At 53.7% G+C, this 140,136-nt stretch overlaps 4 protein-coding genes and 1 long non-coding RNA gene across 7 annotated transcripts; 2 read left to right on the top strand and 3 right to left on the bottom strand.

The window, feature by feature from the left end:
* Positions 1-48,451: 48,451 nt before the first annotated feature.
* On the bottom strand, positions 48,452-51,453 carry LOC129622623 (uncharacterized). Its single transcript, XR_008700084.1, has 3 exons — positions 51,290-51,453; positions 49,982-50,191; positions 48,452-48,743 (listed from the first exon to the last, which is right to left on the bottom strand). It is a non-coding gene; the product is annotated as an uncharacterized LOC129622623 (long non-coding RNA).
* Positions 51,454-57,918: 6,465 nt separating this feature from the next.
* On the top strand, positions 57,919-59,515 carry IER5L (immediate early response 5 like). Its single transcript, XM_055539209.1, has one exon. It carries the CDS (start codon positions 58,126-58,128, stop codon positions 59,341-59,343), a length of 1,218 nt encoding a protein of 405 aa, XP_055395184.1. The 5' UTR covers positions 57,919-58,125; the 3' UTR covers positions 59,344-59,515.
* Positions 59,516-82,354: 22,839 nt separating this feature from the next.
* On the bottom strand, positions 82,355-113,580 carry PTPA (protein phosphatase 2 phosphatase activator). 2 transcript variants are annotated; one of them, XM_055541365.1, is made up of 10 exons: positions 113,432-113,580; positions 105,285-105,382; positions 102,449-102,535; positions 97,290-97,415; positions 95,428-95,545; positions 94,073-94,172; positions 93,102-93,226; positions 92,046-92,146; positions 87,620-87,727; positions 82,355-83,712 (listed from the first exon to the last, which is right to left on the bottom strand). In XM_055541365.1, the coding sequence occupies exons 1-10, from the start codon at positions 113,496-113,498 to the stop codon at positions 83,632-83,634; spliced, it is 1,011 nt and encodes a 336-aa protein (XP_055397340.1). In that variant the 5' UTR covers positions 113,499-113,580; the 3' UTR covers positions 82,355-83,631. The 2 variants fall into 2 exon arrangements, with proteins under 2 accessions (XP_055397340.1, XP_055397341.1); XM_055541366.1 differs by lacking the exon at positions 113,432-113,580 and adding an exon at positions 112,967-113,310.
* Positions 113,581-113,731: 151 nt separating this feature from the next.
* Positions 113,732-128,451, top strand: CRAT (carnitine O-acetyltransferase). The gene is made up of 14 exons (XM_055541364.1): positions 113,732-113,979; positions 116,489-116,752; positions 119,170-119,288; positions 120,375-120,428; positions 120,997-121,162; positions 121,499-121,673; positions 122,088-122,266; positions 122,816-122,916; positions 123,256-123,375; positions 123,524-123,646; positions 123,735-123,870; positions 124,446-124,508; positions 125,261-125,398; positions 125,898-128,451. Exons 1-14 carry the CDS (start codon positions 113,953-113,955, stop codon positions 126,111-126,113), a joined length of 1,881 nt encoding a protein of 626 aa, XP_055397339.1. The 5' UTR covers positions 113,732-113,952; the 3' UTR covers positions 126,114-128,451.
* Positions 128,452-130,309: 1,858 nt separating this feature from the next.
* On the bottom strand, positions 130,310-139,710 carry DOLPP1 (dolichyldiphosphatase 1). 2 transcript variants are annotated; one of them, XM_055541361.1, is made up of 9 exons: positions 139,611-139,710; positions 135,639-135,739; positions 135,342-135,426; positions 135,152-135,251; positions 134,826-134,924; positions 134,140-134,268; positions 133,560-133,649; positions 132,240-132,322; positions 130,310-131,781 (listed from the first exon to the last, which is right to left on the bottom strand). In XM_055541361.1, exons 1-8 carry the CDS (start codon positions 139,684-139,686, stop codon positions 132,274-132,276), a joined length of 729 nt encoding a protein of 242 aa, XP_055397336.1. In that variant the 5' UTR covers positions 139,687-139,710; the 3' UTR covers positions 130,310-131,781; positions 132,240-132,273. The 2 variants fall into 2 exon arrangements, with proteins under 2 accessions (XP_055397336.1, XP_055397337.1); XM_055541362.1 differs by lacking the exon at positions 132,240-132,322.
* Positions 139,711-140,136: the final 426 nt, after the last annotated feature.

Raw genomic sequence — 140,136 nt, 5'->3', positions numbered from 1 at the left:
CAGCCTCTTTGCTGGCTCCTTGGGGGGTGACCAGGGACAGGATAAAGGAGCAGGAAGGGCTTGGGTGAGGTGGGGGCCACATGAGTAGCATGAAAGCTTGGGGGAGACTCAGGGTCCAGCAGCTGCTTTGGGTGGGGCTTATGGCACGCAGACCACCCCCAGTTGCAGGGGCCTCTGCTTCTTCTCTGTCTCCCTCTCCCGCCCTTCACGCATTCCTGGGGGAGCCCTGCCCAGCAGACCATCTGCACCCAGGCCTTCGCTGGGCTCAGACAGGGACAGGAAGTAGCACAGTTCTTCCAAGCACATGTGATCACCTGAGCTGATAGTGGCCCATGCGGGTCCCCAGCACCACACTGTGACGGGCCCAGCACGTGACAGGTGCTTAATAACCAGGTGTAGCTCCCCAGGGAGTGGCAGCACCCATTCATCCACACCACGCAGGGTTGAGAGGACGCCCAGGAATGGCACGTTCCCTGTCCTCAAGGGCCACAGTCTCTAGAGCAGATGGAGAAGTCGACCGTGGGCTGCAAAGCCAGGTGACCAGCGTCATGTCACCTGGGCGAGTGGGGTGCGATGGGAGAAAAAAGGATGGATGAGTAGGGGCAGGAAGGAAGTGTTTACAGGCAGACAAGGCAGGAAAGGCATTCCAGGCAAAGGGGACGGCTTGAGCCAGGGTCCCGAGACAGAAGACGGCACCAGGCGATGGGCACAGTCAAGGCAGGTTGGGGGAGAAGGGGGCGGGCAGGGGTGAGGCTGGCTGGGCCCAGAGCCACAGGCTCCCTGCAGACCGTCTCCTGCCAGCTGGCCCTTCGCTGGCAGAGCGGGTGAAGTCTGGCTCCCAGCGATGGAAGAAGCACCTGGGTGAGCGTGGCACGGACATCTCTTCACCCTGCCAGCTGCAGCTGGGGCTTTCGTGGAAGCGCCTAGCTCCAGAGGGGCGCACACGGGAAGGACCCCAGCTGTGCTTTGTGCAGCTCTGCCAGGTTCAGAAAGGCCTGGCAGAGAAGGCAGGCTGCCCTGTGCCGGCCCAGAGCTGAGGCCCCCACTGTCCTGGCGTGGAGGCGAGGCCACATCTGGGAGGGCCTGGGTCTTCTGTGCAGCTGTGCGGCCCGGCCTCACTCAGACTGTCCCGGAAAGCAACACTCGAGCCCTCCCAGGGGCTGCCCATGGCGCAGGGCTGGGGCACAGTGTCTGGCCACCCTCTCACACATGGCAGGCGGGGCCTCGGAGGTGGGCGAGTCGGGCTCCGCTGGAACAAACAACCCCCAAATTTCCATCTTCGTGGCACCGCACAACAGAAGTTGTTTTTTTCACTAACACCTCCTGGCCAGAGCTCTGCTCCACAGAGTCACTCAGGGCTCTAGGCCTGCAGGGGCTCCCCAGTTGGTAGCCCCCCAGGGGGATTTCTCAGTCACCAAGACATGGGAAGACGCAACAAGGAAGTTGGTGTTCAGCCCAGAGGGTATCCCATCTCTTCAAATCTCAGCCCATCGGACAGAGACAGAGCAAAGGGGCTGGGGCAGGAGACGTAGATGGATCGTTTGGCATGACCATCTTTGAGGCAAGCAGGGATGAGAATCCTTCACGTGGGGCCCCAGACCTAGTGGCCTCGGACACTCCAGCTTAACCTCTCAGGGTCTCAATCTCTTGGCTGGTGGAACAGGGACCGGGTGGTCTCGGCCTCGCTGGGTTGCTGTGGGGAGCTAAGAAGTAGAGTCAGCAAAGTGCTTCCTGCTGCAGGAGGCCGACAGACAGCTGTTCTGTGTGTGTGTGTGTGTGTGTGGTTCCTCCACCCATCTCTGACTGCAATGGTTATTAGTGAGAACTGTCAAAACATTTTGTTGCATTTGCTCTTATTTTATAAAAATGAGTTGGAAAATGCACAAGCAGATCAATGAGCACAAAGGGAGGAAGGGTGGGCATGGTCGGTGTAACGGGACCAAGGGCAAACATCCAGAGACACACCAGGACCCGTGGACGCTAATGGTCCTTTGGCCGTGCCCCGGATGTACACACCAACTCCTGACCCTGTAGCACCTTGACAACTGTGCCTAAAAAGACACAGTTGTCTTTTGCTGCTTTGAAACTGAAACCGCTGTCATGTCTGACTCTTTGGGAACCCATGGACTGTAGCCTACCGCGCCCCTCTGCCCATGGGATTTTCCAAGCAAGAGTACTGGAGTGGGTTGCCATTTCCTTCTCCAGAGGATCGTCCCAACCCAGGGTTGGAACCCGGGTCTACCTGCATTGTAGGCAGAGTGTTTTCATTATATCATCTATAATCAGAACAAAGGGTGTTCCTACACAGCAGCAAGTCTGAATGTTACTCAGGGCCCCCGGCCTCCCAGCTAAAGCCCACTCTCCTGCGCCTCCTCCACGTTCCCAACTGCCCTTCAGCTCACCATGACCTACGGTTCCTTAAACACACAGAGCTGTGTGCTGTCTCCAAGCCCTTATCGACCAGGGCCCTGCCGACTGTGCCTGACCACTGCCCTCCTGTCTCAGCTTGGGCTGCTGGACGAAACTCTGTAGACTGGGGCACTTTGACAGCAGGCATGGATGTTTCACAGTTCTAGAGGCTGGGAGTGAAGGTCAGGTGCCAGCATGGCAGGGTTCTGGTGAGAGCCCTCTATCTGACTGTTGGAGTCATTGGGACTGAGGGGCTGTGGAGCGGTGGGATCAAGGGAGATCTCCCATCTGACATTTGGGAACAAAAGGCACTGCTCTCAAGGAGACCCCACCTGGAGGGCAGGATGCAGGAGATAGAGCCCCAGGTCCAGGGCAGGCAAGCTGTAAAAAGCAAGCAGAGGCCTAGGCCAGGCCAGCAAGGGGTCAGGGGTCAGGGAGGAGACCCCCAAGGCTGGGAGGGGCAATGAGTCTTGGGATTGAGAGGCCAGTCCTGGAGTCAGACAGACCCCAGTGGGCTCCAGCCCCATGCTGCCACTCGGAGCTGGGTGATGGGGCCCGTCAGGGCCCCTGGAGCCTCTGCACCCTTAACAGAGACTCGGGGCCCCGGAGGGCGGATGAGGACAAGGACTCACTGCGTGTTCCCATCCTGTCACCTGTGACGAGCAGCGCTGGCATCTCTGTGGGAACCACCTGAGATGCCTGACCAACGTGCCTGACTGGGGATCGAACCCACGCCCTCTGCGTTGGAAGCACGGAGTCTTAACCACTGGACCACCAAGGCAGTCTGGGAACCACAGTTTAACAAGCTGTGAAGACTGCCTTATGCCTCCACCCTACCCCCCAACCTTGCACCCAGCGATGCGCACCGCTCTGTGGCCCTTCCCTTCTGCCCTCAGTTTCAGGAAAAAGTTCCTGATGTCAAGGACAGGGGTGAGGCAACCCCCAGGAGATTCCGGAATCCTGTGGTGGGCTGTGGCCTCCTCCCCCTCCCCTTCTTGGTCGGCTATAGCTCACACCCTGGGCCTGGAGAAATGTTCATTCCATTTGGGGTTGCCAGATTTAGCAAATAAAAATATAGGATGCTTTGTTACATCTGAGATTTCAGATAAACAGCAAATAAAATCTTAATTCAAGTCTGTCCCATGCAATATTGAGGACTTACCTACCCTGAAAAATGACTATTTACCAGAAATTTAAATTTAACTGGATGTCCTGTATTTTATGTGGCAACTTTAATCCCCTTATGTCCTTTTGCCATACCCCTCCTAAAGATCCATCCATGGCTCCCCAGTGCCTTAGGCCAATGTCCAGCCTGTGGCTCGCAGGATGACAGAGACCTAGCAGAGACTCCTGCTGTGTACCAGCCCCAGCAGGAAGGACCAGTAGGGCCCAGAGCGTGAACAGCCGTGAAGATCGTGTCGGGGGAAGGGTGGAGGGGTGTCAATTTTTCTTTTCTGAAGACAATAAGGAGACAAGAAAAGAAAACTCCATGCCACCCACCCCCATCCTGGCACCCTGCCCTCATCAGAGAGTAAAATGGGTCAGAAAAAGTCCTTTTATCTTGCGGTGGCCCCCTCGATGGGAAGGGCAACGGAGCAATCCCTCCATCCATGTCCCAGTGACTGAGCCCAGCAGAGGCTTGGCGACCCTCCCACTGTGGCCGCCCTGGATTCCCACCACGAACTTCATCCCCATCACAGACTTTTGCCTAAAAAGGCATTTCTTTTTGTTTTAAGCCCCTACTTCCTCCTCTGCCTGGGTGGGAAACCCCTGGTTTCAGATCAAAGGGACCCAAAAATTCACACGGCATTTCAAGTTGAGTCGCAGTTGAACTGCTGACTTCAGAGAGTTCCCAAGGGCATCACTGGGCAGAGTCGTCCTGCCCTTCGTCCCCCTGGCCACGGGAGGGAGAGATGCCCACTTCCCAGAATCCTGGACCAGCTACAAAGGCCACAGGCCTCCCTGCCTTCAGACTGAGCAAGAGGCCAACCAGGGGCATGACTTGGGGTACAACACAAGGATGAGACCCTAAAAGAAGAGATTAAAGCAGCAACAGTCAGGGCGTTTACAAGGCACGGTGCAGGAGCTTCCCAGGTGGCTCAGAGGTAAAGAATCTGCCTGCCAGTGCAGGAGACGCGGGTTCAATCCCTGGGTTGGGAAGATCCCCTGGAGAAGGAAATATCAACCCACTCCAGTGTTCTTGCCTGGAGAATCTCATGGATAGAAGAGCCTGGCAGGCTACAGTCCATGGAGTGGCAAATGTGACTGAGCACACACTCATGCACACACACGTGCTTCACAAGCAAATCTAATCCTTTAAGACTTGCTCCAAGTAGACCTTCTCACCATCGCCTGAGAGCAAGCTGGGTCCACAAGTGACTGATATCTGAGCCCCTGACCTGGGGCCCATCAGTCTCATTTACTTACTTGGGGAATGATGTGGTCAAGGTCTGTCTCCCCCATTGCTGGGGGTGGGGGGCGCTGGTGCCCATCTGTCTGCCTCCCTGCAGACCCCCAGCACCCCAGCACCATGCCGGACATAGAGCAGGAACTCAGGGCAGATTCGTGGGACAGAGGAGGGAGGAGGGCCATGTGAGAGCAGGCGTCTGGCCTGACCCGCTCCCTGCTCTGCCCCCTGTGCCCCAGGCGGACCCCCCAGGAAGCTGTGTCGAAGCAACCGGGGCTCCCTCCGTCAGCACCATAAAATCAGTTCCTGGAATTCAACCAGTGAACCATCATCAGGAAATGCAATGCCTCGCTTCTGCATCATGTCCCCTCCGTATCCCTTGGCGGGGGGGTGGGGGGGTGGGGAGGCTGGCACGGGCTGGGCTCATCGCACAGATGAGGAAGCACACAGAGCCTACTTCCTCGTCACAGGCAGGCCAGCCTAAATCCCGGGGCAGAGATACGAGAAACTCTAGAGGCAGTCAGGGGAGGGATTCCTCCAAAAGTTAGGATAGGGGTTGCCTCTAGGGGGGACAAAGGGGGTGCAAACAGTAAGGGGCACACAGTGGTGGGGGGCAGTGCGGAGGGGAAGGGGCCCCTGGGTGCCAGTGGCGACACTCTATGCCCTGACTTTCTATGAGCATGTGAGAGAGGGATCTCACGACCTGTAAAGGCTTTGCCGGGACTTCCCTGGCAGCCCAGTGGTTAGGATTCCGTGCTTTCACTGCAGGAGGTGTGGGTTTGATCTCTGTGTGGTGCAGCCAAAGGAAAAAAAAAAAGCTTTGGCTTCCACGTTCTGCTGCTCCTTTATAACCCGCTCCTCCTCTGAGGGTCCCCTAACTGTCTGCTCCTTAAGGCTCTGGCCCAGGTCCTCTCCTCACTCCTCCATTCCACCGCCCCCCCCCCCACCTCCAGGTCGCCTCCAGGTCTGGTTCCAGCCCCATCTACACACTCCCAGGCTTCTGTCTTCAGCCCAGCTTACCCAGCTGCTGGTCAAATGACAGAAGCTCCTCAGGGCCCCCACGACATCAGGCTGAGACCCAGAAAACAGGTCAAGAAAGAGCATTCGAGGAGCGGAGACAGGGTGTGCAAAGGCCCTGAGGCCACCATGAGCTCTCTCCATTGCAGGAACTGGAAGTCGCTCCTTGTGGCCGAGAGGAGGAAAAAGGAAGGGACTGAAGGGGGTGAAATTGTGCAGTGGCAAGGACTCTGGGGTCCCTGGGACACAAATGCTCACGTTTTCATAGAGGCCTCCACCTTACACCCCAGCATCCCCCAAAGGCACCAACTCAGGCCTCGTGTGTTCTCTCAAGCGGGGTTTATCCTTCCAGCCCAATTCACGCCCTCGCCTTCCAAAACCACTCTCCCTCTGTCCGTCCTCAGCTCCCGCCTCATCCTCACCCTTCTTGCGTCCCCCTCTTCCTCCTCCCCTCTCCCTCCTATTTCACACACACTCCTGATTGTATGTGTTCAGCACACTGTGCACAGCCCTTTTTGTTTTTGTTGTTGTTTTCTAGTTGCTAAGTTATGTCCGAATCTTTTGCAACCCCATGGACAGTAGCCCGCCAGGCTCCTCTGTCCATGGGATTTCCCAGGCAAGAACACTGGAGCGGGTTGCCATTTCCTCCTCCAGGGGATCTTCCCAAACCAGGGACTGAACCCACGTCTCCTGCATTGGCAGGTGGATTCTTTACCACTGAACCACAGGGAAGCCCTCTCCTATTTCACACACGCTTCTCATCTGAACAAGGAAGCAGGAACTAGCACAGCCCACCCCATGTCCCCACTAGCTGGCAGACACGACAGCCCAGGACCCTGGGAGCCAGGAGGTATGTTAAGCATCCACAACCAGCCTGGAAGCTTCTTTCCAAGAATGGCCTCAGTCTCCTTCCTGCTTTCTCAACCCACCCCTCCTCTGGTGGGTGCACCCAGCACGCCGTCCACTTCCTGCACCGCTCTGTCTGCCGAGGGTGGTGGAGCTCAGGCCTGGCTTTCATCAAACACCACCCATCCCGAAGGGCATGAGCTGATGCGGAGGAGGAAGGGGTCAGAGGAGGGGGTGGAATTCTCCAGATTTTCTCCCAGCCTCCAAAGGGCCTCCAGAGAGGTGGTTATATAAGCTTTCTCTTTAAAAAACGTGGAAAAGAATGTTCTCCAAACATTAAGAAGTGCCACACAGGACAAATAACGGGTGGATACCCCTGCCTGTGGGTAGGGCCAGTCCTGAGCCAAGAAGACCCAACTGCTCCCTGGGGTTGGGGGCTGGACCAGCCTGTCACCTTGGGTCCTCAGGCCAAGCTCAGAGCCAGGCAGGAGGCGGCGCTCAGAGAATATTTGCAGACTTAGCAAATGAAATCAAGGGGGAGAAAAGATCTGAAAAGGAGGAGAAACAGGCCAGGATTGGGGGTGCAAGGAGGGAGCCCGGGAGAGAAGGCAGGAGGGTAGCTCCTGATGGGAACGGGGCTCTGGAATCAGGAAAACTGCTGAGTAAAAACTGTCTTTGAAAAGGCCCCAGATTATTCATCTAAGTAAGTCTTCATCTCGCTAAATTTCAGTTCAAGTGGCTGCAAATATTTGAAATGAGTAATTTCTCCTGATGAAGAGAGTCTGATTTTGATTCTGCCTAATTTATTTCAAGATTTCGGGGAGCACCCAGAGAAGAGGGGGGCTGCGGCTGTCACCAAACGGCTCCTGGCCACCCTCTCCTCCAGGTGGCCTCCCTGCCCTGTCCCACCCCACCCCAGAGCGGAGATCCTTGGAAGAGGATGGTGGGATGGTGCCCTGGACCAATGGAGGGACCTGCCTGGACCACATGTGAGCCCTTAGGCCCAGGCAGCAGAGGGGGCCCCCATCAGGGGACAGAATCAGAGCTGGGTGGCCCCAGGACTCCATGAGCTCCTGGCCACTGCAGACTCCCCTGGGCCTCCAGGCCTCTGGTCCACTCTGTCACAGCTGCCAGCCCTGGGCCCCTGAGCCCCTAGAGGAATCCCTGAACCAAGTTAGTCTGCCTCAGTTAACCTCCCAGCCCCACGCCTTCCAGGGCCCCTCTCTCCTCTACTCAGTCAGACAGTTTAGTCGCTCAGTAGCGTCCAACTCTTTGCACCCTGTGGACTGCAGCACACCAGGCTTCCCTGTCCATCACCAACTCCCGGAGCTTGCTCAAACTCATGTCCATTAACTCGGTGATGCCATCGAACCATCTCATCCTCCGTCGTCTCCTCCTCCTCCCGCCTTCAATCTTTCCCAGCATCAGGGTCTTTTCCAATGAGTCAGCTCTTCTCATCAGGTGGCCAAAGCATTGGAACTTCAGCTTCAGCATCAGTCCTTCCAATGAATATTCAGGACTGATTTCTTTTAGTACTGATTTGGTCTGACTGATTTGGTCTCCTTGCAGTCCAAGGGACTCTCAAGAGTCTTCTCCAACACCACAGTTCAAAAACATCAATTCTTCAGCGCTCAACTTTCTTTATAGTCCAACTCTCACATCCATACATGACGACTGGAAAAATCATAGCTTTGACTAGATGGACCTTTGTTGGCAAAGTAATGTCTCTGTTTTTTAATATTCTATCTAGGTTGGTCATAACTTTTCTTCCAAGGAGTAAGCGTCTTTTAATTTCATGGCTACAATCACCATCTGCAGTGATTTTGCAGCCCAAGAAAAGAAAGTCCGTCACTGTTTCCATTGTTACCCCATCTATTCGCCATGAAGTGATGGGACCGGATGCCATGATCTTAGTTTTCTAAATGTTGAGTATTAGGCCAACTTTTTCACTCTCCTCTTTCACTTTCATCAAGAGGCTCTTTAGTTCTTCGTCACTTGCTGTCATAAGGGTGGTGTCATCTTTATATCTGAGGTTATTGATATTTCTCCTGGTAATCTTGATTCCAGCTTGTGCTTCATCCAGCCCGGCATTTCAAATGATGTATTCTGCATATGAGTTAAATAAGCAGGGTGACAATATACAGCCTTGATGTACTCCTTTCCCAATTTGCAACCAGTCTGTTGTTCCATGTCCAGTTCTAACCATTGCTTCTGGACCTGCACACAGATTTCTCAGGAGGCAAGTAAGGTGGTCTGGTATTTCCATCTCTTGAAGAATTTTCCACAGTTTGTTGTGATCCACACAGTCAAAGGCTTTGGCATAGTCAATAAAGCAGAATTAGATGTTTTTCTGGAACTCTCTGCTTTTTCTATGATCCAACGGATGTTGGTAATCTGATCTCTGGTTCCTCTGCCTTTTCTAAATCCACCTTGAACATCTGGAAGTTCATGTTTCACATACTGTTGAGCCTGGCTTGGAGAACTTTGAGCATCACTTTGCTATCGTGTGACATGAGTGCAAGTGTGCAGTAGTTGAACATTCTTTGGCATTGCCTTTCTTTGCGATTGGAATGAAAACTGACCTTTTCAGTTCTGTGGCCACTGCTGAGTTTTCCAAATTTGCTGGCATATTGAGTGCAGCACTTTCACAGCATCATCTTTTAGGATTTGGAATAGCTCAACTGGAATTCTATCACCTCCACTAGCTTTGTTCATAGTGATACTTCCTAAGGCCCACTTGACTTCACATTCCAGGATGTCTGGCTCTAGGTGAGTGATCACACCATCGTGGTTATCTGGGTGGTGAAGATCTTTTTTGTATAGTTCTTCTGTGTATTCTTGCCACCTCTTCTTCATATCTTCTGCTTCTGTTAGGTCCATACCATTTCTGTCCTTTATTGTGCCCATCTTTCCATGAAATGTTCCCTTGGTATCTCTAATTTTCTTGAAGAGATCTCTAGTCTTTCCCATTCTATTGTTTCCTCTATTTCTTTGCACTGATAACTGAGGAAGGCTTTCTTATCTCTCCTTGCTATTCTTTGGAACTCTACATTCAAATGGGTATATCTTTTCTTTGCTCCTTTGCCTTTAGCATCTCTTCTTTTCTCAGCTATTTGTAAGGCCTCCTCAAACAACCATTTTGCCTTTTTGCATTTCTTTTTCTTGGGGATGGTCTTGATCACTGCCTCCTATACAATGTCACAAACCTCTGTTCATAGTTCTTCAGACCCTGTCTATCAGATCTAATTCCTTGAATCTATTTGTCACTTCCACTGTATAATTGTAAGTGATTTGATTTAGGACATACCTGAAAGGTCTAGTGGTTTTCCCTACTTTCCTCAATTTAAGTCTGAATTTTGCAATAAGAAGTTCATGGTCTGAGCCACAGTCAACTCCTGGTCTTGTTTTTGTTGACTGTATAGAGCTTCTCCATCTTTGGCTGCAAAGAATATAATCAATCTGATTTCGGTGTTGGCCATCTGGTGATGTCCCTGTGCAGAGTCTTCTCTTGTGTTGTTGGAAGAGGGTGTTTGTTATGACCAGTGTGTTCTCTTGGCAAAACTCTGTTACCCTTTGCCCTGCTTCATTTTGTACTCCAAGACCAAATTTGCTTTTACTCCAGGGATCTCTTGACTTCCTACTTTTTCCAATCCCCTATGATGAAAAAGACATCTTTTTTTGGTGTTAGTTCTAGAGGTCTTGTAGGTCTTCATAGAACCGTTCAACTTCAGCTTCTTCAGCATTACTGGTCAGGGCATAGAGTTGGATTACTGTAATATTGAATAGTTTGCCTTGGAAACGAACAGAGATCATCTCATTTTTGAGATTGCGTCCAGTACTGCATTTTGGACTCTTTTGTTGACTATGATGGCTACCCCATTTTCTTCTAAGGGATTCTTGCCCGCAGTAGTAGATATAATGGTCATCTGAGTTAGATCTTACAAGACAGCAAAGTAGAAGGACATGCGCTCATCTTCTCCTGCGAGAACTCCAAAATTACAACTCGCTGCTGAACAACCATCGACAGGAGAATGTTCAGTTCAGTTCAGTCTCTCAATCGTGTCCGACTCTTTGCGACCCCATGAATTGCAGCACGCCAGGCCTCCCTGTCCATCACCAACTCCCGGAGTTCACTCAGACTCACGTCCATCAAGTCAGTGATGCCATCCAGCCATTCATCCTCTGTCATCCCCTTTTCCTCCTGCCCCCAATCCCTCCCAGCATCAGAGTCTTTTCCAATGAGTCAACTCTTCGTGTGAGGTAGCCAAAGTACTGGAGTTTCAGCTTTAGCATCATTCCTTCCAAAGAACACCCAGGGCTGATCTCCTTTAGAATGGACTGCTTGGATCTCCTTGCAGTCCAAGGGACTCTCAAGAGTCTTCTCCAACACCACAGTTCAAAAGCATCAATTCTTCGGCGCTCAGCTTTCTTCACAGTCCAACTCTCACATCCATACATGACCACAGGAAAAACCATAGCCTTGACTAGACGGAGAATGTTGGATCCCACCAAAAAAAGATATCCCACGACCAAGGGCAAAGGAGAAGCCCCAGCAAGATGGTAGGAGGGGTGAAATGGCATTAAGAATACCTGCCAGAGATGCTCAGAGGCCTCAAACAAAACCTTGTATGCACAAGGAGACCCCACAGAGACTGAGCCAGACCTGCCTTTGAGTGTTTGAGTGTCTCTGAGGAGGTACAGGTCAGCAGTGGCCTGCCACAGGGACAGGGGCTCTGGGTGCCACAGACCTGGGTACAGCATAAGCCCTCTTGGAGGAGGTTGCCATTAACCCCACATTAGAGCTGCCAGAACTTACACAGAACTGGGGAAACAGACTCTAGGGGGGGCACAAACAAACCTTGTGCACACCAGGACCCAGGAGAAAGAAGCAGTGACCCCACCAGAGACTGACCCAAACTTGCCCGTGAGTGTCCAGGAGTCTCTGGGGGAGGTGTGGGGTGGCAGCAGCCTGCTGGGTCAGGGGCACTGAGTGTGGCAGTGTGTGCACGGGACCTTCTGAAGGGGGTCGCCATTATCTTCATTAGCTCCACCATTGTTCGGTCTCAGGTCAACAACAGGGGGGGAACACAGCACCTTCCATCAACAGAAAACTGGATTAAAGATTTACTGAGGATGGCCCCGCCTATCAGAACAAGACCCAGTCTCTCCCACAGTCAGTCTCTCCCATCAGGAAGCTTCCATAAGCCTCTTATCCTTCTCCCTCAGAGGTCAGACAGACTGAAAACCACAATCACAGAAAACTAATCAAACTTATCACATGGACCACAGCCTTGTCTAACTCAATGTAATGATGAGCCATGCCATGTAGGGCCACCCAAGACGGATGGGTCGTGGTGGAGACGTCTAACAAAATGTGGTCCACTGGAGAAGGGAATAGCAAAACCACTTCAGTATTCTTGCCTTGAGAACCCCATGAACAGGATGAAAAGGCAAAAAGATATGACACTGAAAGATGAACTCCCCAGGTCAGTAGGTGCCCAATATGTTACTGGAGAAGAGTAGAGAAATAACTCCAGAAAGAATGAAGAGACAGAGCCAAAGTGAAAACAATGCCCAGTTGTGGGTGTGACTGTGATGGAAGTCAAGTCCGATGCTCCTCTACTCACCATGGCCAAAGTGTCCCTGGGCCCTGGTGGCTTCTCATCACTCAGGCGGGCACCAAGCAGTCCCTTGTTTCTTCTACAAGGATTTTGAGCCCAATATCACCTCCTCTTGTGAAGCCTGCCCTGCCCCATGGGAGGCAGAGGGCACCTGGGGTTCCCCCATCCTGCAGAACCCTTGACCTGAGCAGTTGCCATCTAGAGGCTTCCCTGCTTTCCTCCCAGGAGTGAGGCCCAGGGATGTTCTGTGACTTGTGGCTTACCAGCCTGGTACATACAGTATGCCGGGGAAACACTGTGGCTAGAATTAATTATAAGTGCATAGATGAAGTGATGAGTGTCTGGATCAACACACAAGGGAACCAGCGGATAAACTCAAAGTCCATCCTGAATGAACAGAGGTCCCCACGCCCTCTCTGGCTCCAGGGGAGGTCAGTCTTTGGAACCTCTCCAGAGTCCACCCACCTAGACAGGGAATAAAAGGTCGGCCTTGGCCCTGGGACCCAGACAACAGAGTATCTCATCAGCCCCTCACCACGGGCAGAGTGTGGCTGACTCAGGGCCATATGTTGCCACTGAAATGGCATACATCAGGCACTCAATAAACATTTGCCAAATGAATGAATGGATGGATGCAGACAGAGATGAGGGGATGGAAGGAGGGATGCAGGGATGGATGGATAGGGATGGATGGAGAGGTGGAAGGGGGTGTGGTGGTGGTTTAGTCGCTAAGTCGTGTCCGACACTTGCGATCCCATGGACTGTAGCCCATCAGGCTCCTCTATCCATGGGATTCTCCAGGCAAGAATACTGGAGTGGGTTTGCCATTTCCTTCTCCAGGGGATCTTCCTGACCCAGGAATCGAACCCAGGTCTCCTGCATTGCAGGCAGATGATTTACCAACTGAGCTATGAGGGAAGCCCAGAAGGAGGGATGGATGGATGTAAAGAGGGATGGATGGATGGAGGAACGGATGGGTGGATAGATATGGATGGGTGGATGAAGAGGTAGAGGGATGGATGGATGGAAAGAGGGATGGATAGATGGATGGAGAGATGAAAGGATGGCTGGAAGGATGGATGGAGGGATGGAGGGATGGATGGAGGGAGGGAGGGATAAGGAGTTTCCTTCTGATTCTAAACCCGTAGTAAGGAACACAGGCTCTGAGTAAGAGAGCCTGGGCTTCGATGAGGTTTTGCCACTTCCTGGCCTCAAGACCACATCAATCCACTTAACCTGGGGCTTCCAGAGCATCTGATGTGCCTTCTCTCCAGGGGCCCCAGGAACCTGAGGCCCTGACAACCCGGATAACAGCTGCAACAACCCGGAGCACTGACCGGGTGCCTGACTTACGCCAAAACTTCTCTATACCGTGTCACTCACAGATGATAACCACCCTGACCTTGTTTCAACAGATGAGACTGAAGTACAAAGAGATACAATACAGCAACAGGTCCTGGTTTAGAGAGGGGAAACATGCGCCACCCCCCCAGATTAACTCAGTAAGAAGGGGAAAGGGCAGAGGGACAGGAGCCCAAAACTTGGGTCCAGGCCAGCTCTGCCCCTGCCAGGACATCCACAGCCCATGGTCCTCCTGTCTCCGACTGTGAGCCTGCCATCCACCACTCTAGATCGAGTGACCCCCAACACAGGCAGGGGAAACGGGGAGCTCCAGAGGACGGAGCTCAGCCCAAAGGCCTCAGTTGAATCCTGAGCCCTAGAGACGAGGCAGGGGTGTGCCCAGTGGGCAGGGGCATCAGAGGGCAGCAGCACAGAACAGGAAAAGGTGGGTGTGCTGACACCTAGGCACAGCACCCTGTGCTTTCTCTTGCCTTTTCCCTGTAGAGGAAACTCAGCCTCAGGTCGGGAATGTTAAAGTCAACAGGCAGGTGGCCACGGGCTGTACACACAGGCCCAGGAGCCCTGGTCCATTTCAAGGATGCCTGACCTGACCCTACAGGGCTCCAGGATCTATGCTGGGGTGGAGTTCAAAGCTGAGTGAGGGTGGGGGGTCCCTGCCCTTGAGGGTTCGAGGTAGGGGAGGCGAGGTAAGAAGAAGGATCATTCATGGGGGCAGGGATTGCACTCCAAGGTGGATAGGGCTGGCAGCTCCCACCACCGAGGATCAGCTTCGGGACAGAGGTGATACCAGGCCCAGAACTCCACCTTGACCCGCAGGGACAGGCCCAGACATTGCCATCCATCCTCCCAGTGAGGTTGGGCTGGGCTTAGACCCCAAAGGGGAAATACATGAGCCGAGTGAGCAACTGAGTTCCCAGATTTCAGGATGCCCACAAGAGCTGGGGTAGGAAAAAAGACGGGAATTTCTGGTTTAAAATGCAAGTTCCCAGGCCCCATTCCAAGGATTCTGATTCTGTCCATCTGGGCCCAGTCCAAGGAATCTGCATTTAACCAACTACCCAGGTGACTCAGGCAACGGGTCCGGCAGGGCATCACTGCCTGAGGCTGTATGGAAGGAAAGCCTGGCAGACGTGAGGGCAGTTACCACCTTTGCCCCTTCCCTGCTGCGTGGCCTTTGACCTTCTACTGGTGCCCCACACAGCCAGTAGGTGCAGGGTTTAAAAGCTCAGGCTCCCCACTCAGACGACCTGAGTTTCTGTTCCCCTCGGCACCTCACCACCTGTGTGACCTTCCACAGGCTAAGTAACCTCTCTGGGCCACAGTTCTTTCATGTGCGCAGGGAAGGTAATAATAGCACCTGCTCCCTGGGGTATTGATGGAAAATCCATGTGTACACTCAGCATTCAATGAACCGTGACTCTTGGGCACCAATTCTCCACTTCCCAACAGACTCCCTGTACCTGCCTTCACCCCCAGAGCAGCAAGAGGGATCCTATTAAAATCCTTGTCCCATCAGGTCACACCCCGACTGACAACCTGCAGAGGCCTCCTGGCCGGTCGCCTTCCTTCTCACCCTGGACCACTGGGATGCTGTCCGTGTCTGTGCTCTCAGCCCCATGCACCACCCAGCCCCTGGCTCACCGGCCTGCCCTGCCCAGGAACCCTCCCTGGCTTGGCTCCTTCCATCCAGGCCCCAGTCCAATCGTTAGTACCCATTGTGCGCTGACTTTTTTCGTTTGAAGAAACTATTTACATTTGTTCCAACAGGCACACCTCGTTTTACCAGGCTTCATTTATTGTACTTCGCAGATACGGTGTTTTTTACACATTGAAGGTTTGTGGCACCCCTGCGTCGAGCAAATCTCTCGGTGCCAAGCGAGCACTGGCTCGCTTCACATCTCTGTGTCACATTTTGGTCTTTGAAATATTTCAAAAACAGCAAAAAGAAAAAAAAAAAAATATATATATATATATATATATATGATTCACTGAAGGATCAGGTGATGGTTAACATTTTTTTGGGCAACAAAGTTTTTTTAATTAAGGTGTGTACTTTGAGGATTTTTTTAGACACAGTGCTATTGCACACTTAATAGACTATGTTATAGTGTAAATATAACTTTTATATGCACTGGGAAACAAAAAAATACCTATGATTCGGGCTTCCTTGGTGGCTCAGAATCTGCCTGCCAATGCAGGAGACATGGGTTCGCTCCCTGGGAAGATCCCACAGCTAAGGAGCAACTAAGCCTGTACACACCAACTACTGAGGCTGTGTTCCAGAGCCCAAGATCTGCAACCACTGAAGCCCACGTAGCCTAGAGCCCGTGGTCCACAAGAGAAACCATGGCAATGAGAAGCCCGCGCACTGCAAGTAGAGAAAAGCCAGCACAGCATCAAAGACCCAGTGCAGTCAAAAATCAAATAAATGAATAATTTTTTTAAAATACGCATGACTCGCTTTATTGCAATATTCACTTTATTGCAGTGGTCTAGAACCAAATTTGCAATATCTCCAAGGTATGATTGTACCTACCGAAAGAAACTCTGAAAACTTCTTTAAAAACTAACAACAGTGATTACTGGGACAGGGAACCAGGCAGATAGGAAATCTATTCTGGACTTTGAACCATATAAATGTTTTATATATTCACCCAAAAAAGTCTAAATAAATGGATGGATACTTCTTTTAAAAAAGTCTCCAGTTTTTTCATCGAAAAAAATGAAAAGACAGCTTACTGAGTGAGAGAAGATTTTGCAAATGATATGACAAATAAGGGGCTAATCAGTCAGTCAATTCAGTTGCTCAGTCATGTCCAACTCTTTGCCACCCCAGGGACTGCAGTATGCCAGGCTGCCCTGTTCACCAACTCCTGGAGCTTGCTCAAACTCATGTCCATAGAGTTGGTGATGCCATCCAACCATCTCATTCTCTGTCGTCCCCTTCTCCTCCTGCCTTCAATCTTTCCCAACATCAGGGTCTTCCAATGATATTCAATATATATATATAAGCAGCTCATACAACCCAACATCAAAAGAAAAAAACATAAAAAATGGGCAGAAGAACTGAATAGACATTTCTCCAGGAGGAAATACAGATGGCCAACAGACACATGAAAAGATGCTCAACATTGCTAGTCATCAGGGAAATGCAAACCGAAACTACACTGAGATATCACCCCACACCTATCAGAATGGCTATCATCAAAGAGAACACAAAGAGCAAATACTGGTGAGGATGTGAAAAAGGGGGACCCTCTTACACTCTTGGTGGGAATGTAAATGGGCACAGCCACTGCGGAAAGCAATATGGAGGTTTCCGAAAAAACTAAAAAGAACTACCATATGACCTAGCAATTCCACTCCTGGGTGTACATTGTCCAAAAATGAACATGCTAACTTGAAAAGATACATGTATCCCAATGCTCATAGCACGTTATTTACAATTGCCAAGATACAGAAGCAACCCACGTGTCCATCGACAGATGGATGAAATTGTGGTGTATATACACACACACACATACATAGGTTTCCCAGGTGATGCTAGTGGTAAAGAACCCACCTGCCAATGCAAGAGGCTTAAGAGATATGGGTTCAGTCCCACAGTTGGGAAGATCCCCCGGAGGAGGGCATGGCAACCCACTCCATTATTATTGCATGGAGAATCCCATGGACAGAAGATCCTAGCAGGATACAGTCCATTGGGTCGCACAAAGTTGGACACAATGGAAGCAACTTAGCATGCACACATGAATATATATATACACACACACACACACACACAACACACACACTCAGACATATACCATGCAATACTATGCCGCCATTAAAAAGAATGAAAATTTGCCATTTGCAGCAACATGGATAGACTTGGAAGACATTATGCCAGGTGAAATGTCAGACAGAGAAAGACAAATACTGTAAGATATACAGAGTCTAAAAAATATAACAAACTAGTGAATAAAACAAAAAAGAAGCAAACTCACAGATATAGAGAATGAAATAGTGGTTATCAGTGCAGAGGGGGAAGGAGAGGGGCAATATAAGAATAAGGGAGAAAGGGGTTATTACAGGATTGTATGAAATCATGTATATGAAACTTGAAAACTGTAAAGCACTATAGAATTTAAAGGCACTTGCAGTCAATTTTTTAAAAAGTGTGAACTATTACCTAGAATAAAAGTGGCCTCAAAACTTGAAAAAAAAATTTTTAATAAATAAATTTTAGGAAATTCCCTGGCAGTCCAGAGGTTAGGACTCCAGGTTTCACTGCTAAGGGCCTGGGTTCAATCCCTGGTCAGGGAACTAAGATCCCACAAGCCATGCAGTGCAGCCAAAAATAAATAAAATATATAACTAATTTAAAATTTTTAATTTTCTCTTTGGAGAGGTTCTCCATGACCAACCTTAATAAGCTATCTCCTTTTCATCACTCTCATCCCCTCGTCTGCTTTATTTTTATTCATAATCCTGCCATTGACTACCATCATTTTAAATGTGTATTGGCTGATGATTGTATATCCCTCCCATTGCAATGTCACCCTGTGAACAGGGACCATATCTTGCCCCAGTGTCAGAAATGTGTCATAGATCCCAGAGGGAAAGAGTGAAAATCATCCCAGAGTTGCTCACCTGCCCAGCTGTGTGCATCTCCACACACTATCCAGGGCTGGTTGATGTCACACCCAGGATTGAACCTGGCACACCATCAGTGCTCAATAAATGTTTGCTGAGTGAATAAAGAAATGAATGTCTAAGCGACTTTTAATAAATGAACACATACCTTCCAGAGGGACAAGCAAAACCTTTTAAGAGGAAAACACCTAGATGAGCCACTGGCGTAGAGTTGTTATGCCACACGTGATGGTGATAATAATTATACTAAAGTGTGAATGACTTACCTGAGCCTCTTTCTTTCAGCAGAAAGAAGAGGGCCCTGAGAAGATTGGGAGGAAGCAGTTCCAGAGACACAAAAATCTTCTTTGGAGTTTTTCTCCAATAACTGTATCATTTCCTTTTTCTTTTCAAAAATCGTCTGTTGGTGTGGGCCTCTGCTTGCCTGTTCCCCTCCCTGCTATAGGACATCTAGACAGGAGCCCCCATCAGAGGAGCTACAGCTTCAGATTCGTGATCAGGAAGCCCACAGCCCCCTCAAGGGACCAAAGGGGCCACACCTAGGTGTTGGGACTAGGAGAGCAGGGAGTGACCGTCTCTTACTGGCCATCCACCCCTGGGCTCCTCCAGGCCCTATTCCTGGCTGCCTTGAGAGGCTATAAATGTGCAGTGGAAGGACCCTGACTTCTAGAATCTGGATCCTGTCCTGGCTCTCGACCTTCCAGTACATTCTATGCCTCAGTCACCTTACCCACTATTGGATATGCCTGGTTTTATTTCACCCCCACATCTTTGGGAAACAGTTGTGCTATTGCCCCATTTCACAGCTGGGGAGGTTGAGGCCAGAGACTCGCTTGCTCACACATTATGAGAGTGTCCTAAACCAGGCCATCCACCCAGCTGACCTGTGCTCCCATCCCCTAACACGTTGCCTTAGGCAGGTGCTCTGCCCAGGGATCTTCAGTTTCCCTATCAGGAAAATGAGGGGGACAGAGGCTCCTCTTCAAGTTTATTGTGAACACCGAGTCACTTGAAAAATGACTCACGGAAGCGTTTGACCCAGGAGGGGCTCGTCAAACGTCTCCTTCCCTCCCATGGGAAGCCCTGCATCCGCTCCCATGGACCGCAGCCTTGGAAGAGTGGCTTCTTCCGTTTCCCGTGGGAGTGGGATGAGGGTGTGGGGAGGCACAGATGGAGGATGGGTGGGAGGACCCGCAGGGGCTCGGTGCCCACCAAGCCCGGCTTGGGGAGGGGCTGGGGCTGACAGCCCACGTGCCAGGACCCTGGACCCCCTCTCCACCTGTCCCCACGGGGACGTGGTGCCTGCTGCCATCCGCACTCCAGCAGGGCTGCGAGGATCTGGCAAAGGAAACTAGACAGAGAGGAAAGAGCAGCCCCCTCCCAGCTTTTGTCTCTTCTTTGCAGCACTGATTTTTGGTGGGTTTTTTTTTTTAATCCAGCCACGCTGTGGTCCCATCCGGGGCCCCCTGCCTCCTCCCATCTCCTCACTGGTGGCTGTCACACGATAGACATTTTTAGTGGTGACAGCTGGCCTTGTGGAACTCGGCTCGAGTACGGGAATGGTTTTTTAAAAAACTAGCGAGCCAAACCACCGTCACTTTAAATAGCACTGCCTGGGGAGGAGAGGCGGGGAAACACGTGCAGGCAGGAGCTCCGTGTCCCCACGTCCCCACGTCCCCACGTAGGGCTGGGCTTCCACACGCAGCAGCTTTGATGGAGGGAGGTCCTAGCCGCTAGGACCTCAGAACCCCTGGCTCCCCTCTCTGCATTTGACTAAGGGAGAAACTGAGGTCCAGAGCGGGAGGACGTGACACCCAGGATCACACGCGCTTGTGAGTGGCATGGTGTGTGTGCGCATGCGGGTCCAGTGCCACGCCCTTCACTGTGACAAGGCCCCGCCCCTCGATGCCCCCTGTCCTTTCCAGACCTTGGAGACAGCCCACTACGATGGACTGAGGACCGCTGCTGAGACCAATGTTCCCAGACTGAGCCACCGTGAAAGTCGAGCCCCCCCACCCCCACTCCGCCCCGGAGTCTAGAACAGGCTGGACCTCAGTTAACATCTGTAAAGGAAAGACAGGTCCAGGCTTGGATTCCCAGGGGTCCCGGGGACCCTTCCTCTTTGTAACTGCAGGGATCTGAAGCCTGTGGACTCCCCTTGGCCCCATCCAACACCAAGACCTGTCATGTCTGTCCCCGCCACATTCCCTTCAGTAGCGTGAAACTGACCACCACGGGCCACTGACATCACAAAATGGATGGATGCCACCACTGCTTCACACGCAGATCGAGAGCTCCACAAGCCCAGGAGACCTGGGCTCCGATCCTGGCTCTTCTCCTCCTTGCTGTGGACCCAGCAGTTCATGCCACACTGAGCCTCTATCAGCATCTTTGTGGGTGAGGAGAAGACTATCTGTGGACCTGATGTGAGAATCAATTAGAAAAATACATGTAGCACCCAGAGCCCAGCACCCGCCTCAGTAGGCGGCGGCCGTTCCTAAGCTTACTAAGGCGACACAGTTCCTTGTCCCTTCACCACCCAGGTCACCCCTCTCTGGACATCTGCCCCTTGGCTCTGACACCCGTAAGGGGCAGCTGATGCTCAGCACGGAACAGCACTGAGCCAGGAGAGTAGACGAGGACACTCCCCTTCCTTGTTCCAGAGACCACGTGGCTCCTGGTGTCACCTAAGGCTGATTTCCCCAAGGCTTTCCCAGCCCTGCCCTTTCCTGCCTAGTTCTCTCCATGACACTTCAATGCCCTGTTGGTTGGTTTCAGGAGCATCTCCCCGCCACCTACACAATGGGTCTCCGTGAGGGCAAAGGGTTTGCTGCAACATTCAGAGTCCTACCTGGCACATCCCGGGAATTTAACACGCAACCATGAGGCTCAACTCTGGTAGCTCAGCTGGTAAAGAATCTGCCTGCAATGCAGGAGACCCCGGTTTGATTCCTTGGTTGGGAAGATCCCCTGGAGAAGGGATAGGCTACCCACTCCAGTATTCTTGGGCTTCCCTGGTGGCAAAGAGGGAGACCCGGTGGCTCAGTCAGTAAAGAATCCATATGAAACACGGGAGACCTGGGTTCACTCCCTGGGTTGGGAAGATCCCCCGGAGAAGGGAACAGCTACCCACTCTAGTATTCTTGCCTGGAAAATTCCATAGACAGACAAGCCTGGCAGGCCACAGTCCATGGGGTCACAAAGAGTCAAACACAACTGAGCGATTTTCACTCACTCATGAGGCTCTAACGTGGCCCTGGGGGCACCTCAGCAAACTGACAGCTTCTCCCTGTCTCATCCAGAACAACCTGGGCAGTTGTGGGAGATGTTAAAAATTAGAGAAAGGAAACACGAAGTGGAAGGGAGAGATGAGGGAACAACTCCATAGCAAGAGCGAACCTTTGCATTCTAAGAACCTCAGTTTAAATATAAACCTCTGCTCTCCTCTGCTGACCTGCTGGGTGTCTTTCATTTGATGTGAAAACACCCTGGGAGGTGAATTTTTTTTTACCATCTCTTTACCCGATTTAACAGAGAGGGCCACTGAGGCTCAGAGAGGTGAGTACACTTGCCCAAGGACACACAGTACAAAGTGTGGGACTTAGAATTCTAACCCAGCTCTGACCCTAGTGCCTGAACTCTTGCTATTAGTAACCTATTGATAATCTTCAGCCCTGCCCAAGAGTCATCCTGCAGCAGGGCAAAGAGAAAATCCTCTTCACCATAAGGAAGATTCGGAAATGAAACAGGTTAGGGACTTCCCTGGCGGTCCAGTGGTGAAGACTCCATGCTTTCACTGCAAGGGGCACAGGTTTGATCCCTGGTCAGGGAACTAAGATCCCACATGCCATCGAGTGTGGCCAAAATTCTTTTTTAATTAAAAAAGTAAACAGGCTGTTATGTAAAGCAGGGAGCTCTCCATCACCAGAAGTATTCGAGCAGAGGCTTAGCAACCCCCAGAGATGGACAGGATGCCGGGGTCCCGGCACTGACTGAGAGTGGGTGTCAACTAGAGGGACTTTAGGATCTCAATGCTGACTTTTTGATTCTGTGATCTATACCACAAGCTGTGAACCGTGGGTCTATGCTTCCATAACCAACACAGTTACTCTGTGTTTCAAGGCTCAGAAAAGAAAAAATAACCCAAAGGGTTAAAAAAACGTGCTAGCATATCATGTCACACACTGAGAAACACACTTATTTTTACACAAGAAAAATTTTCGTTAATAATAGTATCTAATATTTCATGGAGTTACTACATGCCAGACTATAATAAGTATTTTACTATATCAAGTTATTTAAATATATTATCCCATTTAATCCACACTGCAATCCTGTGTAGTGTATCCTATGATCATACGTGTGGATTAGTCAGCTTTCTGCTTCAATCCTGCTGTGTAAAAAACTGCCCCACCAATCCAGAGGCTTGCCACAATTTCTCTTCCTCTCTCATAGGCCTGCAGGTCAACCCGGGTGATACCGCTTCATTCGGTGGGTCAGCTTGATTTAGCTCCAGTCCACGGTCGGATTCAGGTCAGCTCCATGAGTGTCTCCTTCTAGAGCCATCAGCTATGCGAGACATTTTGCCTATAGCGCATGGCGGAAGATCAGGCAGCCAAGCCCCAAACTCAACCATTTATCAAGCTTGTGCTTTGGTCACATCCACTAATGTCAAACTGGCCAAGGCAAGTCACATGGCCTAGCCCACACTTCAGTGGGCTGGGGATTATCCTCTCGCAACTTCAGTGGGAGGTGTACCACAAACTCACATGGCAAAGAGCATGGATATATCATCCTGTTACAGGAGGGAATGAAAATTTGAGAATAATATCCAATCTACCCCCAGGAGGTGTCACTGGTGAGAACCCAGCCTCACCTAACGACACAAGTGGCCCGAGGTCACGTGGCTGGTAACTGGAATTCCAGCCCAGATTCTGACCTAGGTTGTCTGACGTCGAAGCTCTCTGTTCCCGCAGGCTGTAGGGCAAGTACCTGATACATTCTAGGCGCTCCATAAAGCATCAGTTCATTGTTAAGGTGTGCGCTTCAAACGGATGCAGTTTATTGCCTGTCAATGAAACTGTTAGACGATCTTTAAAAAGAAAATTTAAAGCACAAAAGAGAAATGATCAGTCCATGCCTTCATTAGCTGCTAGTACCTGGTGCAAGACTTGGTTTTGAAGCATGTCAGCAGAGGATTAGAGCTCAGCTTCCACAGTGAGAACCAAGAAGTCTCTGTGATGTCCATAAGGGGCTGTTCACAGGGGAGGTCAGGCCTCCACGGTGAGGCTGCTCTGGAGAAGAGGCCAAAGGAGGTCTCATTCTTCAGAACCAAAGCTTGAGAGTGAGCGACTACAGTCAGCCTGGACATCGAGGAGGAGGAGAGGTGGGTGCACTGCTTGCTTGGGTCTGCCCCAAACATCCCTCGCACTGAACCGAAGAGAGTGATGCCCTGCACTCAGCCAGTGAGCTGGGGCGGTCTGCGAGATGCAGGGGACAGGGCCAAGGCTGTGGCCCAAGGTCAATCCAACACTACATCTGCCCTTGCACCTCCTGGGCTGCAGAAGGGTGACCACAGTGAGGGTGTAGCCCTTGCCCAGAAAGGGCCCTTTGCCTTGCAACCCAGAATTTGGGTCACACGTTGCCTCTGAGCCCCAGATTCCTCCTTAGTTAAAAATAAGAGGGCAGGAGAGGAGGTGGTAAAAGATGATAAATAAAGGGAAAGGTTGGACCATCTGTTCTACCTGTCCTAGCAAACTGTATCACCTGGTGCCCAAACACAGAGGAGGAACATCCCAGCTAATTGGTGAAGCCAGGAGAGTGCCGGGCTAGCTGCACTGGGCGGCCCCCATGACTTAATAGGTCTGGGCCATGATGGGCTGCAAACCTCCCCAAACCAGAAACCAGAGGGTACCATGATGGGCTGCAAACCTCCCCAAACCAGAAACCAGAGGGTACCGTGCCTGGTGGGGAAACACGCCACCACTGTGAAGTCATCTTGCTAAAAACAGCGAACTCAAATCTGGAAGAGCCTCAGACCCAAATACCAATTTACAGAAAATACAGAGAGCAGAGAAACAGGTTAGAAACTGCCACGGAGACGTAATCGGCAAGATCCAGATCAAGGGGAACTCTTCATGACAAATATATCGCAAGGAAAACAAGACTCAGAGAGCCTATTTAAGAACAGATTAAAAACACTTGTCAATTTCAGTGTGTGGTGCTTATTTAGATGCTGATTCAAATGAAAATAACCACATATGAGTGCATGTTGTATATATTTTCACATATTAAATACATAAATATAAGTATATGTTAAATACCTAATATAAGAATACCCTAAATATTATATTAAATAGATAAGTGTTTATATATTTAATATAAATTGAGACCATTGGAAATGTAATGACACCGTGTGTTTTATGTGTATAATTAGATATGAAATATATTTACACTTAGAAATGTGATTATTCGATTTGAGGTTTTTAGGTGTTAGAGTGATAGGTTACAATTTTTTCTTTTTTAATTAATTTTTATTGGAGTATAGTTGCTTTACATGTTGTATTATTTTCTACTGTACAGCAAATTGAACCAGCTATACATATCTATATATATATATCAGTTCAGTTCAGTTCAGTCGCTCAGTCGTGTCCGACTCTTTGTGACCCCATGAGTCACAGCACACCAGGCCTCCCTGTCCATCACCAACTCCCAGAGTTCACACAGACTCATGTCCATCGAGTCAGTGGTGCCATCCAGCCATCTCATCCTCTGTCGTCCCCTTCTCCTCCTGCCCCCAATCCCTCCCAGCATCAGAGTCTTTTCCAATGAGTCAACTCTTCACATGAGGTGGCCAAAGTACTGGAGCTTCAGCTTTAGCATCATTCCTTCCAAAGAAATCCCAGGGCTGATCTCCTTCAGAATGGACTGCTTGGATCTCCTTGCAGTCCAAGGGACTCTCAGGAGTCTTCTCCAACACCACAGTTCAAAAGCATCAATTCTTTGGTGCTCAGCCTTCTTCACAGTCCAACTTTCACATCCATACATGACCACAGCATTTTTGGATTTCCTTCCCATTGGTCACCACAGAGCACTGAGTAGAGTTCCCTGAGCTATACAGTAGGTTCTCATTAGTATCATTTGTAATCTATTTCCACTCCAGTATTCTTGCCTGAAGAATCCCAGGGACAGAGGAGCCTGGCAGGCTGCAGTTCATGGGATATAAGAGTTGGACATGACTTGGTGCTTTTTATTTTCTTTCTGTCTCTATTTCTGTTTTGCAAATAAGATTACCTATACCATCTTTCTAGATTTTATGTGTGTGTGCTCAGTTGCTCAGTTGTGTCCGATTCTCTGCAACCCCATGGACTGTAACCCACCAGACTCCTGCATCCATGGGATTCTCCAGGCAAGAATACTGGAGTGGGTTACCATTTCCTACCCCAGGGGATCTTCCTGACCCAGGGATTGAGCCTGAGTCTCCTGCATTGGCAAGCAAATTCTTTACCACTGAGCCACCTGGGAAGCCCTCAGATTCTACATATATGCATTAATATAGAATACTTATTCTTCTCTTTCTGACTTACTACACTCTGTATGGCAGTCTCTAGGTCCATCCACTTGGAAAGGGCTTTATTTTCCAGAGCTGCATTCTGAAGTATTTCCAGATGAAACAATATGATGTATGGGGTTTGCTTCAAGGTAAATAGAGAGGAAAAGCAAGTGGGGACAAGAGGTGAAATGACACTGATCATGAGCCGGGTGATGGACACACGAGCTCACTGCACCATCCTCTCCATTTTTGGTAAATACTTTATATTTTCCATCCTGATAAATTAAAGCTAAATAATCCCCATAAGAAAAAAAAATTTAGAAAGCTTCTTTTTCCATTTTTTATTGGAAACACAAAGAAACATAAAATTTACTGCCTTAGCCATTTTTAAGTGTGCCATTCTGTAACATTAAGCACATTCACACTGTTATGCAACCATCACCACCATCCATCACCAGAATCCTTCTCATCTTGCAAAACTGGAACTCTGTCCCCGTCAAACAATTCCCCATTTCTCCCTCCCTACAGCCCCTGGACAGTTCAGTTCAGTCGCGCAATCGTGTCTGACTCTTCGCCATCCCATGGACTGCAGCACGCCAGGCCTCCCTGTCCATCACCTACTCCCAGAGCTTGCTCAAACTCATGTCCATCGAGTTGGTGATGCCATCCAACCATCTCATCCTCTGCCGTCCCCTTCTCCTCCTGCCTTCAATCTTTTCCTAGCATCAGGGTCTTTTCAAATGAGTCAGTTCCTCACATCAGGTGGCCAAAGTATTGGAGTTTCAGCTCTCACAGTTCCAACTCTCACATTCAAACATGACTACTGGAAAAACCATAGCCTTGACTAGACAGACTTTGTTGGCAAAGTAATGTTTCTGCTTTTTAATATGCTGTCTAGGTTGGTCATAACTTTCCTTCCAAAGAGTAAGCGTCTTTTAATTTCATGGCTGCAATCACCATCTGCAGTGATTTTGGAGCCCCCCAAAATAAAGTCAACCACTGTTTCCACTGCTTCCCCATCTATTTGCATGAAGTGATGGGACCAGATGCCATGATCTTAGTTTTCTGAATGTTGAGCTTTAAGCCAACTTTTTCACTCTCCTCTTTCACTTTCATCAAGAGGCTCTTTAGTCCTTCTTCACTTTCTGCCATAAGGGTGGTGTCATCTGCATATCTGAGGTTATTGATATTTCTCCCAACAATCTTGATTCCAGCTTGTGCTTCATCCAGCCCAGAATTTCTCATGATGTACTCTGCATATAAGTTAAATAAGCAGGGTGACAATATACAGCCTTGACATACTCCCTTTCCTGTTTGGAACCAGTCTGTTGTTCACTAGCTTTCTAAGGGCCACTTGACTTCACATTCCAGGATGTCTGGCTCTAGGTGAGTGATCACACCATCATGGTTTTATCTGGGTCATGAAAATCTTTTTTTGTAAAGCTCTTCTGTGTATTCTGGCCACCTCTTCTTCATATCTTCTGCTTCTGTTAGGTCCATACCATTTATGTCCTTATATTGTGCCCATCTTTGCATGATGTCGGAGAAGGCAATGGCACCCCACTCCAGTACTCTTGCTTGGAAAATCCCATGGACGGAGGAGCCTGGTAGGCTGCAGTCCATGGGGTCGCTAAGAGTCGGACACAACTGAGCGACTTCACTTTCACTTTTCACTTTCATGCATTGGAGAAGGAAATGGCAACCCACTCCAGTGTTCTTGCCTGGAGAATCCCAGGGACGGGGGAGCCTGGTGGGCTGCTGTCTATGGGGTCGCACAGAGTAGGACACGACTGAAGTGACTTAGCATAGCATTGCATGATGTCCCCTTGGTATCTCTAATTTTCTTGAAGAGATCACTAGTCTGTCCCATTCTATTGTTTTCCTCTATTTCTTTGCATTGATCGCTGAGGAAAACTTTCTCATCTCTCCTTGCTATTCTTTAGAACTCTGCATTCAGATGGATTTATCTTTCCTTTTCTCCTTTGCTTTATCTTCTCTTCTTTTCTCATCTATATGTAAGACCTCCTCAGACAACCATTTTGCCTTTTTGCATTTCTTTTTTGGGGGGACTGTCTTGATCACTGCCTCCTGTACAATGTCACAAATCTTTGTCCATAGTGCTTCAGACACTGTCTATCAGATCTAATCCCTTGAATCTATTTGTCACTTCCACTGTATAATCGTAAGGGCTTTTATTTAGGTCATACCTGAATGGTCTAAGATCACGGCATCCAGTCCCATCACTTCATGGGAAATAGATGGGGAAACAGTGGAAACAGTGTCAGACTTTATTTTTGGGGCTCCAAAATCACTGCAGATGGTGACTGCAGCCATGAAATTAAAAGACGCTTACTCTTTGGAAGGAAAGTTATGACCAACCTAGATAGCATATTCAAAAGCAGAGACATTACTTTGCCAACAAAGGTCCGTCTAGTCAAGGCTATGGTATTTCCAGTGGTCATGTATGGATGTGAGAGTTGGACTGTGAAGAAAGCTGAGCACCGAAGAATTGATGCTTTTGAACTGTGGTGTTGGAGAAGACTCCTGAGTCCCTTGGACTGCAAGGAGATCCAACCATTCCATCCTAAAGGAGATCAGTCCTGGGTGTTCATTTGAAGGACTGATGTTGAAGCTGAAACTCCAATACCTTTGCTACCTCATGTGAAGAGTTGACTCATTGGAAAAAACCCGATGCTGGGAGGGATTTAGGGCAGGAGGAGAAGGGGACGACAGAGGATGAGACGGCTGGATGGCATCACCGACTTGATGGACATGAGTTTGGGTAAATTCCGGGAGTTGGTGATGGACAGGGAGGCCTGGGATGCTGCGATTCATGGGGTCGCAAAGAGTCGGACATGACTGAGCGACTAAACTGAACTGAACTGAATGGTCTAGTGGTTTCCCCTACTTTCTTCAATTTAAGTCTGAACTTGGCAATAAGGAGATCATGATTTGAGCCACAGTCAGTTCCCAGTCTTCTTTAGCTGACTATATAGAGCTTCTCCATCTTCAGTTACTAAGAATATAATCAATCTGGTTTCAGTATTGACCATCTGTTGATGCCCATGTGTAGAGTCATCTCTTGTATTGTTGGAAGAGGGTGTTTGCTGTGACCAGTGCGTTCTCTTGGCAAAACTCTGTTAGCCTTTGCCCTGCTTCATTTTGTACTCCAAGGCCAAACTTGCCTGTTACTCCTCATATCTCTTGACTTCCTACTTTTGCATTCCAGTCCCCTATGATGAAAAGGGCATCTTTTGTCTTTGCTGTTAGTTCTAGAAGGCCCTGGACACCACACATAGCCCCTGGACACCACCATTCTATTTTCTGTCTCTATGAATTTGACACCTTTGGTATCTCATAGGAGTGGAATCATACAGCATTTGTCCATTTGTAACTGACTTATTTCACATAGCAGAGGAGCCTAGCGGGCTACCGTCCATGGGATCGCAAAGAGTCAGACACAACTTAGTGAGGCAATAACATGAAGCAAGCTTGCTTCATGTTGCAGCATGAGTCAGGATTTCCTTCCTCCTTAAACTAATATTCCATTGCACGTATAGACCACATTGTGTTTATCCATTCATCCGTCAGTGGTCACCTGGGTGGCTTCCACAATCTGACTATTGTGAATAATGCTGTGATGAACATGGCTGTATAAATATCCTTTTAAGTTTCTCTAAGAAGATAATTCGGAGAAGGCAATGGCACCCCACTCCAGTACTCTTGCTTGGAAAATCCCATGGGCGGAGGAGCCTGGTGGGCTGCAGTCCATGGGGTCGCTAAGAGTCAGACATGATTGAGCGACTTCCCTTTCACTTTTCACTTTCATGCATTGGAGAAGGAAATGGCAACCCACTCCAGTGTTCTTGCCTGGAGAATCCCAGGGACGGGGGAGCCTGGTGGGCTGCCGTCTATGGGGTCTCACAGAGTCGGACAAGACTGAAGCGACTTAGCAGCAGCAGCAGCAGCAAGAAGATAATTAAGGCAGCCATTCTTTCCACATCAGAAGTGGGAACTCATGGCCTGACATTCCTGCAACATTCAAAATAAGACACATTAGGGGATTTCTGTGGAGGTCCAGTGGTTAAAACTCCATGCTTCCAGTGCAAGGGACACCAGTTCAATCCCTAATCAGAGAACTAAGAATCTGTCTGCCATGTGGTATGATCAAAAATTTTTAAATAAATAAATGAAAATTGCTGGGCACCTGCTAAATGTTAGGCACCATGTTAGAGCCTATGGATCCCCCAGTGAGCAAGACAGATACACATTTGGCTGAGTGGAGCTGCCTGTCCCATAGGGCCTGTCAGGGCAAGGGGCCTCAAGGGCATGGGGACAGGGCATTGCAGGTCAGGCCTGTGCTTTAGGGAGCTCTGGCAGGGTGTCAGGCTGAAAGGAAACAAGTTTACCAGCCAAGCAAAGGGCAACAGCAGAGCCATTCCGCAGACCCCCATCAATGTCATTGTCCTGCCCCATCCAGGATGTGACCCCTCACCCCTTCCCTCTGTCCCTCCCTCCTAACACTGGACTCAGGCAGCCCTGCCTGTCAGGCCGGCCAGCCCAGCAAGACTCAAGGGGTCACCTCTGCTTTTAAAGTGAAAGTGTTAGTCGCTCAGTTGTGCCCAACTCTGCGACCCCATGGACTGTAGCCCTCCAGGCTCCTCTGTCCATGGGATTCTCCAGGTAAGAATAGTGGAGTGGGTAGCCATTCGCTTCTCCAGGGGATCTTCCGGACTCAGGGATGGAATCCGGGTCACCCACATTAGGTGGCTTCTTTGCCACCTGAGCCCCCAGGGAAGCCCTTACAGGAGAGGGCTTGCCCTACCGACAAGCTTTTGGAGAGAAGTGGAATGCCTTTCTCTCCTCTTTCCTAATCAGTGTCCAGGAAAGGAGGGTGGTTCTTCAAGTCATGATGGCTTCTTTTCAGAACCTAAGGAAGCTGGGCGCATGCATTCTCTCTGCTCACTGTGAGCCCACATGTGCCAAGGCTTGAGGGACCATCAGGGAGATGGAGGTGGGCACACCCCAATTTCTGTTCTCAAGGGGTTCTCAGTCTAATTGGAGAGCCAGACACACACCCAATGGCAAGGCATCCCGGAAAGTGCTGTGATGGGAGAAGTACAGGCACAAAGAGGCCCCCAGCCCACTGCAAGGGGACACCTGGGCCAGAAGGCACGCCGGGGCTGACTCTGGAGCGTGGGGAAGCAGTGTGCCTCTTGGGGCTCAGGGGAGGGTGGCCGTGGCTCAGGGTGAAGCGGGGCTCCAGGAAAGAGGCTGAGCAGTGGGCAGGGCCAGGGAACGGAGGGCCTGCAGGCGAAAGGTCTGGATTTTACCCAAAGGCATTAGGGAGCCATCGAAGACTGTTCAGTAAGAGAGGAGAGCTGAGCACGTATGCCCTCAAAAGTTCCATCACTCCGGCTGCTGTGGCCAAGATGGGAAGTAGGAGGGGGCAGGGTGGAAGATGGCAGATGGGTTGGAGGGTTCCACAGCATCACAGAGGGTCTCCAGTGCCTTCTTGGGAACCTGCCTACAGGGCAAACCCCCTCCCCGCCACCCTCAGCACTGGAAAACTCCAGAAATGACTAGGGCCACTTCTTTGGCCTCCACCCCAGTCCCCTGCCAAGGCATGCAGGAAGACATGGCTAAAAACACAGAGCTGCAAAGAGTCCACATGGGCCTGAATGGGTAGGAACTTGGGATGAGATCAGAGAGGCTCACTGGCACACCTGGCATTTGCAAAGCCTTGAGGTCATCGCTTATCTGGGCTTCGGTTTCCTCGCCTATAAAATGGAGATAATGCATATGCTTCCCCTTCAGGGAGGCAGAGACAATCATGAGAAAATAAAATCCAGTGCTACCACAGTGCTTGCTCAACAAGGGTTAGTTACTGATCATCAGTAACAGTATCACTATGACACATGTCCCAGCAGTTCAAACTCTCAACCCCTCCACCGCAAGCAGCTTGGTTCAAGTGTTCCTGGTCTTTGCTACCTGCTTTTTTGTGACTTTTTCTGCTCTGAACAGTCCCCTCCCTGATTCTCAAGCCAGTGAAATCCTGCCTATGCCTCAAAGCCTAGCCCAAAGGTCACCTCCTCTGCAAAGCCTGCCCAGATTCCCCCTCCCCTCAACACAGAGACTCTCACACCCACAGCCTTCAGGGCTCACCCCTGGTGCCAGTTCCCAGTTTCCCATGAGGTAAGAAGCTTGTATCGCCTTGTCACCTTCCCCTTTGGTCTGTGAGGGCTGAGATTCCAGCATAAGGGCTGGCATGGAGCCGAAGTTCAGTAAATGTGGGATGGCTGTGTGGACAGATGGACAGAAGAATGGGTGAAATGAGCTTTCTGCATCAGTCAGAACCAGTTGCAAGTACAAAAACCCAACTCAAACTACTGTAAACCGGAAGGCAGAGACTGCTCCAGGCAAAGCTGGATCCAGCTGTTCAAACAATGGCCTCTCTTTCTTTTTCTCTGTCTCTCTTCGTCTCTCAGCACTGTTCTCTATTATGTTGGCTTCATTTTTTCCCAGGCTGTCCACTGATGGTTGACCATATATCTTATACCCCACCAACCTTGACCACCAGCAGAAAAGAGTTTCACATTCCCCTTTATCTGAGCCCACGTCTCAGGATTATGTCTCGTTGGCCTGCCTTGGGTCACATGATGACACCCACCAAGCACTCCTGGCCAGGCCAGGACCACAGGCTCATCCCCAACAGGGGATGAGGAAACCACTTGAACCAGGAAACTGAGAGTGAGGCTGGGGTGCTGGGCAGGCAAAAACAGTAGCCACATCACATGTTCGCAGCCCCATCCCCAGTAGTGGATCTGCAGGCCAGGTCTAGCTCTGACCAAAGTGGAAAGAGTAGACAAGAGGGCCCTCCTAGAGAACTAGCCCCAAAGAGGAAACGGATGGGTAAACATATCACTAGGAGCCTCGTTGTCCGGCCATAGGAGCCAAGCAGATGGCCTGAAGGAGGTGACCAGGGAGGAAGCCTCCTGGGTGGTCAGGAGGGCCATCCCCAGGAGAAGCTGAGAAGGGTCATCACACCCACCTTGGCCAGGCATCCCAGATCCTCCTCCCACGGACTCATCTGCCACCACCACCCCCACCAGGCCACACCCAGATGGGGTATGACGGGGCCCACGGGTCTCCAGCTCCCCCTGGCTCTGATCCGGAGGGTGGTTTCCCCCAACGCACGAGAGAAGGGCACCGCACCCCACAGTGTGCGCTCAAGGCAATAAGAACTGGAGTCATTTAGATGGCAATCAATTCAAAAGCTGTCACCTCCTCTTCCGTTCTCCTAGGAACCATGACAATAATAATAACAATATGCACACCACACCCCGTGCAACCCCAGCAAGTGGCTGCACGCCACGTTATCACCATTTTCAGACAAGGACTCGAGGGCCACAGAAGGACATCCCCTGCCCAGTGTCCCACAGTAAGCGCCAAGCTGGGACTGGAGCCTGGGTCTGGGTGACCCCGGAGCTGTGTTTTCAATGCTTCGCTGCTGCCTTTCACTCCAGCCCACTGTCTCCATACTCAGATGCCCATCACCACTGCCTGGAGAGCTGTGTATAAAGCCTTATCCCTGGACCCTTCTTCGGATCCTCTGCACCAGGGTCTCAGGACAGAAGGAGCCCAGGAATCTGCATTTCGCCAGTCTCCGGGTAGACTCTGATACAGCCAGACTAGCAGGACCCTGGGAAAACCATTCGGTTTCCAGTATATCCCCGTCAAAAGGGTGAGGAGCCAGGTAGAGACAGTCCCCAAGGGCCCCACTGGGGAAGGGACCTCAGTGACAAACACCCACCTTGGTCTTCCTTCCCCCTTCTTGTGGCCCCACATATTCTAATTTTTTAGCTTAAATGTTCAGAGTCCCCGCCCCTGTTCAAGCACAAATGTGTAGTTTCCACCAGAATTTCAGGAGTTATGGGGGAAGGTCTCAGGCCAACACTTTCTGTGTGTTCCAATCTTCTCATGAAAAAAAGGCCCTCGACCCTGAAGATAGATTTTTTTCCCTTCCATCTGAATTGCATTTGTGAAGGGGTCATTGATTCGCTTCCCCATTTTTTATTAATCAAAGACAAACCATAGCCAGCCAGGCCTCTGATCTGGGGGATGTGGCCACTCTGAGATGACCCCATCCTCACCCGGACCACAGACACCCAACGTTTCTGAGGGGATCCCGGGAGCTTCGTTCCTACTGGACTTTCTCGAGAATCCAGAACACTCCTCAGAAGTCCAGAAGCCCGAGGTGCCAGTTAAGGGGCCTGGGTTCCAGGCAGAGGGCACAGAAAGTAGGCTGAGAACAATCTGCCAAGATTACCTTGGAAGCAAAACACCCAGGTGCTGTGAGCAGTAAGGCAGGGCTTCCTGCCAGTCCCAGTAGATGTGACCAGAGCCCAGGAGCGCATCCCCAGGGTCTCTTGGCCACAGGGCCAGAGCAGAGCAAACCAGAGCAGTGACCCACTCAAGGCTCATTTTCAACAGCGGAGCTCCAAACACACACACCCCCACCCCACCCCCATGCAACTCGCTGGGCCTGCAGACCCCCAACATCTGGCCTGAATCCTTCCTGCTTCTGCCACATCTGGGATGGAAGCGAGAGTGTGAAAATGACCTCCCCTATTTCCCAGGGCTGGTCCCTGACAGTTGGGAAAGTCAGAGGAGGAGAAGGCTCCTCTTGGATCTCACACAGAAGAAGCTCATTCAGCAGACACTTGCCAAAGTCTCAGTTTCCCCTCCCAGAAACAGGGATGCTGAGCCTCCTCCACCCCCAGCCCGCAATTCTGCCCTCTCCCTGCCTGACTCCTGGAACAGCTCCAGGAAGGCAGCAGACCGGCTCCTGCTGCAACCCTGCCCTGGAACAAGCCAGGACCTGGAAACAGGGGCCCCTGGGCTGGGTCCAGGCTCTGCCACTGACCCCTTAGGCTGGACATCCTGCCTGAAAAACAGTCACCCATCCATTTGAGATCAAATGAATACTCCTCCCCGTGATTCCAGGTCCTTCAGAGGCCCCCCACTCGACTCACCACCTCTCACACTGGCCTCAGCCCCGAGACCCCTCTAATAAGCCTGAGAGCCCTCCCTCATGCTGTTCCCTCCGACTGGAACACCTTCACCTGCTCCTGATCTGGCCAGCCCGGGGCCCAGCTTAATAACACCGTCCAGTTTCTTGGGCCTTTTTCAGGCCCCTGGGCCACCCTCCCTACGATTCAGGTGGGGTTATCATTATGTGTTATTGATGGTTGAATGTGATCCCCCCTCTCATGCGCACTCTAACCCCAAAGCACCAGACACACAGTTGACAACGTTTGGCCAACGGAGACTGGAAAGGTTTCTGTGAGATCACGGGTTTTAAAGCGCGGGCTCGGACGCCGCTGGGGGCTGATGTCAGTGAGAGAAGGGTGGGTGACTCAGGGATGGGGGCAGGCGCCCAGCTCCGCCCCTTAAAGGGCTCCTGGGGGAATGCGAGAGAGTTATCCAGAGGTCTTCAGCGTCCTGAGGGTTAATTCAAAGGGTCTTCCACGAGTGTGACCTCCACCCAGGAGAGGAGTCTGCGCTCCCGCGCCGACAACGAGCTCCGCGAGTGCCCGGGTGCCCAGCGGTTCGGCGCACCTCTGCACCGGCGGCTGCGCGCCCGGGGCGATGGGGCTGGACTACAACTCCCATGATGCCGCACTGCGTGGTGTACCCGGGCGGGGCGAGCGCCGGCAGCACCACCCCTCACGGCCTTCTGGGGACTGTAGTTCTCCCCAGAGGGGCGCGGCCTGGGCACTGAGGCGTCTGGGCTGTCTCTTAAGAGAAATCCGGAGCCTCCGCTGCCCGCTGGTAGGGAGGGGCTGAGGACGCTGACGGCCGGGCTGGAGCTCCCTCCACTCCAGTAGCTGTGTCTCCCAGCATCATTTCTTCTTCATCTTTATCGTCGTCGTCACCACCATCAGCTGCAGCAGCATCACAGACTTCTCTATTTCGTGAGCAGCTACTTTGTGCCAGGCCCTGGGCTAATCTCTTGGAAGACAGGGATGAAGCCAGACATGGGCCCCCGCCGTTGCCGGCACACAGTCCAGGCAGGGAGACAGACTTGGGAGATTTAACCGCACAAATACTTAATTACTTGTGCTGGGTCTGCAGGAGTACAGCATGAGGCTCTAAGACAGGGAAGGAGACTGTGGCTATTTCTGAGCTAAGGACAGACATAGAGTGTAGACAAATGGACTGGAATCTCTGAAATTCAAAGAGTGACTTTGAGGGGTGCGATGGGAAAATCCAGAACCCTTCCTGTGCAAATCTCTTCATTCTCCCCCAAAAAAAATTTGTCCAGAGAGGTTTGGGGACTTGCCAGAAGTCACACAGCAAGTCAGAGGAAGCTGGTACGAGGAGGCAGCCCGGGAGGTTAAACGCCCCGGGGACTGGGCCTGAGTCTTCTGCCTTCTAGCTGCACCACCATTCTCTCTCTCTCTCTCTCTCTCTCTCTCTCTCTCTCACACACACACACACACACACACGCCTCTCATCCTGCCCTGCACACAGTGGTGTGGGAAAGAGTTCCAGGGGCAAAGACGTCTTATGCCCAGTGTCTCCCTCAATGTGGCAGAGCCCAGCCCTTCACCTCCTTGCAAAAGTCTTCTCCCTGAGCTGTTTCCGCATCACTGTAAAGGCAGCACATAACACCTGCCTCGTGGGGTAGTTCTGGCAGAAAAACCAAAGATGATAGGCCTGAAAGCAGTGTTTTAGCAGCAGGAGAGGTGTGTGTGTGAGTCACTTTCTGTTCTGTGTCCCAGTGCACTACTGTGGGGCGACCAGGAGCCATCTGTGGACAGCCACTGGGTGCCAACCGGGCCACAGATGCCAGTGCGGGAGCTGAGCAAAGGAGCGAGCTGGGACTTGGAGGCCCTTCTCTCAGGAATTCAAGTTTAATCTGAGCCCTGAGGACTCCCCTCTTCAAGTCTCCAAAGTGAGGGTGGCATGTGTCTCCGTCAACAACACATTGCAAGTACTCAGCTTACATAGCAAAGCTTCGGTGCAAATATGGCCATGTCACCCCTCCTGAAAAGTCATCCGTGGCTCCCTGTGGCCCTCAGGTGAAGTCCACAGTCCGTTGTCTGGTCCCTGCCCGCTCCTTGCCCCAGAATTCACCAAACCCTTCTCTTCTAGGGAGGGAGGGCCTTTGGCCAAAGCTATGGATTGGCAACCCAGAGGGTATTCCAGTCCTTCTCTCTTTCTTTTTTCTACTATAGAGATGAGCAAAATTGTAAAACTCCATTTTTCCCAGCCTCTCTTGCAATCTGAAGCAGCCAGGTAACCCAGTTCTAGCTAATGAGAGGGAACAGAAGTCCCTGGGGAGCAATTCCTTTCTGAATAAGGAGATGGAGTCTGGCAAGGAAAAGGCCTTTTCACCCTTTGCTCTTTGGCTTTTGGCTCTTTCTTCTTCTTCCTGCCTGGAACGCAGACATGAGGCCCAGAGGTTCGGCAGCCATGTTGTCTCCATGAGGCAGCAATGTGCATTTTCAAGGCCTCCCTGCTGAGGATAGTGAGAAGGAAGATAGAAAGAGCCAGAGTACCTGGTGGCATCTATAAACCTCTATACCAACCCCTGATTTCTCACCACCTCCACCCCCACCCCCCAGTTTGTTGTTGTCCAAGTCAGAATCCCCATATGTTTAAGCTGCTATAGTATAGTTTATTTATTTGATATGAAAACAATGCTGATGATACATGACCCTGCCTAAATGCCCCCTTGTTGCTCTCCTTGGGGTTCACTGTGCTGCAGCCTCTGTCCTGGCCTCTTTTGGTGCTTTGACTACACTGAGTTCATTTCTGCCTCAGGGCCTTTGCACTGCCCATGTCCACTCTTCACTGGCTCCTTCCATCATCCAGGCCTCAGCTGAAATGTTACCTCCTCCAAAAGGCCCTCCCTGGTCACTACACCATCTGGGGGAGTCTCTCTAGAGCCTCCCCTCTACCATTATGACCTTGCTTAATTTTACCACCATTCCTTATTGCTAGCTGATAGTTTCTCTCTACATGTATTTCTTCATTTGCTTATTATACAGAACGTGAGCTTTGTGGGAGGGAAGTTGTCAGCATTTATGCCTGAATTATTCACCTCTGTATCCCCAGTGCAAGGCACATAGTAGGCACTCACTAAGGGTTTGTTGGATTAATTAATTAACATGTTAATTAATGCTGCTGCCCTGCCTGACATGTGCTCTCTCTCTCTGCCTCTTTGCTTGGGAACTGGAAATGCCCATCTTTCTTCGAGCCACCCCTCCTAGGAAAGCCATCTTGGTGCTCCTGTATTTGGGCTGGGCCAGGTCTGGTTCCCACACTCAGGACTTTGCGTGTCTCTCCTCTGCCCTTTCACAGTCATGATCTCAGGGCAGTCGATGGCTTCATCTGTTAGATGTCATCTCCCCCTCCAGGACGTAAACTCTAAGAGGACTGTCTTCTTTGTTCCTCATTCTGTGGCCAGTGCCTGGCACAGGTGGAAGTGTTTGGGGTTGTTTTTTCTTTGTTTTTTAACTTTACTTGTTTATTTTTGGCTGCACTGCGTCTTCGTTGCTGCATGCAGTCTTTGTCTAGTTGTGAGCAGGGGCTACTCCCTAAATGGCAATGCACGGGCTTCTCATTGCAGCGGCTTCTCTCGTTACAGATCACAGGCTCTAGGGTGCGTGGGCTTCAGTAGTTGTGGCTTACGGGCTTAGTTGCTCCACGGCATGTGGGGTCGTCCCGGATCCGGGATCAAACCCGTGTCCCCTGCATTGGCGGGCGGATTCTTCACCACTGGACCACCAGGGAAGTCCCAGAAGTGTTTGTTGAATGAATGAATGACAGGAGCTACTTGCTGACTGTGTGCCAAGCCCTGGGGAAGGGGCTGTTTCGATGACTTGATCACTGCCCCAGCCTGGAAGATCTCAGTCTTGAGGGCAGGGACCACTCAAGTACCATCTCCCCTGCCCCACCTGCTACAGGAAAAATGAAATCAGAGCCGCACAGCCGGTTCAGATCTGCCCTGCTCTGAACAAAGGGGCAGCCGGGGCTTCTGCCCAGACAGGCGCCAGCACCAGCAACACGAGCAAAACCAGGCTGCCTGCGCAACCCCAGGGGCTCCAGGCTACTGCTCTGCAAGAGTTTGCCCCTTCCCTTCACCACATCCTTCTTCCTCAACCTTTCCCCCAAATAACAGCACAAACCCTCAGCCCTCGCGTGAAATTTTTCGTCTTCTAAGCACTTTATAAACATTAGCTCATTAGTCGAGCGGCCCCTTGACACCAGGAGGGTGCTCCCTGGGTGTCTTCTGAGTCATAGTGCTGGAGTTTACCGACAAAAACAAGTTTTTCCCATAGAGCGAGTGCTGCGCCACGGCCAAGAGCACTATGTCTCAGAAAAAAGGAAGAAGGAGGAGAGAAACACTGCCTCTGGTGAGCACAGCCAAGCGCTGGGCCTGGTGTCAGCATCGAGAGAGCCGAGGGGTGCCAGGCTCGGGGCGGTACCACCCGGCTTCGGTCCCCTGCCCAGGGCCCAGGACCCCCATGCAAGAGGAGCTGCTGGAGCATTGCCCCTGGAGCCCTGGCACCTCTTCCTGCCTCTCCCTCCTGATCCACATCTGCCTCCCCAGCACTGGGGAGCTCCCCACCCCCCCAGCCACATGCAACCCATCCACGGTGAGTGGAGGACCGCCACCCCCGAATCTCAAAGAGGTGGCATCGGTCATTGTTGCAGAGGGCAGCTGCTTTGGGACTGGATGACCCGGGTTCAATCCCAAATTGGCACCCACAAGCGCGGGGGCCGCGGGCAAGGGGCTGAGAGTCTGTCTTCCCCTCTGCAGGGCAGGGCCAGGCTGGCACCACCTGTCTCAGGGCTGATCCTGAGCCCTCGGTGGAAGACGAGTGAGAAGCACCTGGCACTTGGGGGTCCGCACTGTTCTCAGCGAAGGGGGCAGCTCCCTCCCTCCCTGGTTGCAGGGCGTGGCAGAGGTAGGGCACAGGTCTCTGTGGAGGGACCTCAGCCCTGAGCGTCACTGAAGCCCATCGCAGAAGTAGGCTCTCTCTCCCAGGGAGGGCCTGGTCTCAGCGACCCCCGCCTGCAGCGCCTGCCCACCTCATCCATGGAGGAGGCATTTAGTGAAGGCCCAACTGAGAGCCCAGAGAACACCACCTAAACCGCTGCAGAAGCTAGACTGGCTCAGGGTAAAAGCCCGACAACACTGCTTTCTAGAACCCACTCCCCTTCTTCCCAATAGCTGTTGACTGAGCCCATCCTGTGTGCCAGGCACCGCATTGGGCAGAGGATCCTACTTTCAAGGATAGTAAGAGAGAGCTAAGGGTCTCTCCTGTGCACACACCAGCTGCTTGCTACTTCCTCCTGCATTGAAAAGCTCCAAATATATGTGGCCCCCCAAAACCTGTGCTCTTTGAGGACAGAGAATCTATTGGGCGGGTAAGAACACTGCTGACCACCTGGGTGTCCATTTCACCCCCATCTCCCCTCCTAGCAGAACCTTGGTTTTAAGTGAGCAAGTATGCTCATATGAAATATTCACCTCCAAGACCCCATTGCAGCTAGCTGGGCTGGTTGACCCAATTCTGACCAGTGAGGTGGAATTAGGAGTCTCCTGCTGGGAACACCCAGGAAATCAGTTGTTTTTCTGATAAAAAAAAAAAAAAGGAATTCTTTTGACAGAGGACTTTTGTCCTTTTCCCTTCACTTTTCCCCAATCTTCAGCCTAATTTTCCGCCTGGAATGCTGTCATGATACCTGGAGTTAAAGCAGCCATTTTGTGCCATAAGGATAAACAGCACATCCTAGGGATAGTGGAGCAGGAAGCCAGAACATCTTGAGGTTGCCCAGCTATGACCACCTCCCCTAGGACCGTCTGGGTTCTATGTGTAAGCTATCTTGCTTGGGTTTCTATAACTTGCAGCTAACTGTAACTCCTGCCTCATCACCAGGCCACCTCAGAGACCCTCACAATGCCCAGTAGAAGGGGCAACACAGAGCGGCTGCTTAATACATATGAGTGAACAACAGAGTGGATGAATGGGTGGGGGCAGACCAGCCCTGAAACTGCAGGACCTGAACTGCAAACTCAACCCAAAGGGAAGCACAGCAGACAATCCCGTCAGTTGGGAGACCTGCATTCCCAGCCAGCCTTCCTCGGGCCATGCTGTGTGACCTGGAGCAAGTTTCTTCCCTTCTCTGAGCCCGTTTTCCTATCTGAAAAATTCATATGATCCTTTGATGGGTTTGCCAGGGGAGCAACGAGATTCACAGGCAGTGGCCGCTGTGCTTCTTCTTTCTTTTCTTTCTGGTAAGGGCGGAAGGGCGCTCCTATCACCGTCAAGCCAAATTCCACAGTAGGGACAATAAAGGAAGAAACTGCTGGGTTTGGCTGTTATCTGGGAAGCACTGGCCTTGAAAGAGCTTGCCCCCTGTGCCAGACACCACCAGCTGTGCGTCACCTCCCTGAATCTTCACCCCACCCAACTAACTGGGTGCTCTTACTATCCCAACTTAACAAATGAGGAAACAGGCTCATGAGTTTAAAAGTTGGGCCTACTTTACAAGGTGAGCATTTGGCAGAGCAAGGACTTGTGAGCCAAAGGCAGAGGCCAGACACAACTGTGATCCCCACTGATGGGGATGGACAGCCAGAACCCACAAGAGGTGACATCAGTTTCCCCAAGGTCCCAGGGAAAAATTCAACAGGAAGTCCCCAGGACCCAACCCCAGGTCTTTCTGCCTCCAAAGTAGTTGTCTCCCTCCAGAAGGAGCTGGCCATTGAGGGTGAGAGAAGGATAGAAGAAGAGACTGACATCAGTGTGAACCCAGCCCACGGAATGGGCTTGCTCAGCAGAGATGCTCAGAGCCACGGAGACAAACAAAAATGAATGATTCTGATGGGGACATCAAGAAAGGCTTCCTGGAGGAAGTGGCATTAAAAGGGGACATTTTAAAGGGGTGGGAACAGGGAAGGGACTGTAGTCCCAGCCTGAAGAGCCACGGGAGGGCAGGACACTTGCTCCACCTGGTCTCTGAGTGTGGAGGAGGCCAATAGTGGGGCAACCCCCTCATGCCTGTATCCCCCATCAGACGATGTGCCCCTCAGAGTCTTCCTCAGGACTTAGCACAGGCTGGGGATCAGGGGAGGGAGAGTGGCTGGATGGGGTCTAGCTGGGTCCCAGAACATCTTGGGGTGAGCAGGGAATGAGGGCAGGAATTTTTGCCCCATCCCAGCATAGCACACAAGGCGGCATCCTGCCTGATGGGCTCTTACCTTTTCCTGCCTCTCTCACCTCTGACATCCCCCACCCCGACCCAAAAATCTCCAGCTGCCCCTGGGCTGCAGGAAGTGCTGGCTGGCAGCGGAGGCCAGAGGGGAGTCTGGGGTGATTAGACTCACCCCTCCAGAGAGCCTGTATGATTCTACTCTCCCTCCATACATTTCTGCATATTTAACAAGCCCTCATGTGGTCCTGAGGCACAGCCAGGTTTGAGAACCACTGACTTAACCTGCTCGAGTCTCAGTTTCCTTATCTGGAAAATGGGCCAATACATGTCCCACTCCCATAGCCTAGCTATAGAGACGGTGAGATGGTGGACAGGAGTGTTTAGCAAAGGGGAAGAGCCCTGCAGGTAGGTGCTGGTAACTGGCCTTCCACACATTCGACTAGTAACCGACCACAGCAATGGTCCTGACCTCCACCATAGCCTAGAGAGTGGCCCAGAATCTGTGCAAGAAGTGGAAGCGTTATTTTATTTGTGAAAAATTCATTGTGACCAAGTAGTTATTCAATACCTCCCAGATCATTTTTTAAAATGCAAATTTTATCAACAAAGAGAAGAGCCTAGTGCAGTAATTAGCGGAAGGGAAAGCAGAAAAGTGAATAAAATTGAAAACCAAATCAGCCTCTTCTACCCACTCCCACACATCCCCAGCAGGAGTCAAATATTAATTAATTGCTTCTTCCACTTGGACCCCCTGTTTGCAGGATTCATTCATATTTGTTATAACAAACACTGCAGGAGCCAACCAACAAAGCCCATCCATCCCTTCAGAGGAAGAGATGGAACCCAGTCACCAACAGGACGGACACCAGGGTGGGCTGGACCTTGCAGAGTTCTCTCTTAAAACAAATGTACCCTAATTTCAGTCATTTGTATATGATATCAAGGAGTGGGGGTAGGGCGAGGTGTTTGATGACTTTTATCTGGAATACAAGTATTCACAGGTGTTTGGAGCTATCAAAAATTTTCATTCTTGGAAATAATAATTGCACAGAACATTTAAATAATAATCATGGTATGCAGGCACAGAGATAATTTCAACAAATTCCAAAGTCAAACACATTCTCCACACAGTGAAATAAAATTAAATTAGTAGCTATAGAGGGTTCTTTTAATCGAACTTGGTGGAAATTTGAATACTTTTTTCCAAGTTAACTCTTGAGATAAACAGGGAATTTGAAAGGAGATTACATCCTACTTCGATGTTTCATACTATTTGAACATTGAATACAATGAGAGCATTGCACACTAAAACTTACAGGATGCAGCCAAAGCAATAGTCAAAGGAAAATTCATATCCATAAATATACCTGCTGCTGCTGCTGATAAGTCACTTCAGTCCTGTCCGACTCTGTGCGACCCCATAGATGGCAGCCCACCAGGCTCTCCCGTCCCCTGGGATTCTCCAGGCAAGAACACTGGAGTGGGTTGCCATTTCCTTCTCCAATGCATGAAAGGGAAAAGTCAAAGTGAAGTCGCTCGGTCGTGTCTGACTCTTCGCGACCCCATGGACTGAAGCTCACCAGGCTCCTCCATCTATGGGATTTTCCAGGCAAGAGTACTGGAGTGGGGTGCCATTGCCTTCTCCATAAATATACCTAAAAGATATTAAGTCCCTAAGAAAGAGATTCTTTTAGGAGAAAGTTGGCTTACCCATCAAACAGCCCCCAATAAGAGGAAAAACTTTTATCTAATTGCCTTGCCAAGGTTCCTTAAAGCTCCTACAAAAGACAGATTGCAAATACACAGTTTTCTTTCCATTTCCAAACTTGAGATGTATGGTGATAAAATTCCAAGAACAGCACAGATGCATCAGTATATACTATTTTCTATTTCTATACTATTTTCTATTTCTATATTTACTATTTTCAATAGACAGATAAAGAAAACAAGCTAGAGAAAGTCTGTAATGCCTACACAGAACCCTCAACCCTGGTTCTATTCTCTTTACTGGCTTTTTTTACCAGAAGCCTCCAGATAAGCAGTGGACAGGGAGTATCAGTTCAGTTCAGTTCAGTTGCTCAGTCGTGTCCGACTCTTTGTGACCCCATGGACTGCAGCACGCCAGGCTTCCCTGTCTATCACCAACTCCCGGAGCTTACTCAAACTCATGTCCATTGCCATCCAACCATCTCATCCTCTGTCATCCCCTTCTCCTCCCACCTTCAATCTTTCCCAGCATCAGGATATAAAAAGACCAAAATTCTAGACCCTGGCTCTTCCATTCATTAGCTGCGTGACCTTAATGAAATCACTGAACACTTATATAGTAGTAAGCTTTTGCCATAATGATGCTGTTTAACAAACAGCCTCAAACTGTCGGAAACTTCCTCAGTTCACTAGCTCAGTTGTGTCCAACTGAGAGTTGTGTCCAACTCTTTGTGACCCAATGGACTGCAGCATGCCAGGCCTTCCTGTCCATCACGAACTCCTGGAGCTTTCTCAAACTCATGTCCATCGAGTCAGTGATACCATCCAACCATCTCATCCTCTGTCGTCCCCTTCTACTGCTGACTTCAATCTTTCCCAGCATCAGGGTCTTTACCAGTGAGTCAGTTCTTCACATCAGGTGCCCAAAGTATTGGAGCTTCAGCTTCAGCATCAGTCCTTTCAATGAATATTCAGGACTCATTTCCTTTAGGATTGACTGGTCTGATCTCCTTGCAGTCCAAAGGACTCTCAAGAGTCTTTTCCAACACCACAGTTCAGAAGCATCAATTCTTTGGCGCTCAGCTTTCTTTATAGTCCAACTCTCACATCCATACATGACTGCTGGAAAAACTATAGCTTTGACTAGATGGATCTTTGTCGGCAAAGTAATGTCTCTGCTTTTTAATATGCTGTCTAGGTTTGTCATAGCTTTTCTCCTAAGAAGCAAGTGTCTTTTAATTTCATGGCTGCAGTCACCATCTGCAGTGATTTTGGAGCCCAAAAAAAGAAAGTCTGTCACTGTTTCCATTGTTTCTCCATGTATTTGCCATGAAGTGATGGGACCAGATGCTATGATCTTAGTTTTTTGAATGCTGAGTTTTAAGCCAACTTTTCAGTCTCCTCTTTCACTTTCATCAAGAGGCTCCTCAGTTCCTCTTCACTTTCTGCCATGAGAGTGGTGTTATCTGCATACATGAGGTTATTGATATTTCTCCTGGAAATCTTGATTCCATCTGGGCTTCATCCAGCCTGGCATTTCGCATTATATACTCTGCATATAAGTTAAATTTCATGGCTGCAGTCACCATCTGTAGTGATTTTGGAGCCCAGAAAAATAAAGTCTGACACTGTTTCCACTGTTTCCCCATCTATTTCCCATGAAGTGATGGGACCGGATGCCATGATCTTTGTTTTCTGAATGTTGAGCTTTAAGCCAACTTTTTCACTCTCCACTTTCACCTTCATCAAGAGGCTTTTTAGTTCCTCTTCACTTTCTTCCATAAGGGTGGTGTCATCTGCATATCTGAGGTTATTGATATTTCTCCCGGCAATCTTGATTCCAGCTTGTGCTTCTTCCAGTCCAGCGTTTCTCATGATGTACTCTGTATATAAGTTAAATAAACAGGGTGACAATATACACCCTTGATGTACTCCTTTTCCTATTTGGAACCAGTCTGTTGTTCCATGTCCAGTTCTAACTGTTGCTTCCTGACCTGCATACAAATTTCTCAAGAGGCAGATCAGGTGGTCTGGTATTCCCATCTCTTTCAGAATTTTCCGCAGTTGATTGTGATCCACACAGTCAAAGGCTTTGGCATAGTCAATAAAGCAGAAATAGATGCTTTTCTGGAACTCTCTTGCTTTTTCCATGATCCAGCGGATGTTGGCAATTTGATCTCTGGTTCCCCTTCCTTTTCTAAAACCAGCTTGCACATCAGGAAGTTAACGGTTCACGTATTGCTGAAGCCTGGCTTGGAGAATTTTGAGCATTACTTTACTAGAGTGTGAGAGGAGTGCAATTGTGCGGTAGTTTGAGCATTCTTTGGCATTGCCTTTCTTTGGGATTGGAATGAAAACTGACCTTTTCCAGTCCTGTGGCCACTGCTGAGTTTTCCAAATTTGCTGGCATATTGAGTACAGCACTTTCACAGCATCATCTTTCAGGATTTGGAATAGCTCAACTGGCATTCCATCACCTCCACTAGCTTTGTTTGTACACTGCAGATGGTGACTGCAGCCATGAAATTAAAAGACGCTTACTCCTTGGAAGGAAAGTTATGACCAGCCTAGATAGCATATTCAAAAGCAGAGACATTACTTTGCCAACAAAGGTCCATCTAGTCAAGGCTATGGTTTTTCCTGTGGTCATGTATGGATGTGAGAGTTGGACTTTGAAGGCTGAGTGCCGAAGAATTGATGCTTCTGAACTGTGGTGTTGGAGAAGACTCTTGAGAGTCCCTTGGACTGCAAGGAGATCCAACCAGTCCATTCTGAAGGAGATCAGCCCTGGGATTTCTTTGGAAGGAATGATGCTAAAGCTGAAACTCCAGTACTTTGGTCACCTCATGCGAAGAGTTGACTCATTGGAAAAGACTCTGATGCTGGGAGGGATTGGGGGCAGGAGGAGAAGGGGACGACAGAGGATGAGCTGGCTGGATGGCATCACTGACTCGATGGACGTGAGTCTGAGTGAACTCCGGGAGTTGGTGATGGACAGGGAGGCCTGGCGTGCTGCGATTCATGGGGTCGCAAAGAGTCGGACACAACTGAGCGACTGATCTGATCTGATCTGATCTGATAAGTTAAATAAGCAGGGTGACAATATACAGCCTCCTTTCCCAATTTGGAACCACCTCATTGTTCCATGTCCAGTTCTAACTGTTGCTTCTTGACCTGATACAGGTTTTTCAGGAGGCAGGTAAGGTGGGCTGGTATTCTCATCTTTTTAAGAATTTTCCAGTTTGTTGTGATTGACACAGCCAAAGGCTTTGGTGTAGTCAATAAAGCAGAAGTAGATGTTTTTCTGGAACTTTCTTGCTTTTTCTATGATCCAACGGATGCCTACACAAACATTTATTCTCACTGGTCTGTAGGGTGACTGCAGTTGGCTGGACTCAACTAGGTAGTTCTGTTTCAGGCTGTGGATCCCTTGAACTTGGCTCCAGACTATGAGCTGGGCTAATGCATCCCATGAGTCTCCATATTCTTTTTGTGATCAGAATCTAAATGGGATATATTTTGTTGTGACAGATCACAAGCATGCAAGATGTAGGGCAGTAGCATGCACTATCTCCCAAGGCCTCCTCTTCAGAGGCATGCCATCTCTTCTTCCCACAGTCCCTTGGCCAAAGTAAGTCACGTGGCCAAGGCCAAAGTCAGTGGGTCAGGAAAAATGATTCTACCTCAAGGAGAAGGGGAGTGAAGAATTGCTGAACAATAATCCAATCTCTTCTACTTTCTTAGCTTCAACTTCCTTGTCTGTGAAAGGCAGTTGATGGAAATTCCTGGGTTTGATCCCTGAGTTGGGAAGAACCCCTGGAGGAGAGCATGGCAGCCTACTCCAGTATTCTTGCCTAGAGAATCCCCATGGACAGAGAGGAACCTGGTGAGCTACTTACTGTCCATAGGGTTGGGAAGAGTAGAACACGACTGAGCAACTAAGCACAGCACAGAAAAGCTTGGGTCTCAGCACAGAAAAGCTTGGGTCTCTTCATCTGTAGATCGGGGATGATACAAGCTGCCTGACACGGCGTATGAAAGTCCTATGGTGTGAACCAGCCAGTGCGGGCCTCATACGTACTCAGTTCTCAGTAAATGATGGTTCCCATCCCTTCTCCATGACTGTGAAATACCAAACAGGCTGCCTTTATCAACACGGGGTCAGAACTAGTAACTAAATGTGGGGTGACAGGGCAAGTTGTATGAAGTGCCTTATAAATGTTAATTAGTCCAATGAGTCAAACATCCAGACTTTGGCAAATCTAAGATGTTATCAATGGTAAGACAGATAGAAATTTCAAGGGTGTTAGATTGAAGTTAGGAGATGGGCAGGGTTGGGAGTGGGTGCCTTGGAATAGATTAAACTTGGTGTTTGGTAGTACAGGTGAGAAATCAAGCCATGGTTCCAAGGAATTCAATGGTGTCTGCTTCTATTACCTTGAAATCGCCTCATCTCCCTGAGTATATTGCATCCCCTGGAGAATAACTTCCTTTCCCTTTCCCTAGTGCCCTGAAATGGCAGATACCCCACACATATCTGTTAAAGAGTGAATGAGTCTCTCCTTCCATGCGTCAGAGAATCAGTGAACAAATCAGCAATGAATGACACTTGTTTTTTTTTAATAATTTTATTTATGTATTTATTTAGGCTGTGCTGGGTCTTTTCTCTAGTTGCAGAGAGTGAGGGGCTGCTCTCTAGTTGTGGTGCGCGGGCTTCTCATGGCGGTGGCTTCTCTTGCTGCGGAGTGCAGGCTCTCGGGCACGGGGGCTGCAGAGTTGCAGCACATGGGCTCAGTAGTTGCAGCTCCCAGGCTCTAGGGCACAGGCTCAATAACTGTGGAGCACGGGCTCAGCTGTTCCCAAGGCATGCGGGATCTTCCTGGATGAGGGATCAAACTCATGTCTCCTGCAGGCAGATTCTTTACCATTGAGCCTCCAGGGAAGCCCGACACTTGTTAATTAAAAAAAAAAAAAAAGAAGAAGAAACTATGTTCACCACTAGGAAAGGACAAGATTGATTAAAACTCTTTCTTTTCTTTTCAAGAGGGATTTCCATGCTTGTTCAGTCACTCAGTCGTGTCCAACTCTTTGCGACCCCATGGACTGCAGCACGCCAGGCCTCCCTGTCCATCACCAACTGCCAGAGCTTGCTCAAACTCATATCTATCGAGTCAGTGATGCCATCCAACCATCTCATCCTCTGTCATCCCCTTCTCCTCCTGCCTTCAATCTTTCCCAGCATCAGGGTCTTTTCCAACGAGTCAGTACTTCACATCAGGTGGCCAAGATGGACATTTTAAAAGATTTTTGTCCACATCTGATCCATGCAAAGCTCAAACAGTTGTTCACCAAGATCCTTTCACACAGACAGTATTTATTCATGAAACAGATAGAAATTGGGCACCTATTATGTTAGGGACTAAACAAGGTACCAAGTACAGAGAGTTGCTTGTGGTCTCTGCCCATGAGGGGCTTCCCTGGTGGCTCAGTGGTAAAGAATCCACCTGCCAATGCAGGAGACATGGGTTTGATACCTGATCCGAGAGGATCCCACATGCCACAGAAGCAACTAAACCTGTGCACCACAACTATTGAGCCTGTGCTCCAGAGCCCGGGAGCCACCACTACTGAGCCCAGGCACCCTAGAGCCTGTGGGTGCTAAGTAGCAGTCCAACTTTTTGAGACCGCATGGACTATAGCCCGCCAGGCTCCGCTGTCCATGGGATTCTCCAGGCAAGAATACTGGAGTGGGTTGCCGTGCCCTCCTCCAGGGGATCTTCCCGACCCAGGGATCGAACCCACGTCTCTTATGTTTCCTGCGCTGCTCGGCAGGTTCTTTACCACTAGTGCCACCTGGGAAGCCCCCCTAGAGCCCATGCTCTGCAACAAAAGAAAGCCTCCTTTACATCGCTCTGCAATGAGAAGCCCACGCACCTCGACTAGAGAAGAGTCCATGTAGCAACGAAGACCCAGCACAGCCAATAAATAAATAAATAATACAAAATTATTTCTTAAAAAAAGAAATGAATGGAACTAATGATGTCCTCACTGCCAAGGAGGAAAACCAGGCACTGAGAACAGATCCTGCCATGAGGAGACTGCACGAAGGGCAGATGAGGCACTAGCCTCGCTGTCCAGAGAGGATCAGTAATGGGGCGAACCACCCTCCCAGCCCTGAGTGCTACAAACTGGTGAAATCAGGCCGCAGAGATGAACCAGCCCTGCATCAGAGGTTCACAAGTTCCCAAGGACAGTCACCAGCCTCAGATCTCAGAGTCCTGGAGGTCACCTTCTTCCGGCCACCTGCATATCCAGGTGTCAAGGTTAAAAGAACCAGCTCCGGAGGCACGCCAGTCTAGATTGCAGTCAATTCACCTCTCTGAGCCTCAGCCTCCTCCTCTGTAAAGTGGACAGGATAACAGAAGGATCTTAGTCATACATTCTATCATGAGGATTCAACGAGATGATTCATGTCAAGAGCTTGGCGGCTAGTACCCAGTAAGCGTTCAATGAACAGGCTAAGAGGAGGACGCTGGGAGCCACTACCAAGGACAACACAAGGCAGAGACCCACTTCGCTGCATGCTGGGGTCAGTTCCGCAGAAAGGTTCTGACCCTCCCGCGCTAACCACTAAGGTTCACTCTCCAATCTGTGTGTCTCTCCCCACTTCCTCCTTCTCAGCCAGATTATTCCCAGCCCCTTTGAGCTCACAGGCTGGGTCCTTCCCCCATTTCCACCCCTCTTGAAGCCAGAGTTGCCTTGAGCTTGTGTGTGTGTGTGTGTGTGTATGTGTGATGGGGCAGGCGGTGTGGAGCCATGTGCTCCAGCCTCCCTCTCCTACACTCATTAGTGGAAGGACCCACACAGATACTTCTTGTTTCTGTACCTCGGTCTCCTCATCTGTATGACAAAGGTAAGGATGGGGCCCGGGTCCCCAAGGGGCTGGGTGGGTTCGCTAAGGACATGGATGCCAAGGGCCCTCCCGGGTGCCCTTTTACCAGCACAAAGTCCAGAATTGACATCCTATTTAGCCCCATGTTTTAAAAAATTTCTAAATAAAAAGGAGCTCAGGGGATGAATTGAGGACAGATCATCGGTACTCGCTGGGCTGTCTCTTTCGCACTCTCTTTCTTCACACACACACATGCTTGAGAAATGATTTTTTTGTTGTTGTTTGAGAAATGCTCTCAAAACAAAAACTAAAACTCTGCTCTGTTCCATGTAAGCAGCATTAAAAATTCACCAGTTGTGGGGAGCAGGAGGGACAGAAGTGCAGCCTGAGCTCAGAACAGATTGCTGGAGAGTTTGGGCCTCTGAAGGAGGGACTTGGGCCTGGGGAAGGCAAGGGATGGAAGGAGGGGGCCCGGGGAGGGGTGGGAGCTTGGGAGCTTGGGACCCTCTGCCCAGGGAGCCTTCGAGGCTAGTCAATTCCCCACCACAAAGCCCTGTTTACTTCGTTATCACCCTCTTTGCAATCTTGTTTATTTATCTGCTTACCTTTTGCTTGTTTCCCATCTGGTCTAGAATGTAAGTAAGGTCCTCGAGAGTGGGGTTGTTGTAGTTCTAGGAGTTGATGCAGAGCCTGGCTCACAGTGGGAACTTAACATTTGTGAAAGAACAAAAATACAAAGTGAATAAAGGAGTAAATGGATGAATGGACAGAAGAGCCGGGACAAGGCACAGTCAGTCATGACGGATGAGACAGTCTTTCTCTAGCTCGGATCAGGGCCTGGCACCCACAAACCGGCAGCAGCCTGGAGGTGTGTGGCCTCCAAGTTTCAGTTCTCTGGGCCTCAGTTTCCTCAACTGTGAAATGGGGATTACTCTGCTACCCACTTCATGAGACTGTTCTGAGGATTAATGGGGAAAATCCATGTTAAACAGAGTTCTGCGCCTGGCACAATGGTCTAGTTTTAATCTCTGAGTGGGGATGTGGAGGAGGCAGGTGGCACGCACACCAGCTCCCACCAGTGAAATGAAAACAAACAAACAAAAATTCTAAGATTCAGTTCCTAAGATCCAAGGAGCTTCTTACTCCTTAGAAACTCCCAGCTGAGGCCAGGGAGGGGACAAAGGTCTGTACTAAGTGAGTTATAAAAACAACTCTGAGCCAGGAACCGCTGAGGGGCCCCCACCCACCAGTACACACACACACACACACACACACAGGACCGTCCGGGATTAACTCTACCCTGCCCAGCATGTTCCATTTCTGGCAAGATTTTGAGAAAGAAGAAAAGAGGGAGGGGAGCAGTTTCCCATTTCCTTTCATTACCAGTCTCCTCGACTCTTCAAACACTTTCCTGTCATTTTATGCTCACAGTACCTCTGGAGGAAGGTGACAAATGAGGAAACTGAGGCCCAAAAAGGCTGATGTGTATTTCCTGAGGGTTACAGGACCAATCTGGGGCTAGAACCCGTTTCTCCCAATCTCCAGACCCCTTCTGTCTGCTTAACCAACCCAGATGTCCAAAGCATGGAGCAGACACTCCATCCTCATCCCAGGGGCAGCTACCCAGCAGGCTTGCCATAAAGGCTCCCAGCTGAGCCCTTGGCAGACATCACTAATCAACTGGGGCACCCGCCAAATCCCTTCCAACCCAGGGTTCCAGGCAGACACTATGAATCAATCAGAGTTGGCCAAGGAGATTAAAAGGATCCTCTCAGCCCTGCTCTGGGCAGACAGAGCTGTCTAGTGTTCCTTTAGCATGGTGCCTGCTCATTGGCCGGTACCTGTCGCCATTCAGTCACTAAGTCGTGTCCAACTCTTTGCGGCCCTGTAGACTGCAGCAGGCCAGGCTTCCCTGTCGTTCACTATCTCAGTGCATGGTTGAGTGAGTGAATGAATAAGTGGGTGAGTGAACGAACAATCGGGCACCCAACCTGTGCCAGGTGCTCGGGCAGAGGCCCCCAGGTGAGAGATCACACCAACTCTGCATGCACATTCCATCGGTAAGGACAGAATTCGTTCAAAAGCCAACGAATCCAAAACTCACAGCGGGGGTCTCCACTCCTCCCCTGCTGCTTCTGGTGCCCCCCACCTCCCCAGAGTCCTGGGATCAGAGTCGCTTTTCCTCCCTTGCTGGAGGATCCCAGTCAAGTCACCCAAGCCCTCTGAGCCTCACATGCTTCATCCATCAAATGCAGATGATAACCAAACCTGCCTCAAAGGTTGCTGTGGAGCTTCAAGGAGACCAGCATGGGAGGCAGTGGCTGGCAGAGAACAAGAGCTCCAAAAAACCAAGCTGCTGTCAACCTTCCACATTACATTTAAGACCTTGAAGCCAGGAGCCATGATGTCTTCCTGGGCACTGAGCCTGTTGCCCTGGACCATACTGGGCAAACACAGACGGGTCATTAACCTGTATGTGGGACGGTGACAGGATGCTGGGTCTTCAGGGCAGGAGGGGTGTTCCCCAGCTCTGGGACCCCAGCCAAGCTCCCCAGTGCCCATTAGCCACAGAACAAATTTTGCGGGGTGTAGCAACAGGCTCCCTCATCCAAGCACCATGGACTCTGAGCCTCAGAGAGGACTCAACAGTGACCCCTGCGTTCAACCGTGCCCCACGCTTTCTCTGCCACTGCCCACAGTGTCGATCTCTGTCCCCATGGAGTCACCCCCACTCCAAGCCTTGGAGACAGCGAGCTGGGGAAGCCAGAGGCTTGACTGGGAGATGGGACGCCTGGGTTCCAGTTCCATCCCTGGGGGACATACTCAGAGCATCCTTCCTCCTCTCTGGACCTCAGTTTGTGTGAGTGTGTGCTCAGTCGCTCAGTCATGTCCGATTCTCTGCTACCTTGCCAGGCTCCTCTGTCCATGGGATTTTTAGGTCAGAATACAGCAGTGAGTTGCCATCTCTTGCTCCAGGGGATCTTCCCAACCCAGGAATTGAACAAATTAGCAGGCAAATTCTGTGTTGGCAGGCAAATTCTTTACCATTGAGCCACCTGGGAAGTCCTCGGACCTCAGTTTACCTATCTGAAATTATGGATGGGGGCAGCCCGATGCCTAGGACCCTTCCAATTTTAACAGTGTCTTCTGCATACTTGCACTTACTGATTGATTGATTTCACAAACGTTTATTGAGTGCCTACTGCATACCAGACACTGTGCTGAGCCTCAGGCTGTTCTCTCTGCTAAAAGACCCCTCCCCGTCCTTGGCTTCCCAGTCTCAGCTTCCTGCAGGAAGCCTTCTCCAGGCCAGCTTTGGGGACCCTCCCCTGCCCTCCTCCAGCCCCTTCCTTCCTATCACAGACTTATCACTCTGCATCATCTGGTCTGTTTATCTCCTCTGCTTCTCTCTGAGTTGTGGCCTCCTGAGGGCAGGATCACAACTAGTTCCCCCTAATCCATTTGCAGGGATTCCAGGGTAAGGTTCTAGAAACAGCTCTCTGGCCAATGAAGAAAGGAATGAATACGTCAATTCCAAATCCTCCTTCTCCCAACACAAATCTTCAATTAACCTTTTTGCCTCTGCATCCTCTTCCCCAAATCGGTCCCTGAGAGCCCACCAGGCAAGTCCCAAAGCTGACTAGGAACTTCCTGGCATGTCTTCCCTCCTGAACCCAGTGAAAGGTGTCCCCAGGCCTAAGTGGCATTCCAAGGTGTTCGCGGCTCCAGTGACACCCCCTGGGGTTTGACAGGAGCCCAAGTCCAGATAGGTTTTGTGACCTGCTCTACACTGTCCCAGCACTCTCTCAGTAACTATTTAGGCATGAATTAACTTCCTCCAGAGAGCAGTGATTCAGGGCCAGATGTAATCTTCCAGCTTTAGGGGGAAAGGTGAGTGCCCCAGCCTTTCTCAGGTGCCCCACCAATAAGGCCAGCCCTTCATCCCAAGAAGCCTTGTCTCACTTGGACCCACCCTCATGCACAGATGCACACACGGATATTCTTACACACATGTATACATACACATACTCGATGCCCTGGACGGTCCGCAGTCCCCTGCTCTGAGCCATTGACCATCGGAACAGAAGCCTTGTGTGAGACCCACCCATTCGATAAATATCTTTGAATTCCTACTGTGTACCCTCCCATCTTCACTGCTCCCAGGAGCACCAAATAGCTCAGCTGTTGCATTACCTCCTTCAGCAAGTGTGTCCTTACAACAGCTGCAGCAACTCGCCCCCTCCAGGCCACCCCAAAAAAGATCAAGGGTTTTTATTAAGCTAGACAACTGCTTAGCCCTCTCCACTAGCCCACCTCTCCATTCCCAAGGAGGTGAGACCAAGTGAACATGGGCCCCAGACAGGAGGACCCAAAGAATGGGGCCATGCAGATGGGACTGACCACTCCTCAGCTGGCCCCAGGGAGCAGAAGAGCCTTAGAGCTCAGACCCACCTTGAGGCAGAGGCTGAAGGGGGTGCTGGTTCCCCTGCCCTCAACCTGTCGCTAGGGAATCCATTTCCCTCCCTACCCTGGTGTCCCATCTGGGCCCCCAGAGTTAGGAGGTGCTGCTCTGAGAACAGTTGTCAATGATGAGCTGAGCTGTGAGAGGGATTTTCTTCTTTGTGGACCCCGCAGGCCCTGGTTTCAGAGCAGTTGGCAGGAAAGTGGTGGAATGTTGATCAATCAAAGTTATATTCGCCATGAGCTGAGCCCTGAGAACTGGACTCAGATTCACCCATGGCAGAAGCAAATGGCTGATTTCAAAGAACCTAAAGCAAGTTCTGCTGCTGGAAACAGACCTGGGTTCAAATCCTGCCTTCACCCCTTCTTGACTGCGTGACCTTGAGCAAGACACAAACTCTCAAAATCTTAGCTTGCCCCAATAAAATCTGGGCAAAGACAGAATGAAGGTCCAAAATAAGCATTAATAATACATTCTTACACTCTTGCAACGTGCCAGACACTGTCCATCCCAGACTTGACTGTAGAAACAGAACCTCCCACTTCTCTCCACATGGTAATGACATCTCAAAGGTGGACTTCAAAAATAAATGAATGAGGGATCTCCCTGGCAGTCCAGAGGTTAAGACTCTGAGCTTTCAAGGGGCGCAGGTTCGACCCCTGGCCAGGGACTGAGATCCCACATGCCTTGCAGTGTGGTCAAAACAAAATAGATAAAAGAATGAAGTCTTTGTGTGTCTTTAAGACAGGCCCTAGGGACACGACTGAGCGACTTCACTTTCACTTTTCACTTTCATGCATTGGAGAAGGAAATGGCAACCCATTCCAGTGTTCTTGCCTGGAGAATCCCAGGAACAGGGGAGCCTGGTGGGCTGCCATCTCTGGGGTCGCACATAGTCGGACACGACTGAAGTGACTTAGCAGCAGCAGCAGCAGCAGCAGCAGGGAGGTAAGGAGCAGTATATTTTTATTATTACGAATACTAGCACATGAACAAGTTGTATTCTGTGTCCCTGTCAGCAGATCACCAATATAATGGAAGATGCCTTTTCTCACAGTTCCCCTAAAGTGTCAATCCTGGCTTCTCTGGGTGGAGGCAGAAGAGGTTCTTCTGATCACAGGGGTTCAGACCAGTTTGAGATTGTGCACAGATGGCATGGAAAGGCCAGAGCACTGGATCTGGAGCTGTGGGACCTCAGGCAAGTCCCTTCCACTGTCAGCACCCCAAGTTTCATCTGAAAAATAGGGTATGTTCTCCCTAAATCTGTTTTTAACCTTGCTGCCTGGCACTGAGTAGATGCTGAAAAATTGTTGGAGGAAACAAACTTGGAGAATTCTTAAATCTGAGGGGACACCGAGAGAGTGCTGGATGGGCTGGCTGAGTCTTTTACTCCTGCCAAGGGATGAAGCAGGTGCTGAGGACAAGAGGCCCAACGAAAGAAGAGACTTGGAAGAAACCCCAAGCAGAGGGTGAAATAGCAGGAAGTTTGCCTCTGAGCCCTCCTCCCACGCAGCACCCACCCAACACACACAAGGCCCACTAGCCTTCATACTCTCTGTGAACCCTGTTTCTCCTTCAAGGGCCAACTCAAGGACCCCCTCCTCAGGCAAACGTCCTGGCACTTCAAAGAGACCCCCCCCCCCGGACACACACTCTAAGCAGCAGTCACCCCCGTTCAGGCTAACCAGTCCAGATCAAGAGCCCCCTGGAGAAAATCCCCACCGTCTCAGCTCCCAGCTGGAAGCAGGTGGCCCCATGAACGATTCAGGACAAGAAGGAAAACAGCGTCAACAAGAGTTAAGTTGGCGAGTTCCTCGGCTGCTTGATTTCCCGAGTGTCACCCTTCTCCTCTAAGACTGAGGTCCCTATCTGCAGGCAGTCTCAGGGAGGGAGTCAGGCGTTTCTGGCAGGGCTTCCCCCATACTAGGTACATCATAATAGTCCCTATTGTCATTATTATTAGGAAAGAAAGGAGAGGTTACAGGACCAGCGATTAGGACACTGGATGTCAGCTCTCAGAACGCCTTTAGACCTCAGGTGTTTGCCAGGGGCACGCCTCCAAGCTTTTTCCATCTGGGGAGATCAAAATTCACCATGTTTGGGGTTCTTCTGTCAGACCAACGGAGAGAACGGCCCTTCTCTGAGTGTTCTCTGAGGCCCCTCGACCAAAAAGTCAAGGAGTCAGATCCCACATTCTCAGCGACTGAGGGGACCTCGAAATCTCCTTCCCCTGAGGAGTCCCCACAGGTCAAGCCGGCAGCCCCACGAGTCTCTTGCAAAAGCCTTGGGTCCAGTGGGTCACCCGGGGGGGCGACAGATCAGAAAGGAGGTGCCGCGTGGCCGGGAGTGGGAGTTGCGCGCACCTGCCGCAGGTGAGGCCCAGCCATGCGGAAGGGGGAGGAGCCGTCGCAGCAGCACGCAGGTGAACCGACCCTGGGCTCCCAGGAACTAGGCCGAGGGCTGCCACGGGCTCCAAAGTGACGGCTGCGAGGCGGCCACGTCGCAGACAGAGGCCCCCGTGACTCCAAGTCCCGCGCGGCGCGGCGGCCCCAGGAGAACATTCGAGGCAGCGGCAGCGTTGGAGGCCCCGGGTCCGTTCGGTATTTGAATAGCACAAAGGAACCGCCTTGGTCTGATTGGCCAGCTTAGTGGCCCCGGGGCGGGCAGCGTCCGTCACTCGGGAGGTTTGAGGCGCTCTCATTGGCTCATCAGGTGTGGGGCGGGGCCCAGGCGCCCGGCTAAATAGCTGGGGCCCGGGCCGGCCGAGGCTCATTGCTTTGGCGCCGTCTGGGGAGCACGAGCCCGCGGGTCGCGCGCAGCGCGTGGTGGCGGCTCCTCTCGGAGCGCAGCCGACCCGCTGACCCGGGCTCCGTTTCCCCTGCCCAGCGCGTCCCAGAGGCCGGCTGGAAGCCGAAACAGCAGCAGCCTTAGCAGCAGCAACGGCCGCGGCTGCTTCGCCGCCGCCGTCTTCAAGGGAGCATGGAGTGCGCCCTGGACGCCCAGAGCCTGATCAGCATCTCCCTGCGCAAGATCCACAGCTCCCGGACCCAGCGCGGCGGCATCAAGCTGCACAAGAACCTCTTGGTGTCCTACGTGCTCCGCAACGCGCGCCAGCTCTACCTGAGCGAGCGCTACGCCGAGCTCTACCGGCGCCAACAGCAGCAGCAGCAACAGCAGCAGCAGCCGCCCCACCACCAGCACCAGCACCTCGCGTACGCGGCGCCGGGCATGCCGGCCAGCGCGGCCGACTTCGGCCCTCTCCAACTTGGCGGCGCCGGGGACGCGGAGGCGCGCGAACCGGTCGCCCGTCACCAGCTGCACCAGCTCCACCAGCTCCACCAGCTGCACCTCCAGCAGCAGCTGCAACAGCACCCGGCGCCCAGGGGCTGCGCGGCGGCAGCGGCGGCCGGGGCGCCCGCGGGCGGCGCGGGGGCGCTCTCGGAGCTGCCCGGGTGCGCCGCGCTCCAGCCGCCGCACGGCGCGCCCCACCGCGGGCAGCCCTTGGAGCCGCTGCAGCCGGGTCCTGCGCCGCTGCCGCCGCCGCCGCCGCCCGCCTCTCTCTGCCCGCGGGACCCTCGCGCCTCGGCCGCCTGCTCTGCGCCCTCCGCGCCCCCTGGGGCCGCCCCTCAGGCCGCGGCCGCCGCCTCCCCGCCCTCCTCCCCGGCCCCCGCCTCCTCCCCCGGCTTCTACCGGGGCGCGTACCCGGCCCCCTCGGACTTTGGCGTGCACTGCAGCAGCCAGACCACCGTGCTGGACCTGGACACTCACGTGGTGACCACGGTGGAGAACGGCTACTTGCACCAGGACTGCTGCGCCTCCGCCCACTGCCCCTGCTGTGGCCAGGGCGCCCCGGGACCCGGCCTGGCGTCCGCCACCGGCTGCAAGCGCAAGTATTACCCTGGCCAGGAGGAGGAGGACGACGACGACGACGATGCGGGCGACCTGGGGGCCGAGCCCCCCGGGGGCGTCCCGTTCGCCCCCTGCAAGCGCGCTCGCTTCGAGGACTTCTGCCCGGACTCGTCCCCGGACGCGTCCAACATCTCAAACTTGATCTCCATCTTTGGCTCGGGCTTCTCCGGGCTGGTGAGCCGACAGCCGGACTCCTCCGAGCAGCCGCCGCCGCTCAACGGGCAGCTGTGCGCCAAGCAGGCGCTCGCCAGCCTCGGCGCCTGGACTCGAGCCATTGTCGCCTTCTAGGGACCCCCGAGGGCACGGGGCCCCGGGGCCCCGCGGGGCTGGGGCCAGACAAAGACTCGGCCAAGGGGCGAGAGGAGGGAACGAACGGGCGCCCGGCCACTCCGGGCTGAGCAGGGGGCGAGCAGAGGGAGACGGCTGATGTTTTATAAATTGTAAAATAAAAAAAAAGAAATCTAAGATCTTGGACTTTATTTTTGCAGAGAGAAAAAGCGCCTATTTAAGTATGCTTTGTGTTTCTCCTACTCTTTTTTTTTTTTTGTACCGATTGCAGTGGTGTTTAGCGAGGAGCCAGCCACGTGAGGAAGGGCTGCTGCCCGGAGGAGGTGCCGGGCAGCCGGGGGGCGAGGCAGGGCGCCCGGACCGCCGGGGCGCGCCGAGGGCGCAGCGCAGGAGGGCGCGGGGTCTCGGACGCCGATTCCAATCAGTTGTCAGACCCAGGAAGCCCGGAGCTCTGTTCTCTCGAGTCCCTCCGCGGGGTGAGGAATGGGTCTTGTGAAATCCTGAGCAAAAACAAAGGCAAACTCTATCTCCGAAAGGGAGGTTTGGGTCACATTTCCTCTCTGGGGGCGGCCTCCAAAGTTCTCAAAATGAGAAGGCAGAAATGAAAACACTTCAACTTTTTTTTTTCTTTTCTTCCCGGGGCGGGTGTCTTGAACCTCTCGTCTCCCCGCCCCTCTGGCTCTGTTCTCCTCCCCTCCTCCACCCGTCTTCCAGACCCGGAGGTGGCGCCGGACACCCCGACACTCTCGGACACTGTTTGGGAAAGGGGTAGGGGGCGGGCACGGCCGACTACATTTCCCATCATGCCCAGCACTGCGGTCCCCACTAAACAAAAAAGGAAGTCGATTCCTTCACCTGGATCCCCGGCGGCCCCGAGAGAGGGAGGGGCCGGGACCGCCGACTGCATTGGAGACTTTTCTCTAAGTTCCTGGTCAGATGTGGGGTGTGGGGGTGTGTGTGTGTGTGTGTGCTTCTAAGTTGCACTATCCTGGTTCAGTCTTCTGTTGCATTTCATGAAACCAGCATTGTTCGAGCCCGTAAGAACCCCGTCCTGTGTCTTCAGCTTGATAGATTTTGTTTAATTTAAAGCCTTTTGTTGTTAAAAAAAAAAAAAAGGTGGGGTTCGCCTGCAGCCCCTCTGGTTCTCTGCCATCACACCATGTGGACTCCAAAACAAGTTGCCAACCCTTCCTTTCTTGGCCCTTCTCCCTCCTTCCCCTGTATTTTTGTGCATTCTGAATTGTGTATCAACCGGGTAAAACTGTTCAGATGATTTCTTTAAATTTATCATCTTAATAAAAAAAGTCGACTCTAGAGGATGGCGGTGCCTTGCTTTCAGGTCGGCCTGGAGGTGGCGGGAAGGATAGAGGGAGGTGACACGAGACCCCTACCCTCCTGCAAAGCCCAGCTCTCCTAGCCTGGGAGGGCAGGAGCTGCCCACATCCGCAGGGCCAGGGGTGGGAGAGGGATGGGAGGGAGTGCCGTTTGCTGGGGAAGAAGCCGGTGCTGCGCGCCTCCCCGGCCCCCCCGCCGCCTCTGCAGAGGGGCCTGACCCCCACGGGAACCGGTCCCCCCGCCCCCAGGGTCTCCAGCAGGAAGCCGAGCGAGCCACCATCACATTTCCTAACCCAGCCAGGGGCGCAGAGCCTGCTCGGCCTCAACTCAGAGCTCTCTTGGGCCGGGGAGAGCCGCCGGGGGACTTCGGGGGCTTCTGGGCCACCCACAGTCCCCGCCCTGCGCCTCCGCCCGCACGTCCGCACATCTCCGGCTGCAACTTGGGGAAGTTTTTTCCCTTTTTTTTTTTTTTTTTTTAAGTTGAGTTTGTTATCACTGCTCGGTGCCACTTGGTGGTGTGCTGGCGGCGTCTCCCTCCCTCCTCGCGCCCCTCCCTTCTCCCTCTCCGCGCCCTCCCGCCCGCCTCTCTTCTTCCCTCCCCAGTGGATGGAGGCAGGAAGGCTCCAGGCGCGCTCTGCGCTCTGACCACCTACGGAATGACCTCAGAGTGGGAGAATGTGCCAAGGCCCCGAGGAAGCTCGCGTCCTCCCCACTGGAACCAAATTCACATCTGGAGCCGCGCCTCGGGCCCGGGGGCGCGCGGGGTGGTTCCAGCTTAAGAGGGGATAGGAAAGAAAGACTGAAGGGGAGGAAAAAAGAAAAAAAGAAAGAAAAAGCAAAGTGGCAGCTTGCTCTTGATTTGATAGCTGGCCCCCCCTCTCTCTGTCCCTGGCTGTCTCCCCAGTGCTCTCGCTCGCTTTCTCGCCCCTGCGCTCCCCTTGGCTGCGCGAGCCCCTCCCCCCAGCAGGACTGCTTACACACCCCCACCCTAGCCTTCACGCCCCTCTCAGGGAGAGGAAGGGCTGCAGCCGAAAGGACCCCCCACCCCCACCCCAAGCCTCGGAGAGGCGGACGCAAGCCAGTCCCAGGAGCCCGCTGGGTTCTGGGTCCCGGTGACGCGCGAGGCGAAGTTCTCGGGGACACTCCAGAGCCAAGGGGCTTGCGGGGGGGGGGGGGGCCGCGAAGGGCCCACGATGGGGGAGGAGGAAAGAAGGAGGCTACGGAGGCGTGAGTTCCGGGGAGGAAAAGCACCTTCACCCCCCCTCCACCCCCACACACACAAACAGGGCTGTTTTCTCGGCCTCCTACGGGAAGAGAAGAGTCTGGAGCTGCTGAGGAGGGGGAACAGTGTGTCGCCCTCCTCCCCGTGCGCCCCCCACCCACCCATCCCCTGCAAATCCAAGGAATAGCCGTTTGATGCGCGGTTTTGATTCAATCCACCAAGCCAGTTGCCACAGCTCCCCCTAGCGCCGCTTCCAGGGCGCTGCAGAGGCTGAGGCTGGGAGTGGGCGAGGCACAACCCGGGGTGGCGGAGGGTGCTGCGAGGGGCTGCTCCGCGCCCACCCCGGGCGCAGCGCGGTCTGGCTCGAACCCTGGCTGGAGCGGAAACCCAGGGGCTGCGTGCGTTCTCCACTCCGGGCCCGCCTCGAGGAAGGGCACGTGGTCGGCCGCCTTTGTTGGGAGGTCGGACCTGGGCACCCGAAGGGACCAGCCGAGGGGCTTGGGACCTCCCACCTGTCCCTTACTGGCAAGGGAGCGTGGGTGGTGGCCTGCGAAATAAGAGCTCTGAACTGAACGCGGACCCAGGTTGTCCTCCCCTTTGCTAGGTTTTCTTGAGCTTCAGCTGTGCCCAGAGACCTCAGGCATATTGGGATCCAGGGATCCCCGTGGACAGGGGGTGGAGGGCGCCGGGACCACCCGGAAGAGAGATGTCCTTCCACTCAATTATCTTTTCAGGGCCAAGGGACCTTGGGCAGCCACGCAAACGGTCAATGCCCTGAGCACAGCGTGCAGCAACCGATAACACAATCCCCTGGCCGGCCACCTCTCACACTCAGAAGGTCCACCTGAAATAGCAACACAAGCCATCCTGATGTTACAGTACACCCCGCACTGAAGGCCACACCCACCCAAATGCATTGTCCCCAACACAAGAGCCCTAAGGAGCATCCCCACTCCACTCGATGCCATGACCCCTCCCCTGGAGGTTGGCGAGAGCTCTGCCTGCCCTCCCAGGACATCCTGAGAAACTAACATATGCTCCCCAGCAGAACACAACTGAAAGCAAGGCAACATGGGTCTTGGGGAAGGAGAAAGAGGGGCAGGCCGGCAGGCAAACCAGGAGTCCACAGACCCACATGCACAGACAAGCCCTGCTCTTTACAGGAAAATGACCCAGACAGACCCCAGAGGAGCCCCCAGGCAAGACTTGGGGTTGGGGGCACTCATTGAGGAGGTAGGGAGATTGGAAAAGACTGGGGACTTAGTGATGAGACAGAGCTTTCAGAGAAGAGCAGTTCTGGAAGCCAGACTCTAGAAAGCTCTCCCCCCCTCCCCAGGTTAACCAGTGCACACGCATGCACACACACGCACAATTCCCCTAGCTCCTAGAACACTGCAGGTTCTGCTGCCCTTGATATGTGGTGTAGGGCTGAGCCAGGCTCCAAGCTGTGCTCCTAGCAATATGGAGCTGCTGGGATGACAGCTGAGAGCCTGGGAGAGCTGCAGGCTGCCCTCCAGGGAAGCCAGGGGCTGAGGATGCCCTGGGCTCCCAGGAGGGTCACTGCGTGGGGTGCTGAACTCTGAGTGCTTCTATTCTGTGTATGTGTGTGTTTGTGCGTGGGTAGGGGGGGGTGTCATTCTGGTAACAGGGTGAGTCTTTCTGCCTCTCCATGCATGGGACACACATTTTCAGGGTGTCCCACTTAGTGCCTAGCCAGGGCAAAGCCCTGAGCTGATCACTTCAAAAAAGAACATCAAAGAAAAGGACAGTGAAGTCCCTCCGTATGAATTCACAGAGTTTTCCCAGCTATTCTCAGAGAAATATACCATGAGCGTCCTTGTTTTAGAAATGAGAAAGGTTGCCCGAAATCACACGACTACGAAGTGGCCAGTCTTACTGCCGGAATTCACAGTCTAGTGGAGAAGGATTTATTACATACTACAGTGTGAGCCGTCAAATGACCTGGATGTTGTCTAAATAGCAACACTGGTTAGTTGCAGCTGAACCTGAACTAGCAGATTGGGGGCACACATCTTCTAACACTTCATGCTCTGGGTGGAGGGATGGAGAGACACACAGGACAGTGGTGTCTTATCCTACCCCACCCAGCACAGAAACTGACCTCTTCCTAGCATTTGTCAGGACCCTTATGATAGGGGACAGTGGAGCCAGCATGGGAGGAAGTGGGATTTCTTGGTTCATGGCACTCAGCTGTACAGTGGGCAGAGCTGGAGCAGGCTTCAGGTACAACTGGATTCAGGGACAAACCTCCAGATGCTCTCTCTGCCTCCTGTGACGTTCTTCTCTGCACTGGGTGCCCACTCTCCTGCTGCAGACCCATTTCTCATGACAGCAGCTCCTGGCTTCCCATCCCACATCTTCGCCACCCAAGAACGGCTATCCTCTTCTCTTGTCAGCTCAGAAGATCTCAGGGAAGGACCCTGTCCTGTCCCAAACCTGCAGCAGAGTTAGAGGGTGGTTGGTCTCCCCCGCTGCAAGCTCACGGACAGAGAAGGAGGTCTCTTCTCAGAAAAGTGACAGACCAAAGATGTCCTCCAGAGAGAGGAAGTTAAAGGGGGCATTTTCATGTGGGACTTGGGGACACCCAGGGCGCAGGCATGGCTGCTTCAGGGCCTGGGTGATTAAATGCAGCCAACACAGCTCTGGAAAAAAAATACTCGCCTTGCTCCTCACCAGGATAATGAAGCCACAGGGCCATCTGATTCTTCCCGGGGCTGCCACTCAGGAATCACCAGGGGAGGGGAGGCTGCAGGCCCCGGGGCAGGGACAGTGACAGGAGCCACCCTCGGGGGACTAGGGCAGTGGGTACCCACAAGGAGGCCCAAGTGGAGGAACTTGGCTGGAGCTCATACATGGTTCCCCCTGGCACTCCCAGACCCAGCTGAAAAAGCTTTGAAGGGAGGCCAAGGTGCTGGCCAGCAGAATGGAGAGGGACCTGCTGAAATTAACATGCCTGCCTGTACACCCCCAGCTGGCAGGGCCCAGGGACATCTGGGGAACAGGTAACATTATTGATCACATGTGCAGACGAAACCGACGGAATAGAAGCTGGAAAATACTGAAACACTTGAAAGGTGGAGAGAATACAGATGACCTTTGTTTCACCATTCGCACATTTCTGTGTTTTCCAAATTTTCTACAATGAGCATGTATCACTTTTATATTTAGAATAAAAAAAATTAACGCCATATTTTTCAGAGAAAATAATGTGATGTGACAGGTACTATCATCAATGTTCAGCATGCTACAGAGCAGAGTGCGGGGAGCAGGGCTATTCAACCTTTCTGAGGCAGGCTCAACCCCTGAGAACAGAGCTCTCGACCAAGAGGCCTTGGCTCCCCAGAATTCAGCATGCCGCACTCTGTCTCTGCCAAGAGACTGTGAGACAAAAAGACAAACCCCAGGGAGGCATTCTGGAGGGAGTCTTGCTTGTTCTCACCTCTGACCCCTGTCCCAACTTTGCCCCGTCCTTCCCATCAATCATCACAGAATGTTTTGCTCAGAGTTTTGCTAGATTACCTGGCCAGGTGGGTAGTTAAGAGGGAAATGCTCAGGAAGTGTCTTCAGTGACTTAAACTGAAACTAAAGACAAAGTCGCAAAGCTCAGCACAAAGCTCTGTGGACTAGGAGTCTGGAAACCCAGGGGCAGACTCTGGCTTGGCTATAGGCTCGGCTTGGGACCTGGGATGAGTCGTTTTCCTAGCTGGCCCACATTCCCAGGTCTGAAGGGATAGAGTGGGAGGAAACAAGGAAGGTCCGAATCCAATGTTGACACTCCAAATATAGACAAAAGAACCATTGCTTCCAGCCGTCTGATATCTAATCACAGTAAGAAAACCGCCAGTGGCAAGATCAGACTCCACATCTACCCACGAGAATGGCCACCTGCCTCTGTCACTGACTCATTCAAGAAATGCATGGACTCACCCATTAATTCAAATATATTGAGTACCTGTATATGCCAGGCCCTGTGCTAGGCACTGAGGATGTGGCATGAACAAGATAGACAAGCACCCTGCTTTTATGGAGCTTATGTGCTAATGGAGAGACAGACAATAAGTAAGTGAACCACTGAACGCTGAGATAAGTGCTGTGGGAAAATGAAACAGTGAGGAGCTGGCAGCATCACTTTAAATCTGGTGATTGGAGAGGGTGACACATGAGCTGAGATCTAAATAGATCAGCTGTATTAGTCAGTATAGGATAAGCTCTGCCGCGGTAACACATTAATCCCCAAATCTCAGCAGTTCAACACAACGCAGATTAATTCCTTGATCATGCAAAGGCCAGCTGAATGGGACAACTCTCCGGGATGCTTCCCCCCACGCAGTGGCTCAGCGGCAATTCAGGAGTTGGATTATTCTGCAAGGGAAGGAATTCTGCTCACTTAACACTCACAGCCCATTGGCCAGAATTAGCCCCATGACCCTGCCTAACTGCAAGGGGCCTGGGAAAGAGAAGTGAAGTGCCGATGCGTGAGCTCTAGAAATCTCTACCACCCTAGCTGGATGAACAATGGGGGAAGAGCATTCCAGGCAGAAGGACTAAACACAGGAACTCATTGACATGTTGGAACTGGAAGATGGCTCTCAAGAGGCAGAGGGCAATGGGCAGAGTGGCAGGAGGTGGGACCAAAGAGGAAGGCAGGGATGGGAGGATTCAGTTGTCACCCAAGAAGGGGCTTCTTGGAATGCTTGGCACACAGCACGCACTCAAGAAATGGTAGTGATTATTGGTGTTATAGAAAATTCCCGCCTTCCCCCAGGGCAATGGTGGGGAGGGGGTTGCTCGGGGGATGGGGACAGAAGGAGGGGATAAACCAGTATAACAACAGTCTGGAGCAGCTGTCCCAACCAGTTTCCCTGGTGACACCGGAGAGGCTGAGGCTCCAGGCCAATGCGAGCTTTGTCCTTCTTTCCAATGGACGGAGGAGGGTGGGAGGGCTGTCCTAGGGCAATACACCAGTTCCCTGTGAGACATCCCCTCCCTGGAAGTTATTAATATCAAATGACGGAGTGTGGACCAGCACGCAGAGACCAAGCACCAGAGGGCTTCCTGGGGCCACCTCCCCACGAGGGGGCCTGTCCAAAGATGGGACTTGTCGTTCTAAGTTCAGCCATCGGAGCCACACCGACCTGGTTACCCACAGGGCTCCGCCACTTTCTAGGAGACACTAGGCTCTTCGGGCCCTTTTCCTAGTCTCCAAACCCTTGTCTGCACAGTGAGGATGCTCGTGAGCACCCACCTATGCAGTGAGCCTTCTACAGCCCTGCGCCTGCCATACAGCCAGCGCCCAATAAACCAGAGTTGCGATATCATCACTGGTCAGCTCCGCTGAGATAATACACGTCCTCTGCAAAATGCAGGACACTTTTTGTTCTGACTCTCTCCTGTTGAACAAAACTGATTACCTAAGAAGTAAGAAGATGCACCTTTATCCAGAGGGACTCAGTCAAGATCTTTTCACTGCTGGGACTGCAGAAGGCGAATTAAACTCTGGTGGATTTTTTGGGTCTTTCCACAAATTGGCACTCGTGTCTTCAAAAAGGTTAATCTCCAGTGAGGTGTCTGGATATCTTCGAGGCCTGGCTATGCCTGACAGTCAACAGTTACTTGGTGCGGGTTTAACGACTTCATTCAGAATGTAGGCTTGGTGATGGAATGAACGAAGGGATGGATTCAGGGAGTGAGTTAAAGGAGAAACAGTGGCTGAGAGATGATTTGCCCACCCTCCCCCAGTCAACCCCTTCCCCACTCTTGGGGAACCCTTGGGTCTCTAACTCCTCCCCACTCTGCCCCCGCCAACCCAGTCATTTTCTGATGTTTCTTAAACACTCCCTAGAGCCTTTCTCACTTTCCTTTCCTGGCTCCCAGCCGCCCTCCAGGCCACACACTCACACACACATACATCCCTCACCCCAGGGGGGAACGTGAGGGTCTCCTTTGACACCCAGATCAACCAGCCTGAGGAAGGTTGGAAGGCTGAGGAATAAAGCTTCCTTTTGTTGGGACAAAGAACAGGTGGTCTAACTCAAATAAAGGACCTGGCCGAGAACAGAACAGGTCCATTTGGGGAGGGGCAGTCAGATCTCTGCGTGACTCACAGACATTTTGGGTGGATTGTGTTATTTAGTCGTGTCTGACTCTTTTGCAACCCATGGACTGCAGCACACTAGGCTTCCCTATCCTTCACTATCTCCGGGAGTTTGCTCAAACTCATGTCCACTGAGTCAGTGATGCCATCCAACCATTTGGATGGATGGACAGTTCCAAACACTTTAAGCCAACCGAGAAGTCCAGGTATCCAGATTCCCAGGCCTAGATCCTCTCCTCTGCAGGTCCCCCCTTATTCAGGCCTCAGAAACTCAATCGAAGCTGACTGAAGCAAAAAAGAACTTCATTGGCTCAGGAACTGGAAAGTCCATGGTGTTTCAGCTCCAGGCACAGCTGGACCCAGAGGCTCACATGATGTCACCAGGGCTCACTCACAGTCTCTTGGCATTTCCTGTCTCTTCTTGGCCTTTTCTTGGGTTTTCTCTGGGGCGTGAGCAAGAGGGCCACCAGCCAGGGCCAGCTCCACCAGCACATGACTAGTATAGCCACCACCAGGGCCCCACGTTCAAAAGACTCCAGGCCTGGGGTTCCACACCCTGCTGTCTTGATGGGGCTTAACATTTATGCTGTCCTGAAATCCATAATCATTTTGACTTTGAATCTGCGTTTTGTAAGTGAAATGGATGAGACAATGAAGCATGCGCTGAGGGCTTGAAATTTCAACTCCCTTGCCATCCTGCCTCCTGGTACCTCCTTGCCTCCCTAGAAGAGGTTCTCTGCCCCTGACTCCCCTATCTCTGGCTCCCGGCCCTGCCTGGCATCCCCTCTCATGTGACCACTGCTCCCCTTCACCCTGGGAACAGACAGGGAGGATGGGGTCAGGCTACATGCCCAGCAGCACCACAGGGCATGGCGACAGCCCTTGTTACCCTGGGTTGGAAGCACCACGACCTGTCTAGAAACCAACAAGAGACTGTGACTAGGAGGAGGCGAGCCTCTTACCTACCCTCTATCCAGGGACTAAGGTGTGTGTTGGGGGGGGGGGGGGGCGGGGGGGGTCACTCCTCTGCTGGAGGTTGAGATGAGTCCTTTTGTGGGGGAGGTGCCTAGATCCAAGCTCTGATCAGAACTCAGCACATCAGCCTGGTGGTTGGTGGAAGGAGTAATTCAGTAACTGTCAGGCCCAAGAGAGAGAGGAAACACGCACGTGGTCACGCATGGCCTGGTGGAGGGATGTCTGCGAGGTTCTGCGATATCCCCTCAGCCACTCCACTGGCCTGGGGGATCCTCTCCTCCTGTGTGTGTGTGTGTGTGTGTGTGTGTGTGTTAGTTGCTCAGTCATGTCCAACTCTTTGCAACCCCGTGGACTGTAGCCCATCAGGCTCCTCTGTCCATGGGATTCTCCAGGCAAGAATACTGGAGTGGGTAGCCATTCCCTTCTCCAGGGGATCTTCCCAACCCAGGGATTAAACTTGGGTCTCCTGCATTGCAGGTGGATTCTTTACCATCTGAGCCACCAGGGAAGCTCTCTCTCCTCCTATAACCTTCTTGAATCTGGTTTGTATCTGTCTTTTCTGGCCATGTCAAGGTACCGTCAAGGACTAGCCACAAAATACAAATTGTGTAACTTGTGTTACACGAATTAAATGCTCTAATATTTTAAACTGGTATTGCACAACATGAAGATGAATGGTAAAAATTCATGCTAATCACTTAACATTTTTATTTTTTCCTTATTTAGAATGACACAGCAGATAGAAAAATAAAAAAAATAAAAACCCACCACGACAAGTTGAGAGTCGGTGGAAGGAAGGAAAAGTGTTCTAGCTACTGCTAGTGGTACTCTTTCTTGCTTTTTGAGCAGAGGATCCTGCATTTGTATTTTGCACTGGGCCCACAATTACACCACTGGCCCTTTCGCTAGCATCCCCAGGATAACTTTTCCCCAGCTTAGCAACCTTGGCAGAAGGAGCATCTTCCCATGGTTCCAACAGGAAGTACCAGGGATGCCACTCATTGGCACAGTCTGGGTCACGTGCTCATTCCTGAACCAATCACAGCTGATGGGGAGCCAGGAGCCCTCTGATTGGCCAGGTCTGGGCATATGTCCATCCCTAAGGTTAAGGGGATTGGTCAGCCCACTTCAGCCCCTTTCCATAGGTACTCCATAGGGAAGAGGGATTCTATTCCCAGAGAAATGAGAGCTGCACAGCCACCAATCCCTGATATCTGTCCTTTCACCCCTCTTGCTTAGCGTGAAAAACAAAACCCCCCAAATATCAGCTGGGCAGAGAGCAATTTAGTTCTATTCTCCTGGCTCGTAACTCCCCAGTTTCCTTTGTGGAGCCTAAATGACAACCCACTCCAGTATTCTTGCCTGGAGAATCCCCATGGACAGAGGAGCCTGGCGGGCTACAGTCCATGGGGTAGCAAAGAGTCGGACACGACTGAGCGACTAACGCTTTCGCTTTCTCCCCTTCCTCGAAATGAGGGGAGGCTCTGGGCTCAGACCTTGGCCCCCTTCTCCTTCCTGTCACGTTCTCCCAGCAAAACTCATGCAGTCCCATCGACCAGCTGACAACTCCATCTCCAGCTGGGACCTCTATGCCGAATGCAACCCAGAGGTCCCAGCCCTGTGTGACTTCTCCTCTTGGGGCACTGGGCATCTCAGAACCCAAACCCCTGAGAACCACCGCCAACACCTACTCCCCGGGTCTTTCCCATTCCATCAATGGCACCATCATCCAGTAAGTTACATCAGAATATCTGAACTCCTTCTTTTCTCAGAAACCCAAATCCAGTCCATCAGCAAATTCTGGCAGCTCCCCTTCAGAGGAGATTCACAGCCCACCCTCTTCACCACCATCGATTTTGCTCTCCTAGTCCAACCACAGCATCGCTCCCCTGGATCACTGCACTAACCTGCTAACTAGACTTCCTAGTTTAGTGGTTGCTGGTGTTGTTGTTTGTTAACTATTTATTCATTTGATTGCAGTGGGTCCTAGTCACAGCCTGCAGGATCTTTAGTTATGTCATGAGGTAGTTAGTTCCCCCTGCATTGGGAGCACAGAGTCTTAGCCTCTGGCCCACCAGGGAAGTCCTAGACTTCCTATTTTGTTCTCAGCCTCCTACTGTCCACTTTCCTTATTCTCTGATATTTGAAGATATTTAAAACAGACCATATCCCTCCCCAACTCAAAACTTCCCAGTAGTGTAAATGTTTAAAACCAGTTGGAAGGTGGAGGGCAGGGTTCATCTGTAGAAACTGCACATCTTGGTGGTGTAAATACTCCCAGCTAGGCAATTCCAAGCTGCCAATGTGACGTCACTGAACGTCACAGAGTGGGAAAAAGATGTACATGACCAGCTTGCAAAAGCCCCCAGGTGGGACTCCAGCACACTCTCCTGCAGGCCAACTCAGATCAAAGCACAGAGTCCTTTTATGGCCCAGCTGGCTCCGTGCTGCCCAGCCCGGCTGCCTTTCCACTCATGCCCTTGCTTCCCGTCACTCACTGCCCTCCGGCCTCTACCTTGCCCTCCGAACTGCCAAGGCTGTTCCCACTTCAGGGGCTTAGCAGGTGCTCTGTGAGCGTGTTCTCGCAGCTCTCTCCATGGCCGACTCTCGCTCCCATGTCACCCTGACTACCTCTCTAAGGTAACACCCCACTGTTGCATTCTCCCTGATTTTTCCGTAACCTGTATCACTGCCTGATGTGGTTTTTTTTTTTTTTTTTTCCATTTTTTCTTTTTTAATTTGGTTGCACTTAGTTGTGGCATGTGGGATCTAGTTCCCTGACCAGGGATTGAACCCAGGCCCCCTGCACTGGGAACACAGAGTTTTAGGCACTGGACCACCAGAGAAGACCCACTGCCTGATGTTTTACAGTAGATTTATGTGTTCATTCATCCCTCTTCCTCACTAGGGCAGGAAGACATCTGACCCTTCTCTGTCCCCAGCTCCTGGAGAGAACAGTGTACCACACATAGTAGGTGCTCAGTAAACTTCCATTGGCTGAATGGATCCACTTCTCTGGGTCAGCCAGGCACTGGGGAGATGGTATGAATAAGTGCTGGCTCCTGTCAGTGAAGCAGAGGAGACCCACGGGGGAGGCCTCAGATGCAAAGAAGAGGCCAGCTAGGAGGCCTGTTTCCAGCAGAGCCCTGACTGCCGGGATGGACACTTTGACCTTTCCCTCGTATGTCAGGTGGCATCTGTCTGTTATCCAAAGCAGAGCTTCTCCTGTTCCATCTCTTTCCTTGCTGCTGTGCCTCTCCACCCCTGGGGATCTCCCACAAACAGCCTACTCAAAGCCAAGTTCACATGGTCTGCCCTGCCTTCATCCAGGATGCTTCCTTGTGATTCTCTGAATGAACCGCAGAACCATCCAACTTTAGAGCTAGAGACCCTGGAAAGTTGTCCTGCCAGCTTGACCCTCCATGGGGCCCCAGGGCTCCTGCATTGGGCCCTGGAGAGGGTCAACTTGGCACCTGGGACCCTGTCCAGCCCATGCTGTCCAGCTTTTCCTAGAACAACTTCAGGAAGTTTTATTCCTTCTTTCACTCTGGTGGCTCAGGCAGTAAAGAATCTGCCTGCAATGCAGAAGCAGCAGGAGACCGAGGTGGATCCCTGGGTTGGGAAGATCCCCTGGAGAAAGGAATGGCAATCCAGTCCAGTATTCATTCCTGGAGAAGTCCATGGACAGAGGAATCTGGCGGGCTACAGTCCATGGGGTCACAAAGAGTCAGACACGACTGAATGACTAACACTTTCACACTTTTCACTCAACAAAGAATTACTGGGCACCTACCTATTCTGGTAGGACCCTGATTCTGGGAAGGATTGAGGACTGGAGGAGAAGGGGGTAACAGAGGATGAGATGATGGGATAGCATCACCAACTCAATGGACATGAGGTTGAGCAAACTTCGGGAGATAGTAAAGGACAGGGAAGCCTGGCGTGCTGCAGTCCGTGGAGTGTCAAAGAATCAGATATGACTTAGTGACTGAACAACAACCTACTCTGGGGCAGTCACTATTCCGGGCACTGGAGATTCAGTGGTGAACACAATCGACCTGGTTCTTGCCCTCACCAAGCTTCCAATCTATAGAACAGAGGGCCTATGTCAGGACAGAGAACAGCTGATGTGGTCAGGGCTCCCTCTGCAACCTAGAGAAAGCAGGGAGGGCCCCTGGGAGTTGGTGGCATCTGAGCTGAACCCTGAACAACCAGACAGAGCCACTGTTCAACCTGGTGCCCAGGCAGGCCAAGCAGAGAGAACAGCAGGTGCAAAGACCCTGGGGCAGGAGTGAGATTGGCATCTTAGAGGGCCAGGGAGAAAGCACAGGGAGTGGTAGGAAAATGGAAAGGGTCAGAGGGGTCAGATCATAGTGTGAGTTTTCTGTTGGGAGTGAGAAGCCACTGGTGGAATACGATGGGACGCACCTGCGATCAGCTCAGTGTGGAAGCCAGGGCAGAGTGGAACCAGAGAAGGGGATACCATAGGGGCCTGCCGAGAGCTGACAGCCACTGACACCAAGGTGGCCACAGCGCAGGTCAGAGAGAAGTGGGCAGAGTTGGGTTATAATTTGGATAGACCCAGGCTTCCCTGGTGGCTCCAATGGTAAAGAAACTGCCTGCAACACGGGAGACCCAGGTTCAATCCCTGGGTTGGGAAGATCCCCTGGAGAAGGGAATGGCTACCCACTCCAGTATTCTTGCCTGGAGAATCCCATGGACAGAAGAGCCTGGTGGGCTATATAGTCCATGCGGTCGCAAAGAACTGGACACAACTGAGCAAATAACACTTTCACTTGGTTGGATCCAGTTGGACCTGCTCATGGGTTGGATTTGGGGAATGGAAGAAAGACAGGCTAAAGTCTGGATTGGGGGTCAGATGGATGGTGCTGTCCACAGAGACAGGCTGCATGGGCCTGGGGGAGAAGCAGGAGCCAGCAGCCACCAGCAGTTTCCAGGGCTGTAGAAATTCCTCCTCTTGCCCAGCTGGAAGTGCCTCATCCTGCTCACCAACACAGCACCCGCGCCGAACAAGCCCACGTCCCCTGATTCCGCAGGAGGAGCCAGAGACCTTGGGCCGCCACTGAAATCCTCCAAGCCCATTTCATCATCCCTAAAATGTGAAAGTGATGCCAGTTTCCGGGCTCGCTGAGGGGGCTCCGCGAGGGCACATGTAAGCACCTCTTGCGAGCTGACACGTGGCTGCCCGCCAGCACTGTCATTACCGGCCTTGCCATCCGCCTCTTCGTTGTCTTTGTGTGGACCAGCCCTGCCTCCCAGAAGGAAGCAGGGTTCTGGGAGAAGATGCCTCTCAGGCAGGGTTGACCCTGGAGAGACGAGCTCTAAAGCAGGAAGAGGATGGGGGGCTCTTAGGCCAACTGAGTGAGCATAGCACAAGGCAGTTAGGGCCACCCTGAGACCTCAGTCCAGGAGAGGCTACTGGGGCGTAAGCTTTGACGGGAGAGACTCAGCACCACCCCCATCCAGCCAGTACCTTGACCCGCTTGGGCCTTGATTTACTCCTCTGAGAAATGGGTACATAGTTGGCCCATAGTGAGGATGAGGTAAGACGTGCTTTCAGGCACTTCACCCAGGGTCAGACACACAGGCCGGGCTCAGGAGCTGCCAGCTCCGAGGTCCCTCAGAGGACACCGGCAGGGGTTAGTGCGCACGTGGCTTCTGGGGCCCGGAGCAGCAGTGGCAAATGAGGACACGGTGTGGGGGGGCAGTGCAGGAATGTGTATGGAGTGGGGCGGGAACAGCCCCTGAAGGAGACTGTTCAGCCAGGAGGACTCACCAGGCCAGTGTGATCCAGGCTGGAGGTCAGGCCCGGGGTTAGCAGTCAGCAGTGGGACCACCAAGCCCGAGCTACACTTCAGAGCCTCCCCGGGGGTTCCCGCTGCCATGGGCCCTCGACCCACCTGCAGGGAAGCCTCCCTGCCCCCTCCCATCTTCTACGTTCCCATCACCCACCTTGTATGTGGTGTATTGTCCTGAAACATCTGTGAGAAACTAAAGGCCATGATGGAGCTCAAGGGTTAGAACGTCCACGTGCTGTGCGTGTACAGTCATGGCACTCTTTGCAACTCCGTGGACCATAGCCTGCCAGGCTCCTCTGTCCATGGGATTCTCCAGGAAAGAACACTGGAGTGGGTTGCCATTCCCTTCTCCAGAGGATCTTCCCTACCCAGGGATTGAACCCGGGTCTCCTGCATTGCAGGTGGATTCTTTACCAACTGAGCCACCAGGAAAGCCCCAGTATGCTGCTGCTGCTGCTAAGTCGCCCAAGCAAATAAGGAGGGGAAAGGGGCCAGCAGGCCAGGAAGTCTATGTATAGGTTAGCGAAAATCCAGCTGCAGAGGCCCAGGAGCAGCGGATGGAGACCAGCCTGGAACACAGCCTACTGCCTGGCGGGAGGCGATGCATCCCTCTGCTTCTTTCTATTCGTGGGAAGTCGACCATGTGCCGGGCACTGTGGACACCACCCCAGCCTCGGGCTGTGGACTGCCATCCACATGCACATGTAGAACTGAGAGGTTCAGATGGGTGCAGACCCTTATTCAAGGTCACACAGGCAACCCTGGTCCCCAGGTCCTTCCCACCATCACACGCCCTAGAGCCCTGGTGCTGTCCCCAGCATACCTGGTGTTGGGCACGGGGCCCTCAACGTCCCCTGCTCAGTGCAGGGTGCTGCCTTGAGGCTCTGCCCCTTTGCTGGGACTTGGGAAACCAGCCTCCACAGTATGGAAAGCTCTGGGAAGAATGGAACCCTTCATCCCATTGGTCCTTTGGTGTGTGTAACTGAGACCACTGGCACCCCTAATGCAGGTCGCAGGCAGAGGAAATGCACTCCACTCTAGCATTAGTTTCTGTACCCAACCTGTGTTTGCTGGCATCCTGCAGGCTCCCATCCACTCCCGCCCACCCAAAGGCTCTGGGAGGAATCACAGCTGCCTCCCCTGCTGGTCCAGCCTGCAGGAGCTCTTGCCACTGGTCCCTGACAGGTCGCAGAGTCAGACATGACTGAAGAGAGTCCCCCAACAGACTACTCCTGGAAGCCTCCAGCCCACCTGCCCGTCTCCCTCTCAGAGAGACTCTGCTAGAACATACCTCTTTTCCCCTGACAAATTTGAGCAAGTCTTCCCTCCCCTCTCTCTCCCACCTACCTCGCTGTCAGAAGTACACCAGACTCCAGTGCTCTTTAGGGGGAAGGTTTTTTTAATTCTAAAAAATGACGTGTGGATATTATGCCTGTGTGTTTGTGGGTGTGTGTGCTCAGTTGCTCAGTCATGTCCAACTCTTTGTGACCCCATGGACTATAGTCTGTACATGAGATTTTCCAGGCAAGAATAGTGGAGTGGGTTGCCATTTCCTACCCCAGGGGGGATCTTCTCGACCCAGGGATTGAACCCATGTCTCTCGCATCTCCTGCATTCTCAGACACTTTTTATCAACCTCTGGGAAGCCCATGCCTTTGGATATTATAGAAATGCCTGCAGACACTATAGAAAGATTTAAAAAATCAAATGGGAACAACAAAAAGCAAAGTTAAAAGTTCCCCATAATCATTTGCTTTTTCGTGAAGTCAGTAATGATGTTTAATACCTTCATAACCATCTTTTGGAGGCAGAAACAGTGATGCAGAGCTTCCCCAAATCCTCACGCCCCACAACTCAGCAATAAGCACATTACTATCCAGAGAAACAGCCTTCTGGTCTTTTGTCCACATACATGGACAAACAGAGAGACAGACTGATCAAAAATATAGATTTTTCACTTTTTTACAAAAAGAGGTTGTACTTTCCTAAGCGGTAAAGAATCTGCCTGCCAATGCAGGAGATGCAGGTTCAATCCCTGGGTTGGGAAGATCCCCTGGAGATGGAAATGGCAACCCACTCCAGTATTCTTGCCTGGGAAATTCCATGGACCTGGGCGGGGGCGGCTACTGTCCATGGGGTCACAAAGAGTTGGATATGAGTTAGCAGCTAAACAGCAAACAAGCAGTTGTTTTAGCTACCTTCCCTGCTTCACAACAGGTCGGAAGCATCTTTCTAGAAGAATACATGAACAGGCATCATCCAATGGCCCATTGTATGGCTGCTTATCCGGCCTCTAACAATCCCCCACTGCTGGACACCAGGGTATGTCCAGTGTTCCATTAGGAGAAGTCGTGCTGGAACAGGCTGTCAGAGGAGTGGTGGAAGGTGAGGGGAGCTGTCTGTCTTGTTCACTGTAGCACCCCAGCACTCAGCACAGGTCTTGGAGCCGAGTGGGCTCTGGCAATGTCTGCTGGATGAATGAACCGACAGAAGCCAGCCTCTCCAGCTCCCCTCTACCTGTGGCTCTGGTGCTCGGCCTGCGGGGGCACTCAGCTTCCCCAGGGCCGCCCACTGCACTTCTGCCTCGGTTTTTGTGCCTTGGAACTACTCTTTGAAGTCCCTCGCACACCCCAGCTCCAGCGCTGGCAGGCTGGCTTCAGGACCCCCTCTGCCTCAGCAGTGTCTCCCTGCCTCCAGGCTGGGTGCCCAGCCTCCCCTCCTCCCTCCCAATTCTCCTGGGAGATCTGGCCCACTTCTGTGCCTCCAGCATCCTAGAAGGGCCCCTTACTCCGTCACAGCCATCCACAGATACTTCTATGGTGCCTGCGGTGTCCAGCACCCTCCTAGACCCATGGCAGGGAGCAGGGATCATGAGCCCTGAGCTTAGGGGGTGGGCCTCAGGAACCCCCAGGAACACCAAGCAGAGAAGCTGTGTCTGCAAAGCAAACGGCCCCCTACCAGCCCAACTTCCAACTAGATAGCTGCCCCCCGCCCCCTCCGCCGAGTCCCCTTGAAGATTCTGGAGCAGCTGCACAGGCACACGGCAGCCAGGTGTGCCGAGTGCTCAGAGCAGGGACAGGTGGGTGGTCACACAAGCACACCCAGGACATCTGCCTGGTCTGGGGGGGGCGAGGTGAGGATCTCAGAGGAAGTAAGGCCTCAGCTGAGCCCTGAAAAAGGACCAGGGGCTCCCAGTGGGGGAAGGAGTTCTGGGGAAGCGGCCGAACCCTAACTATTCAGTGGCCCCGGGGGTCTGAGAATAAGAGAGGGGCCCAGGGTCGCTGGTACCCAGAGAGACAGGGTGGGAAGGGAGCCTGAGGCTGGAGCACCGGCAGGGCAGGGGGCCAGGGTGCGTGGTGGGGGCAGAACCTGGAAGACCCTGCAGCCTGACTCCTCTCCCCACTGGGGACAGGGTCTCAGCAGCCCCGCCAGCCTCCCCCTTAGCCAGGTCCAGCAGGTCTACCCCAGAGAGCTCCTCAAACTCTGCAGCCCTGACCCACTCCTGCAAGCCCTGGGTGTGCCCAGGGTCCTCAAGAACCCCACCTTCTCCCTTGGCACCAAATCCCACCCCAACCTTCCCTTCGCAGCCCAGGGCCTCTCTCCACCCTTCACAGGGCCTTGCACGTCTCCTTCACCACCCACCAGCCCTGGTACCAGCGCCAGCTTCCAACCCTGTACTCGGATGGCTGCCCCCCGTTTCCCAAATCCCAGGTGGACAATCTGGGTCACAGGTTTCTTTCTCTCCATCTCCACACACACACACACACACATACACAAAGACACACACAGGCGCACACATATACATATGCACACACATATACACAAACACACTGGGCAGTCTGGGTCGGTCTCTCTCTCTCCCTACACACACACACACACACACACACGCCCGTGATGTGAGAGTTAGACTGTGAAGAAAGCTGAGGGCCGAAGAATTGATGCTTTTGAACTGTGGTGTTGGAGAAGACTCTTGAGAGTCCCTTGGACTGCAAGGAGATCCAACCAGTCCATTCTGAAGGAGATCAGCCCTGGGATTTCTTTGGAAGGAATGATGCTAAAGCTGCAACCGACTCGATGGACGTGAGTTTGAGTGTACTCTAGGAGTTGGTGATGGACAGGGAGGCCTGGCATGCTGCGATTCATGGGGTCGCAAAGAGTTGGACACGACTGAGCGGCTGGACTGAACTGCACACACCCTCCATGATCGCTGCTCTGGGTTTGCCACTACCTGCTGTGTCTGCGTCAGTCTTCGCCGGCACTAGGGTCCAGCCCAAGCTGGTCCCTGTCATCCTGCGGCTCGTCATCTAGTGGAGCAAACAGACGGTAACCATACACCCTGCAGATAATTAAACACAGCGGTGCTGCGCGTCTTGAGGATGTATGCAGGGCTTTGGGAGCCTCGCAAAGGTGACTTGGAGCCCCCAGGGGCCTCCCCCACCTGCCTTTCCAGTGCTGCCCAACTGCCACACCTCAGTGCACAGCAGGGCCCCACCAGAACGCCCTCTGTCTGTGCCCATGTTCAAGGCCCAGCTGAAACATCACCACCTCCCCAGAGCCATCCCTGAGCTCCCCCAGAGTCCCTTATCCCCCTTCCTCCACAGTTGGTCCACTAGCTATTTAAAAAATACATATATATATATATATGTGTGTGTGTGTATATATGTATTTTTTGGGGCTGCATGGCTTCTTAGTCACGGCTCGTGGGATCTTTTGCTGCCGTGTTTGGTCTTCTGTTGCTGCCCGTGCCTGCACATGCGGGTTTAGTTGCCCCAGGCATGTGAGATCTTAGTATCTGACTAGGAATCAAATCCAAGTCCCCCACACTGGAAGGCAGATTCTTAACTTCTGGATCACCAGGGAAGTCCCTCCACTAGCTCTTATTCCTCCCACTCAGAAGTTTCTTGAAAGCTGGACACACCTTTTCATCTCTGCATTCCCCCAAATACTTTGGATGAAGCATACATAAACTTAATAATTTTTGGAATCAGGAAAAATATGTCGCCTGACTTTGATACAAGTCTTAGGCACAAGAAGCCCTCACCTTTGTTCTCCTACCCAACTCTTGCCTGGGCTTTTCCTCCTAGAAAAAACCTCTTCCCTCTCATGTCCCTTGAGCGTGGCTCCAGCCTTGGCCCCTTTGAGTCAGAAAGGAGCAGAGCTGGGGTTCACCTTGTGCTCTGGGGCCCCTCTGGCAGAGGGAGGTGGGAAGCCGACACCCCCGCCCCTCCAGCTTGGTGGCCAGCCCTGCTCTCAGATTCCCCGGGACCCAGTGACAGCGTGCAGCCATCCTTCACTGAGATCCCAGTGGGTGGGAGGCACAGACCCTCGCCAGGTTCCATCTTCCTGGTTCTGCTGGGCTTCCCACCCAGCCCCAAGTCCTGGCTCACACCCCGCCTTTCCCCACCCCAGGGGCAGTTGATGGCCTTGTCTCACGTCTCCGTACGATTCGTCTAATGGATGCCCCTCTGTCGGAAAGGACAAGCACCTTCTGGCGCCTTCTCCAAGGCCCGCTCCATCACTTGGCCTCTCCTGCCAGCATCACCACCTTCTCGCCTCTCCTGGGTCTTTCCCAGCCTAGAGTGGACACAGCAGCCTGCAACCGGCCTGAACGTCTCCTGCCCCAAAGCCTTCCCTGATCTCAAGCCCCCAGCCACGCACACACCCCCCATCTCTGCTCACTTCTCAACAAAAAAGGGAAGGTGAACTCTGAAGAGCGAGGCCCTGCTGCACACTCCTCCTTCTGGACTGGGGGGCTTGCTGGGGAGGGGACACTCTGGGCTTCCACGAGCCCATCAAGCCTCATTGTGAGCGTCTGGCTTACCTGCACCTGTGCGTTCTGTTCCCAATCGCTGCCCCCCAGCCTGCCCTCTCCCCACCCCCTCAGCTGGAGCAGCCCTTGCTAAGGATGGCCCCTTCTCTGACCTTAAGTCACATGTCTGGCAGGTCACCGCCACCTCCAGGGCCTTGACCTTGAGGTCCCCCACAGCTCCCCTGCAGGTCTACCCAGAGTCAGCCCCTTCTCTCCTGCACCCCCAGCTCCCGGCAAGCAGGGAGTCTGGGACCCATCACTCACTGACCCGTCCCTGATCAGCTCCAGCAGCCTGCCCACACCTCCTGTTGGCAGCTGACAACCTCCGCCACCCCCAACAGCAGATCCTCACTCTGCTCTGCCCTGACCAGAGGAAGTGGCATCAAGCTGCACGTCCCAAGAAGTGGGGGTCTTCTTGGCTCCTCTTTTCCTTCTAGCACTTTCTTCCTGTTGGCAATACTCTGAACAAACACAGCCTAAACCAGCCCACTTACCACCTCCACCCTGAACCCTAATCCAGGCCACCAGTCTCGCAGGCGCAGACCAGGGCCACCTCTGCCCACACTCCAGGCCCTTTTCAGGTGCAAAACCCTCCGCAGCTTCCCAAAGACTACTCCAAGCCGAGCTGGACTCCAAACACTGACACAGAGCTCACAAGGGGCCCTCCACCCCCCAACCCCCACCGCCCCCGAGCCTGGCTTCCTCCCCCTCCCTTCCCCAGAGGGGCTCCGCCACGCTGCTGCTCCCCCGCCTTTGCCAGCAGATCCTTCTCCTCTTTGGGGTCTCAGCTCAGGTCATTCCTGACCCTTGTAACTCAAGTACCTTGCTGACCCTCTCTAGTTAATTGCTCTGCTTTTCTTCTTTATAGTAACGCACCACCACCTAACAATCTTGGTATGTTTAGAGTTACTGTCATCAACATTAGAATGCAGAAAGTACAGCCACTACTTGAGAAATGAATGAATCCCAGAACCCATGACCTAAGTATTACTTTGCTCATTTTTATGAACAGAGGCTCAGACATGAAGTCAACTATCAGGGTCTCCAAGCCACCAAGCTGCACGGGCTTTGGTTTGAACTCACATCAGTCTGACTCCAAAGGCAGGGCTCTTGGCCACCAGGCTCTCCTTACCCTGTGCGAGGCCTCCCCTCCGAGGCTGGGCCAAAGGCTAAGGGATCTTGTTTTTAGAGGAGGCTCGTCTGAAGACAGAAGCCAAGTCTAGGGCACAGCAGCCCAACCCAGACTTCCAACTCCAGCAGGACATGGACATGAGGAGTGGAGAGCGTGCAGAGGGTACCCCCTTAAAAACTTCAGGGGCCCAGTTCACAGTCAGCCAGGCCCAATCCAATGACTGCTCAGGCCAGTTCGGGGCTGACCCAGGGGCTCAGAACAGCCACAGTGACCAGAGAGCGTTTGCTGTGTGCCAGGCCCTGTGCTGAGGACTTCACACCCCGCACTGGCTCCTCACAATCACCCTATGTGTATCCCCATTTTATAGATGAGGAAGCTGAGGATCAGAGAAAATCAGTAATTTACCTAAGACCTTGCAGCTGGGCGTGGCGACAACCAGGATTTGAACCCAGGGCTCAGCTTTGAGCCTGCTCAGGGCCCCCAGACCTCAGCTGAAACAACTCAAGCCCTAGACTCCTTGGCCCAAGGGAAGGGACTTGATGGGGGACAGACTGCCGTGTGGAGGGAACAAGCGCACGGCATGAAGACACACCTCACACAGGCGGCAGGTGCAAAACAGAGGCTTTAATCTGAACAGCAACGAAGGCACCAGGGCCGGGGGGGCCCTGGGGGCGCAGGGGAGGAGGAGCCAGGAAGGCGGTGGTGTGGGCCCTGGGGGGAGGCAGGCGCTGAGCCTCTTCTAGGAAACTATTTCTGTGACTCTGGCGGCCCCTGTCCCAGCCTCTGCCCAGGCCATCGGCCCAGACCCGAAGGCCAAGCCCCTCAATTGTGCTTCTCAGGTGCTCCCCCTTCCCAGAAGGGTGGGTGGGCCCAGATACGGGGAGGGGGCAGCGGAGAGTCAGGACTGGGAGCAGCCCTCCCCCAGAAGAAAACTCTGGAGCTGGCTGGCTGTTGCTAGTAGCCCCCAGTCCGGACCAGCCCTGCCCCTGCCCATCCTCACAGCTCCTCCTGGAGCCCCACCGGGCAAGTCCAGGGAGGCAGCAGGACGAGGGGCGGGGAAGCAGCGCCAAGGGCTTGCAGAAGCAGCAGCAATGAGGGAGCAGGAGCAGCCGGAGAATGCAGGGAGCAGCCCAGGTGCTACATGGAGGCAACCGGCCCCAGCCCACCCTCTTTCCTCCAGAGTTTCTGCCACCCGCTCCCAGCCAGGGAGAGCCTGGGGAGCAAGCCCTGCCGGGCCCTCCAGAGCGTACCCTGGAGCCAGAGAGCAGAAAAGCAAGGATGAGGCACTGGACACAGGGGCCCCCACAGGCCAGGGGTCAGCGTGAGGACGAGCTGGGAGGGTCACCAGCCAGAAGAGTCCACGCTTCTCCCTTCCCAACCCCACCCCAGGCTGGCTGCCAACCTCAGCCTCCAGCCCTCAGGACCCCCAGACACCCGCCCAAACATGGCTTAGGAAACTGCCTCACCCAGCGGGGGAAGCAGCTGCTCCAACCCCTAGAAAGGCAACCTGCGAGGGAAAGCAATGGCCACAGCAGAGTACCTCCCCCCACCCCACGGTGGCCGGGTCAGCCTGGGCTCAGATGGGACTGAATGGAAGGAGAGGGAGGCCAGGGCAGAAGCAGGGCCCCGGGACCCTGCGCTGGCCCCTTCACCTTGCCCGTCCACGCAGGGCAAGGCGGGAATCTGGCCACACTTTGGTCACTTCTCCTGACCTGGGTCCTTCAGCCCTATGCCCTGAGCCTCTATCAGCCCCGCACTTAGCACCCACCCCAGTAAACAGCCTCTCATCAAACAGAAAGAACAAGGGGAGGGGGTGGGGAGGGGGCAGCAGCTGGAGTCGGGGAGGGCAGGCACGGGAATGGCAGCCAGGACAGGCCGCTCTCAGCACGACGACATGACAGGATGGATGGGCAGGAGGCTCCCGAACTTGAAGTGCTGGATCACGGGGAACTTCTCCAGGCACTGCGAGGAGAAAGGGTGGAGAGGACAAGTGAGAGCTGCGTGGTGCCCTGCCAAGCCCTGCCCGGCCGCTCAGGCCTCGGACAGACCCCCAGACAACTCCCATGTGCGGCTGCAGCAGGTGTCTGTCCAGGGCCCGGGAAGTGGCCCAGCCCCAGAGCAGCCCCCAAGCCTCTGGGGAAGAACAGAGCTTCCCACCCGTTCCTGACCAGCCCTTCCCACCCAAAGCCACCCACTCCACAACAATCAGGCCAGGCCCCGGTAAGGACAGGAGAGTGAGAGGGAGGGAGGAGGTGGGGGGAGAAGGCGCCCAACCCCACAAGGCAGCAGCCAGGTGACACCACTGGGCCCAGAGGGGAAAAGAGCCCTCCAGACCACGGGGACCCCTGCCCAGGGCCCGCCCTGGAGAAGAGGCATGCGGATACACCGGGACGCCAGCTAAGATGGGCCCAGGGCCCGTTTTCCCACTTTTCAGTTCTCCAGACTGAGAAAGCCATCCTGGCACTTCAGAGTGAGACAGGAAGAACTGGCTGACAGCCCCCCAACTTCCCCCACCGCAGGGCAATTCCCAGCAGCCCAGTGCTCGGGCAGAGAACAAGCACAATGGGCAGGGGGGTGGCTGCCTGAAGCCAGTCGGGCCAGGGCCTCGGCCCAGGGCTGTGGCAGAGGAGGGGAGACGGGAGAAGCAGGGCCTGCCCTCTGGCCCAGGCACCGTGTCCGCATCACGCGGGGCCCGGAAAGGAGGGGGCCCACCCCCACCCCCCGCCTCAGCCCACCACACAGGCAGCAGCCCCACGCATGCAAGGGAAGGGGGCTTCCTCTCAGACCTCTGGCTGCACGGGCAGGCAGGATGTGCACCTCCTGGCTGGGCTGGAACAGGATTTTGGCCTCAGAAAGGGCAAGGGTCCCATCCTGTTACTGTCCCCTTCTCCTGCTACCTCAGAGGAACAAAGGCCAGCGCTGGCCCAGGGTCCCTGACCTCAAGAGCCAGCAGCAGAGATGAAGGGGCCTTTGCCATGGGGGCTGTGGTGTGTGTGTGTGGGGGGCGGGGGGGGCTGTGGTGTGTGTGTGTGTGTGTGTGTGTGCGCGCGCGCGTATGTCTGTCTCTCAGAGTAGGGGATGGTCCACAAGGCTTGAAGAGGGCCTGGAGGTGAGCAGGAAGGGAAATCTCTGATGGAAGGATGGGGAGCTAAGCTGTGTGAGGGAGCAGAGCTCCAGGCCAAAGTCAGACTCCTGGGCCTGGGGCAGACAAAGTGGGGGGCAGACAGCTGGGGGTGGCCCCTGGCGGGGAGGAGCAGCAAATCCAGGCCAGAGGCAAAGGCAGCTGCCATTGTGCTTAGGTCATGGAGGAAGTGGTAGGAGTTTGTCAAAGGGGGGCCCCCTAGGGCCCTGGAATTCCAGAAAGGGTCAAAGATCACCCTGCTTCTAGCTTTCAGGCCTGAGAAGTTACAAAGGCAAGAGGCTTAGGGGGCTGGAGCAGGGGTTCTGTTCACTCCGTTCTCAGGGATCCCCCAAACAAGCTTCCCCAGGGCCAGGGGAGGTGAGGAACTGGGCTAAAGGCAAAGGGCTGCTTGGGGCAAAAGAAGTGGAGCGCCAGGGTCACAGCAGAGGCGCCTCAGGCCGCGCCTCTTCTCCGGAGCAGTGACCTGTGCTGGCAATACCTGTGCTCTGGACAGAGCAACTGCTTCAGCCAGGCTGAGTCCAGACCTTCCAGTGGGCGGCCCTCCCAGCTCCCACTGAGTCAGGGAGAGAAGGGGCTCCTCGGTCCTGACAGACCCTTCTGAAGGGAACACCTGCATGGGGCCAGCCCTCAGGAAAGACAGGCCCACCCCACCAAGGGCCCCAGAAGCATCTGGTTCTTCCACTCAGAAAGGCCGAGACAGGCAGCTTGAAGATGCAGGCAGTTGGGCCCAAACGCCAGGCCCAGACAGGCCTTTGTGGCAACTCAGGGCAGCTCCCCTCCCGCAGCCAACTCTGTCTCGGGCTCTGGCCTCTGCTAACCCCCCTCTGTACTTCAGAACTGGCAGGCCTCGGAGGTCCCCAAGGACCCAAGGTCCCTAAGGACTGGAACCCATCTGGAAGAACGAGTCCGTTCCTAGCTTTCCTCTGCTCAGGGAGCGTGCATCTCCACAACCCCAGGGATCACAGACTAAGGGTGACCTGCTGGCAACTTATAAATGGCTGCTGCAGGTTACAGGGACTCGGTGGCCCTAGACTTAAGAGTCAGCGAGTCCCAGGGTTGTCCTACCAAGGCACGGCCACCTCACAGCGGCTGGCAGGCTGTGTGCACCCAGAGCCGCAATTTCTGGGTTTCAGGAAGGGCACTGGGTTATCTGCTCAGCGCTCCCTCTGTCTGGTCCTGAGCTGCGGGCAGTTTTCAGTCGCTGACCTCCTGTGTTCAACAGCCAGAGACACATGGACAACTGTTCCACCTTCGACCGCTTTGTTTGTGCGGCACCATCAGGGCTGCAGTCTTACCCTGCTCCTACAGCCAGGGTTCTTTTGCCTCTGGACAAAGGTAGGGACTGGAGGCAGGGCCTCCTCTTCCGCCCTTAGGGGCCCAGGTCAAGATAAGTTTAGTTACTCAAGTAAGAGCCTGTAGGAAGGACAGCATCTAAGATCCCAGGCAGGGAAGGCACCAGAGTCCAGCCTATGGGGAGGTGGGGGGTGGGGGGCCTGGAGAGGGCGGTAGCGGGGAGACCCCTTCAGCACCCACTGTGGGACTGGGGTGGGGAGGGGTCGAGAACAACAGGACACACAGAGGGCAGTGCTCTGGGGACTCTCCAGCAGGAGGGCCAGCGTGGAGGGCTGAGGGCCGGATGGAGCCTGCCCAGCCCCAGCAAAGGCTCCTCTCAGATTAGAGAGGTATGTGGGCTGGAACCTAAACACAGGATGTGAAGTCCAGAGGAAGGGGACCGGAGGGGGAGGGGGCGGAAGGGAGGGAGAGGGCCAGGCCTGGTCAGTCCCAGCGCCTTTAACCCCTTCAGGGCGGCACAGAAGGATCCAGGCCACTGGAAGCGCTGGTACTCCCAGCCGCACCCAGCACCCTGCACCCTGCCCTTCCTGCTCCTCTGCCTCTGCTGACGGCCCTGAGTGAGCTCTGGCTGTAAGGAGGCCACCTAGACAACCTTCCCTTTCTCTGGAGAGGGATGACCAAGGGTCAAGAGAGAAGCACCTCCAGAACAACACCTGAGACCACCAGCCGGAGGGTGAAAAGAGGGGAGTTTGGGACCCACTGCTCCGGGTGAGGGACTTCACGCCAGGCCCTCCCGGGTCAAGGTCAAGCACGTCTAGGATTGGTCTGCCTAAGATGTGGAAGGAGCTAGAGAAAAGAACAGGGTGGGAAGAAATGTCTTCTCCCTACTTGCCAGAGAAAAAGTCACGTCCTTGGATGGGAGAAGGGTGCCAAGGAGGACGAGCAGAGGGGGCAGGAGAGAGGGTGACCGCCTCCCAGCAGGGGGAGCTCCGGAGGCCCACACCTCTCCCTGCTGCTCTGACTGGAGAGCAGGGAGGACCCCAGAAGCGGTTATTAAAAATGTAGCCCTGGGCCTCCCCACAAGACCTCCCACCTGCCCAGCTATCAGACACACCAAGGTGGGAGAAACATCACTTTGGATGATGTCTCCAAAGGATAGAGCCTTTTCCCAAGCCTGTTTCCTTTTTCGCGTCCCCACAGGAACAGAGCTGAGAAGGGCCTCCAGCCATTTGACAAGTGGGAACAGAGACCCAGGAGCAGCAGGGTCTGGCCTCAGTCACAGGGCTTTTCCGGCTGCCCATCCCATGGACAGAGATTCACAGGCCTCAGGTGTCAGAGGGAGCTGGCCCACAACTCAGAGCTGGACCAAGAGCAGAACAGTGGGGTGGGGGTGAGGGCGCCCAGAACCGAGAGTGCCAGCCAGTCCCCACTCACCTCGGCCTTATACATGCGGATGAGACCCTGGTTCACTTTGGACCAGGAGGGGACAGCGCTGATGTTCCACAGCTGGTTGGAGTGTTCTGCAAAGGGGCCTGTCTTCATCTGGAAAAGAAGAGTTCACAAGCTGGAGAGGTGGGCCCTGGAGCCTACCACATGCTCCCCTGCAGCAAGGCTGCTCCAGCACACACATGTGTACACACACACAACATGTAAGCACATACATACACATGCAAACACACATAGACGTATATACAGACACACACACACACTCTCACGAAGACCAGGTGGCAGCATGCACCTATAGGGTGGCAGTCGTGCAGGCAGGCGCATGTGTGCATGTGCCCACGTGCACGCATACACACACGTGCCAGAGACAGGGTCTCTCTTGGCCTGCCACAGGTAGAGCTGGAAGAGCCTAGGGAAGGGTCGGTTTGGGAGAGGGCCTGGACCAAGCCCAAGCACCTGACTGCCTTCTTCATGGGAGGCGGAGGGAGGAAGGAAAAGAGGGGAAAAACACGGGTCACCTGCAGCAGATGCGGGAGGAAGGTCTTTAGAAAGCCAGCCTGACCTGGCAGCCGAGTGGAGAAGGGATGGCAACCCCAGCAGCAAGAGACAGGCAGGAGCAAGGACCGTACGGTCCCAGTCCCTCCTCTTGAAAGAAATCCTGCAGCAGGCCCAGTGGAGCCTCCAGGATCTCAGAAACCAGCGCTGAGACGAGGAAGTGCGTGCGCCTGAGTGCACCCCTCAGACAGCACAAGGCCAGCACATCTGTATTTATTAACAAGCAGTTCACAATCCCCTCCACACTGCTCCCTCCCCGGCTGATGCTGGGGGACGGGACCCTGAGCGCAGGTGTCAAAAAAAAAGTCTGAAAAGCAGAGGCTGAGCTGGCAAGAAAGCTGACTTGGACCTCGAGTAGGTGGAAGGTTCCAGAAGAGGTTATGTGTGGAGGCGGGGCTGGTGGAAAGCTGTTCCAGGGAGAAGGGATGGGGGTCCCTCAGCCCTCTCTCTGTATTGGGCATGAGTGCGGGTCCCACGAGCACAAAGCCCTCACCCATGGCTGTGGATTCACCTGGTGACCCACTCTCTCACTCCCCCAGTGAGGGCAACGCTTACAAAACTGCAAGATCAAAGCTGAAAAAGCTGCCATTTTACTTAACCCTGTCATCTCCCTTCCCTGGCCCAAGTCCCCCTGCAAAAACCTGTCACAACCCCCAGGTTCAGGAGCATGGACAATAGGCTCCTTCCCTGAGCAGTGAGGCCACAGCCCAAGGTCCCCACTGGGCTTCTCCTGGGCTGGTCCCTTCACTCAGACTTCCCCCTCCTCTCTCTAAGACTCCTTCCTCCAGGAAGGCAGCCAGGAGCCCCCAGCCTGCAGGTGCTGGTCCTCGCCCTGAGCTTTGTTCTGGAGCCCCACTCCATCAGACTCCACCCTATCCTCCCCTCTCCCCGCCCCTTCCCCAAGCGCCCTGCCCCACAGGAGGAGCGCCAGGCTCCAGCCCTCTCTTGCATACTTCCAGGCCCTGAGAAGCTCAGGGATCACTGGAGCTATAGAACCAGTCTCACTCTGGACTGAGCCCTGTGAGAAACCACCCAGGAGGCACTCTGCTGGCCTCTGTCACAGCTGCAGCTCCACGAGTCTGCTCAGCAAGGGCTCTTCGGCCAAGGCTAGCAAAGGGGCGTGGGGAAACCAGAGGTTCTGCTTGCTGGGCTGGCCTTCCCCATTAGGGGCATGGGATGGTGAGCCAAAAGGCCTCTCTGGCACCCTGGCATAGCCAGGGGAGGCCTGAGCCCTGAGGCCCCAGAGGCCCTGGCCCCCTCCCTGGAAAGGCCAAAGATGCTTTCTCTAGAGGGGCTGCCCCACCCCCACCACCCTTCAGCCCTTTGGAAGGAGTCTCTGTAACTCTGGAAAGGAAAACAGATGAGGGGGAAAAGGAATGGGGTCCGAGAAGACAGAAAAAAATTAGCTCATTCTAGCCACAAAGGGAGAAGAGAAAGCTAGAACGAGCAAGCGAGCTGCAGTCCCGCAGTGACCCCAGGGGAATTGTGTGAGTCAGAGCAGCCATATTGAGCAGGAAATTACTCACAGACGCTGCGTTCCTGCCTCTCCACTCCCAAGAGAATCGGCCTTTTGTAAATGGTTCCTCTGTCAGTAACTGAGGGGGGATGGGGTGGGGGGGGCGGGGGAGAGGCTCTGCACAGCGCCTTCCTGTCAGCTCCTTCCCTTCCAGCTGAAATCTGATCCCTCCCTTCCCAAAACTCCAAATTTAGAAGCCAGATTGAAACTGAAATTCTTTTCCTGCCTGCCCTGGGCTCTTAAAGGCGCCAGGGCTGCATTTCCTGAGGTGGAGAAGCCTGCCCCGTGAGGGCCTTGTGTTGGAGGCCCAGGGCCACCAGGGCAGGTCCCAGGCTGGCCCGGTCTCCTTTCCAACTCTTGTCTGTTCAGTCTCCCAGTTGCGCCAGCCCTAGTGAATCCCTGGTTTTGCAGAGGCAACACTGCCCCCGTCCCGGCCACAGCACACAGGCCATGGCACACAGAGCTCCTTGCAGCCGTCAGTCAGGGCCTCCCTCACCACCACCGAGGCGCTGCGAAAGCCCTGTCTGCGTGCTGAGCCCAGACTCTGGAGAACGAGCACAGTGTGTGCCCTCAACAGGAACCGCGCCAGCCGGCTCAGGGCGGGCCAAATGGGTGAGAGGGGCCCCTGCCAGCACTCTGAGCTCTGCGGCATGCCCCTGCTAGCATCCAGCGCCTCCCACCACGCCCAAGCACCAGACCCAGGGTGAGAACCAGGCCTTGAACAGAGGGTGCAGAACAACCTAGAACTCGAGGGCCTGCCTGCCTCCTCCCAGTTCACGCCTCTACCTCATCTATTAGCAAAACCTCCGCTAAGTTCAGTGTGTCTTTAGCACCACCTAGCGGCCACTGTAGGATTTCCTCGAGCAGAAGACCTGCGTCCCAAATTTTGGGAAGGCTTTTGGGTTTTTATACATACCGAGCATAATCAAACAAATAAACAAAAATACAAAATTTTAACGTGGAGTCAATTTCCATATTCCCTGAGGCCCAGCCTGGTCTTCCACCTCATTAGTTACTAATAGGGGCCCTGGGGCTTGGCCAGCCATCTGGGGGAGCCTAACCGGCTTAGCCTCTTAGAGGGGCCAGCGAAGCCACCCCTTCTCCCCGCCCAGCCCCAGGTGTCTCCGGGCTCTGCAGACCCTCCCGACCTAGCCTGGAGACAGCAGCATGTGACTGGCTCTCAAGGCAGCCAGCCAGGCTGCCCTGGAGTCCTTCTGACCTTGGGGTGCCTACAGTGCTGAAGGCAGCACATCTCAGGGAATGAAGCAGCGGCCACTCAGCCGTCAGAACAGGCTTCATTTGCTGACTTGGAAAAACGTGTCATTCCCCTCTGGCCTCTGGAGTTTGGCAGAGGCCTGAGCCGAATGCTGACCAGGAGAGCCTGCAGTTACGGCTGTTTAACCAGGTGGCCCTCTCTTCAGGGGACAGAATGGGCAGCAGAGAGAGCAGCCCCCACAGGGAGGGGGGATCCACGAGAGTGCCAGGGAGGTCACTGGGGCCAGGGGAATGCTTGTAGGCATTAGGACAGAGAATGTGGGCAGGACCTCTGCAGGAGGCAGAGCCAGGGCACCCCTTGGAAGTCTGTGGGGGTCAGGCATTAGGCAGGGAAGCTGAAAAGGCCTCTTGAGAGCCCCTAAAGCAGTGGGCCCCCACCTTTGATGCATAGTCACCTGGCTCATGTCCTGTGCTTAAATTCAGGGTCCTAGCGCATGTCCCCCAAGATTCGGATTCAGAAAGCTGAGGTGGGGCCCAAGACTGTGCATTTCAACAAGCTCCCCAGGCGACCCTAGGAAGTGGTCCAAGGCCACACTGTGGGAGATCCTACTTTAGCAGGATAACAACACGCACCTAAATGATCTCCGCTGGGTGGCCTGAGGGTCCAGGCCTACTAACTTTCACTTCCAGCACTTCATGAGGCCTCTGTCCTCAGACACCAACAGAGGTGTGAACCTTCAACAGAAATCTGTCTGGCTGTCCACTCCAGTCTCTCCAACTCCTACAAAGGCTCCATCACACACATCCACACACACGTAGCTCTACAGACGCTGGGGGGCCCACTCAAGAGATGCTGACACCCACCCACCCTTCAGACCTGCCTCATCAGTCACCAAGTCCACCTAATGACCAGGTCTTAATCCGTCAGCTCCAGTAGAAACTGATCTAGGGGAGGAGATACTGGACAGCCAGAAGGTGGCTTTGCCTTTCAGAGAGGCCTAGCTGGGCCTCCTCTTCAATAACCTGCTTCAGGGGTGGCCCCGCCCCCTTCAGACAGCAGCTCTGGCTCCTCAGGCCCTTTTGGCCCGGAGGCTGCCAGGGGCCCCTTCCTTACTCCTTTTCTCTCACCTCGGTGATAAACAGGATGCACTCCAGGAACATGTAGTCCTTGTGGTTCTCGTTCACGGCCTTCTCATCCACAAAGTGCCTGGGCTCCAGATATGGGTGGTCTGGAAGCAGCAAAGAGCCCCGAGGTTCAGAACCAGGCACTGGCACCACCGGGCCACAGCAAACCAGCCCCGTTAACACCCGCCTGAGGGCCTAAGATCTGCCCCTGCGCCCTCAACACTTGATCTCGCAGAAGCAGTAAGCAGCCCTGTGTGTGTACTCTAGTGTAATGAGTACCAGCCTTGCTTCTTTCCAGCCATGCGGCTCAGTTTCCTCATCTGTGCAGTGGGGATAAGAATACCCTGTAAGGGCTGGGGGTGGGGAGGGTACCTAGCCATCAGCACCGGCCTAAAGCCCTCAGCATGGCGCCTGCCCAGGTCAGTGTTGACGGTCTGCTGGCAAAGACCCTGCCCAGGGTCCTCGAGATGATCTCCCTGAAGCACCAAGAGCGGGCCTGGCACAGGGCAAGGACTCAACAAAGCATCCTTTACTAATGTTATTTTTAAGGCAGTTAATTCTATATGCAAGTAGACATGGAACCCTAACCCACTCTGGCTTGCCCATGGGAAAGTAAGGGGAACCACCACCAGAGCAGGCTCATAGTGGGCGGGCCCTGGACCAGCATCCGGCAGCAGCTCCCCGACGGCCCCCTGTGCACAGCTCAATAATAACAGTGGATGACGCTGGTCACCGAGTCAAAAGAACCCCTCATTTTCAACATAAGACCCTACAGCCGTGGCCAGGAGTGGGGGCGCGTCTCACACCAGTCAATTGTGCTCCCAGCATGTGCCCTCAGCCCAGCCCGTGTCACTCCCATTATCTCGGTGGTGCATGGCCTCCGCCTCCCTGGCCTGCCACGCCGCCGGCTGCAGCAGCGGGTCAGCAGCAAGCTGGATCCATCAATAGCTGCTCTGATGCCTGCTTTACAAGCTGTCAGCGCGTGCCCTGGGAGGGAGGGGAAGGAAGGAAGGGAGGAAGGGGGGCTGGGGGTGGGGGGTCCACGCCCCACTTCAGTACCTATTAGCTGTGAACTGCCCCAGATGAAGGGCAGAAACTGGAAGTCATCCAGGCCCCACACGCCCTGGCTGCCGGCTGGCTCCATTCGGTACGTCTTTTGGAGCTTCCTCATAACCTCAAGGTACCTGCACCGGAGGGTGGGGAAGGGCAGGTGGGTGGCAAAAAGCAGAAAGACAGTCTCAGCCCTTCAGCTAGTGGAGCAGAGGAGGCTACAAAGAACCACCGAGGAGGGCAACAGGTTAATTAAAGCCTACTCGCCAAGTTACACATCAGCCGATACACTCAAAATAATGTAGCTTCATTTTTCTCTCTCACATTCAGCCTCCTCTGGCCCAGGAAACAGGCAACACACCAACTGGGAAGGTGAGTGCCATCACCTCCTGACAATGTGAGAGCCCGGGCAGGAGCTGCAGCTTCTCACCCCTTAGACTCCTCCAGGAACTGCCCTGGAGCTGCAGCTTCTGTCAATGCCCTCGGGTGACTGAGACACGCCCATGTGCAGGGAGGTGGCCTGGGTGGCGAGGGGAACCAGTCAGAGCCTGCCTGCCTGCCTGGGTTCAGCTGGCCGTGACCTCAGTGAAGAGACCTGATTTCTCTATGCCTCAGTTTCCTCATCTGTAAAGTGAAAATGACAGTTGCTACTTCCTCGGGTGGTCATGAGAATTAAAAGACATGCATGTAAGGTGCTTAGAAAGAACCTCTACGTGATAAACACCACAGAAGCGTCAGCAGCCATTAGGTAACTTTCCCGTCACTGAGTTTTACTTGAATCTGAAGCTCTCGGAAGGAGGAGTCTTGGACACCCTGTTCACAGTCATGGCTTGATTAGGACAGAACGAGAGAACCCACAGCCACTCAGGAGCTCCTGCCAGGCCCCTGTCCCCAGTCTGACAGCAACAAGGAGGAAAGAGACCCCCCACCCCCGGCCTCTCCTACCACCAGCAGCCATCCTTCCCGCCTGGCTCACTCACCGATTGAACACCTTGAAGACAATGGCTATTTGGTCATCTACCCGCAGCACCCCGATCTTGCAGAGACAGCAGAGGAAAGCAGCAAAGGCTGCTTCATGTCCTGGGAGAGAAAAAACAGCCGAGGTTGACAGTCTTCCAGAAGGAGTAGGACTGTTCTCAGTCTCACCAGAGTCCAAATCACCAATAACGTCCCATCTAAGGCAGGAGGTCAACATGGAGGTAAAGGGGCCTCTTCGGCATCCAGAAAGACCAGGGTGCCTTTAAGGACCACCAGTACTATAATTCTACTCCTAAAGGCCTAGGCTGGCGATTCTTCCAGAAGCATTCACATTGTACTTGGGAGGCTTAACTCACTCATCAATTCGACCCTATTTATTGAGCACCTACTCTAGGAGCAGTCACGGTCCAGGTCAGGCACTGACGGGACAGAGGCAAAAGTCTCTGCCCTTGTTTGATAGTTTATGATTCCGTGGGCCCCTCCCAGGGCCTGGAATGCTTATGAGCTGGTACTTTCAGCTGCACAGTTTAGGATCATGACCAGCTCGAGTTCAAGCCACCACCACACAGGGGCAGTCATCACCCCTGGACAACAAGGAGCGTCTGAGAGTGGAAGAAAGACCCAGTCCCTGCTGACCTGGTCCCTCTCCCCTACAGGTTGCTTGGTCACAGTCAAAGCTCCGCCCCTGAAAGTCTCACTTGATAATAAGCCTGTTCCTCAGCATCAGGGGAGCAGATGACAAAACTTTCCCAGAACCCAGGTCCAAGGGGGCCCTTCTCCAGGCCTGCCCCTCTGGCCTGGGCTCCTCTAGAGGCAAGGGAAGGGCCCGAGAGAGCAGCAGCTCCTGCATCTGCCTGCTTCAGTGAGGAAAGGAAAGGCAAGGCAAGACGGGCCTATCAAAGCAGGGGCCCTCCCCAGCCACCCCGACCTACATAATAGAGAAACTCTCTTTTTTTTTAAGGTGCCACAGCGCTCCCTCTAATGGCCACTGTGGCTGAGAGTAATGCCCCACAGCACTGCCAGAGACTGCCAGGCTCTTTCAGTTCTCAGGGTCTCTGTAAGCGCTGTTTTGGGATATAGTAAGTGCTCAGTAAGCTGTCAGTTTGGGGATGGTGATAAGCGCACAGTCAGGCCATTTTACAAGGAACAGAAATCAGCTCTGTGCTTGAGGCCACCACGTGTGTGGCACCGGCTCCCCCTGGTGGCCCAAGTCGGAGCAGCCGGCTTCCCTGCACCGACTGCACCCCAGGGCTGCCTGCTCAGGGCTCCCTCATCCCACACAACCCAGAGCAAAGAGGAGGCAGTCCAAGAAAGAACCGCAGTGAAGCCAAGAGGCGCCGCCGGGGGTCACAGGTACCTGTGCCATAGTCGATGCGCGTGGAGTTCCCCACGGATTCCTTTAGGTAAACAGCCACCTCGGGCACAGCGGCTGCCAGGTTGGTGGGGACCACCGTGGCCACCAAGTTTTCTGCTTCCTGGTAACACAAGAGACACACAGTGGCAGCAGCAGATTGGGCAGGCGCCCAGAGGCAGCATCTCGGCATGATATCCCAACTCCCACAGAAGGAAGAGATGGGAGAGCGTTTATTTCTACACAACAAAGACCACCCTGGGGTGGGGCTTTTCATCTGCTGACCCTCCCTCCAGAGGACACGGCTCTGGGGACAAGAGGAGAGGGACCTGAAAAGAAGCTATTCAACTTTCCCATCGAGTAACTCACTGACATCCCCAGAGATGTCCTCCTTCTTCATACTCCCAGCAAGGGAGTTTGTGCCCGATGTTCACCAAAGACATATGCAAGGATGTTCATGGCAGTATCATTTATAGCAGCCAAAATGTGGAAACATCCCACAACTAAACTGTCCATCAGTAGCACAACAGATAACCTATGCTATGGTCATACACTGGAACACTACGCAGCAAGGAAGAAGGTGCACTGTTCCACACACCACAGGTGAATCACAAAGTTGAGCAAAAGAAGCCAAACACACGAAGTTCAAAAGCAGGCAAAATCAATCTATAGGGGAACAGTGAGAAAAATCTGGGGGATATCAACTAGAAAGGGGCACAAGGGCACTGGGGAAGTGCTGAAATGTTCCATGGCTTGATACGGGTGGTGGATGCAAGGTTAAAAACAGGTTAAGATCTATCAAGCTGTATAACTATGACTTCTCAGCTTTCTTTACGTTACAACTCAATTAAAAAAATAAGCCATGTGCTACCTTAGCACCCAGAGGCAGCCCCAAGTCACTCTTACACAAGGACAGCATTTTGCTGGGTCCTTGGTACTTTCCTCTGTTCCATCATGTGAAAACACCGGGACAAGACATTAGCACCCAAGTTTCTTTAGCTTCAGTCTGTAAATACCCGGCATGAGAATCTCCTGGAGACCTGGTGAAAATCTGGATCCCCAGGCCCCACCCCGGACCTACAGACCTATGGGATAGGGTGGCTACTCTGCATTTTTATTTTTTGTTTGCTTTGAACAAATATTACCTTTGCTTGACTCAAAAATGAATACACTGTAGGAGGGATGTACTCAGAAGTCTTACTCCACCCTTCTCTCCTCTCCGTCCACCCCTCCCCAATGCCCCAAAGGCAACCACCACTTTATTTGCCTCCTCTGTATCCTTCCAGTACACACTGAGAAATACAAACAGACCTTTCTCGTGTCTCCTCTTTCTTACCAAAAGGCAGCCTGCCATGCGCACCACACCTTGCCTCCCCTCTAACAGGGTAGTCAGCCCTTTGGACCCACTGATGGAGAACCCATGGACACAGAGGACCAACGGACCCTCATCATCTCATACAAGGGAGTATCTATGGGGGATCCTGGACGCAATCCCCCACAGATACCGAGGGAGGGACCACTGGAAGTTGCAGTCCCTTCCCCCGAGTTCCTGAGTCGCCTCCCTGTTCTTTGTTAGAGCTGCATGGTACTCCCGGGGCAGCCTTATTAGCTTATTCAACTGATAATAAACTGCAGATGGACACGTGGGCCATTTCAGTCTGCTGCTACACACAATCACCTATGAACAGCCCTGTGCAGAGGGCTGCACACCGACGTGGTGATTCCCAGAGGACAGCTGGGGCAGAGGGTAAACGCATTTGTACTTTCAGGGAACAGAGCTGCCGTTTCAACAAACTCCCCAGTGCTGATATCTGAACGCTTCCCCCCAATCCCCCCTGGCCCCCAAGCCCATCCTGCGACAGCCTCACCTGGTCGAGTTTGGCATACCAGGTCCTGTAGGCCTTGTTCCCAAATCGAGAGGGCTGGTCCACTGGAGGGGTCTCATCGATCCACCTGTCCAGCGTGTTGAGAAGAGCGACCAGTTTCTCAATGGCCTGTGGAGGCAAATAGAGGGGGCCCAGCCACCATGACTAGTGGCCCCATGCTAGAGCCACAGAGGGAAGCCCCAATGGCTGCTGGACAGTGACCACCAGGCCTCACACACTGGCACCTCCCTGCTGTCCCCCTTTCTTCCCAACCCTCCTGAGCGTGAAGGAGGGGCCAAGGGAACAGTGAGCCTTCCAGAAAGGGCCCGGCACAAGGCTGAGGGACAGGCACGGCTCCCACACCCAGCTTCTCCAGCCAGCCTGCCCGGGGACGGGGGCTGGAGGCGGGGTGGGGGCAGCTGCTGGACAAGTGTGAGCAGCAGCCCTGACTTTCCTTACTGCATTTTATCGAGGTCTTCTGTTTAGAGCACAATACCTGCTCATCACTGAAAAGAGAAACGAAAAAAAGAAAGAAACAAAGGTGACGGGTAATCCTGCCACCCAGAAATCAACACCACGAGGTATCCCCTGCTTGTTTTAAGTTCACTTTCCACCACTTCACTCTGACTGAAGCCCTACAGTAGCAATGGTCCTTGCTAACCAAAAGAACCCTGAAGAGGGTTTTCAGTGCCAAGGGTTTTCCCTTTGCACCACTTCTGCTCACAAAATGTTTCACAGAAACACTCTTACTTTCAGATAGCAGGAGAGTCTGTCTTAACATTTTAACATACTCTTCCATATCATCATTTCACAGTGTTTTTCACTGCTTATCATGGTTAGAATTTTGAAGGCAGCTGGACCTGGATTTATAGCCCAGCTAAGGGACCTCCCTGGTGGCCCAGTGGTTAAGAATCTGTCTTCAGATTTAGGGGATGTGGGCTCAATTCCTGATCTGGGAACTAAGTGCCCACAAGCTGTGGTGCAACTAAGCGCACATGCCACAACTAGGAAGAGGCCCCTGGGCTGCAACTGAGACCCAGAACTACAAAAATAAAACAAATGTTTGATAAATAAATCCCAGTTAAAACAGCATTTGCTGCAAAACCTTGATCAAGTAACTTCAACTCTCTGTTTGCTCGTCTCAAAGATGGGCATAAAAATGGGTAAATAACTCTGAGGGCCGCCTGGAGGCCTAAGTGACAACCCATGAAGCACACCAGCGCGGTGTCTGGCACAGGGTGACGGGGTACAACATCTACACACACATACAGACCCTCAAATGGGGTCTCGGGGCACACGCTACTTTGTAGTCTGATCAGCTCCCTCACAACCCTCATTCCAAGCAGCACAGAAACGTGACCTTTGTGAAAGTCTCTTACGAGCAACTGACATTTCACTGTGCCAGTGCACTGTGATTATTTACCCACTCCCTCACTGCTAAACGTTTGGGCTATTCCAGTTGTTCCCTTTGTAGAAAGCTGGGGCCACAGGTCCGCATGTGGGCAGCGGCAGCTAAGACCCAGCTCTTATCTCTCAGCTCTACCTCTCCCACAGAGCAGACTTTAAGCAGTGGGATCAGTGTGACAGGCCAGGCCGTGTTAGCACACTGAACATTACTCAACGAAGAAATCAGGTGAGGCTGTCTCTCTCCAGCACAAGTCTGTGAGAGTGGCTCCGAAGGTGCCTGTTCCAGATTCGGCATGTGAAATGAGCCAGGACAAAGGTACAGGAGGCTTGGGGAGCACGACACAGGGACACGTGGAGGCAGGTGGCCTTGGAGGGGGGTCCTGCCCAGAAGCAGACCCTGCCTGAGTCCACCGGGCACAAATGGGCGGAGGAGACGTCTCCGGGAGTTCCACGCTGGTAGGCATTCGCAAGGGGCACCCATGGGAACAGTTGTGACCCAGAGGGTAAGGCACGGTCAGGTATGCCATAGCTGAGCCCACACAGAGAAACAGCCCCAGGAGCTGGGCGTGTATTTGTACGGAGGGAAACGGCGGGCTTGAGCTAATGGAGTATGTGGGAGTAAAGGCACCCCCTCCCCACCGCACTGCAGCTCCAGGAGGCATGGACCACACGGCAGTCCACACAAACAGCATGACGGTGGCCCCGGTGCTGCCCTCCCTTACCCACGCCTGGGGCCTGGGAGCAGAGGAAAGTTACCTGTAAGAGGAGTAAGTTCCCTTTCTAGCTGGCCACAGGGCCAGGATAACACAAAGCTGCACTGCTGAAACAGGACCAAAAGCACTGCCACTGTCTGGCGCTGTGAAGAACTAGGTCACCAGGAAGAGCTGACAGGCTCCCAGAAAACCTGGCCCCACAAAGCCACTGAGATTTCTGAGGACGGGTGGCCCCACAAGGCACCAGACTACTGGTCACCCACCGAATGGGACAAAGAAGGTGCTCAGAGGTGGGCAGGAGCCAGGCCCCAGCTGCCAGCTCAGCTGGGCCAATGAATAATTAGAGGCTCCCAGGTCCTGCTGGAGAGGGCTTTCTGAGTGCAGGGGCTGCCTCTACTGTTCGGCTGGCTAGGGGAGAGCGGCTGGAGGGGAAGGAGTTGTGGGCTGAGGCGCCTGGGAAGCATGGAGAATCACTGGAGCCACCTTCTTTCTCCTTGGACCAAAGAATCCTTTTTGGATTTCATGGACCAGTACAATTTTACTTGTCGATTTAAAATTCTGCTTTCATTTTAAAAATCATGCAGAACTACAGCAAAATGTAAGCCTCCTATCTACTGTCAGCTTTATTTTACAAAAAAAAGAAAAAAACGTTTTTAAAAAATTTTAACCCCCCCCAAATTGGACAATTCCAAAAGGAAGGAGAGCCTTCTAAACGTGGCTCTAGACAATCCCACCCCACGGCCCTCGCCTGCTCCCTTTGCTGCAGGTGGTCTGGACACCGATCCCAGGCCCCTCGGCCCTTTCCCCAGCAGCAGCTGCGTCCCCTGCACCAAGAGCCAGGAGCAAGCAGCAGCAGCGGAGGCAGGCAGCTGCCCCGGGCGGCACAGGAGGCCGCATGCTGGGTGTGGTGCCTTTAGCCGCCCGTCAGCTGTGGGCAGCAGCTGGGAGACCCCTGGAGACCATGCTAGCCATCTAGCAAGATGAGGCTGTGAGGATGAACCCAGCTCAGGAAGAGCCCCAAGTGAAGCAACAACAATGTTACTGGAAACTGAAAAACAGCTAATGATAACAATGGCTAATAAATGATAACGCCACCTAGTACATGCCAGGCATGGTGCCAAAAAAATACACCTACACGCGGGATCACAGTGAGTGCTCCCTAGGGGCCACAAGTAGGCCTGCGGCTCTTCCCACTCGACAGAGGAGGGGATGGCGTGTCAGAGGGCACAAGGCCATCCAGCTCAGAAGTGAGAGGTTATCAAAACCTGGTCAGCTTGACTCTAGAACCCCAGCAGTCAAGCAGGCTGCAATCCTGCCTAAAGAACAGCCTCTGCACTAAGACAACGCCTGGCTGGTATAGACAGCTACCATCAAAGTCTCAGGGCTAATTAAGGGACCTGAGAGAGACTTGGCGGCTCAGAATCTGCTGGGGTAATTACAATTCTCTCCTTTAATTAGCCTCCCCCCGCCACATTCCCCAGCCCACTGAGCACAGCTCAGCATTCCTTACCACAGGCTCAAGGAGGCGCCCTCTCTCCCCACAGTCAAAGCCCCAGAGCACTGACCAGGCCCAAGAGGAACCAACAAGTCACTGGTGGATCAGCTCCCTTCTCTTGAAGGCTGTCAATCGCCAACACAGGTCTGGCGTCCCACAGGACCTCGGCCACCCAGCGGCCAGTCAGCGGCCAGGAGCATGAGGCTTATGCCAGCCTTACGGCAGGTGGACAGCCAGCCAGGCCAGGGCCAGGCCATCCCCAACAGGCCAAAGCTAAGGCTAGACAGCTGGGTGGCCAAGGCATTGAGAGGCTGTTCGGGCCTGAGGTCTGAGATAAGAGAAAGCTCAAGGGAGTGCTAGGCTGCCTGGAACAAGACCTCCGGAGGCCCCTGGAGGCCCAGGACCCAGAGCTGGGAGGTGGGAGTACAGCAAGAGCCAGCAGCTGGAGAGAGCACACCTACGGGTAGGAGCTTCCCCACAACTCCTGCCCTCCCTCCATAAATAAGCCTGTGTTTGAAACACAGCCAAAGAGCCCCCACCAAGCAGTGTGCACCCTTCAACTCAGCATCGCCACCTCTAGGAATGAAACTTTAGGAAAGAATGCCCACACAGACCTATGTGCAAGGGCATTCAGAGCAGCAATGTTTGGGGAAATGACCTCAAAGTCTAAGTTGGGGGCTGTTTAAACCAGTGAGGGCACAGCTCAAGGGCAGAGGAGCTCCCAGGGCAGGTCTGGGTGACAGTCCCCACACTGTTAATAGGGGGCTGTCCCCAGGAATCAGTTATGGGGAGGAATATAGGGTGCTGCTGCTGCTGTGTCACTTCAGTCGTGTCCGATTCTGCGACCCCACAGATGGCAGCCCACCAGGCTCCCCCGCCCCTGGGATTCTCCAGGCAAGAACACTGGAGTGGGTTGCCAATTCCTTCTCCAACGCATGAAAGTGAAAAGTCAAAGTGAAGTTGCTCAGTCACGTCCGACTCTTAACAACCCCATGGACTGGAGCCTACCAGGCTCCTCCGTCCATGGGATTCTCCAGACAAGAGTACTGGAGTGGGGTGCCATTGCCTTTTCCATGGAATATAGGGTGAGGCCAAGCTTTTTTGTTAGTGTTACACGTGTTTCTGACAGTAATCTCTTCAGTTGGCATGTTTACTTCTTTTGTGATCATTTTTAATTTAAAAATTACATGAAACACCAGTTAACAAAAGTGCAGGCTGGGGAATTCTCTGGCAGTCCAGTGGTTAGAACTCCAAGCTTCCAATGCCAGCACCTGGGGTTCAATCCCTCGTCAGGGAACTAAGATCCCACAAGCTACAAGGCTTGCCCCCACTCCAAAAAAGCAGGCTATAAAACAGCTTGTATACCTTGGTCCCAATTCTATAGACACACATCTATACAGACTTTTTTAAAAATTAGAAATATTTCAGTGTCAACAGTGTGAACTGCACATGTGTCTGGGTGATGGTATTGTCTGCACCTGGCCCACCGGTCCCACTGCAGGCTCTGGGAGCTGTTTTGGGAAAGGGCCCGCCCCGACCAGGCCTACCTCGGAGACCTTGTACTCAAAGCTCAGCTTCTTCCCCTTCACACCTTCGTTGAGGGTGAGGATGAATCCGATGTAGTCAGCGTACGCCTGCCAAACAGAGAGGGGAATGAGGACGTGGAGGTGTCAGACCTCCACCGTCTACACCCAGCCAGCCCCCAGCTCTGCCCAGCTACCAGAGAGCTCCAGGCCGCCCCCGGCTCCCCACCTGATAGCAGGAGAGTGCAAAGACAATGTCAAATACCCCACCCCGACCTTCACCCAAAACCGCAGCCTGGCCAAGGCCACAGTGACACCTAGGCCTCTAGCCAGTCTACTGTGCACACGCTACTGCTGCAGGGTGCTTCTCTGCACAACAACCCCACCACTGTCCTCATTTTACACACAAGGACACCACAGCTTCGGGGGAAGTGACTCCCAAGACCAAGATCTCACTGGACACGGAGCTAGGACCCAGCTAGCCAAACTCCAGAGCAGAGTGGGGAGTGCTCCATCATTACACTATACCAGGGGTCCATCCCCTGGGAACTCTCCAGATGTTTCCCCCAACAGGCAGACCAGCCATATGCCTGTGTGCAGACGCCCTGCCCGCAGGAGATGAAGCTGTTTTCCAGCCATGGCCCGGTCTCCCAGCACCCCCATCCCCAGCTTCCAGTGGGGCACCCTCTTCCCTTGGGCTGCAGGTTACAGCTGGCACACGGTTAAGAAAGCGCTGAGGCACAGGCCTCTGGAGAGGCAGTTCTTGGGCGCTAGCAACTTCCACGTGGTCTTGTTTCTTCATCCCTTTCGCCTCTCCCTTCCTTTCTTCTTCTTTATCCAAGCCTTAAAGATGTCAGTGGGGGGTCTTCCTTGGCAGCCCAGTGGTTTAGACTCTATGCTCCCAATGCCTGCAGGGGGCATGGGTTTGATCCCTGGTCAGGGAACTAAGATCTCGCATGGCATGCCCCCCTCCCCAAAAAAAACGATGTTTGGGTGGCCACAGCAAGCCAAGGTAAGCCCTGAGAGGTGACTGCTCAGGGTCTGGAAGGGAACATTCCTACAGTGGCCTGTGGAATGGCTGCAGGTGGAAGTGCAGGTCACAGGGCGGGCCCACTACATCAGCCACAGCAACACCCGCAGCCCAGGGAAAGCCTGAGTCCTTGTCCTGACTGCGCCAGTGCTCACAACCATCCCTGCGAAGCACACCAGGATGCAAGGAGCAGCAGCCGCACGAGGGCATGTCGCTGCCACAGTCCCTGTTCCCACATGGCTCCGGGACTCTCGGAGACTAAGACTTGTGAACATGACTGTGTGAAGTCTCTGCCCACACCATCAGCAATAATTGTCATGCCTACGGCTCTGTAAAGCTCACTGCACACCCGTGAGCACTGGGCCACAGGCTTTTCTGGCTTTCCATCATTTGAGCCCCCAACGAACCCCATTTTATAGTAGAGGAAACGGAGGCTTAGCCCGGTTAGGCACTGTGCCTAAGTCACAAGAAGAGAACAAGGCAGCCCTGAGGTTCCAGCCCCAGCTCTGGCCCCAGACCCAAGCTCCTGGCCACTGCACCCTGCCTGCCACCTGGTGAAGCGCTATGGTCGACACACAGCCCCTTGTCTGGCCGCAGCAGTTTCACACATTTGATCGACGAGCTTCAGAGCAAGTAAAAGACTTCCATCAGGCATCAATCAAAACACACTTCCCAAAAAGTGTGGGTGCCTAGAGCAGGGCTGGCAAACCACTTGCAAAGCACCAGAGAGTCAATATTTTAGGCTCCAAGGGCCACATGTTCCAGTTCACAAATTCTCAACTCTGCTCTTACAGAATGAAAGTAATCACAAACTACATGTAAATTAAATGAACAGAGCTGTTTTCCAATAAAACTTTACTTACAAAAACAGGAGGGTCAGGTTAGGCTGCCAACCTGTGGCCTGGAGCCCAGCAGCTCAGCCCACGGGGCCCCGAGTCATGGGGGTGACTCTCTTCTGCACACCCTTCTGCACAAGCAACACTGCCCGCCCCACCTGCCCAGACCAGGTACAGGCAACTGAAAGCAGCTGGACCCAAGGCCATTCCTGAGAACTTGAAACTGGCTTTCTTTTTCATAGTCCCAGTCTTTTCCACAGCCTGTACCAGAAGCCTGGCAGGTACAAGCTGTTATCTTCTGCCTACCCTGGGGATGAAGTGCAGAAAGCTGGCTGGGGATCCCAGTTCCCTGGTGTTTTAGGCTCAGCCACCTCTCTGGCCTGGGGCTTCCCTGGCGACTCAGATGGTAAAGAATCCGCCTGCCAAAGCAGGATACAAGTTCAACCCCTGGGTCAGGAAGATTCCCCTGGAGTAGGAAATGGCAACCCACTCCAATCTTCTTGCCTGGGAAATCCCATGGACAGAGGAACCTACAGGGCTGCAAAAGAGTCAGACATGACTTAGTAACTAAACAACAACAACCTCCTTGGCCTGTTTCCATGTGGCAACCTCCTCTCCATGTGATATGCTGATTCCCAGACCTGCTATTACTTGCAACCAAACACCAAAGGGATCCACTCTACCATTTCAGATGTGCAGTCAGTACAGTAACACTCAGGGGCAAGGGCTTACAAGAGCCAGGAGCAGAACTCTGAGGGCTATCTTCACCCTGGCTCCCAGAGACCTTCCCACTAAAGTACCCTGTGTACTGCCCCTGAGCAGGGAGAGACAGTCAGCTCCCCTGTCACTTCTTTCCCTAGCTTCTAGACAGCTCTGGCTCCAAAAGCAAGAAGGGGCAAGAGCTCACAGCCCCACCCCAGCCTAGAAAACCACTTTGAAAAAGCCCAAGTCTCTCATGCCAGGCCTGAATCCACAGTGCAGACACCACTGGTACCTGAGAACGCTTCCATTTGCCCATATCTGGAACAGTGTGGATCTCTTTCTTTGGAATGATGAAGTTCTGAGTGGTGGGAGGGGCATCCTCTGAAGAATCTTGACAAAGAAAATGAGAAAGCAATAAGATAAATAAAATCCTCCCCTCCCCACACACACACACACACACACACACTTTTAAACCAACACCCAAGCCCTTGCATAACCAGACATGTACTCCCAGGATTAAGTATTGGCTTGTTAAGCCAAACTCACTGGCTTCCTGTCTCTCCTTACTCTGTCTGCAAGAAGCTGGGCAGTGGCTGGCAGTGCCCTTAACCACTGATATGTCCAGTGGCCCTGCCATGCTCTCTCCTCCTGCTCTCCAGCCAGGCAGAAAGGTTAGAAAAGTAAAGCCAAGTTGACCTTTTAGACATAAACAGGCAACTCAAAGAAGAAGAAGAAAAATGGCCAATAAACAAAATGTTAAAGTTACCAACATCCCGAATAATCAATGAAATGGAAATCAGATGAGGCTGCTTTTCTAAATCAGGTCAGCAGATTAAAAACATCTGGCACTGATTGGGGATGTGGAGAGAGGAATGCTCCTGCACTGCTGGTAGAGCCTTAGATGGTAGATTCTGCTGAGGGGGCAACTCAGCGCTCTCTCTTGAAGTAAAACTATACCCACTAAGCCAACAGTAGCAATCAACTCTACAGATGTGTCCAAAGAAATAGACAAAGACATATATAAAAGTGCTTACTACATCGAAAAAATCAGAAACAACCCAACTATCAATCAATAAGGTGATAGGTTAATAATGATATGCCCACATGATGGAAATCTTCCTGGCTTTTTGAAAAGAATAAAATCTGAATTACTGACATGAGAAAAACAGCCTAAATATTAATAAGTGAAGAAATAAAACTGTACCATTCAACATCACAATAATCCAAGTCTATGCCCCAACCCCAAATGCCAAAGAAGATGAACAGTTCTATGAAGACCTACAAAACCTTCTAGAACTAACACCAAAAAAAGATGTCCTTTTCATCACAGGGGACTAGAATGCAAAAGCAGGAAGTCAAGAGATAATTGGAGTAATAGGCAAGTTTGGCCTAGGAATGCAAAAGGAAGCAGAGCAAAGCCTAACAGAGTTCTGCCAAGAGAACACACTGGTCATAGCAAACTCTCTTCCAACAACACTAGAGATGACTCTACACATGGACATCACCAGATGGTCTACACCGAAATCAGACTGATAATATTCTTTGCAGCCAAAGATGGAGAAGCTCTAAACAGTCAGCAAAAAGAAGACCTGGAGCTGAATGTGACTCAGATCATGAGCTCCTTATTGCAAAATTCAGACTTAAATTGAAGAAAGCAGAGAACACCACTAGACCATTTAAGTATGACCTAAATCAAATCCCTTATGATTATACAGTGGAGGTAGTGAATAGATTCAACAGATTAATCTGGAAGACAGAGTGCCTGAAGAACTATGGACAAAGGTTAGGTAACACTGTACAGGAGGTGGTGACCAAATGCATCCCAAAGAAAAAGAAATGCAAGAAGGCAAAGTGGTTGAATGAGGAGAGAAATTTTAGTGCAGAAAGCCGGCTGGGACCCCAGTTCCCTGGTGTTTTAGGCTCAGCCACCTCTCTGGCCTGGGGCTTCCCTGGCGACTCAGATGGTAAAGAATCCGCCTGCCAAAACAGGATTCAAGTTCAATCCCTGGATCAGGAAGATTCCCCTGGAGTAGGAAATGGCAACCCACTCCAGTCTTCTTGCCTGGGAAATCCCATGGACAGAGGAGCCTAGTGCGCTACAGTCTACAAGGCTGCAAAAGAGTCGGACATGACTTAGCAACTAAACAACAACCTCCTTGGCCTAGGTTTCCATGTGGTAACCTCCTCTCCATGTGATATGCTGATTTATAGGCTGGGGTGGGGCTGTGAGCTCTTGCCCCTTCTTGCTTTTGGAGCCAGAGCTGTCTAGAAGCTAGGGAAAGAAGTGACAGGGGAGCTGACTGTCTCTCCCTGCTCAGGGGCAGTACACAGGGTACTTTAGTGGGAAGGTCTCTGGGAGCCAGGGTGAAGATAGCCATGGAGAGGTCTGCTCCTTACAAATAGCTGAGAAGAGAAAACAAAAGGCAAAGGAGAAAGGGAAAGATATACTCAACTGCATGCAGAGTTCCACAGAATAGAAAGTTGAAGTTGAAAGTTAAGTCGCTCAGTCGTGTCCGACTCTTTGTGACCCCGTGGACTGTAGCCCACCAGGCTCCTCCATCCATGGGATTCTCCAGGCAAGAATACTGGAGTGGGTTGCCATTTCCTTCTCCAGGGGATCTTCCTGACCCAGGGATCGAACCCAGGTCTCCCGCATTAGAGGCAGATGCTTTAACCTCTGAGCCACCAGGGAAGTGAATAGAAAGAAGAGATAAGAAAGCCTTAAGTAACAATGCAAAGAAATAGAGGAAAACAATAGAATGGAAAATACTAGATATCTCTTAAAAAAAAAAACTGGGTACCAAGGAAGCATCACATGCAAAGATGGGCACAATAAAGAACAGAAACAGTAAGGACCTAATAGAAGCAGAAGAGATTAAGAAGTGGCAAGAATACACAGAAGAACTGTACAAAAAAGATCTTCATGACCCAGATAATCACGATGGTGTGGTCACTCACCTAGAGCCAGACATTCTGGAGTGTGAAGTCAAGTTGGCCTTAGGAAGCATCACTACAAACAAAGCTAGTGGAGGTGACAGAATCCCAGGTGAGCTATTTCAGATCCTAAAAGATGATGCTGTGAAAGTGCTGCACTCAGTATGCCAGAAAAATTGGAAAACTCAGCAGTGGCCACAGGACTGGAAAAGGTCAGTTTTCACTCCAATCCCAAAGAAAGGGAATGCAAAAGAAAGTTCAAACTACTATACAACTGCGCTCATTTCACATGCTAGCAAGGTAATGCTTAAAATCTTTCAAGCTAAGTTTCAACAGTACATAAAACAAGAACTTCCAGATGCACAAGCTGGATTTAGAAAAGGCAGAGGAACCAGAAACCAAATTGCCAATATCCACTGGATCACAGAAAAAGCAAAGGAATTCCAGAAAAACATCTACTTCTACTTCACTGACTACACTAAAGCCTTTGAGTGGATCAAAACAAACTGTGGAAAATTCTTAAGGAGATGGGAATACCAGACCACCTTACCTGTCTCTTGAGAAACCTGTATGCAGGTCAAGAAGCAACAGTTAAAACCGAACATGGAACAACAGACTGGTTCAAAACTGGGAAAGGAGTACGTCAAGGCTGTATATTGTCACCCTGTTTATTTAACTTGTATGCAGAGTACATAAAAAGAAATTCTGGGCTGGAAGAATCACAAGCTGGAATCAAGATTGCTGGGAGAAATATCAACAACCTCAGATATACAGATGACACCACTCTAATGGCAGAAAGTGAAGAACTAAAGAGCTTCAACCCAGGTGATGCAGGTTTAATCAAAAAAGGGGGGAAATCAAAAAAGAGGAGAGTGAAAATCAAACCATCAATCCTAAAGGAAATCAATCCTGAAATCAATCCTTTTTTACCATCATCAAGAAGCTCTTTAGTTCTTCGCTTTCTGCTATTAGAGTGGTGTCATCTGCATAAAAAAAGAGGGGAGTGAAAAACTTGGCTTAAAACTCAACATTCAAAAAACTAAGATCATGGCATCCAGTCTCATTATCTCATAGCAAATAGATGGAGAAGAAGTGGAAACAGTGACAGATTTTATTTTCCTGGGCTCCAAAATCACTGCAGATAGTGACTGCAGCCATGAAATTAAGACACTTGCTCCTTGGAAGCAAAGCTATAACAAACCTAGACAGCATATTAAAAAGCAGAGACATCACTTTGCCGACAAAGGGTCTGTATAGTCAAAGCTATGGTTTTTCCAGTAGTCACTTACACATGTGAGCACTGGACCACAAAGAAGGCTGAGCACCAAAGAACTGATGCTTTCGAATTGTGGTACTGGCGAAGACTCTTCAGAGTCCCCTGGACTACAAGGAAATCAAACCATCAATCCTAAAGGAAATCAATCCTGAATATTCATTGGAAGGACTGATGCTGAAACTGAAGCTCCAATACTTTGGTCACCTAATGGGAAGAGCTGATTCACTGGAAAAGACCCTGATGCTGGAAAAGATTGAGGACAGGAGAAGGGGGCGACAGAGGATGAGATGGCTAGGTGGTATCACCAACTCAACAGACACGAATCGGAGCAAACTCCAGGAGACAGTGAAGGACAGGGAAGCCTGGCGTGCTACAGTCCATGGTGACACAAAGAGGCAGATAGGACTTAGCAACTGTACTTCCACAACATACTATATACAATATAATCTTACTGTTGTTAAAAAAAACTATTTACATACTAACATTAACAATACATATACCTATTAGCTCATTCCTTAGAAAAATCTAGAGTTAAACATGAAAGTTAATAGTTGTCATCTCTAGGAGATAAGATTTATAAAGGACTTCCACTTTCTAAGCTATATATTACTATTAAACACTAGCATTATGATACTTTTGTAATGATAAACAAATTATTTTAAATGGATTTTCTATATTTTCAGAAGCTGGGGAAAGAAAAACAGAGTAATGTGCGTATCCCATTTAGCTGGAATTTATGTTTTGCTGCATGAATCTTTGTTTGATTATGGAACGCTGCCTTCTGGAATCGGAAAACCTGTGAATTTTAAATACACCTATTTTGTAGGTTGGGAGCTGTGGGCCTGAATCTACTATTGGAGGTGTGTCAGATTAGTAAGACCCTTCCTTTAAAAATGAAAACTCTCAAAACTTCCCTGGTGATCCAGTGGTTAAGAATCTGCCTTCCAACCCAGGTGATGCAGGTTTGATCCCTGGTGAGGAACTAAGATCTCACGTCCCAGGGCTATTAAGCCCGTAAGCCACAACTTCTAAGCCTGCATGCACAGCTAAGACCCAACGCAGCCAAATAAAAATGTAAATAAATAAAAATGAAAACTCTCAAAAAATGAAGTTTTAATAAACAAATGAAAATGAAAACTTTCCAAGAAGAGTAACAGACTATCAGTCACTCACAATGTAAAGTAAATCTGTCCCAATGCCATCCTCCTAAAACCTAGCTTACATCAGTTACATGAACAAAGGGAACAAAGATCTAAGTAGGTTCTTGAACATGTGACATCTGGGGGACTAGAGCCTTCCTGGAGTGGCCCTGAGGAAAGGAAATGTCCCAGGAGGCCTGGAGACCTAAAGAGAATGGGGGATGAGAGCAAGGCAAAGCTCTGCCTAATTCAAATTCAACTCAGGGCCAAAAAAAAGAGACCAGAAACTTTTCTTCAGCCCACCTGTTTTGCAAGTCCTGTTCCCAGAACCTCAAATTGATGACCCTACTATTAGCAAATTGCTACTTCAAGTAAGATGCTAAATTAAAAGCTTTTTAGGTCAGGCCAGTGACCTAACCACATTGTTTTTATGGGAAAATGTATTCCACATTTCAAATTATCTATTTGCAAATGATCCTTGGGAACAGAGCCCTTTTCTAAATTTGAGAGAACTGTTCCTCTCTGCAAGGGAAGAACCCTCCTGACATTATTTCACAGGGTCCTGTTCTCAGAGGAAAAGCTACTTGGAAGCTTTGCATAAATCACTGATGAAACACATACACAATCACCAGAACATGTAATTCCAAATTTAAAAAAAAAAAAAGCCTTCAGACTTGAAACTATGATCAACGAGGTCAGATCCAATTTCTCTAGCCTCAGATTATTCCTTCTCTGACAAAGGTGACATAGCACAAGCTGGATTCCCAACAACTTCTCAGTATAAGGTAGAAATATCCAGGGTTTTAGAGATGTTCCTAAAAACCCTAAAGAGTATATTACCATTTGGGAACCTGTCTATATGTTCAACTCAAACCACCTTTACTGACTGCCACCACGTCCCACAATTTGCCTGCATCATCTAGGGAACACATACTACCAACCCTGCCAAGAAGAGATAAGGAAACAGGCTCACAGAGGCTGAAGCTTGCCAGGTAGAGTCAAGTCTTTGTAACTCCAAAATCCAAGGTTTTTATCACTACACTGAGTTAAGCAGTTCTTCTACTACTTGTTCCTAAACATCCTGAGTTTCAAACTTCAAAGAAGGACCACCTCCTGGGAACCTGAATCTTCTCAGACATAGAGAATTCCCTGAGGCCACCTCTGTCTCAGTGCCTAGGTTCTTGCCCCTACACCTCCCGCCACCCATCTTCAGGGACACATACATCTCACTGATAATTCTGATTGCCTTATATACCTTGATGTCATTACCAGAACTCCTAAGGGCATATGCACAGAAGTTCTGTACCAAGTAAAATAAATGTCTGGTTTCAGTTGCCTTGACAGACCATACCCAACTCTTTGCCCAACTCTTTTGCAACCCCATGGACTGTAGCCTGCCAGGCTCCTCAGTCCATGGGATTTTCCAGGCAAGAGTACTGGAGTGGGCTGCCATTTCCTTCTGCAGGAGAACTTCCTGACCCAGGGATCAAACCTAAGTCCCCTGCACTGCAGGCAGACTCTTTTACCATCTGAGCCACCAGGGAAGCCCTGGCAATATTCTTGAGAGAGAGAGAGAGAGAGAGAGAGTGAGAGTGAGAGTGAGTGAGTGTGTGTGTGTGTGTGTGTGTGTGTAGGGCGAGGGGTGGGGGGTGCGAGGGTATACCTCTTTGATCTTCAAAATTTCTCCCTCCTGAAACCTTCCCAGAGATTATAAAAGGCAAGCCAGGGCAGAAGGAATACAGAATGGTTTCAAAACACTAGCTGTTTTGAAAATAACTGTTTGGCCAACCTATTTACACCTCTGACAGAATTGTAAAAGTCATCTATCGTCAGTTCTCCTTAGCTCAAGGGAGGGGCAGGGGGAGTGGTCAGCAAACACCCTTCCATTCCCCTAGGTAACCGGTCTCTCTAAGAGGATCCTTTCCCTATCACCTCCATGCCAGTTATTCGAGATTAACTAAAAAGAAACCACAGCCTGTAAATAAAAGTTATAGAAGATGATGCCAGAAAAGTGACTCGTCTCCTTGCACAATCAGCCTTTTTAAATTAGTGGTTTAGACGACCGAGGGGCAGTTTGTCTCGGTAACTTCTCAGCCACTGAAACTCGAGTCCCTTTTTCCGAGGGGAAGAGAAGGGAGGTGATAACGGGAGGTCAGGGAGCGGAGGGAGGCTGGCAAAGGGGGTCGAGGCAAGGCCCACGGAGCACCAGCCCCCACCCGCAAGGCAGGGTCATCCGTGGGGTGGGGGTGCTTCCCCACCAGCTCAAGAACTGACTTGAGCCCGAACAGCCCAGATGTGGAAAAGGCCTCCCCTTCTGGCCGCGGAGCTCTGCCCACCCGAACCCTCGGGCCGCTCAGGCGCCCCGAGTCCCGGTGTCACGCCCCACTCACCCCTTTTCAGCCCCGGGATCCTGCCCTCCCTCCCGACCCCCCGGCTTCTCACTCGGGGGCCCGCTCAACTCTTGCTCCTTCTCGGGGGCCCAAGAGCGTTTGCCCCTCGAGGTCCTCCAGCTCCCTAACCCCACTTCCCGCCGCTGAGGCGACCCCCACTCACCACACCCCTTCCCCGCCCCCACGCCTAGCACCGCCCCCGAGCCCCGACTCCACACCGGCCCCACCGCCCTACCTGACGGCGTCTGCCGCTCGCCCTCAGCCATCTTCCTCTCGCCGGGAGCCGGCCGGGATGCCTGCCGTTACCCTCTCCCTTTTCACCCCTGCACCACCCCGCCTTGCCCCGGCCTCACCACGCGCTCAGGGATGGCTGAAGAGAAACGAGCCCCGGCAGGCTATAACCGAAAACCGAGAATTAAAGTCACCCCAGTGAAGACGTCCGCCATGTTGGTGCGGGGCACTCTGGGAGCATGCCCAGCAACGGCCGGCACGGGGCGGCCGCAATCAGCGGGGGGCGGCAGCCATGTTGGTGCGGGGCGCCGGCGAGCGTGCGCACTAACGGCCGACTCTAGGCGGCACGCTCAGCGAGGGGCGCCGGCGAGCATGCGCACCAACGGACGGCTCGCCGCCCGACCCACCAACCGCCTGCCAGGAGGGCGCTGGGAGCGCGGCAGCCATGCTTTTGCGGGGCGGTCCCCACCTGTCATCTTCGAGCCGGGCTCTGATCCGACCCCAAGAACTATTAGACGACCTGCCTCTGTCAACATGGTTGTGTTTTCCTACCACTCTGAGGGCAGCGCCACCAAAAGGACTGAGGGGGTGCACACCACTGCCTCCCACAGTTTGTGGACGCCTTAATGGAGGTGGGAGAGGGCGAACCGGACGGCGGTTTCCGCCTTGCTCCTCTTCCCGGGTTCCACCGCCTCGTAGGGTTCCCCAACCGCTCATTACGCCCCGGTCCCGCCCCCGCCCCGCGCTCGCGGCTTAGCTTCCGGGGCAGCTACCGGCCCGAGGCCCCGCCCCACGAGTCCGCCTCTCCCGGGCCGCCCGCCTGCCCGGCCCGGTGGGTCGGCGCGGGGCCGCCTCTACCGGCCACAGGCCGTGACTCCGCGACCTTGGCCCGGAGGCTCTAGCAGGGACCCACGGGCGGCGTCGGCGGCGGCGCGGACTTTGCCCAGCGCGTGGGACGGAGCGGACTGAGTCCGCGGGCGGGCCACAGAGATGTTGGCATTCGCTGCCAGGACCGTGGTGAGTGTGGCCGGGCAGTCGGCCTGGCGGGCCCTGGAGCGGGGCGGGCGGGCGGCGGACGGGGCCAGCAGCGTAGCTACGCCCGAGTGGGAAAACCGGCCGTCGAGGCGCTGGGGCCCGGCGGCCGCTGTCCAACCCAGCTAGGAGCTGCTGGGGTGGGGTCAGCAGATGGACTAACCCCGTTTGGCAGAGGGGGAGACTGAGGCTCAAGGTCAAGAGGCTTTTTGTGGCACTAAATTCCAGCGACCCGGAAAAGACAGTGAGGACCCTGGCTTCGGGCAGCACCTCCACCCTTAGACCCAGAGCCAAGGAGCGGAGAGACCAGGAATGTCTCCCCATGGTTATTCTCTGACTCACACACCTGTCCACGGCTCAGCCTGAGCCATTTCTTCGCCGGCCACTTCTCCAACCCCATCCAGTTGGTCACCCTCCCTGGGTTGATCAAATGGTCCCTGGGGAACTGTGTGTGGCCAGAGCCACTCCAGTGAAGGCATCAAGCTGGGCTGCTCAGAAAGTCCTCCGAATTGGCGGAAGACAGCAAGCGGAAGCCCCACGCCCCCCACTTCTACTAGCCCCTCCCCGCAACTTGATTAGCATCTACAAACCCCCACCCCTCCACCCCCACCCCCACCCCCAGTCTTCCCCAGGGCAGCTTGGAGCAGGTGGCACTGCTCTCTACTCGAGATCCCTCTCCTCTCTACTCCTAGCGTACCTCTGTATCTCCCTGTGTTTATGCCAAGGATATTTAGACACTGCGAGGGCTGAGGTACCAATCTACTCTCGCAGAGGTTTTTCCAGATATTCCAGGGCCCCAGAGTTCCACCTCCTCCTTGCTGGCTTGAGCCAGCAAGGTGTTCCCATCCCACAGATGGCCTCTGCTGCTGCTGCTGCTAAGTCGCTTCAGTCTGTGCGACCCCATAGACTGCAGCCCGTCAGGCTCCTCCTTCCCTGGGATTCTCCAGGCAAGAACACTGGAGTGGGTTGCCATTTCCTTCTCCAATGCATGAAAGTGAAAAGTGAAAGTGAAGTCGCTCAGTCGTGCCCTACTCTTAGCGACCCCATGCGATCACTGCCGGGAAAACTGAGGCAAAAAGAGACTTGGCCTGCCTTCCCTGGTCAGGTGACTCAAATCTAGCCCAATCCCCAAGCCAGCATTCTTTGGTTTATTTTTAATACCCAAAGGTCTCTACTGGTAACCCCCAGCTAAATGAACTAGACTCAAGAGAACTAGACTTTAGGGGAAGGGTGGCCCAGAAGGGATCAGATGTCCTGGAGAGAAATGCCCACTGGCTGCCCCTTTCGGGGGTCTGCTCCTCAGTGGCTCCATCCCCAGTTTTCAGGACCATATTCACGGTTACGGTATAACCTTGGTGGTCAAGCAGTTTCTGTCGTTCAGCCAAGTATTCCCTCATCACACAGACCGATGCACATTCCAGCAGGTGGAGTTTTAATACCTCTTGGCCTGACTCCCTGGCACTGGACCCATCCAGGGAAGAAAGGGAAACGTTTTCCAGGTTTCCTTCTCCTCCGGTGCACAGCGTTCTCCCTCTCATCTGCTCCCCACTCCTGCACTTCTGGAACCTGGGGAGGATGGAGCAGCTGCCCCCGCAGCAACACAAGCCCAGATGCCGCCACAGCCACTGCAGCCGCCGCCTCGCCTGCATCCCCTGAATCTTGGCTCTTGTCTTCTCTTTCCAGCCCGGGCAAGTGGCTGCCTCTTGCTAGGTTCTGCTCACCCACTTGGTAGCACAGTTAGGCTTAGAGATCCAGCCCAAGAGGCAGACAGACAGGGCTCAGAACCTCAGTCCTGCCATGGAGAACGGGCAGCAGAAGGAGAAGGTATGAAATGGAGCCTCTGCTGCTTGCCTGCCCACTGCTGCCAGCAGCCTTGGACCTTCTTGTCTCTCTCTCTCTCTGCAACCAGAGCCTCTAGACTCTCCCTCTCTGCCAACTGTCACCTTCCTGCCAGGCTGCTCAGCTCTCTCTTGGCACAGTACTGTGCCCATGCCACCCCTCTCCCCAACCCATAGACAGAAAAAAGCCCAAAGGTACTGTCATTGTCTAGCTCTATCTGATTTTCTCTTCTTCCCTCCTATTTCTCAACCTGGTACAGGTGGGAGAAAAGGAGGTGGGGACCTCCGGGAGGGAGCCATCACCTCACCAGCTGGCTGGCTTATTGTCCCAGGGTGAGAAAGGCGGGGCCCTATGCATCCAGCAGGTGAGAGGCCCCTCTGATCTTTGCCGCACCTGGCAGGTGCCATCCATCCTGACTTGGTTCCTGTGAGCCCTGCCAAGATCAGTGGCCCCTCCCCATCCCTACCTGCATCTCCAGGCCCCTAAGAGGCGGAGATACCTACAGCTGAGGGCTGGGAAACCAGGGCAGGCCCCACCCAAGAGGCTGTCTCTGACACCAGGAATGGGCACATAAGTGCCCAGGAGTTCAGCTTTAGGAGTGCCAGGGTCTCCCAGAGCTGGTGAGAGAATGAGCAGGATGTTCTGCTGCCTGCAGGTGAAGCCCCTGGGCCTCCTCAAGCCCTCCTCCTTGATGAAGGTTTCTAGTCGCTTTAAGGCACATCAGGACTCGCTCCCCCGGCTGCCCGTGCCCCCACTCCAGCAGACCCTGGACCATTATCTCAAGGCGCTGCAGCCCATCGTGAGCGAGGAGGAATGGGCCCAAACCAAGCAGCTGGTGGAAGAGTTCCAGACAGCAGGCGGCGTGGGGGAGCGCCTGCAGAAGGGGCTGGAGCGCAGGGCCAGGAAGATGGAGAACTGGGTGAGTGAGGAGGCAGGGGGCACACCAGTCTCTCTGGCTCATGTAGAGGGTGAGGGGAACAGGGCCACTCCCGGGAGGCCTGGGTTGTTGAGAGCGCCCCTCCTGTGGCCTGTGGCTGGCTGCGTACCCCCAGTTTTCCAACACAGGCTGTGCTGGTGCATCCATTTGCACCACGGAGTTTCCTGAGCACTTACTCTGTGCCCAGCACCAAGCAGGGTGCTGGGTGAGCAAGAAGGATGTTGTCAACAGCCTGGTGGAATTAACGTTCAAGTAGAGCAGGGAGAGGACACACGTGAGGGGACCAGGTTGTATCAGGCAATACAGTTCTCTCAAGTGGAAAGGAAAAAGCAGGCGTGAGGGTGGAGAATAGCTTCTCCGTTCCAGAGGGGCAGGGAGGACAGGGCAGAGGCGGTGCTGGGTTTGAGTCAGAGCGGGCAGCACAGGCACAGGTGGAGACAGCTGGCAGGCTCAGGGACAGAGGCTGGAGTGGGGTGCAGGGGTAGGGGGGGCCCAGGAAGCCCCTGGACTGGAGCTCAGTGGGAGGGGGCTGTGGGGTGATCGTATTGACAGTGACTGTCTGTCCTGGTTCTGTGTCTCAGTCTTTCACAAAGGTGTGTTCATTGTGTCCGGATGTGTTTGCGCTGGTGCCCTGGACACTTTTCTGTGTTCATTTCACACCCAGCATGAACTTAGAACTACCCTGCTGGTGGGAGGGAAGCGCAGGTGGAAACAGGAGCCTGTGGGCAGGCTGGCGGGGAGAGGACGGGAAGTCATTCGGTCCAGGATATGTTCTGGCATCAGTGGCACTTGCTGATGGGGCTGGGGGATGGACAGTCCAGGCCTAAAGCAACTGTATGTGGGGAGGGAAGAAGGGTCGTTGAGAGAGGGATGAATGGAGAACCAGAGATGGGTGTGGCCCTGTAAATGACAGGCGCTGTGAGGGAGCAGGTGGAAGGGCAGGGGCTGCACAGAGAGGAGGTGGGAGATGTCAGCCGGCCACCAGCACAGATGAACCTTACCAGGTCAGGATCTTACCGCATCTGGGATCTGCAAGTTTTCCAACTTTGTTTAGCCAGAACTGTTACTTCAGACTTCATGTTCTGGCTAAAAGAGTGGGAGCACCCCCCACCTCCACTCATGGGTCCTTGATGGTTCTGCCCCTGCTCAGCAGATTTTCACTAAGGGAATGCCCCCATCTGCAGGGGCTCCCCTGGATTCCAGAGCTCTGGTCAGAGGCTCTGAGATCTCCAGGGCTGTGGGGGCACCTGGCTGAAGGGCAGCCCAACCTGGCTGTCCCCAAGGGGAGGGAGCTCCTGTCTGCCCCTTCCCATCTACGGGTGAGGAAACTGAGGCCCAGGGAGATGGATCAAAGAGCCACACAGCAGTGCTCAAGGAGGCTCCAAGCTAGACAGGAGGGCCTGGCTGATCGGGGACCATGTCTCCAGGTCACAGATCAGCAGACAGCAGTTGCCTGTGGGCCTGCTGTGTGAGCCGGGCACATTGCCCTTGTTCACCCCTTGCCAGGGGCCCACAGCCAACAGTTTCCCAAGGGGAGTCCATGTGGTAAAAGGCACGTCCTACTGCATTTAAGATGGATGAGGAAGCACAGTGGGGCTGAGTCTCCAGGGCCTGAGAGACCTGCCCCAGAGGCTTGTGCTGGGGAGAATGTGTAGTGGGGGCAGTATTGCTGTCAGCACATAAGGTTCAAGGGTGATGGTCACCTGCAGGTCCCAAGACAGGAGCCTTTAGCTGCATATCCATGGAAATACTCCACCCTGGGCAGAGAGTGGCCAGCCTAGTAGAGAGTCACCTACATCTTGTAGCAATCTGTCTTTACAGAGGCTCTGAGATGTCCGGGGCTGTGTCCCAGATTGCCCTGACCTTGAGATCCAGGTGGCTGTCCATTCCCTAGCCTGACAGCAGCAAAGCTGAGGGCACAGAGGGTCAGGGTTTCTGAGGGCTCCTGCTTTCCTAGAGTGTGCCCACCTGAGACAGGCAGAAACTTACGCATCAGACTTTATTTTCATATAACTTTCTCTCGTTTCCTTTCTATCAGATGTACATTTTTATTTTCTAAAAGTACTAAAATCATTGACCTGAAATATGTGAGAGAAGGGAAAAATGACTGCTATTTCTCCCTCTGTTCTTCCCCCAACCCCAGGTCTACTGCCAGTCTTTTTTTCCTTGTCAGTGTTGCCTGATTCCCCTTGCTAATGCTGACTGGCTCCATTAGAGGGACGAGGATGGATTGCTGCTGGGTTTACAGGACTGGGGGGTTCTGGATCTGAGCATTCAGTTTGAGAATCTGTGCTCACTAGAGAGGGCAGAGGGCACCCAGCCAGCTCTGTTGGCCCTGGCAGCGAAGGGGCAGCCAGGTCTCCATCCATCCCTCCTCACGGGCTCTGGTCCTTCCCCAGCTGTCCGACTGGTGGCTCAAAACAGCCTACCTCCAGTACCGCCAGCCCTTGGTCATCTACTCCAGCCCTGGTGTGATGCTGCCAAAGCAGGACTTTGTGGATCGGCAGGGCCAGCTCCGGTGAGTCGCCAAGGTGGAGGCGGAGCTCTGGACCTTCCCAGGGCCCTGATGTCCACTTCCCCCAGGAGAACAGAGGGGCCCCTGTTCATTATCTTTCATCCCCACAAATAGCCTTAGGAAGTAGGCAGCAGCATCCCTGTTTTATAGGTAGGGAAACTGAGGCTAGGAGCAGTGAAGGGACCTGCCCAAGATCAGCTTTCAGGATTGACTGACCTGGACATGAAGCAGAATCTTCCTGACTCTTGTTAACCACCAAACTGCCAGACTAGGACTCCTCCCTTCCCCTAAACCTGAGGCTACCACTCACCCCAGTTCTGGCACTTCACCCCCTCCTTCCCACTTTCCTCAGCTGGCCACAAGGGTGACCTTTGTACACAGTCCCGTTTTCCACATTCAGCCTTGTCACTTTGCCTTGGGCTCTATTCCGGTTCTACCAGGGATAAAAATACCAGTGACAAGATCTCCTGCCCAAGGACTAGTAAGTCTCTCAGGGCCATACCTGCTTCTCTTAAAGGGACCAGGGCACCCCAGGAAGGACCAGGGGTTCAAGCCCAGAAACTCTAGCCAGCGGTCCCCATGTTGGGGGCCAGGAGCACCCCCATGCGTCAGACATGGTTGATGTGGCCCAGACGGTTCGAAGGAGCAGGTTGACTGAGATGGCCTGGGGGACACACAGGCCCAGAAACAGGAAGAGATCTAAGAGAGGGGACACCTCAAGCCACTGTCCCCCCAATCACCCTTCGCCTTCCCCCACAGTCCTAGGTCCCTCCCTAACTGATGCTTCAGAACAGGGTGAAGGCCTTCCAGGCTCCAGGCTGCGAATCAGGGCCTCTGACCCTCTGAGGATGGAGTCAGAGGACATGACTCGTAATCGAGCCATAGTCATGCTACTCAGTAGCACCAAAGTCCTGCCAGTTGCTCGGCCAACACATCACCCTAATCCCTTTCCCCAGAGATTATGCAGAGTGAGACAGAAGTACAGGTTCTACACTTGAACTCCTTCAGGCTCTCTAGGCAGTGAGAGGATTGAAGTACCCTCCTTCTGGCTGTCCACACAGCCTTCGGATCTTTGCTTTTTTCCTCCAGGTTCGCTGCCAAATTAATCGAGGGCGTGTTGGATTTCAAGGCCATGATTGACAAGTGAGTGGCCCTATCCCCACCCTGTCACCTCCCACCTGGACTGCCTAATTACTACAGCCACTCCAGCAGCCCAGCCCCACCCACTGCCTGACTGCTGAGCAGGCCCTAGAGCTCAGTGGCTTTCACTTCCTGCTGACCTAGCCTCTTTGCTGATTGGGGAGGCAGAGCATGGTGATCGGGACACCTGCGTCCTCAGCTCCAGCTGCCGTGACCTCCTCCAGGGGACCTTCTCCCAAGAGATCCCTAGAATTGACATCCCAGCTGAAGAGGGGACCCCAGGGGATGACTCACTGTTTCATCTTCCTTGTGGCAAAGTGAAGCCCAGAGAAGAGAAGGGAATTTCCAGGCTGACTCACAAGCAGGGTGGCCCACAGGCCTCCTGATCCAGTCGGCCTCCAACAACCACCCCCCTTTCCCCTCTTCCCACACTAAGTGGGGGGGGGGGGGGGGGTAGGCACCAAGGGGCCCAGCACTGCTTGTGTGAGCCCCACTGCCCAACCCAGCCTGCAGCCAGACCCAGCAGCTCCCTATGGATCCCACCTACCTTCCTGTCCCTCTGCCCCTGCAGCGAGACCCTGCCCGTGGAGTACCTGGGGGGCAAGCCACTGTGCATGAACCAGTACTATCAGATCCTGTCGTCCTGCCGTGTGCCGGGCCCCAAGCAGGATTTGGTCACCAAGTTCAGCAGGACCAAGAAGCCACCTATGCACATCACCGTGGTGCACAACTACCAAGTGGGTGATCCCCCTGCAGCTGTTCAGCCCCCACACGGTTGCAGAAAGGAGAGGGACAGGGCTCAGAGTCAGCTTCCCCAACACACTTGCCCATGTGTCCTTGGAACAGGCAGGCCCTGGGCCTCTTCTCTCCACTGGGTATCCAGAGAGGCCCTGACCTGGGGGAGGCCCGGAAGAGCTAGGGCCTGGTCAGCCCAGGGAGAGCAGCGCAGGGATCTCCTCCCCTTCCTTGCCCTTGGCCTGACACCGTCCCCTCCCAGCTGGGCTGGGAGGTGACCACTGCCTGTCTCAGGCCCCCACAAAACCCCTTCTCTCCACCTGCCTATGCCCGGACAGTTTTTTGAGTTGGATGTGTACCACAGCGATGGGACACCCCTGACCTCAGATCAGATCTTCATGCAGCTGGAGAAGGTCTGGAACTCATCACTGCAAACCAACAAGGAGCCTGTGGGCATCCTCACCTCCAACCACCGTAACTCCTGGGCCAAGGCCTACAGCACCCTCATCAAAGGTACCCACACCAGGCCCTAGCAGCCCTGTCAGGCTGAATCCCCTCGACTAAGAGCGGGCGCTGTTGGCCCCATTGCACTTAAGGGGAAACCTCAGTTGGGTTCAGTTAGTTTCTTCTTTCTGTTCAGTAGCAAGTTGCAGTGAGAATGCGTTCTCTGACTGAGGAGCCCACCTTCACATCCCCTCCGAATCCCATGTTGGGCAAGGGCATCGTCCCCAGAATCCACTCCCGTGTTGGATCCCCAGCTGTCTTACCGGCTCTCTCTGTGACCTCGGCTTCTGTTTCCTGTTTTCTGAAGGGGGGCAGCAGTGCCTCATGGGGTGCTCCGGGGCTACAGGGCCCTGTTAAAGGGAGCTCTGGAGACCTCCCCAGGCCTGACCCTCACCCCCACCCCACACACACACATCCCCACAGACAAGGTGAACCGGGAGTCAGTGCACTCCATCCAGAGGAGCATTTTCACTGTGTGCCTGGACGCACCCATGCCTCGGGTCTCAGAAGACACATACCGCAGCCAAGTGGCGGGCCAGATGCTGCATGGGGGCGGCAGCAAGCTCAACAGCGGCAACCGCTGGTTCGACAAGACACTGCAGGTGAGGAACTGGCAGGACCAGGACTCCCACCCCCAACCCGCACCCAGGCTCAGCCCACTGCCACCTCAGGACTTCCTGTCCCTCCCCTGGACTCTGGCGTCCCTGGCTTCCCAGCTTGTAAAGCCAGGGGAAACCAGCAGGTGGACGCGGCTGTAATTAGCAGCAGTCAACCTGTCTTTCCCAAGCCTGGCCCGGTAACCCCTGTCACCTCCAACACATCCATCCGTGATCAGGGAGAGCCTGGAATGTGGGGGCCAGGCTGAGCGGCACAGTCTTGGTCATGACTTTCCCTGTTGTGAAATGGGGTAGTGGTAGGACTCCTGGAAACGGTAGGTGCAAGGACCCAGAAAGGTCTCTGAGCACAGGATGTGCTTAGCGTGACCTGGGACAGGTGTCCCGAAGTCCCCAGTGAGTGTTAGCTGATATGAATAAGAGTAATAAGTCAGCCAGAGTGCTTGAGATTGTTCAGAGCACCCCCCACCCGAGGGAATCCTGCAGGAGAATGGCTCCCGGGGCCTGGAGCTGTCAGGGACCCCATCTTCCCTGCAGTTCATCGTGGCCGAAGATGGCGCCTGTGGGCTCATCTACGAGCATGCGGCAGCCGAGGGACCCCCCATCGTCTCCCTCTTGGACCATGTCATCGAGTTCACGTGAGTGTGGGTCTCCCACTCTCCAGCCAGTTCTTCAACTCCTGATGACAGATGACACAGAGGTGACAGACGAGCTCTCAGAGGAGGAATGGCCTTCTCCCTTGTGCTGGGAATCTGTGCTGCTTCAGAGGAAGCCAGAAGGGGGCGTGGGTTTCAGAGTCCATCAGAGCTGGGTTTGCATTCTGGCTCTGCCACTTCTCAGCTCGATGACCTTGGACAAGTCCCTTCTCCTCCAAGAGTCTCCCTGGACTGGCCCCCTCCTCCCCATCGTAATCCCGGGGATGGACCCAGGCTCTGGAGGCTCCTGGTAGGAGCCTGAGACCCTCACATCCTGTGCAGGAAGAGGCCAGAACTCGTGCGGTCTCCCATGGTTCCCCTGCCCATGCCCAAGAAGCTGCGGTTCAACATCACGCCTGAGATCAAGAGCGACATTGAGAAGGCCAAGCAGAACCTCAGCATGTGAGTGCTGGGAGAAGCTTGTCCAGCTGGAACAAGAGCCAGCTCTGCCTGATGCCCGCTGGTTCGGAGACTGCCCTCGGCCCCTCTGTGGGGTTGGCAGAGGCTGCTGGGTACTGTTCCTCACCTCCCACCTCCACCCCACCCCCAGCATGATCCAGGACCTGGACATCACGGTAATGGTGTTCCACCACTTTGGAAAGGACTTCCCCAAATCGGAGAAGCTGAGCCCAGATGCCTTCATCCAGATGGCACTGCAGCTGGCCTACTACAGGTATACCCCGCCCCCCGGGAAGGAGGAGGAAGCTTGGGGGCAAGTGGAGGGACCTGCCAGGGGTGAGCTCAGTGCCTTTGCCACCCAGGATCTACGGGCAGGCTTGTGCCACCTACGAAAGTGCCTCTCTGCGCATGTTCCACCTGGGCCGGACCGACACCATCCGCTCAGCCTCCATGGACTCACTGACCTTCGTCAAGGCCATGGATGATCCCAATGTGACGGTGAGAGGTCGGGGGCAAGGGTGGGAGAGCTGGGTTCGAGCCTTTCTCTGTTCCTTCTTCTGTCAATGCATGTTGAGCACCTACTATATTCCAGTCCTGTGGTGGACACTGGGCATCTCATGGAAGATGGAGCTATGAATTTATTGGTGCGGAGCTTTGTGGCAGCCAAAGAGAAAAGGGAACTCCAGTGGATCCTTGAGGAACTCGGGGGTTCGGAGCACCACACAGTTGAAACTCCCCATGTCCTTTTATAGTCACTCTCTGTGTCTGTGGTTGTGCGTCTGCAGGTCCAGCCCTCCATGGGCTGTGTTATACTGTTGTGTTTTTTGACAAAAGTCCACATATGGGGTCGCACAGAGTCGGACATGACTGAAGCGACTTAGCAGCAGCAGCACCGAGTTTAAACCGAGTTGTTCAAGGGTCAGCCACCAGCAGTGAGCACTTGCCCTGTGTCAGGCCTTGGCTGGGGACTGGCCAGTCTGTGCTCTCAGGGAGAACAGAACCTGGAGTGGGCAGTGGGCCCCTGAGGGGGGAGCAGGGACAGGAAGCGTCAGCGCCCTCTCCCCCTCACCTAGGAGCACGAAAAGGTGGAGCTGCTGCGGAAGGCCGTGCAGGCCCACCGAGCCTACACCGACCGGGTGAGCCAGCACCCCCCATCCCTGCTCCCTTGGCCCTGGGCGTGACCCCCCGGCCTGTCCATCCCTGCAACAAATAACTGCTCCCCTTAGCATCAGGCACCCCTGCCCTAAGCACTGGGGCACTTGGAACAAAGCTGAACATCCCCATTCTACAGTGGGAGAAACCAAGGCGAGGCCCAGCAACTGCCCTGGGCCCAGGTTGGCCTCTGGATGTTGTGTCGGGCGCTCTCCCTGCTGCACCGGAGCCCAGGATGCTGAGGGTGTGCACAGTCTAGCAGACCGCAGGGTGCCTGCCTGCTGACAGCCGCGGCTGCAGCCCAGGGGTGGAGGTCCAGTTCCCAGCCTGGCCCTGAGTGCCTGCACACACCAGGCTTTGCCCATGTTATGCTCAGGCAGCTACTTCGATCAGTGCCACCCCACAGAGGGAGTTCAGTGATTGTCCCTATCTCACAGATGAAGACACTGAGGCTCCAAGATGTCAGTGACCTGCTGAAGTCCCATAGCCAGGATGGGGCCAGGCCACCCAGCTGGAGGCCTGTGCTCTTAGGCTGTACTTTCCAGCCTCCCTGGAGGCAGGGGAGTCCCTAGCCTCAGTTTCCCCATCTGTGAAGTGAGGGCTTTCCTGCCCGGCTGCTCTGCTCTCACAGGTCTGAGGGCCAGTGAGTGGAAGAGCCATTGCCACCAGAGACTCCTAGGGAGGGTGGCAACTTGTGGGCCTACAGACCCTGCTCCTGACAGCTCCCCTCCCTCAGGCCATCCGTGGGGAGGCCTTTGACCGGCACCTGCTGGGCCTGAAGCTGCAGGCCATCGAAGACCTAGTGAGTATGCCCGACATCTTCATGGACACCTCCTACGCCATCGCCATGCACTTCAACCTCTCCACCAGCCAGGTGAGCCGCTGCCTTAACTGCCCTGGGGTGGGATGGAACAGAAGCCAGAGAGGCTGCACTGAGGTCCGAAACACAGTCACTTGGAGGTGATGTGACTCACATGGGCCATTCTTGAAGCAGCTGAATTCTGGGATCGGGGGCTTGGCTTCACCTCTGGCAGGCTGAAAATGAGTCGAGACCCCTCCTCTTCCTTGGCTTCATTCACTCACTGATCAGATGCTAAAGAACATCTGATCCAGGCCAGCCTGTGCTGGGCACTGGGATACTGCCCCCAGGGGCTCACAGTCTAGGCAGGACAGTGACAGCCCCACAGGAATGTCAGGGAAATCTGTAGAGAGGTGATACCAGAACTGCACCCCCAAGGACTCATGGGGAGTCAGCTATCCGCTGAAGACAAGGAGAGGGCGTCTCAGGCAGAGCACGGTGGGAGCCCACGTGGAAGGCAGGCTGGTGCCACCATGGGGCTGGGATGAGAGCCTTGGTCCTGTGCCATCCTCAGGTCCCTGCCAAGACAGACTGTGTCATGTTCTTTGGGCCTGTGGTGCCAGACGGCTATGGCGTCTGCTATAACCCCATGGAGACACACATCAACTTCTCCGTGTCAGCCTACAACAGCTGTGCCGAGACCAACGCGGTCCACCTGGCGCACTATCTGGAGAAGGCACTCCTGGACATGCGGGCTCTGCTCCAGAGCCACCCCCGGGCCAAGCTCTGAGCCTGCTGCTTGGCCTGCCGGTGCCACAGCCACACCACCTTGGGCTGCACCACCCACTGGGCTCCACTCCTTTGCTCCCTCTTCCCCTGGGCCCCACAGATCTCAGTCAGGGACGGCCACCCTCAGCAGGGTCTGCAGACCCAAGCCGAGTGCCTTTTGTGGGTCTTCGCCAGCACCCAGGCTGAGTCCAGAAACTGAACAGGAGGTCGGCCCAGGCATCCATTGTCTCACTCACAGTGGCCTCCTCCTGGGAAAGGAACTAGCTGAGCTCAGCCCCCATGAGGGTGGGGACTGGACAGGCCATCCTCACTAGCTCAGCTCTGCCCAGTTTCTCTTGCCTGCATGGCCAGGCTGAGGTCTGTAGCCCGATCCCTTGACTCCCAAGGACCTAGAGATGGAATTACCTGGAGCTGCGGTCTCCAGGCCTCCCCACAGCTGAGGGGTCAGGGGGCAAGGTGAGCTGGTGACGGGGAAGCCCATTCTGCATCGTGGCGCCATTTGCCTGCTCTTCTGAGGATGTGGCTCAGTGGACCTCAGCTCGCTTGCTTTCACACAGCTTGATTCCTGAACCATGTCCTGGTTGTATAGCAACTTATGAGGCAGTTAATAAAGGGGAAATGTGTTGGTAAAGAGTTGTTTCAGCTGAGGAGGCAGGCAGGGCAGGGCAGGCGCCTGGCCCTGCCCTCCCCTGGCTTTCCCTGCATCTGGAAGCTGGTGTCCAGGCAGCCAGTGGGCCCAGGGGCACGCCCCCAGAGGAACCGAGCTCTCAGGTGTGGGTCAGGAAGCCCGGGGCCGGCTCAGACCTCAGGGCTCTGGGCCAGCACAGCAGCAGACCCAGGCCTGCATGCTTCAGATACAGCCCTCCTACCTGTGGCTTGGGCTTCAGGTAGGGACAGTTCTGCAGGGGCCTGTGGGCCGGGGCCTGGGGTCTGTGGTCTGGGCCCAAGGCTTCATCTGCTGCCCAGCACCGAGCCCATCAGGAGTGGTGGCTGAGGGGCTGTCTGACCCCAGCCCTTGCCACTGCCTGGGGCCACCCAGTCAGAGCCTTGTATGTGTCCCCAACCCCAGTCACCCGGCACAGTCCCCGTGTCCTGCCACAGTCAGTTGGGCAGCTTATGGAGAGTGGAGGGACTCTGGCCCTAGGGAAGACCCTGGCCCAGAGGAAGATGCTGAGGGTGGGAGGGGACTACGCAGCCTGGGAGTGAGGTGCTTCATGGCCTGGCTAACCTGCGACGTTCACTGAGGGAGGTTGTCTCTGTGTTTCAGAGGATGGAGCAGACTCAGGGAGCACATGCCACATGCCCAAAGCCCCAGAGAGCAAGGAGTGGAGCCCCGACCCCATGGGGAGTGGGTGTCGCCGGGGCCTGGCCACTCCCAGCCTGGCCAGCAGGGTGGGATCTCAGTGGGGAAGGGATTTGTGGGTCCCCTTCAGGGACCTTGAGCAGGACCTGAAGAGAATCCCCTCATGACAGCACAGAGGCCTTGCTCTGCAGCTGGGGAGCGGCTGGCCCCCGGTGTCCCCAGGCTGGATCTCAGGAAGCAGGGCCCACAGCAGGAGCTGAGTGCTTGCTGTGTGAGCCTCACTAGGGGGGTAGCTGCCCCAACCCAGCTGGGGCCAGTCAGGGAGGGGAGGCAGTGATGCAGGCCAAGGACACGGCAGGGACACACGTCCACGACTCCAGAAACTCAGGTTTTAAGAACTGCTTGGGGCTGACTACAAGGCAGGATTTTCCCCCAAAATGTTGTCCTTCAGAAGCGAGGTCATCCCTTTGCATTTGTGTTGTTACAAGTTTCATAACGTGGAGCCTCACTCAGTTCTGTAGAGCAGCAAAGTACTGCTTGAGGAAGACACATTTACGTAAACAGCCCTAATCAGTACTCTGGTGGAACTTCCGGGGGAGGGGGGAGCCAAAGAACCATGAAGATGTAGTCATTATCCCTGGGGGTGTGACCTATGACACAGGTCTCTGGACACACGAGGGGAGCTAAGTGTTGGGGAGATCACATACTCCTACAGGATAAACTTTTGAAATCCAGCCATCTGAATGCTGTGCCAGTGTGTTTGGAGTAAAATTTCCAAGTACAGCACCATGCATGAAATACAGAAAGTCCTGCCGTATCCCAAATCGCTTGTCTAGTGGACCTGGGAGAATTAGGTCAGCAGACTGAGGTTGCCCAGAAACAGCCAGACCCTGCCCTGATGCCACTGATGCAGATGATGAACTTTTTTTTTTTCCAAAATGAATGAAAAAGAACTGTCATAAGTTTATATATTTTGTGTAATACATCATTTGAAATTTGAGAATGTAATATATATATAATTAATAAAATCATAAAGAATACTTGGCTTTTGCCTAGATCCTCTGGAAGTTTGTCTCTCTGGGTTGGCATGAACTTGATTTGGGCTCTCTCCATTGGGGAAGTGCAGTGGCTGGAATCAAGGGCAGCCCTGGAGTGGGGATGAGGGAGCCTGCCAGGAGGCTTTGCTGTCTCCAGTGCTCTTGCCTGGAGAATCCCAGGGACGGGGGAGCCTGGTGGGCTGCTCTCTGTGGGGTCGCACAGAGTTGGACACAACTGAAGCGATTTAGCAGCAGCAGCAGCAGGGGCTCATGGGCCAGGACCCACACTGGCCTGGGAGGTGGAGAAAATGGCTATTTCAAAGATGCTCACAAGGACTTCCCAGGTGGTCCAGTGGCTAAGTCTCCCTGCTCCCAGCGCAGGGTCCCAGGTTCAATGCCTGGTTGAGGAACTGGATCCCACATGTTAACAACCAAGATTCCACATGCCACAGCGAAGATCCCCAGTGTGTCAGCTAATACCCAATGCAGCCAAATATTTAAAAAGAAACAAACCAAAAAAAAACATAAACTTAACAGACTTAATAAAAAGAATCCAAATTTTTTCTTTAAATGCTTAAGAAGTGGAATGAGCGAGGCCTGGTGACCAACTGAACGGGAAAAGGTGGAGTTAGGTGAAGTATGCAGTGGGGTGCTGGGCAGTTCTGAGAGCCCAAGCAGTAGTGTGTGGACAGGTGCCAACTGGGGTAAAAGCAATGTTTACCTGGGACTTGGGGGAAAACCCAGGGCTCATCAGACAGCCCTGCTGCTGTTTCTCTTGCTGCATTCTGGATTTCCTCTGACTTCTCCAGTTTTTCCCTTCAACTGTGTCTAGTAGGCTGTTATTGACCTACCTATGGAGTTGGTGTTTATTGTATTTTTCAGTATTCATTTAAGAATCTGCCAGGGTTCACATTTGTAGTTTCCTATTCCCTGCAGGTATTTTCAAGTTTGTCTTTATTTTTTTAAAAAAGTGAAACAACTTACAACCTGCATCTGATCACCCTGGTGCCTGACGGATGTGCAGGTTTCTTTCTAATACTTGTTTCCTGCTGGTTCTCAAGGACGGTGCTGATTCCTTTTCCACCTGGTCATCTTTGTATTTTGTTCGTGGTAATTTCTTAAAACTATAACTGAAGTCTAGCATGACAGTTCCTTCCTCCAGGGATCTGTTTGCTTCTGCCACCCACATGCGGTGAGGTCACCTGAACTAAATGTCAAGGTTCTGTGGACCATGGTGGGGCACCCAAACCCAGCCTTCGCACTCATGGGAGGATGGGGTTACTTCTGATTCCCCTTCACCCTAAGGGTAAAGCTCTTCTGAATCAGCTTTAATGAATTAAGAGTTAGAACCCCCACTCCAGACCCTTGAAATGACTGTGTTCATTTCACCCTACAAGGCCTGCAAAACCCAGGTCGGTTTGCACTTATTTCTTTAAAGCCCGACGCCTATCTGCACACCTATCTGCACACTCAAGAAGTAGTGAATTCAACAAGGAGTGGAACTGTTTATCCCGGTACAAGCTGAGGAAGGACAGATATGCTGGTTGTCCTCCGTCCTCAAGGGCTGTCAGTCACACAGAGGAAAAGCCAGGCTTAGAGCAGAGCCAGCCAGGACGACACAGGGAGGTAGACGGGGGTGCTGAAAAATTCACGACGGCAGGGAGCTGACCTCAGATCCTGGTGTGAAGTGTCGCAGAGGCCATTCCAATCCTGGCTTTGGGGGCTGGAGGGGATTAGATGTCTTGGAGATCCTTAGGATTTTTTGGTCTTCGCCACACACCTTTGCCCCTCAGGGTCATGTCCCCACGGCTGTGTCCCAGCCCCCTCCCATCAGCTCAGTAAACGTGCTCAAGCTGCCAGAGTTCAAGATTTTATTTTAAAACAATAGTAAACAATTTCATTGATTTTTCTTAAGTCAAACCACCTCACACTTGGCTTGTCTCAGGCAAAAAAAGTAAAAAAAAATGAGGGAAAGAAAGGAAAATGTGGGGACCGACCAACCTTTCCCAAAATTAGGCCCCTGGTCCTGGTGTCTGGAATGGCTTTGGACACTGTCTTGAACAAATGAGAAAAGAAAGCACCAAAATATTGTGCTTCAGCAGCAGGTTAATAACCTCCATAAAGAAAAGGTGGCGGGGATGGGGGGGAGGAGGGGGATCGGAACGCAGATCCTGAGCAGCCTGGTTCAGCTCTAGAAGCTTCCGAGTTTGGAAGCATCTCCTCTGCACAACTCCATTTCAAAGAGACATCAAGATTGGGAGGAGCTGGCCTCCGAGCTGGGCCCTGGGGATCTGCGAATCACACCCCTGACAAGCCAGGGTGACCCAAGCAGGTTCCCAGCCTCTCGGAGAGGGTGGGAAGGACGAGGAATGCTCAGAGCACACAGAGGGCAGGCTGGGGGCGTGGTGGGGGGACAAGACAGCAGGCCACCGCCTCACTCCCCTCGCCAGTCCCCACTCCCTCTGCAGTTTGTTTGGGTGGAGATGAAGATGAACTGCTACCGGACGGCGGGACAGGAAAGAGCTGTAAACAGCTTGGGTTTGCTCACCCACATGTGCAGGCTCTTTTTGTCAGAGAGGGACCACTGTCTTGGGGACAGGGGACCAGAGAAAGCCCTTGTGATGCAGGGTCGATGCAGGCAGGACACAAGGACGGCAGCGCCAGATGCGTGCTCTCTCTGGGCCCGGCCCCACGCAGGGAACACTGACCGAGGTTCTGGAATGGCATTGGCGGCAGGAAGGGCGTGGGGATGCTCCCTCCAGGGCCCCCAGGCAGGCCACCTCTCGGGCCCAGGAAAAAGGGCCTGGGGAGCTGACCTGGGCCCCTCAGTACGCAAGGAGGCCCCCACACAGCAGGCTCTGCTAGCCTCCTCTCCAAAATCCCATCTGCCTTTGACAAAACCCAAAAATAAATAGTGTGCATTTTTCACGCCACCTGGATTTCCTGGCCCTGTGACCAGAGGTGCGAAACCTCCTTCTCTACCCCACACCCCAGTGCCCATGCCAAGGGCACTCTCTGCCCAACCGGGGACTGGAAGCAGCACTGTGAGGGTCTCTGGCCATGAGCCCCCACCCCCCCGCCAGCAGCAGGCCCTCCAAGGTCCTGGCTGAGGGGCTGGCTCAGCCCTTTGGTCCACTTTGTTCATCAAAATTAAAATAAGCAAAAAAAAGGCTCCACTCGGTGACTTGGATCTGTAGAGGTCTCTACTTCGTCCCTCTGTCTGTCATTCCATCCATCCTGCAAGGCATCATGCAGGCCAGATCTGGAGGCTGGAGCCAGCCACGGTCACCTGTCACTGCAGCTTCGTCCCCAGCTTGCGCTGTCTGTTCCTACAAAATGGGGGTGGGGGGGTCAAATGAGGTGGTTCCTGGCGTTCAGTGAGCCGCCCCCTCAGCTGTCCCCTTCCTACCCCCAATCCCATCAAAATGAATGAATGCCCGCTCCCAGGGGCCCCCGGGGTCAGCTTGAGCCGGGCCAATAGGAGCTCGTGCTCAGGGACCTGGGACTTGGGGCAAAGGGAGGGTCGGTGTCTCTGCTGGGCCTGCACCCCAGGTACTCAGCTCTGGAGTCCAAGTGCAGAGCCAGGAGCCAGGGGCAGGGCTGGGGCCAGGATGAGAGAACAGAGGCATGAGGGACCTGGCTGGATTCCACAAAGTCTTGGGAGCTCCCACTTACAAGTGGGATTCTGTTATTATCAACCGAAACAGACGAGAAGATAGTTGAGTTCTCCTTCTGGGATGTATAGAAGCACAGAGAGGGGAACTGCTGACCCAGTGGATTTCAGTACCTGATTTGGGGGTATGGCTGTGCCTACAATGGGCTCAGGAACCTGAGGGAAGCAGGGATAGTCCTGTTCCCGGGAGGGCCTGGCTGAGGTTCAGATAGGAGGATGGGGCTCGTCAAGAGTCCCACCTGAAATGCAGAAACCCAACTGCACCTGCGGGTCCTGGATGATGCAGTCCCAGCCTCACCCTCTGGCCAGCCTCCTTCTTCCCCTGGGCTCTGGCCACATCTGCCTCTATCTGCTGACTCAGAAGCTTTACACAAGCTGTTTCCTATGCTGACAGCATTCTCCCTGCCAAACCCCAACTCCAAGGGTCCCGCTTTCTCCCACCACACCCAGCCAGCATGGCCAACCACCCCACCCCTGCATCACGTTCCTGCCGTGGGCTCTCAGGACCAAGGCACTGCTCACACAGGTAGGCGCCTGATTCCTCGTGACCACCCCCTGCCTGCCCCCAGCACACAGCCTGGCACAGAGCAGGGGCACGTGGAAGTTTCGGTGAACACAGGGAGGGGCAGGGTGGCTCCAGGAGCCAGGTGGAGAGCCTGGGCCAGCTGCAGCCTCCCGCCAGTAATGGGATTGCCTGTTCTAACCCCCTCAAATCCCCTTTCCTCGCGGAGACGGGGCTTTACCTCTAAGTTCATTAGGATAATATGGACCATGATGTCCTGGACACATGTCCCGACTGGGGGCCCCACCCTACAGCTCCTCTCACCAGGAACCCAGGGCTCCTCAGGAAACCTCCCAGGCTTGCATGGGAGCCCAACCTTGCCTCAGCTCCCCTCTGAACCTGGGAAGGAGCCAGGCCTTCCCCACCTCAGCTGGCATCCCACCCAGGATTTCAAGTGCATGGAGAGGAGAGCTGAGTCAGAAAGTAGCAAAGTCAGCTCCATCCTGACTCGCTGTGCAACCTCTGGTGCCCCTAACTCGCCGTGCCTCAATTTACCCTTCCACAGGAAAGGGTCTGGACAGAACAGCCCCGAAGGGCTGTTGACACACAGGACCCCCTGAGAGTCCTGGCCGCCCAGCTCTCTGGTTCTGGGCCACAGAGGTTAAAAGCATGGCTCTGGGCTCAACAGCCTGGGTTCCCAGTCTGGCTCCCACACCTGCAGTCTGCATATCCTCAGTCAAGTGACTCCTCTCTGAGCCTCAGTTTTCTCATCTGTAAAATGGGGTCCAGGGGAGGACTCAGTGAGGCAGTATAAGAAAAGTGCTTAGACAAAGGTCTGGTTCTCGGGGTGCCTTCTAGAAACGGGACTGGTGCTGCCTGAGGGCTGTGCCCCACTGAGCCAGGACCTGGTGACTGCAGTCCCCTTGACTTACCTGGCTTCTGCTCGGGTTACTGTGTATTCAAACCAGAGGACATTGGGAATAAGGCTCGTGTCTCGGATTAGGAAGAACTCAGAGATAGGCCTGGAGAGACAGACACCCAGAAAGCCAGGCCCACATCAAGGTCTGTCACTGAGCCGGACGTGCCCCCCACCACTAGCACACCCTCCCCCTGCTGATCAGAGTCTTTGCCTGGCCCGTGCCCCCAGGGCCACTGAGAGACCCAGATGGGCCACAGGTGTGACACTCGGGCAGGGACACAGCCCCAAGGTACATACAGCCCAGAACGACACACGCTGCTTTCCAAGTCCCCGAGAGGCCAGGCAAGGACAGAGGCTGGCACCTCGGCTTCTGGACTGAGAAAACCCCTGGGGGAGATAGAAGCCAGGTGAACGGGCCCTGCTCCCTATGCCCACCAGAGGCCTGGGCACTGGGGCCCTCCCCGGGAGACTGAGGCTGGGGTCAGCACGTCTGGGTCCCCCCACTGACGGCCCCTTGGTAGGAGGGGGCCCAGGACGTAGTGTCTGGGATGGTGGGGGGAGAGGGGACAACGACACAGGCGGGAGGCAGTTACCAGGCTGCTATCCTAGGGAACAGCGGGGTGAGGACCTCCTGGGTGAAGACGAACCAGGCGACGGCCATCAGGCCCCCAGCGACGCCCCCGTAGAGCACTTGCCCCCAGGTATGGTACAGCAGGTAGACCCTGGGCCAAGGGCAGAGGCAAGTTCACAGAGCTGGCCGCACACAGGCCTGCACGGCCTGCGCCCCATGCCCGAGTGCCAGCTCCCCCGGGGACCCCTGCACACACACGGGAGACACCCCCAGAGAGGACAGTGTCCTGGGGCCACACAGACTCAGAGCTGCTTCCAGAATTAGGCAAGGGGCCACACCCCAACAGGGGCTCCCGATGCTATAGAGGTGAAGGGACAGCGGGGATACGTCCAGCGTGGCGGGGATACGTCCAGCGTGGCGGGGATACGTCCAGCCCTCGAACTTGGGAGTTTGTCTGTGAGGGACTGCTTCAGGACATGGGAACAGATGGCTGACGCTGGGACCACGGGTCCCACCAAGAGCAGAGAGCAAGGATTGGGTGGCAAGGGACAGCTGGAGCCCTGGCCTTTTAAACTAGAGGCTGGGGGCCCCCTTCCTGGTCCTGCCATAGGCTCCAGGGCTCGGGTCCACCGTGAGGTCCCAGAATCCAGCCAGACCTCAGTGGGCAGAGTCAGGGCGGGGATGGGGGGCCTCTACCTCCCGCTGTACCTGCTGTAGGAGACTAGAAAGGCCACGGTGAGGAGACCCAGCGAGAGCACGTGCCTCCACAGCAAGTCCAGGAACCTGGCGTTGTTCGTTTGGTGCATTCTGGGAAAACAACCCTGTCAGGCGGCCTCAGCCCACAGCCTGGGGCCCCGGCCCCCGGCCCCTGCACACACAGCCCCTGGCCCCACATCTGCAGGCTCCCTGGGCGCCTCCTGCCTTCACTGGAGCTCCTCCCGCCCCCAGGAGAGGCCAAGCCCCAGCCAGCAGGCATCCCAAGTGCTCGCAGCACTTTGGGTCCCCAGCAGAGCCCGGGCAGGAAAGAGGCTCACCTTAAATACAGAAAAAGGAAGGAATAGATGGAGAAGAACCACATAAACTGGGAGTGGCTGGAGGGCATCCCGTACTTGGTGCCCACTGCCGTGTGGGGGCCTGGGGAGGAGAGAGAACAGGGCGTGGTGAGGGGACGCAGGCCTCCCCGGGACACCCTCACCTGGGGGACTCCCGAGGCCCGGGCCCTACCTCCACAGGGCCGTGGCTCCTGGATGACGTGTTTGATTAGCCAGTTGACCCCCTCGTTGAGCGCCAGGCCCCCCAGGAACGAGATCTGCTGGGAAGACGTGTGGTCAGTGGGGCCTCTGGGTAACCTGCCGGCTTCTGACTGAGCCTCCCAGCCCCGGGGACAACCTGGAACCAGCCAGGAGGCTCCACACACTTCAAGAGAGGTGGCGGCGTGGAAGGGAAAGCTAAGCACCTGGGATGGGATGGGGAGGCCCCTCCTCCCCGGGGTGGGGCCGTGGCGGAGCAGGACTCACTCACCGTGTGCAGCTCCCGCTTGAATATAATGAGGGTCACAAAACCAACAATGACAAATACGGGGCTGAGGCTCAGGTAGGCGAGGACGTGGCCAGAGAGGTCACCTGGGAAGACAGGGAGGACAAGGTGAGGACAGGATCGAAGGCGGCCTGGCCCCAAGCAAGTCAAGTGGGGCCTGGGGCAGAGAGGCGGTCCCAGCAGGGCCCCAGAGGGCAGGGCCAGGTGACTGCCTGGGGGCGCCTCTGGGTACTGGCTGACCACACCACCTCGGGCACAGACAGTGTGCCAGGGTGTTTACTGAGCCCTCAAATTCACAGATCGTGAGTGCGAAGCGGGTGCATCACTGGGCCCATTCCACAGATGAAGCCACTGAGTCCCAAAGGAGTCACATGACTGGTCCAAAGTCACACATGCAGGAAGGAGGCGGGATCTGACTAAAACCCAGAGAAGGAGATGGTTGGATAGCATCACCGACTCAGTGGACATATGAGCTTAAGTAAACTCCAGGAGTTGGTGATGGACAGGGAGGCCTGGCGAGCTGCAGTCCATGGGGTTGCAAAGAGTCGGAGACGACTGAGCAACTGAACTGAACTAAATTTACCCATTATCTCGCCAAAGCAGGAATGTGAACCTGGCTTTGTCAGGCCCCAGAGGCTGGACTCTGGACCAGGAGACAGCCCAGCAGGCACATGGATGCCTCTGGAACACAGCACTGTGCTGAAATGGCCCCAGCCAAGCCCTGGGCCTCCAGGGGAACCTGGCACTCTCTGGACAGCATATGGACTTGGGTCTACACTGCAGACTCGGACAGGGAGCAAGGCCGGTCTGCTTTGCCCACTACGGCCGCCTGTTGCAGTAACGGCTACCCACTCCTCTCTACTGGCAAAAAAATGGCCGCCTATTGGCTGCTGCCTTCTACCCCCAGAAAGGCCTGGGAGGGGAGGCAGTGTGAGGATCCTGAAGCCAGCCAACAAGGCCAGCTGCCCCCTTGCTCGAGGGCAGGGCTGACACCGAGTCCAAAGGCTGCCCTCGCCCCTGGAGGCAGGGTGGCTACGTGGCCACTCTGGGGTCAGAGTGTGTGGCTCAGTGCCCACGCCAGCCCTGGTGGCTACACGGACCCTGGCGAGGACTTTACCTCCCTGACCCGCAGCTCTTTCACCTGTGAACCAGGGATATCAGTACCCACCTCCTCTACCCATGGGAGCTTTGACGTGACCAGGCCTGTGTGATACCCGGCTTGGTCGCTGGCACCCAGGGCACTTTTAGGTTTGGAGAACCCAGCATCAAGAAATGGCCCCACCACCAGCCTGGCCTCGCACAGGCAGCTGGGAGGTACCCACACAGGGCCAAGCCCCGCTTCCAGGCTGAAGAGGTGGGCACACACCTGGCCTTGCCCACACTTACCCAGGGTAGGGCAGGCTTTGAACTGGCCTTGGAGAACTGGTCAGATAGTGCTGCCCCAGGCCCGCTGAGTGACACCAAGGTGAGGCTCTTCCCTCTTCCGGGGCTCTGTCTCCTCATCCACACAGTGGCCCAGCCCTGAGACTCTGGGTCTCTCAGCTATCCCCCTGGTGCCCAGGACCCTGGGTCGTGCAGACAGGAAGTGGGTGGCACCCCCAAACCTTTGGCCACCTCCATGGCCTGTCCCACAGCAAGCACTACCTTTGGAACCTGCTGCAGATGCTCTCAGTGACTCTGGCCTCACCATTCTCTGATCGAAGCCCCCAGTGGCTCTCTCTGCCCTTGGGATAAGTCCCACCTCAGCTGAGCTCATCACGCCCTGCAATCCTGGCCCTGCTTGCCTCCCACCCTCTGCTCCACTTCCAGGGACTACATTCTAGTTCCCCAAATACACCAGGCTCTGCCCTACTTCTGGACTCTGGCACACAGTTCCCCGTGCCTGGGAGGCTGTCTGAGTTAACACAACATAAATTGAGCACCCACCACAGTGGCAAAAAAAAAAAAAGACACTTTCCTGCCATTGCAGAGCTCTCAGAATCTGTAACCAGGACGTCGTTTATGACACCACTCATTAGTGGAGACATCTGTCCAGTATCTGTCTCTCTCTCTAGAGAGCAGGCACCATGAGTGCAGGAATGGGATCCCTACACCCCACTCGGCCCCCAAACCCAGCACAGCACTCGACACTTAACCAGGCTCTAAAATGATGTTAGGGCTTCCGTGGTGGTTCAACAGTAAAGATTCTGCTTGCCAATGCAGGAGACATGGGTTCGATCTCTGGGTTGGAAGATCCCCTGGAGGAGGAAATGACAACCCACTCCAGTATTCTTGTCTGAAGAATTCCAAGGACAGAGGAGCCTGGCGGGCTACAGTCCATGGGGTGGCCAAGAGTCAGACACGACTTAGCGACTAAACAAAAACAAAATGATCTTAAATGAATGGAGGAAGGAAACAAGCGTCAGTGTAATGAGGGCTGTGAAGGAGAAGTGCAGGGGGGTCACAAAAGAATTAGCAGGGGACTAGAAGACCCCCAGAGAAGAGGCCCTCAGGCTCAGCCAGGTCCCTCCTCTGGTCCCTGAAAAGGGTCCTTAATCACAGCCTGAGTCATGCTGCTCACATCTGCCAGGTTCCTTCCTCTCACCGTGAGCACCCAGAAAAGCTACTCCCTGCCCAGGGAGGGGAAATCATGAAGGTGCTGAGACCCTAAGGTAAGACTCTTCCCTTTTCCAGGCCGCAGTTTCCCTCCTGTATAGTGGGTTTTATTGTCCACCCCCCCCCCAGTCCAGGAGTTCAGGGACATATCCATCTGTTCACCATCCAAAACACAGAGCAAGCCCAGGGCCTGGCATTCAGGAGGTGCTCAGTGGACACCAGCTGAATGAATGATGGGTGAACGGTGGGCAGGCAGGCAGATGACAAGCTAGAGCAATAGTAGGGCCACCCCACCCCCCACTAGAACCCAGAACACCTAGGGTCAAAGTTCCCTGGCATCCAGCCCTGGGGCCCTCAGCAGGGCTAGGTTCTCACGTCTCTGCACGAGCAGGCCCTTCCTGGGGCCACCAGGGCTGAGAGGACGCCCCCCCCTCCCCCCGCCAGCCTCACCCTACACCCAACCATCCTACACAGAGATGGAGGCGTGGGCTTGAGAGGGTCCTGGGAAGGCGGGATCACGTTCACTGCAGTTATTTCTTGAATGTTTACTCTATACCAGGCACTGCACTCAGCATTTCTCATACCTCCTGTTTCTGATTCTCGCACCACCACTAGAAGGGAGGCACTGTGATCAGTTCCACTTTGAAAAGGCACAGAGGGGTGAAGTCACTTGCACAAGACCACGGCTTGAACTCTGACCCCAAGGCCCAAGCTCTAAAGCGCCTCCGGAACAGGTCACTCCAAGACCTGCCAGGTAGAAAGCCCTGAGCTTCTAGAGCTGGGTCCAATGAGAAGCTCCAGGGGTTGTCTGCCCCCACCCCCCCAGGTCCCCTGAGTTGTGGAGCAGTGCCCTGCCCAGGGCGTGGCATCAGAAGTACTCCAACAACGAAGAGCTGCCTGGCCTCGATTTGCACACTCCCAGCAATGGAGAGCTCTTTCTTACGGCTGCCCAATAGCACTGTTTGCAGAAAGCAGGCACTCCCTACGCGCCGGGGAGAAAGTCCAGCCTCTCCGGCTCCGAGAAGGGCAGAGAAGAAAGGCCCTGGTCCGGGCCAGTTATCCTTTCCTACCTCACCCAGACCACCGCCCCATGACAGCCCACCGGCGCCCCGGGACCCAGGGGAGCTCCCCGGACGCGCAGCCGCAGAGTGAGCGAGAGACGCTCACAATTTTGCCCAGCTCATCGCCACACCACTGCGCCTGCGCGGCGCGCGCGCCGGCCGAACCCCTCCAAGGCTCACTATTTGACAGTTCCCACCCGGGTACCCCGGCGCCCCCTCCGCGGGCTTGCGCCTGCCAAAGCACCAGGCACTGACAGGCCGGCCTCGGGAAGTCGTCCTCGGAGCCGCGGTTGCCTTTTACCTGCAGGATATTCGACGTGAGTGAGGGTCACCGGCCGCCATGAAGCGGGGAGCGAGCACTGTCCGTCCGCTGCCATCTTACCCGGAGACCGGGCTTCGCCCAGTAGCCAATGGGGAGCCAGGGGGGCGGTGGTCCTGACCTATCACGCCGGAGAGGCTCCGCTCACCCAATCGGAGACCGATACAGGTAGCGGCGCAGCCATTCAGAGTGCAGGCCGTGGGGCTGGCCCGAACGGCGAATCAGAAGGCAGGGCCCCTAGGAGCCTTTTAGCCGTCCCAGCCAGCGCCCAATCCGGGGCGAGCGCAGGTAAGTGCCTGACCAATCAGAGAAGAGGAGGGCTTCGGCGAGCAACAGGGGGCAGAACAGCCAATCAGAAGGTGAGACCGGCTCGCCGTGTGGGCAGGGCGGGCCAATCAGCCTCTAGCTTGGGGGGCGTGTTGAATTTTTGGTGGGAGCTTTGGTTTTGGGGGATCTGCGCGGAGTGAAGTCTGCCTCAGTACTCTGATCCCGCCCGGGGTCTGCATGT

Source organism: Bubalus kerabau, chromosome 11 (genome assembly GCF_029407905.1).
Source record: "Bubalus kerabau isolate K-KA32 ecotype Philippines breed swamp buffalo chromosome 11, PCC_UOA_SB_1v2, whole genome shotgun sequence".
Taxonomy (NCBI): domain Eukaryota; kingdom Metazoa; phylum Chordata; class Mammalia; order Artiodactyla; family Bovidae; genus Bubalus; species Bubalus kerabau.
Note: the sequence above shows the minus strand (reverse complement) of the source record. Positions and strands in the feature narration are given on the sequence as shown.

What these genes read in the sequence shown, in the direction of transcription:
- IER5L (XM_055539209.1), top strand. Translation starts at nt 58,126, where the DNA reads ATGGAGTGCGCCCTGGACGCCCAGAGCCTGATCAGCATCTCCCTGCGC.
- PTPA (XM_055541365.1), bottom strand. Translation starts at nt 113,498, where the DNA reads ATGTTGACAGAGGCAGGTCGTCTAATAGTTCTTGGGGTCGGATCAGAG. An exon ending in GGGCAGTTCACAGCTAATAG is followed by an intron (nt 92,147 to 93,101) that starts GTACTGAAGTGG and finishes TGCTGCTTCCAG; the next exon opens with ACCACCCATATCTGGAGCCC. An exon ending in GCATCCTGTTTATCACCGAG is followed by an intron (nt 87,728 to 92,045) that starts GTGAGAGAAAAG and finishes CTTCTTTTCCAG; the next exon opens with ATGAAGACAGGCCCCTTTGC.
- CRAT (XM_055541364.1), top strand. Translation starts at nt 113,953, where the DNA reads ATGTTGGCATTCGCTGCCAGGACCGTG. An exon ending in CCAGGAAGATGGAGAACTGG is followed by an intron (nt 116,753 to 119,169) that starts GTGAGTGAGGAG and finishes GTCCTTCCCCAG; the next exon opens with CTGTCCGACTGGTGGCTCAA. An exon ending in GCCAAGCAGAACCTCAGCAT is followed by an intron (nt 123,376 to 123,523) that starts GTGAGTGCTGGG and finishes CCCCACCCCCAG; the next exon opens with CATGATCCAGGACCTGGACA.
- DOLPP1 (XM_055541361.1), bottom strand. Translation starts at nt 139,686, where the DNA reads ATGGCAGCGGACGGACAGTGCTCGCTCCCCGCTTCATGGCGGCCGGTG. An exon ending in TCAAGCGGGAGCTGCACACG is followed by an intron (nt 135,427 to 135,638) that starts GTGAGTGAGTCC and finishes TCTTCCCAGCAG; the next exon opens with ATCTCGTTCCTGGGGGGCCT. An exon ending in GGAGCCACGGCCCTGTGGAG is followed by an intron (nt 135,252 to 135,341) that starts GTAGGGCCCGGG and finishes TCTCCTCCCCAG; the next exon opens with GCCCCCACACGGCAGTGGGC.